The sequence below is a fragment of the Sphaerodactylus townsendi genome, linkage group LG17 (assembly GCF_021028975.2).
Source record: "Sphaerodactylus townsendi isolate TG3544 linkage group LG17, MPM_Stown_v2.3, whole genome shotgun sequence".
In the NCBI taxonomy this organism is placed as follows: domain Eukaryota; kingdom Metazoa; phylum Chordata; class Lepidosauria; order Squamata; family Sphaerodactylidae; genus Sphaerodactylus; species Sphaerodactylus townsendi.
The window spans coordinates 1,735,996-1,877,190 of NC_059441.1; the positions used below are offsets into that span (position 1 = coordinate 1,735,996).

The 141,195-nt window shown below is 47.6% G+C and overlaps 4 protein-coding genes across 7 annotated transcripts; 2 read left to right on the forward strand and 2 right to left on the reverse strand.

The window, feature by feature from the left end:
* Positions 1–7,866: 7,866 nt before the first annotated feature.
* Positions 7,867–27,345, reverse strand: HEXA (hexosaminidase subunit alpha). The gene is made up of 14 exons (XM_048482194.1): positions 27,058–27,345; positions 24,766–24,864; positions 21,925–21,990; positions 21,757–21,803; positions 21,569–21,679; positions 20,414–20,515; positions 19,250–19,382; positions 17,564–17,744; positions 16,494–16,580; positions 14,966–15,038; positions 13,366–13,546; positions 12,016–12,106; positions 10,089–10,193; positions 7,867–8,222 (listed from the first exon to the last, which is right to left on the reverse strand). Exons 1-14 carry the CDS (start codon positions 27,299–27,301, stop codon positions 8,159–8,161), a joined length of 1,584 nt encoding a protein of 527 aa, XP_048338151.1. The 5' UTR covers positions 27,302–27,345; the 3' UTR covers positions 7,867–8,158.
* Positions 27,346–31,512: 4,167 nt separating this feature from the next.
* Positions 31,513–66,355, forward strand: ARIH1 (ariadne RBR E3 ubiquitin protein ligase 1). 2 transcript variants are annotated; one of them, XM_048481677.1, is made up of 14 exons: positions 31,513–32,144; positions 43,881–43,948; positions 47,117–47,261; positions 47,762–47,854; positions 48,796–48,851; positions 50,511–50,577; positions 52,980–53,086; positions 54,485–54,527; positions 54,869–54,940; positions 56,339–56,469; positions 57,078–57,135; positions 59,998–60,270; positions 61,528–61,640; positions 63,060–66,355. In XM_048481677.1, the coding sequence occupies exons 1-14, from the start codon at positions 31,749–31,751 to the stop codon at positions 63,142–63,144; spliced, it is 1,707 nt and encodes a 568-aa protein (XP_048337634.1). In that variant the 5' UTR covers positions 31,513–31,748; the 3' UTR covers positions 63,145–66,355. The 2 variants fall into 2 exon arrangements, with proteins under 2 accessions (XP_048337634.1, XP_048337635.1); XM_048481678.1 differs by having other exon boundaries at positions 60,010–60,270.
* A 1,844-nt stretch (positions 66,356–68,199) lies between these two features.
* On the forward strand, positions 68,200–108,277 carry BBS4 (Bardet-Biedl syndrome 4). The gene is made up of 14 exons (XM_048482050.1): positions 68,200–68,426; positions 74,370–74,421; positions 81,822–81,901; positions 83,844–83,907; positions 84,927–85,038; positions 85,361–85,433; positions 86,641–86,694; positions 90,399–90,526; positions 91,896–91,950; positions 95,201–95,269; positions 96,987–97,171; positions 103,783–103,904; positions 106,053–106,280; positions 107,553–108,277. Exons 1-14 carry the CDS (start codon positions 68,403–68,405, stop codon positions 107,705–107,707), a joined length of 1,401 nt encoding a protein of 466 aa, XP_048338007.1. The 5' UTR covers positions 68,200–68,402; the 3' UTR covers positions 107,708–108,277.
* Positions 108,278–111,041: 2,764 nt separating this feature from the next.
* On the reverse strand, positions 111,042–123,178 carry ADPGK (ADP dependent glucokinase). 3 transcript variants are annotated; one of them, XM_048481739.1, is made up of 8 exons: positions 122,839–123,178; positions 121,054–121,389; positions 119,111–119,336; positions 118,770–118,832; positions 118,535–118,655; positions 115,731–115,927; positions 113,966–114,064; positions 111,042–112,952 (listed from the first exon to the last, which is right to left on the reverse strand). In XM_048481739.1, exons 2-8 carry the CDS (start codon positions 121,269–121,271, stop codon positions 112,401–112,403), a joined length of 1,476 nt encoding a protein of 491 aa, XP_048337696.1. In that variant the 5' UTR covers positions 121,272–121,389; positions 122,839–123,178; the 3' UTR covers positions 111,042–112,400. The 3 variants fall into 3 exon arrangements, with proteins under 3 accessions (XP_048337696.1, XP_048337697.1, XP_048337695.1); XM_048481740.1 differs by having other exon boundaries at positions 111,042–112,949; positions 121,054–121,580; XM_048481738.1 differs by having other exon boundaries at positions 121,054–121,580.
* Positions 123,179–141,195: the final 18,017 nt, after the last annotated feature.

Genomic DNA, 141,195 nt, shown 5'->3' on the forward strand with positions numbered 1-141,195 from the left:
CGGGATTATTAGCAGTAAACTTAAGACTCTGGTTTTGGAGAAGCAGGTATGTAGAGTAACATTGTTAAGCGCCAAGTTAAAACCCCACTGATTTTTTATGTGAAGAACTAAACCGGCGGATCCCTTTACCTGGGAAGTAAGCTGGGTTGCTGGCTTAATGGGGAGCTTGCTGAGTAAACCCTCCTAAATCGTAAGTGATTCACCCACGTTGGAAGAGTTGCATGGTTCGCTTCCAAAGCCAAGCTTCACCAACTACCACCTTCCTCAAGCTTGCTCCCCGCCAGTACGCAGCCTTGGAGCCAACCAACTGTTTTCTTAACTAAAACCTCAATATTCAGGTTAAGTCGGCGGTGTTGGCGCACTGCGATAAATAAGTGGGTTTGGGGTTGCAATGTGGGCACTCGGTCTCGAAAAGGTTCGCCATCGCTGGACTATAGAGTGGAGGCCCATTGGCAACGGGGGTAGTCATTAGCCAGGGAAACTGTACAGGGCCTCTTTACAGGCCTGCGAGTTGAACATCAGCCTGATTCTTGAGCCACTAATGTAGCAGTAAGAGGCAAGAGAGCTTCCTTTTGAAATAGTTCCCTCTGATTACTGACAATGGGTCTATCCATTATAGATTTGGACTGACGGGCTCAAAGTGAAAAGGATGGTAATGTCTCCTAATGGCCGTGGAGTATGGATAATTGTTGAGGATAATTGTTGAGGATAATTGTTAGAAGGACATTGGATAGCTCCGTCTTAAAGGGGACCCCCTTCTTCCCAGAGGGGGAAGGAGGAGGCAGGTATATTCAAGTGTGAACTTGGGCTGTGTTAGGTCCTGGTACAATGATCAATAAGCTCGACTCTGAATGTAAAATCAGAAGGCTTTATTGGGTTGTCAGCAGAGACTCAAAATGGCAGGAAGCCAGATCTGGGGCTCCTGGCTCCTGCAAGCTCATTTATTCCAGCTGCATATAAAGCCATGGAGGGCTGATGCACAGAAGGTGACGTAGTGGTTAAGAGCAGGTGCGCTCTAATCTGGAGAACCGGGTTTGATTCCCTGCTCTGCCGCTTGAGCTGTGGAGGCTTATCTGGTGAACTAGATTAGCTTGTGCACTCCAACACATGACAGTTGGGTGACTCTGGGCTAGTCACAGTTCTTTGGAGCTCTCTCAGCCCCACCCACCTCACAGGGTGTTTGTTGTGGTGAGAGGAAGGGAAAGGAGATGGTAAGCCCCTTTGAGTTTCCTTACAGGAGAGAAATACAGCAGAGGAGGGATATAAATCCAAACTCTCCTCCTTAGTTGACGGGAGTTGATTTGTAGTTCTGGGACTCCCCTGGAGGTTGGCAACAGGTGCTGTTAACTGAGCCAAGCCCTCTTTTAATTCTACGCATGGCTCCGGTCTAGTCCATAGCCGAATTCAAACACACTTTGGTATGTCGGGCTGCCATATGGGAAAAGGAGCTTGACTGCACCCAGGGTGCCCCTCAGACATTTCCTTACAGTTGCTTTGTCTAACCACCAGAAAGCGATCCTGCAGTGCGGTCATGGCAACCAGTTGCTGCCACAGGGAGGGCTGGCCACCTTCCCTCCCTCTCCTTCCGCGGCCACTCACCGGCCCGCACCTCAGCTCGGCAACAGCTGTATCTTAGCAACCAGGAGAGTCCCTGCTAATTTAACAAACCGATGGTTGCTAGGAAGCAAGCTTGACCTTTCATCGGCCAATGGCCAGCGTCGATGTTGGCTCAGCATAACCTGCAGCTATAAGAAAGTGGAATTTGGTCCTTTTGTGGCGAAGGTTGAACGGCTACTGCATTTGGTCTGTATTCGCTGAGCACATGATGCTGACGATTTTCCCAGCAGGCAGGCACCCTTTCCTCAAATCAATCAATCAATCAATCAATCAATCAATCAATCAATCAATCAATCAATCAATCAATCAATCAATCAATCAATCAATCAATCAATCAATCACCCTTTCCTCATATCTGCATGGATGTTGGCATCTCTAGGGATGCCAGTTTCCAGGTGTCTATGATACAGCCACCTTGCCCCACACGGCTAACAGTACACCGGTACTGTTTCCTGCTCAACGATGCACTTCGATCAGCCCTTTTGCAACAACAAACAAAGCTTTTCGCATAACATAAATTTTGGACGGATTCCAAATGCAATCTCTCTTGTTATAGCCACAATTATAAGCCTCTTTGTGTTGGTGCATTCGCTCTGTTTCTTTGAACCACCACAGGTAATTAGGTATAGACGCCCGGTCAGCCGGGCAGGTCCGTATTCGGCAACGCCCGATTTCATCGCTCCTTCGTACGGCCTGGGTTCTAACCCGAAAATCAAAAATGTACGCTGTTGGTGTTTTGCCCTCAATCGGCTCATTATCCTAACAAACATCTTTACAGCTCCATTAGCATCGCTTACATGTAAATTCACTAATCGACTTATTTCCCTCCAGCTCTTTGCTGTAAAACAGGACCGTGTACTATTATTATCTAGTTGTGTTCAAAAACCTGTAGCTGTATGGGACCATACTGAAGAGCCTGCTTGTATCAAAGAAATCCCTAATTACCTGTCAGGATAATGTAAATGCAACCTTCTCTCACTTAAGAAGAAGAAGAAGAAGAAGAAGAAGAAGAAGAAGAAGAAGAAGAAGAAGAAGAAGAAGAAGAAGAAGAAGAAGAAGAAGAAGAAGAAGAAGAAGAAGAAGAAGAAGGAGGAGGAGGAGGAGGAGGAGGAGGAGGAGGAGGAGGAGGAGGAGGAGAGCCTGCTTGTATCAAAGAAATCCCTAATTACCTGTCAAGATAATGTAAATGCAACCTCCTCTCACTTAAGAAGAAGAAGAAGAAGAAGAAGAGGAGGAGGAGGAGGAGGAGTTTGGATTTATATCCCCCCTCTCTCTCCTGTAGGAGACTCAAGGGGGCCTACAATCTCCTTGCCCTTCCCCCCTCACAACAAACACCCTGTGAGGTGGGTGGGGCTGAGAGAGCTCCGAGAAGCTGTGACTAGCCCAAGGTCACCCAGCTGGCGTATGTGGGAGTGCACAGGCTAATCTGAATTCCCCAGAAAAGCCTCCACAACTCAAATGGCAGAGCTGGGAATCAAACCCGGTTCCTCCAGATCAGAGTGCACCTGCTCTTAGCCACTACGCCACTATGCCACTAGACCACTGTTTGGATTTATATCCCCCCTTTCTCTCTGTAAGGAGACTCGAAGGGGTTTACAATCACCCCCCCCCCCCAACAAGCACCCTGTGAGGTGGGTGGGGCTGAGAAAGCTCCAAAGAACTTATTTATTTGTTCAATTTAATATACCACCCACCCCCGAAGGTGGTGTACAATGACATGCTAAAACTGTGACCAGCCCAAGGTCACCCAGCTGGCATGTGCTGGAGTGCACAAGCTAATCTGGTTCAACAGATAAGCCTCCACAGCTCAAGGAGAGGTTCTGAGGTGGGGAATTGGTGGAAATGAGTACAACCTTATGTACAAATACTAGCCGTTTTTGTTTTTCAAAATAAGGAGTGACAAAAGCTGTGGTTGTGTCCTGCTTCCCAGACAAATCTACTGAGTCTGATTGCAGTTACCCTGCAAACATCTTGTTGGATCCAGCTTTTGGTGGGAGCCCTCGAGCGAAAGGCTGACCAGTTTTGCTCTGCAAAAAGAGCTTAGCTAGGAGGCTGCAATTAACTCTGAGGAGCAAAGCACAACGTTTTGCCACTAAGCTTTAATGCATAGGTGTCAAACTCAGGCCCTCCAGGTGTTCATGGACTACGATTCCCATCAGCCCATGCCAACAGGGCCAATTGGCCATGCTAGCAGGGGCTGGTGGGAATGATAGCCCAGGAACATCTAGAGAACCCCTATGCTTTTCTTTCTGAGGGTCTTCAAACTATGGCCACTCAGATGTTCAAGGACTACAATTCCCATCAGCCCCTGCCAGCATGGCCAAGTGGCAGGGCTGATGGGAATTGTAGTCCATGAATTGTAGCCCACCCACCTGTTCCTCCCTTCCTTTCTCTTTCTTTTATTTTTTTCCTTGCTTTTGTATGGCTGAGCGCCTGTTTGAACTGTTTTAAGCTGTTAATTCACGCTTAGTTGTTCAAATTATATGTAATTTGCTGCCGGAGTTTTAATGTTTAATTATTATTATTATGTTATTATGTTATTGAGTTGCTGTTGATGACAGCCATGTTGTTGAGCCGCCTCGAGCCCTTCGGGGAAGAGGCGGCCTAGAAATCTAAAATATAAATAAAATATAAATAACATCTGGAGGGCCATAGTTTGAAGACCCCTGCTTTAATGGGTTATAAACATTGTCTTCTGCTCACACCTAGTCCTGGAAAGCGCCAAAGGGAAGAGGGCCATTCCCCAGAGCAGTACTGCCACCTGCTGGCGCTCTAGCCAAACTACTAGCCACCCTGTGCTAAACCAGAATTAAAAGAGAACTCACAAGAAGCATCACCTACCGCTCAATCAATCAATCAATCAATCAATCAATCAATCAATCAATCAATCAATCAATCAATCAATCAATCAATCAATCAATCAATCAATCAATCAATCAATCAATCAATCAATCTTTATTACGGTCACAGACCAGCACAAGGTAGATAAGAGACAACCAAGTCAAAGATATGTGAAAACAATAAATCTGTAGGACCAGGAGTCATGGGTTCAAGGTGAAGGAAGAGAGATTCCACCTAACCATCAGGGAAAACTTCCTGATGGGATGTATGAGATTGCCTGGTCTCACACCTTTATCATTATGAGGATAAAATGAAGCTCTGTGAGCTGTGAAGGACAGGGTTTTTTTTAGAAGTGAGAGGTGGGTGTGGTTTCAGCCGACTGCGTAGCGTTTTGATGGGAAAGGCACCCTTACAGTTTTGTTTGGGAATGAGAGGGTTGCCAGTCTCCAGGCGGTGGCTCGAACTCCCCCAAAACTACACTGACTGCAGAGATAGTTTCCCCAGAAGAACATGGCCACTTTGAAGGATGGACTCTATGCAGAGGCGGAGAGCTCAAGGGGCATGTGGGGTCACATGTCCCTGGGTGCACACCAACGGGTCGCGTGGAGAATCGCTTCCAATACCCCTCCCCTTGGCTCCGTCCCAACAGGCTGCCCCTTCAACAGGTGGAGCCTCTGCCAGCCGAAGGAGCAGCCTGGCGGGGCTAAAGGGTGCTCGGCGGCAGCCCAGCCAGGTAAATGGGGCGTGGGGGAACAGGGGCAGGGGGACTCCCAAAACAGGTGTTGCCCCGGGTGTCATTCCCGCCCCCCATCTCTGACTCTATGGCATTTGACTCTGCTGAAGTCTGCTCCCAGATCTCCAGGTATTTATCAACCCAGAACTGGCAACTCTAAACATTATGACGGCACAGGCTGAACAAAGCATCTTGGCAGACGTAAAACAGCTTTGTTGTGTATGAGATGTTGCAGCCGTAACCAGCAATGCGTGTGATTTATACCCTCGGGGAGTGGGGGGGAGGTCTGCGGAATAAGCAATACCCAGGTGAACCGACGGCATCATTAAAAAGAATACGGGCGCCCATACATAACCGAGCGAATAAGGAACCTGAAGGCACCAACTAATCAAACCGCGGACGGTGTTCCCACGCGGCAGAGGTCAATTTTTCCTGGGTTGTTGAGACGCCCGAGAGAAACGCTGACAGTTTTATTCCAGCTGCGGAGACTGCGGATCGGCAGCGCTAAAAAAGGTCGTGCGGAAAGGAAGATTTCTCTGAGCAAATGGAAGGCAGGTGGGCAGATTTCAGCGGATGGGGCAGTCCTAGACCTATATATAGGCCGACAGAAAGTGGCTTTCCCCATGAGGGAGAGGAATTTGTGAACAGAAAGATAGTTTGTGCCCCTCTGTGAAGGGGGATATTTTTATGTTCCAATAGTCAAGTGTAACCTGATCTGCGGATACAGAAATCCGCAGATTGGGGCCACGCCGACATAAAACCGATACTTCTGCAAAGTTGCAGAAAAACACACAAACCTGAAAATACTACATTGGGGAGGGTTTTTTGCCATCAAATTTATGGCCGTGCCCCACCCACCTTGAGGGAAGGGGAGGGGCCCATAATCTGTGGGGGAGAGGAGGGAGGGGGAGGGAGGGACGGTTGAAGTTTGCAATTAGATTTCAGAGATATTTTTTAAAAAAAATTAAGATTGGAAAAGGATAACTTCTAGAGCAACGAGAAAATAGGTTGTGATAAGCACAGCATACAGCAGGGGTGTCAAACTCGCAGCCCTTCAGGTGTTCATGAACTACAATTCCCATCAGCCCCTCCCAACATGAGCACTGGCTATACTGGCAAGGGCTGATGGGAATTGTAGTACATGAACATCTGGAGGGCCACGAGTTTGACACCTGTGGCATACAGGAAGGACTGAGGATCCAGGCATTCCTGGTTTAAATCACAGCACAGCCAAGTAAGCGCACTGGGTGAGCTTGTACTAGTGACACACCTAGCCTACCTCACAGGGTGGTTGTGAGGACAAATAGGTGGGCACCATGTACGTTGCACTGAATTCTTTTGAAGAAGAGACTGGAATATAGGTAGATTTTCTGCCTCAGAATTCCCTGACAGGTGAAACCTGGGACATAGAGGTTACGGTGTCAGATTAAGACCCTTGAGATTCGGGTTGATGTGAATACACAGGAAGGTGCCTAATACTGATTGAAACCCTCAGTCCAGCAAGGTGAGAATTATCCCCTCGGACTGTGGCTTTTCAGGGTGGGGGTCTTCAATGGGTGACCTTGGGCTAGTCCCAGTTCTTCGGAGCTCTCTCAGCCCCACCTACCTCACAGGGTGTCTGTTGTGAGGGGGGAAGGGGAAGGAGTTTGTAAGCCCCTTTGAGTCTCCTTGCAGGAGAGAAAGGGGGGGATATGAATCCAACTCTTCATCGTCTTCCTTCACATCATCTACAGACTGGTCCTTTTAATTAGGAGAGGCTGAAATTTGAACCTGGGACTTCCTGCTGGCCAATCACATCCCCTATCACCGAGCTGCAGCTCCCCCTCCCCCTACTCAGGCAGGAAGCTTGCCGGGTGACCTTTGGCCAGTCACATTCATTCTAACCTACCTTACCGGATTGTTGTGAGGACAAAATGGGAAAAGGGGGTCAGGTATGCCACTTGAGATCCTTGGTGGAAGTATGGGGTGGGGGAATGATATAAATCCTAGAATGGTATCAGACAGCTAATCAGGGGCGTAGCTAGGGAAAATGGAGCCCGGTGCGTCTCCCTTACATGTTCATTTTTGGGGTATTTTTAGGGTTTTTTTCAGTTTTTGGCCTGCAGGGGGCGCAGGTTTTAGGCTAGCAGCACCAAAATTTCAGGATATCTTTAGGATACTCTCCTGATGGTACCACCCAGGTTTGGTAATGCTTGGTTCAAGAGGTCCAAAGTTATGGACGCTCAAAGCTGTAGCCCCCATCGCCTATTAGCTCCCATTGGAAACAATGGGGGATGGGGGCACCCCCTTTGGGAGTCCATAACTTTGGACCCCCTGAACCAAGCCTCACCAAACCTTGGTGGCATCATCAGGGGAGTCTCCTAATTTTTGGTGCTGCTAGCCTAAAAACTGCGCCCCCTGCAATCCAAAAACTGGAAAAAACACTAAAAATAGAAAAAACACAAAGCTGAATTTTTGCACGCCCCCTAGGCGCGCCTGGTGCAACGCACACCCCTGGCCCCCTTGTAGCTTCGCCTCTGCGGCTAATTCTCCCCCACTGCCCTTTTAACTGATTCTCAGTAACATCCTTGTCCAGTCCAAGTCAACAAGCAAGCCATCTCTACAAAGAAGGTGCTGGCAGATTGTGGGAGGACAGTTGGGGTGGTGTTAGAAAACCAGCAGCCTTTCGCCAAAGGTGTTTTCAGAGTTCTGTCTTTATCTCGATCTCTTCATCCAAGTTCTCTACACAGCTCCAAGAAACGTAAACATGGCAAACAGGAAGGCACTATCTCCATCTGGGTCTTTTGGGGCAAATCATTTGAAAAGGGGGGGATGGGGGAAGGTAGCGATTGCTGCGGGGGGGGGGGAATCAATGAACTGCAACCGATAATGGATTGATTTTCCTTGGAGGCATCGCACCAATTGAAAAGAAAGTCACTCCTGCTCTCCGAGAGACACCGTCAGTGCATGGCTGCCTGCGAGCTTCCATCAAACACCATCAAATTCATGGTCACAATAGCCTGTGAAGAGGGGCTCGGCCCGGATCCCTCGCCTGTGAGAAAGAACACAGATTTGGCATCAGCGGAAGATCACACTTACAAAGGACACAGTTTCCTGAAGAAGATGGGCCTCCTGAAAGGGGGAAAGTAGGGACTAGAATTCCCGTTGCAGCAAAGTCAGATCCAATATGGACTCCAAAGGCAGAGGTGGGATCCAGCAGGTTCTCACAGGTTCCCGAGAGTCAGTTACTAATTATTTGTGTGTGCCGAGAGGGGGTTACTAATTGGTGATTTTGCCACGTGATTTTTGCCTTAGTTACGCCCCTCCTCTCAGCAGTAGCGCACAGAACTTGAAGCAGTCTAGCAGGAGGTGCACCGGCGTGCATGGCAGCCTGCGCCTGCGTGCATTCGTTTCCCACCCAAGGACTGGCGCAGCAGCTGCGTCCTTGCCACAGCCCCACCCAGGAATGCCCCACCCCTGGAATACCTGGCCACGCCCCCATCGTGCTCCACCCAGCCCCATTGGCGCTACGCCACAGTTTGAATCCCACCACCATGGGAACCTGTTACTAAAATTTTTGGATCCCACCACTGTCTAAAGGGTTTACCTACAGTTCTCGTCGTGATCCTGTATGCGCACGGGAGATGTGAGAAATTTTGGAAAATGGACAGCAACAGAGATTGGTCTTATCAGCAGAGTTTAAAGTGGAGTCACTCTGGTAAGATGAGAAGTCTTCAGTCTTCTTGCACTCACTGCAACCTTCTATCACCCTTGGAAAAGAATACTCTCCACTCAAGATGTTCTTTCCACAGGAAGGCTTTTACTTTAGCAGTTGCAAGGTTACACAAGTCTACTCATACAAGACTATTGTACTGTAAAGAACTCTTCAGCTATAACAAAGTTCAACACATATAGAACTCCTCAGACTATATCTCAGTCTCAACTCTATCTCAACTCAGCATATACAAATGCATACATCAGGGATACTTTTCCCCACCCACGTAACAGCCTCTCATTGGTCTAGAACAGGGGTAGGGAACCTGCGGCTCTCCAGATGTTCAGGAACTACAATTCCCATCAGTCCCTACCAGCATGGCCAATTGGCCATGCTGACAGAGGCTGATGGGAATTGTAGTTCCTGAACATCTGGAAAAGCAATTCTGATCTAAATCAGCATGAACTAGCCAATCATGTTAAAGGTTAATCTTTGCTACTTTTGCCCCTAGACCAGTGGTGGCGAACCTTTGGCACTCCAGATGTTATGGGCTACAATTCCCATCAGTCCCTGCCAGCATGGCCAATTGGTCATGCTGGCAGGGGCTGATGGGAATTGTAGTCCATAACATTTGGTCATGCTGGCAGGGGCTGATGGGAATTGTAGTCCATAACATCTGGAGTGCCAAAGGTTCGCCACCACGGCCCTAGACTGACTGTCTCCGTTCTCTGGGTTGGCAAACCTTCTGCTAACTTGAAACGACCCTTTAATGAACTGTTCACTCTTTTTTTACATCATGACACGTCTGTGATTCAGTAGAAAAGCATCCACTTGGGATGCAGAAGAAGAAGAATTGGATTTATACCCGGCCTTTCTCTCCTGTAAGGAGACTCAAGGTGGCTTACAAGCTCCTTTCCCTTCCTCTCCCCACAACAGACACCTTGTGAGGCAGGTGGGGCTGAGAGGATTGTGCCGAGTCTCTGCTTCACTCACTCCACGGCACTGTCAGTTTAGACATCAGAGCTGAAGTGTCTTTAACCATTGATTGGTTAAGGAATTCGCACAAGCGATGTTTCGCAGCCAACAGCTCACGTTCTGTGCTTGTCACTCACTCTCCCACTAAATGGAACTGTCGCATGCACCTGAGGCAGAAGCCCTGAGTGAAAACAGTCACCAAGAGGGGGTCGCCAGAAGGGGTGTTACCTTAGCAGTGTACATCGGAAGTCCGCCAGCCGCGCATAAGCATCTAGCCTGTTTCGGACAGTCTTGTTGCTCCATAACCGCTCCGCTACAGCGCTGGCTCTGGGCCTTGAGGAAATAAAGGTATAGCTGAGTAAGAGGTGCTGAACATGGGACAAGACACATGCAGAATAATGCACTTTCAATCCACTTTCACAATTGTTTGCAAGTAGATTTTGCTCTTCCGCACAGTCAAATCCAGCTGCAGTGCATTGAAAGTGGATTGAAAACCGTCTGTCTTCAATCCACTTTCACAACTGTTTGCAAGTGGATTTTGCTCTTCCGCACAGTCAAATCCAGCTGCAGTGCATTGAAAGTGGATTGAAAGTGCATTATTCTGAATAATGCACTTTCAATCCACTTTCACAACTGTTTGCAAGTGGATTCTGCTTTTCCGCACAGTCAAATCCAGCTGCAGTGCATTGAAAGTGGATTGAAAGTGCATTATTCTGAATAATGCACTTTCAATCCACTTTCACAACTGTTTGCAAGTGGATTCTGCTTTTCCGCACAGTCAAATCCAGCTGCAGTGCATTGAAAGTGGATTGAAAGTGCATTATTCTGAATAATGCACTTTCAATCCACTTTCACAACTGTTTGCAAGTGGATTCTGCTTTTCCGCACAGTCAAATCCAGCTGCAGTGCATTGAAAGTGGATTGAAAGTGCATTATTCTGAATAATGCACTTTCAATCCCTTTCCTAACGACTACAGAGATGGATTTTGCTCTTCTGCACAGTCAAACCCAGCTGCAGTGCATTGAAAGTGGATTGAAAGTGCATTATTCTGAATAATGCACTTTCAATCACTTCTAACTGACTGCAAGTGGATTCTGCTTTCGCACAGTCAAAATCAGCTGCGAGATGCGTGAAAGTGGATTGAAAGTGCATTATTCTGAATAATGCACTTTCAATCCACTTTCACAACTGTTTGCAAGTGGATTTTGTTCTTCCGCACGGTAAAATCCAGCTACAGTGCATTGAAAGTGGACTGAAAGTGCATTATTCTGCATGTGCGGAAGGGGCCTCAGAGATGTAAAGGAGTGAGAGCAGATGGATATAAAGCGAAAGTCACCTCAGCAGAAACTGTGGCCTCAGTTTGTTTCATTGGTTGTAAGTTATTTCTCGAAACATTTAAAGCTGAAGAACATGTATAAATACAATTTTAATTTGTTAAATATTTGATTTGTTAAATATATCACTTGGAACCCCATCCTAGTAATTTCCTCAGGCCTGCGTAGCCCTTCGAAACTGTTTTAAAGCTCGGGTATGTTGCTCCCAGAGACATTAAAAGGGGTTTGGAATTAAATTCCTGATGGCAGCTCAAAATCGATAGACAAAGAAAGGAATAAATAAACAAACATTGTATTGTCGAAGGCTTTCACGGCCGGAATCACTTGGGTGCTGTGTGACGTTTCGCCTGCATCTGTGGCTGGCATCTTCAGGAGAGAATGCTGCTAGAACACGGCCATACAGCCCGGAAACCACACAGCACCCAAACAAACACTGTATTGTATTGTCGAAGGCTTTCACGGCCGGATTCAACTGGTTCTGGTGGGTTTTCTGGGCTGTGTGGCCGTGGTCTGGTGGACCTTGTTCCTAACGTTTCGCCTGCATCTGTGGCTGGCATCTTCAGAGGTCTATCACAGAGGGAAGTCTGTTACCCACGGTGTCCAGAGAGAAGGAAATGTTTGGGGTATATATTGTCCATGTCCCAGGGTGGGGAACCAAGTTCCACCCAAACACTTACTGATTGGTTCCCCACCCTGGGACATGGACAATATATACCCCAAACATTTCCTCCTCTCTGGACACAGTGTGCAACAGGCATTGCAGGCACCCTAACTAAGCTGTCTCGTTTGGCGCCCGTGGTGGTTCCCCCTGGTTACTTACCAGAGTCTTGGGCTCAGGTTCGTGGCGTCCACATATTCGCCCCACATACAAGCCTCACCACCAATCACGAGGGCTTTCTGCTCTGCACTGCCTGTTGGGGAAGAAAGAAGCCATTCAGATTGCCAGCTGGAGGATGGGGGTGGGGAATGGAAACGGCTCAGTGGAAAGAGTTCACACTGAGGATGGAGTGATGATGAAGAAGAAGATGAATGTGGATTTATATCTTCCTGTAAGGAGACTCACGATGGCCAACAAGCTCCTTTCCCTTCCTCTCCCCACAACAGACACCTGGTGAGGCAGGTGGGGCTGAGAGAGTTCCCAAGAACTGTGACTAGCCCAAGGTCACCGAGCAGAAATGTAGGAGTGCGGAAACACATCCGGTTCACCAGATAAGCCTCTGCCACTCGGGTGAAGGAGTGGGGAATCAAACCCAGTTCTCCAGATTAGAATTCACCTGCTCTTAACTACTACACCATGCTGGAGCTAGTAATGTCTGGCATAAATGTTTCCTTCCAGCTTTCAAGACCGACTTGGGCCCCTTCCACACATGCCGAATAATGCACCTTCAATCCACTTTCAGTGCACTTGGAAGCTGGATATTACTGTGTGGAAGAGCAAAATCCACTCGCAAACAATTGTGAAAGTGGATTGAACGTGCATTATTCTGCCTGTGCGGAAGGGGCCTCACAGTGGACTGCTTCTATGACTTTATAGTGAGTTTCCTGTTCTCCCACCTTTCCACACACAACAATCCAGAGGTGGGATCCAGCAGGTTCTCACCAGTTCCCGAGAGGGGGTTACTAATTGGGTCTGCTTTTCCATTAGAAATTCCATTCGGTCCAAAAATCATAAAGTCCTGTTGTTTCCTATGTGGCTGGTTAGCGAAGGTAGAAAACGGGATCATTCTCCCTGTTGGGCTGTTTTAAAAACATGTTTTAGAAATATGGTAGAGTTTAAGGAAAGTATCCTTCTTTTGATTTCTAGAAATAAAATTAAGTATTTGAAAGTATTAAGTATTTGACAGGCAGTCAATGAGAGGAGAAGTAGTTGTTTCTGTTGGCACTAGACGATAGGACTTGCTATAATGAGTTTAAATTATGGACAGAAAGATTCCAGCTGGAAATTAGGAACTTTTTTTTTACAGTAAGAGTTTTTTACAGTAACAGAGAAATTATTAATGCCCCGCCCCCGGAATGCCTGGCCACGCCCCCGTCATGCCCCGCCCAGCCCCATTGGCGCTACACCACTGTTTGAATCCCACCACCATGGGAACCTGTTACTAAAATTTTTGGATCCCACCACTGAAACAATCTATGCGGGGCAGGGCGAGCAGCCACAGTAAGAACTCACCTTTGAATGCCAGCGGTTCCACCTCGTAAATTTCTAGCCAGTCCTGTCCGTAGGAGATCCAGTTAAGGTACCAAGGGGCAGACAGCACGGCTCGGTAGCCAGCTTTGGTGACCCACGCCGTCTCGTTCGGATACCGCCCGGAGTTCTGCTTCCACACGTGTATGATGGTGTCCGGCTTTACCTGGGCGGAAATAGGAGGAGGCGTTTTGAGACAGGAGTCAGCCGGCTCCGAACATAATGATGCAAGATTACAGAAGCCCACATTTGCTGTTTCTGGCAAATTCCTCCCTAGGGTGTGCTTAGGGGCACTCAGTTGCAGCTGCATAGAAAGGCTGGAAACACACACACACACACACACATTCAGGGAGGACTGGTTGTAAATGTATAAAGTTTTATGCTGCTCTCCAATAAAAGCGATGCCGATCCTTTTCAGAAGCCTTACAGTGAATCGGCAGGGAGGGGAGAGGGGAAGGGCACGGTGATTGGAGAAAGAAGGGAGCAGGTGGGTTCAAAGGTCAAGAGGAAGAGGCCACAGAAACTTCGGTTTCTTTGTAATTCACTTCGAAATGCGTTTGTCACCAGCATTTCCACGGTTCTCTGTCTAAGATAACATACTGTAAAACCAATTATAAGTGTTTGTGTGTGTTGTTAAGTCTCAGCTGACTTATGGTGCCCCCTGCAGAGTTTTCAAGGCAAGAGATGTTCAGAAGAAGGAGGAGGAGTTTGGATTTATACCACCCCCTCTTTCTCTCCTGTAAAATGACTCAAAGGGGCTTACAATCTCCTTTCCCTTCCCGCCCCCACAACAAATACCCTGTGAGGTGGGTGGGGCTGAGAGAGCTCCAAAGAACTGTGACTAGCCCAAGGTCACCCAGCTGGCGTGTGTTGGAGTGCACAAGCTAATCTGGTTCCTCAGATAAGTCTCTGCAGCTCAAGTGGCCGAGCGGGGAATCAAACCCGGTTCTCCAGATTAGAGTGCACCAGCTCTTAACCACTACACCACGCTGCTCAGAGTTGGTTTGCCATTGCCAGCCTCCACGTGGGCTGAGAGTTCTGAGAGAACTGTGACCAGCCCGAGGTCAATCAGTAGGCTTCACATGGAGGAGCTAGGAATCGAACTCGCCGCTCTCAATCGCTACACCATGCCGACTCTTTACTTTGGATATACGACCAGATTATTTTTTTTCCAAAAACAAAGCCTTAGTAAACAGAACGATTATGAATATAGTAGCGCGGGAGAATAAAGATTGCATTTTACAACCCGAAAGGAAAGAATTGCGATTAAACAGCAGCCAAGATTCTCATGATGCCGATTCAGCCTCAAGAGAGTGGAAGTGACAAGAGAAGTTAGCAAATTTGGGGATGTGGGATAAACAGACCACCCCGTTTACGTGAATAGGGTCCCAGCTCAGCCTGGCTGCCCTCACACTCAGAAAGGAGTAGAAAAGAACAGAAAGAATTTACACCTCAGCATGCAAGAATCAAGATCTCCCTCGGGGACAGGGCGGTATAAAAGCTGAAAGTATAAATAAATAAAATAAATAAAGATCACGTTTCGAAACAGCGGAAGGGAGAGTGCAGCTCCTAGAGTGGTCCTCACCTTCACTGCATTATCAAACACTTCCTGCCACACCACGTAGCCTTTCCCGTATGCCGAGACTATATCCAACAGCCTGAAGTAAAGAGAAGAGCTACTGAAAAAAAAAAGACATTTCCCGCACCGCCCCTTCGTCCTGTCTGGGCACGTCTCGGCGGTATCCACACACAATGCTTTTAAGCTAGCAAGGAGCGTTTTCGGGTGCGGTGCTCCAAATAGAAAGCATACAGAGCTCCAGACCCAGTGGTGGGCTTCAAATAATTTAACAACTGGTTGTTTACAAGCACCATTTTAACAACCGGTTCTGCCGAAGCGGTGCAAACCGGCTGAATCCCACCACTGTCCAGACTCATTACGGTTGCAAGGTTCGCAATCATAAGAACATAAGAACTAGCCTGCTGGATCAGACCAGAGTCCATCTAGTCCAGCACTCTGCTACTCGCAGTGGCCCACCAGGTGCCTTTGGGAGCTCACATGCAGGATGTGAAAGCAATGGCCTGCTGCTGCTGCTGCTCCTGAGCACCTGGTCTGCTAAGGCATTTGCAATCTGAGATCAAGGAGGATCAAGATTGGTAGCCATACTTCGACTTCTCCTCCATCAATCTGTCCAAGCCCTTTTTTAAAGCTATCCAGGTGAGTGGCCATCACCACCTCCTGTGGCAGCATATTCCAAACCCCAATCACACGTTGCGTGAAGAAGTGTTTCCTTTTATTAGTCCTAATTCTTCCCCCCAGCATTTTCAATGAATGCCCCCTGGTTCTAGTATTGTGAGAAAGAGAGAGAAATTTCTCTCTGTCAACATTTTCTACCCCATGCATCATTTTATAGACTTCAATCATATCCCCCCTCAGACCTCTCCAAACTAAAGAGTCCCAAACGCTGCAGCCTCTCCTCATAAGGAAGGTGCTCCAATCCTTCAATCATCCTCGCTAAGGTTCTCTTCTCTGCACTTTTTTTCTATCTCTTCGATATCCTTTTTGGAGATGTGGCGCTTAATTCAGAACTCTAACAACAGTTGCACTCCAAGATGCGGATTCACAGCATCTCACGGCTCTTCTTTATATATAAGGGCATGACAATCCTTGCAGTTTTATTATCAACTCCTTTCCTAATTATCCCCAGCATAGAGTTTGCCTTTTTCACAGCTGCCATGCATTGAGTTGACATTCCCATGGAACTATTAACTAAGACGCCCAAATCCCTTTCCTGGTCTGTGACTGATAGCACTGACCCCTGTAGCGTGTATGTGAAGTTTGGATTTTTTGCCGAGTCTCCCTCGGATCTGTTTTCCAAACAGCCCAGTTAAGAGACAGGAAAAGAGAACTCCCCCTCGGATAAATATTGTCCTGCTAATGCAAGAGCACGTTTCTTTCGGGAAGCCGAAAAAGGCAAAAACCGCATGATTGTGTGTCTCTGCAGGTCTAGTAAAAGAAATGTGGTCTTGAGGAATGGGATTATTTTTTTTCCCCATGTTTGAAGGCAACCCCTGCTCTGTCCAAGTCCGCAGTATTAGGGAGCAAGATCCCTTACCTCTGGATATAAAAGGATTCCAGCTTAGTGTAGTCCTGGCCAAATCCCATCTGGTGCATGAACGTCTGGATGTCTGGATTGGACTTCCTACGTGGGAAGGACAGGTTAGAATTTCAGACAACCTGGCTTCCAAAGGTGGCCAGAAACATTGGCAACTGAGCCGTAAACACGCACCTTGGCATATACTCAAGCTGCTGATTATGGAAACTACCTCACATACAGCTGCTTTCTATTAACCCAGATAAAGAAGGGCCATATTGTTTACTCTGACTGGCAGCCAGCGTGGTGTAGTGGTTAAGAACAGGTAGATTCTAATCTGGAGAACTGGGTTTGATTCCCCACTCCTCCACCTGAGTGGCAGAGGCTTGTCTGGTGAACCAGATGTGTTTCCGCACTCCTACATTTCTGCTCGGTGACCTTGGGCTAGTCACAGTTCTCTCTGAACTCTCTCAGCCCCGCCTGCCTCACAAGGTGTCTGTTGTGGGGAGAGGAAGGGAAAGGAGCTTGTTGGCCACCTTGAGTCTCCTTATAGGAAAGAAAGGTGGGGTATAAATCCAGACTCTTCTTCTTCTCCAGGGTCTCAACCTGAGGTCTTTACCAACCTGCTATGTGAGCCTTCCAATAGAACCTGGGATTTTCTGATTGCAAAGAAGGTTCTACCACTCAGCCACGGCCCCTCAACTTATTGAGCACATATGAAGCTGCTGTATATGAAATCTATAAGGTCAGTATTGTCTACTTCAGGGGTCTGCAACCCTGCGGCTCTCCAGATGTTCATGGACTACAGTTCCCATCAGCCCCTACCACCATGGCCAATTGGCTGATGGGAATTGTAGTCCATGAACAGCAGCTCTCCAGGGTCTCAGGCAAAGATTTTTCACCTCGCCTCTCAACCTGGTTTTTAAAAACTGGAACTGCCAGGGATCGAACCCGGGGCCTTCTGTATGCTGAGCGAACACTTTACAGTTGTGCCACGGCCGCATTTCCCTTCTGTATCTCCACACACAGCCATCTATCTTCCACCTCCCCATTCCCCTCCTCCCGACCAGTCCGAAGGGATCAAAACCAACCAGCAACTGAAGTCAACCTCGTCTCCGCCCAGGTGAATGTAGAAGTCCGGGAACACGGCGCTAATTTCCGCGAAGAGCGCCGACATGAACGTGTAAGTGGTGTTTAGGATGGGATTGACGGGTCCATATGATCCAGAGGGCTTTGAGCCCGCGTAGCAGGGAGTCAACAACCCTGGGACGCCTGAAGGAAGCATAAAGGTAGCATGGAGATTAGAGGTCCAAATCCCACTCACGGAGTAGTGACAGCCGGCGTGGTGAAGTGGTTAAGAGCGATGGGGGGTCTAATCTGGAGAACCGGGTTTGATTCCCCACTACTTCACTTTTTCATTCATAACCTGTATTAGGCATAGGATGAAACAACAATTAGACTATCAGACTAACAATAACAACCCCACTACTTCACATGAACAGCGGACTCTTATCTGGGGGACCAGATTTGCATCCGCGCTCCTACATTTCGGCAGCGTGACCTTGGGCTAGTCACTTCTCTCCGAACTCTCTCAGCCTCACCTACCTTGCAAGGGGAGAGGAAGGGAAAGGAGTCTGCAAACAAAGATTGGGGAATTGGGCTATGATAGTGACTCTCTGAACACGCTAACCCTTACTGAGACATTTGCCCTCATCAAAGAGCGGCTACTAGCAATGGATTATCAACAACTGCAGAGCGTGGCCAACAAATCCTGCTTGCCAATGAACGTGGCAATTCCATTTGTGCAGGGAAACCCAGCCTACTATATTGCAGCGCTTTCCAACCCTATATATAGGAGAGCCTACATGCTGGCTAGATTTAACATTATGCCATCCCCGCTCCATAGAGGAAGACTCAAGGGTCTACCAAACGATAAGAGAAGAAGAAGAGTTTGGATTTATATCCCCCCTTTCTCTCCTGCAGGAGACTCAAAGGGGCTTACAATCTCCTTTCCCTTCCCCCCTCACAACAAACACCCTGTGAGGTAGGTGGGGCTGAGAGAGCTCCCAGAAGCTGTGACTAGCCCAAGGTCACCCAGCTGGCGTGTGTGGGAGTGCACAGGCTAATCTGAATTCCCCAGATAAGCCTCCACAGCTCAGGCGGCAGAGCTGGGAATCAAACCCGGTTCCTCCAGATTAGATACACGAGCTCTTAACCTCCTACGCCACTGCTGCTCCACAGATCTTCTGAACTGTCCTTCTGAACTTAACCTCCTACGCCACTGCTGCTCCTACGCCGGCTTTGCCCCTGCAGTCCAGGGCAGTTGGATTCCATTGCGCACATTCTCCTCCACTGCCCACTTTACCAGAATCCAAGATCCAGCTTATTATTACAAATCACTGACTCTATGAAAACCCTGACAGAGCTTGATAAAGTAAATACGCTCTTAAACTGTAATGACCTTGACTGTTGTCTCGCAGTGGCAAAGTTTCCGGCTGAGGTTTGCGAACTGAACTTATGATCCAGTGTGAAGTTTTATCTAGTAATTTTAACTGTATTTATATTGTATGCTCTGTATGCCAATAAAGGCTAATTGAAATTGAGTCTGCAAACCACCATGAGCCTCCTTACAGGAGAGAAAGGCGGAGTATAATTTCAAATTCTTCTTATTCAGCCAAGTACTGGGTTTTCAGAGCCCAGTGTGTGAACACAGGACTGCGTTTGGCTCAAGCGACAGCGGAGAACATATTCCTCTGATCTTCAGAGTCAAGCCTTACCTGGCCCCCAGGACTGGGTGTGGCCGGGAGTGTCAAACTCTGGAATAACCCTGATTCCACGCAGCCGGGCATGATCAAGCACTCTCTTGACATCCATCGGGGTGTACACGTGGGTGAAAGGGTTATAGGCCCCCTAGGAAGGAAAGAAGGTTCCTATTATGTACACAGTATAGCAATACCGTATATACTCGAATATAAGTCGAGTTTTTCAGCACATTTTTTGTGTTGAAAAAAGCCCCCCTCAACTTATACTCGAGTATATAATCTCTCAAACTACCGGTATGTTTTTCTGAGTTCCCCTAACAGTTCTGGCTCCACTTACAGAGCTAGTTTGCTGTTTTTCTTTGAAATAAATATTCAAAAACATTTAACCTACTGATGCCTCAATTAATGTAATTTTATTGGTATCTATTTTTATTTTTCAAATTTACCATTAGCTGCTGCATTTCCCACCCTAGACTTATACTCAGTAAGTTTTCCCAGTTTTTTGTGGTAAAATTAGGTGCCTCGACTTATATTCGGGTCGACTTATACTGGTGTATATTCTTGGGAAAAGTAGCAAAATTTCTTTTACAAGTGACAGAACTTTCTAAAGTAACGTATACTGCTATATACAGTCGTTGTCTGCGTTTTGAATGTACTCTTGATTTGTACTTCATAAATGTCTAGCGACGCTCTAGAGCCTATTTTAAATGCCTAATAAAGGTGGTGGTTGTTACTCAAGTATATACGGTACTGCCAAGTTAATACACTCGGATTGGAGCCCTTCAGGGAAGCTTCACAGAACACAATGTAGAGAACACAGAACACCCTTAGAAGTTTAGAAGAATGCATTGCCAGGGGTGTCGCTTTATGAAACGGTCCCTGGAGCTAACCCTGAGAGCTGCGTCTCCACTGCCCCCCACTGAACCCTGCTCCTAAACTCCACATGGAGGTCAGGGTGGGGTGAGCCAGGCTGGCCCTGCTCCCGATCCCCATGCGAAGTTCAAATGCAGGCCGAGCCCTGCTTGCCAGCGTTCCACTGTGCCCCTGCTCTGAACTCCACAGGGAATTTGGGGATGGGGCGCAGTTGCAAGGGGGGCCCCTGGAATGCACCCCCAAGGAAGTGGCACCCGGGCTCCAGCCCTCCCGCCCCCCCTCGCTACGCCACTGCGCGTGGCTTACCTTCTGGCTGAGTTCTGGGAACACAGTGCTTTCGAATGGGAAGGACTGATCGTCCACAATGTGCCAGTGAAACACGTTGAATTTGTTGTAGGCCATGGCATCCTAGGGAACCGGAGAACAGGTGAAAAAAGGTCACTCATAATCCCCCCCCCACACACACACACACCTCTGACGTTTTTAAAAAAAAGAACGCCTTAGCAGTGATCACAACACCGTTGTGGCGTAGTGGTTAAGAGCAGGTGCATTCTGATCTGGAGGAACTGGGTTTGATTCCCCGCTCTGAGCTGTGGAGGCTTATTCTGGGGAATTCAGGTAAGCCTGTGCACTCCCACACACGCCAGCTGGGTGACCTTGGGCTAGTCACAGCTTTCCGGAGCTCTCTCAGCCCCACCTACCTCACAGGGTATTTGTTGTGAGGGGGGAAGGGCAAGGAGATTGTAAGCCCCTTTGAATCTCCTACAGGAGAGAAAGGGGGGATATAAATCCAAACTCTTCTTCTTCTTCTCCACATTTTATTATAAATCTAGATTATGAACGTTATAATATTATAAATCTAAATTGAAAATCCAGATCAACATTCACTTGAGCATTCCTTCAAAAGGCGCTCCCTAACTCCTTCTTCTGAGTCAGAGTGCAATCTCAAGGGACAATCTAGCAGATAATGATCATAACAGGATCTCACAAGATGATCAACAAGAGAAGAAGAAGAGTTTGGATTTATATCCCCTCTTTCTCTCCTGTAAAGAGACTCAAAGGGGCTTACAATCTCCCTTCCCTTCCCCCTTCACAACAAACACTCTGTGAGGTGGGTGAGGCTGAGAGAGCTCCGGAGAACTGTGACTAGCCCAAGGTCACCCAGCTGGCCTGTGTTGGAGTGCACGAGCTAATCTGGTTCACCGGATAAGCCTCCGCAGCTCAAGTGGCAGAGCGGGGAATCAAACCCGGTTCTCCAGATTAGAGTGCGCCTGCTCTTAACCACTACACCACGCTGGAGCGAGTCAGACTCCAAGACGGCATGCTAGCTTAATGCATATAAGCCAGCGAGGCACAGTGTTGCAGAGGCCAAGATGCTGGCAACACAGCCCCTGTTTCGGGGAGGTGCCCAGAGACCCGAGATATCAAGGCAAGGTGCCTTCTCGAGAGAGGTTTGCCTACCAGCATCTTCACAATGGCTTTCAAAGGCAGGTAGTGACGAGACGTGTCAAGCAGCAGGCCGCGGTGCGGAAAGCGGGGGAAGTCGACCACGTCGGTTTTGTTCACGTAGTGCTGCAAAGAAGAGGAGGAGAAACTCCATCAGGACGCGGCATCCCCCGCTACAATTCACGCTTTGCGTATGAACTTACCGTCCCGACATCGTCTTCCCAGGCAAGCTGGCTGAAGGTCTCCAACCCTGTCGAAAAAGGCCGAATGCAATTTATGTAGCGCACGATGCACACCCCTCCGCACTTGCTTGAACATGCCCAAGAGCAGGGAAAGGGAGAAAGAACACTGGTGACTGGGAAAATTTTTACCTCGGAGAGCTCCCCAGACAGTGTCCGCTGTTAGAAGCATCTCTTTCTCCGACAGGGTCAGCTGGTCTGAAACAGCATCATGTAAAAGAGTTACTGACTGCAGAATTTACTTAGCATCTCTTAGGCCCCTTCCACACATGCAGAATAAAGCACTTTCAATCCACTTTCAATGCACTTTGCAGCTGGAGTTTACTGTGAGGAATACCGTGTTTCCCCGAATATAAGACAGTGTCTTATATTAATTTTTGCTCCCAAAGATGCACTATGTCTTATTTTTAGGGGATGTCTTATTTTTCTGTGTTCTGTTCGTTGGGCATGCTTCCAAACAAAAACTTTGCTATGTCTTACTTTCGGGGGATGCCTTATATTTCGCACTTCAGCAAAACCTCTACTATGTCTTATTTTTAGGGGATGTCTTATATTCGGGGAAACAGGGTAGCAAGTGGATCGAAAGTGCATTATTCTGCGTGTATGGAAGGGGTTGAGATTAAAAACAAAATTGTTTTGAGATTAAGATTGAGATTAAAAACAATTGCCCTTTGTCCTATTCAGAAGCTTACAGAAAATTAAAAGGTCAACTACTGGATAGAGAGTTCTCTACCCTAATCACCGAGCATAAGAAAACGCGTGCATCCCCACCTGTATTCTCTCCCATTTGAACGGTGCCACTTGGCACACTACCTGTATTGCTTAATAAACCCTGCTCAAAGGAGAGCCACAATGCTCACCAGGTTTAATGTTATGCCTTCTGCCTTGTTACATGGCAGATTTAATAAGCAAGAAAAGGCTAAAAGATTGTGCCCATGTAACAATGGCTCAGTTGAATCTCTGGCCCACCAATTACTACACTGTTTCAGATTCAAGGAAATCAGCTCCAAGTATGTGAATCTTACTCCTTTACATTTACCCCATCTCCCCGATTTAATTAGATTACACTACTTGTTGGACAATCCTGATCCTTCTCTCTGTATGATAGTGGCAGACTTTCTCCTGGAAATTACTAAACGCCAGTAGATTTCCTTCGACCTAACATTTATTTCCTGTATTGTATATGCTTTTAATCCGTTTTTAATTATTGTTGTACTGTTGTCTATGCCAATAAAGGCTTGCTAAAAAAGATTAAAAACAAGAAATCCGCCCCAGCCCCAAGATGCATTTTTAACTTGCAAAGACAGCGAGCGTCTCTCTTGTGCGCCGCTTCGAAGGCCTGATCTTGAGCATGCAAGAGACGGAGATGAGAATCAGATGTGGTATACTGGGTAAAGAGGCAGACGAGCCAGATACAAATCCTCACTTCCACCATGGAGGCTTGCTGGGTGACCTTGAATTTGCCACAAACTTTCAGCCTGGCCCTACCTCGCAAGGTGGTTGTGAGAAAATGGAGGAAGGAACAGCAGTGTTCCAAGCTGCTTCGAGTCCCGATTGTGGAGAACGGCAGGATATAAATTAATAAAATGAGGTACTGAAATGAAATATACCTTGCAGCTCTGAATGCCCCTTTGCATTAAAAAAACTCCCCGCAAGCAGAAAGCTCGCAGAGCAGAGAGTGAGTATCTCCCCCTTTTGCAGAGCAGCAGGGGCGTAGTGGTTAAGAGCTTCGATTTCAAATACCTTTAATGGCATATAAATAGTTTAAGATTAACTTTGCAAGATAATAACAGCCTTTACAACTTCTGACGAGTTAAAATAACACCATTAAAAAATTTAGCCACCGCTTCCAACAGCTCGTAGTCGTGGCTGTTTAAAAGATATATGACCTTCTGTTTATCTGTAATGCCTTCACTTCCATGCAGGAAGGGGATTATGTGCTTCTTCCTACCTATCTCATAAAAAGGACAATTCAACAGCATATGAGATACTGTTTCCACAGAACCCATGCCACCACGGGCATTTCCTTTCTTTATGTCTTGGGATTCCAAGGTAGGCGTCCACCCAGGCTAGAAGGGAAGAAGGCAGGGCATTACACACTCTAGCTATAGGTGATTGCTCCCTACGCCAACCGGCCTCAAATCCAGAGAGATAAAGGTACTGGGCTGCAATTAATCTATTCACTGGGCTATTCCCAGAGAGATCCCGAGGGGGGGAACCAGGGGTTTTTTATTAGCTTCCCTCTAGCATCTGTTGAAATCCTCTCTATCAAACATCATCTCTTCTGTGATAGCTTCCCCCCATAGGATCTCCTCTGCTCTGTTAACATTAGCAGGTCCTCCGAGGAAATGCCCAACTCATTAAGTTTGGCTTCGATTTTAACCCACCACTGGGTTGTGTGGAGGATGGAGCGTCCCTGGGATGTATAGTCCAGTTCATCTCGATTAAAACAAATCCTGGCCCAAAACTTGAATGTACGGCACCAGGCCAGAGTTTCCAGCCGATGCTGGCCTGTTTCTAAGCACAGGGCTGCATAGGGAATAGAATGGGGCAAGCCAAGGATTTTATACAGAAAGTACGACTGGACCCTTTCAACCTCTCTGCTCCATGCCCCTATCCAGATGGGTTAAGAGCTTGTGAGCCCCAAGGTCTCCTGGGAACTATAATTCCTCAGGCCGTTTTTACTGCAAACAGTTTACTGCAAAAAACTGTTTGCAGCCTGAAAAAGTTCTGAAAAACGAAAGGAACTAAGGTAAGTGTGGGAAGGGGAGTGGGGGGGCGCCGCGGGGGGCGGGGAAAGGGGGAGGGGCATGGGGCGATTTTCCGCGCGCCCCCCAAACATGCACCCTGTGCACGGCGCACCCCCCTGTCCCCTTGTAGCTCCGCAACTGCCACTCGTAAGCATTCACAATTGCTCCAGAAATATCTGTCGCTATACAGCACCAATACGGGACACAAATGGCCTTTTCTTACAGATCTCAGAAGAGTCCAGTGAAGGGAAGCCGCTGCACCCAGGCTTGGTGACCTTGACGTTCAGCACGTCGCATGGCGAATCCTCAGAGCGGTCGTTCCCTGCAAGACACAACTGGAAGTGAGGAAGAGACGAGAGTGCGGGGAACAGATGGCCTCTCAGCAAGCACATCAGCGAAGGGGAAGCAGCTTGGCCGTGCCGGGACATTCCTGCACTGCTAAATGTTTCTTAGGCCAGCAGATCCCAACCTTTCCTATATGGTAACCCACAAGTCCAAATTTCCTTGGTACGGCGACCCATCCAGGCTGGCCTATGGGAGCCTTTGGGAAACTACGCTCTTGGCAACCATTTAGATCAGGATTCCGTTTTCTACAGGAGAAGCGAAGGTTAAGGGGGGACACGATAGCTGTGTTTAAATATTTGAAGGGATGACATGTCGAAGAGGGAGCGAGCTTGTTTTCTGCTGCCTCAGAGATTAGGGCCCCTTCCGCCCACGCAAAATAATGCGTTTTCAAACCACTTTCACAACTGTTTGCAAGTGGATTTTGCTATTCCGCACAGCTTCAATGAGAACCGAAAGCAGTTTGAAAGTGCATTATTCTGCATGTGCGGAATGAGCCCTGGACACGGAGTAATGGATTCAAGGAACAGGAAAAGAGATTCCACCTAAACATTAGGAAGAACTTCCTGACTGTCAGGGCTGTTTGACAGCGGAATATGCTGCCTCGGAGAGTGGTGGAGTCTCCTTCTTTGGAGGTTTTTAAAGAGAGGCTGGGTGGCCATCTGTCAGGAGTGCTTTGATTGTGTGTTCCTGCATGGCAGGGGGTTGGACTTAATGGCCCTTGGGGTCTCTTCCAACTCTATGATTCTACCGTGGTTCACCAGATGTTTTTAAGAAACCAACAAACATTGCACAAAGGGCTTAGCCTCCTCCAACATGAACCCCAATAAATTTCAACACACACACACATTTCAACACACAACACACACATATGGAGGTTTCATGACTTTGACTACCCTCTCTTTCTCCAATATCCCTTTTAAGCTCACACCAGTGACACGTTTCAGTTGATAGACATGTACATGCGGTGTAGAAAATACCAAATAATGTATGGCGTGACTGAGAGCAGCTTAGGACTTTGTACAAAGTTCTCTCCTCCCTGTTTTATTCCCGTGACAATATTGTGAAGCAGGTTAGGTCGAAAGATTAACTGCCCCAAGGTCACTCAGTGAGTTTCTTGGCTGTGTAGGAATTTGAACCCAAATCTCCCAGCTCCAACCATTTATCCCATGACGACACCCCAGAGCATATATCAGCTGCTGCCGTTAACAGCTTCCTGTTAGTTGCAAAACTTTCCAGTTGCAAAACTGTTAGCTGCAAGTTTCCAAGGAAACTCTTCTGAATTCTAGCACGCCTGGAAAACTGGATTTCTGAAACAAAGTCCAGAAAAGCAGTCAATAAGTCAGGCCCGACACATAGCATAAATGTTCGTATACTGGAAGCCGATCTAGAAAGCAAGCAGCCTTTAATTTCCCCAAATAACCAAAAGGGCAGGTCGAAATAGGGGCATGGTGTAATATATCTACGTTTACATTCTTTGCATGACATATTGCAAGGGACGTCCTAAAGCACAATTTATGCTTACTTCAAAAAGTTACGCTGGGTGTGTGTTGAGTCTCAGCTATTAACACCGACCGCTAATAAGATTAAGTTTTCAAATGGGGTGAACTGTTTTCCGCAGGGCAGCAATAAATCACTCTGTTATTAATATAGACCCGGAGAAAGAAGGTTCACGTTCGGTTTCCCATTAGCCTGTGAACCTCGCCGGGAGACTTTCGGCCTGTCGTTCTCTCTCCGACTAGCCTACCTCATGGGGTTGTTGTGAAGACAAATGGGGAAGCACACGGCCCTGAGGCTGGGGTACAGAATGAGGAAGCCCTACAGAGCAAACCAGGAAGCTGAAAGGGCTGGTGGTTTTTGCGGCTGTTTTTGCAAACTAATGGAGCCCCCATGATTTGTGCAGGCCGATTTTTTTTTTTTTTTTTTTAGGAATCAGCCCCTCTGAAAGGGAAGGTTTGGTAGCTGACTTCTAAGAAGAGTCTGGATTGACACCCTGCTTTTCTCCGCCGCAAGGAGTCTCAAAGCAGCTGAGCCAGGTGGAGGAGTGGGGAACCAAACCCGGTTCTCCAGATCAGAACCCACCCGCTCTGAACCACTGCACCACGCCGGCGCTCTGGGCATGCACAGAGTGCATCCCCACCCTGCAGCGCCGCCCTCCTCCCAAGCCGCTGACCTCGATCCCTGCGACCGGCGGCGGGGAAAAGCAACTCCCAGTAGCGGCGGAAAGCCTCGTCCAGTACGTCGCAGCCGGGGGCCACCGCCGAGCCTTCTGCATAGGCGAAGCGGAACCGGGAGGCGCTTAAGCAGCAGCCGCCGCTTGCAGAGCCCTGGCTGAGGTGCTGGGGCTGCGGCCAGACCGCGGCTGCGGAGCCGAGGCAGAGCAGGAGGGCGGCGGAGGCGGCGAGCGGCGGGGCCATGCTCGTGCATCTGACCCTGCCCTTCCTTGCAGGCGCAGCAGCCAGCCCGGGATCATGTGACGGGAGGCGTGATAATGCAGCCAAACGCGTCACCGGGGGGAGTCCCCAAGGCGCGGAAGGGTAGCAGTCATGCGGGGATCCCCCCCCCCCCCCCGTGCATCTCCTAGTTGGGCAGAAAAATACTATAGATCAGTGACGGCGAACCTTTTCGAGACCGAGTGCCCAAATTGCACCCCAAAACCCACTTATTTATCTCAAAGTGCCAACACAGCAATTTAACCTGCATGCTGAGGTTTTAGTTTAGGAAAAAACGGTCGGCTCTGAGGCGCGCGTTACTCGGGAGTAAGCTTGGTGGTAGTCTATGGCTTTGCTTTGAAGAACCCATGCAACTCTTCCAATGTGTGAATCACGACCCTAGGACAGTTTACTCAGAAGCAAGCCCCATTGCCAGCAACCGAGCTTACTCCCAGGCTGCCCCAAGGTCACTCAGTGAGTTTAGTTCTTCCCATGCGCTTTAGTTCTTCCCATGAAAATCAGTGGGGTTTAACAGCACTTAACAGGGTTACCTACACTGCTTCCCCAAAACTAGATCTTCGGTTTAATGCTAATAATTGAGCCCAGAGGCCCAGGCCAGCCTAGTTGTGTGTGTGTGTGTGTGGGGGGGCACTCTGTTTACGCGTGCCCACAGAGAGGGCTCTGAGTGCCACCTCTGGCACCCGTGCCACAGGTTCGCCACCACTGCTATAGATTATATTTCTTTCAACCACCCCAAGGTGTGTAAGAATAGCTGTCAAGCGGGGACCCCCCCCCCCTCCAGTGCATCTCCTAGATGTGCAGAAAAATATTATAGATTATATTTTTTAAAAACCACTCCAAGGTGCGTAAGAGTAGCTGTCAAGCGGGGACCCCCCCCCCTCTCCAGTGCATCTCCTAAGTGTGCAGGAAAATACTATAGATATATTTTTAAAACCTCTCCAAGGTGCGTAAGAGTAGCTGTCAAGTGGGACCCCCCCCACTGCATCTCCTAGGTGTGCAGAACAATACCATAGATTATATATATATATATTTTAAACCACCCCAAGGTGCGTAAGAGTAGCTGTCAACTGGGGACCCCACCCCCCCAGTGCATCTCCTAGGTGTGCAGAAAAATACTATACATTATATTTTTTAAACCACCCCAAGGTGCGTAACTGTCAATTAGGGACCCCCCCCCAGTGCATCTCCTAGATGTGCATAAAAACATTATAGATTATATTTTTTAAAAACCATCCCAAAGCACGTAAGAGCAGCTGTCAAACTGCCCCCCCTCCCCAGTGCATCTGCTAGGTGTGCAGGGAAATATTATCGATTATATTTTTTTTAAACCACCCCAAGGTGCGTAAGAGTAGCTGTCAATTAAGGACCCCCCCCCCCAGTGCATCTCCTAGATGTGCATAAAAATATTATAGATTATATTTTTTAAAAACCCAGCCTGCCATTTAATGCCCAAGTACTGTGAATTCTCACTGCCACCAGAACATTAAAAAAAACCCCAGTCAGTCAGATATGGGGGTGGTTGTGACGCTGGAGTCAAGGGAATATTGTCAGGTGCATGAGCTCCCAACTTCTAAGCAATCATTTAGGATTAACGTTTGTTTACTAACTCTGTAATTTATAATGCCAATAAAGGCTTTGGAATTGGGTTTTTTTAAAAAATTTTGTTGTATGAAGCCGCAGTGAACACACATTATTTTATGTGGAGTTGCCTGGAGAAAGAACAGGGAGTTATTTAATATAGTTAATTAACAGTACATAAGAATTTAAGCTGAACCTTCTAGATCAGTCTGTTTCACAGAGCAGCCAACATGTTGCTCAGGAGGACCAAACAGGGCACAATTCCGTACAGAGTTAGGAACATGGAATGGGCATTGCTGAGCTGACAATCCAAACCAGGGAGCTAAATTTGAGTCTGAGGCACCTCCAACACGGAATCTTATCTGAATAGTACCAAGGATAACTCCTAGATTTTGTGAACAGAATACTTTGGTCAGTAACTACCGCTGGCACACAGACAGTAGTTACAGATCAGAGATTTCTAGGTCTCTGAGGGCTTCTTAACAGTTTCCAACCTTAACTATTCTATTTTTAGAAGTTAATCACCGCCCCGGCTTGTGGTGCCTTCCTTCACATGTCACAAAAACAAACACTGGTTTTCCCTTCCGCTATTTATTTCATCTGTCTTTCCTGCTCTGCATTTCTACAGCAGATGGTTTGTCTCCCGATTCAAAAGCAGCCGCCATTTTGCAGCGTTGAATTTAGCGGCTGTGGACGCAGTCGGAACATTGAACGAGCGATTGTGAGAATTATGCTCTGAGCAGTATCACAAATTGTTTTCAAATAGTGAGCTTAACAGTGTTTGGATCTGTAGCTCTTTCAGAGTTCAAACTGCTCCAAATAAATGCTTTAATCCTAACAACAGTCCTATAAGGTTGGCCAGCATTATCTACACGTTGCAGTGGGGAGGTTGAGGAAGAATGTTTGCTTAAGGAGTATCCTAAGAACAAAGTCCCAGTAAATAGGTTTGAGTAGGATTACAGGAGTTCCCAACGTCCAGGTGGGCTATGAAGATATTTTGGTATTACAACTGATCTGCAGACCACAGAAATCAACTCCTATGGAGAAAATGGCTGCCGTGTGCTCTGTAGCAGAACTGAACCTCATGTTATCACTGAGAATTAATTGCATTTATTAATTACTTATATCAAATTGCATTTACTAATATTTCCATTTTATATTACTTGCTTACTTTTACTAGTCTTGTAGCTACTCTTAGAAATAAGAATTTCTGATTCTCAATTTGAGCTGAATAAGGAGTCAAGCAGCATGGATATCTAAGCTTAATGTTGATTAGGCAAACCCTTAAGGGCATAGGAGAAAAATAGTTTAGAGGCATTTAGGAGAAGATGAAGGTTGCATTTTGTTTTAAGCTTATCGATATTTCTTCTTTGTTCTGTCATTATATGCAAGCTTTGCAAAGACCAGAACCCTAATGAAATGGAAAAGTACAAGTGCTTATGAACAAAGAATCGTTAGCCTGTCAAAAATTCCACAACGTGATATGCTTCTGTCTGTCTGGCGACTTTGTATGCTATCCCAAGGTGTCTGTGATGTATAGGAATTTAATGACTTAGAATGTGATGCTTTTCTATAAAAGTTGACTCTTTCCTTCCAGGGTGCTATTGCAACCTGTTTCTCTCTAATAAACTGACTTAACGTCTTAAGATCCTTTGTCCTTGTCAGTTTCTTTGATTCTCTAAACAAGAATTGGGTCACTTATCCTGTTCCCTCTAATTGGGGTAACACTCACAGATCCAGAGCATTGTGGGAAAATCTTTCCATCATGGCCTAAAGCATCTTTTTTCTTTTTCTCCCACAATCTTTTTTTTAATCATTTTGTATTGAAGTCCCTCCCTAGGGTCTACAGTTGCCAACTCCTGCTTGGGAAGTACCTGGAGATTGTGGGGGAGGAGAGACCTCAGCGGAGTATAATACCATAGTGTCCACCCTTCAAAGTAGCTATTTCCTTTAGTGGAACTAATTTATGTAGATGGAAGAACAGCTGTAATTTGGAAAGGTCTCCATGCCCCACTTGGGAGTTGGCTGGGAATTCCAGCCTAACTAAGACTTCCACAGAACCCTAAAACTTTATTAGCAACGTGAGCATGCTTGTGTTTTAAACCAAAACACACGAAGAAGAAAAAAAGAGGGAGTTGAACAATATTCAAGACAGGCAGGGAATTTTTCCCCACTGAGATTGGAATAAAAACAGGCCTTGGGCACTCTTATGGCAATTTTGAAGGACGCGCAGGCGCACTGGGGACACCGCTCAGAGGACAGCCGCAGCGGGCTTATTTCTTATTCGGTCTGTGCGCATGCGCTCAAGATGGCCACCGCTCCTGGTTCCTTCCAGGGAAGCAGAACGGAGGGCGGCTGTTTGTCGCCGCACTCAAGATGTCCACCTGTTAGAAACAGAAGGCGTGGCTTAGGGGGGGAAGGGGTCGGCTCGGAGAACGCGCCGCACTCAAGATGAGCGCCCCGCCGCTCAAAGAAAGGGAGTGGGCGTGGCTCCCCGAGGCCACGCTCAAGATGCCCGCCGCGCGCCCCTTCGCAGGTTCCGAACTGGGCCGGCGCGGGGCGCGCGGTGACGTCACGCGACGCCGAGGGTTGCGCCCGCCCGCGCGTGCGCGGAGGTGACGGAGCGGGCCGGACGCGTCCCTTTGTTGGCTCAGCGGCGCCTGTGAGGAGAAGCGGGCGGGCGGGCGAGCGCGCGGCGGTGGTCGGCGCCCTGAGGGGAGGCAGGAGGCAGGCGGCCGGAGGAGCCTTCGAGTCCCGGCCCGCTGGGGGGGGCCGCCCGCCCCGGGTCCCCGCTGCTGCTGCCGCCGCCTCCGTCGCCTCGGCTGCCGCCGCCATGGACTCGGACGAGGGCTACAACTACGAGTTCGACGAGGACGAGGAGTGCAGCGAGGACAGCGGCGCTGAGGACGACGACGACGAGCCCGACGACGACGACGAGCCCGACCTCGACCTGGGCGAGGTGGAGCTGGTCGAGCCCGGCCTGGGCCTGGGAGGCGAGCGGGACGGCCTGCTGGGCGGCGAGACCGGCGGCGGCGGCGGAGGAGGAGGCCTGGGGCCCGGCGGCGGCGGAGGCCTGGGCGGCAGCGGCCTAGGCGGGCCCGGCCCGGGCGGAGGGGGCGGCGGCCTGGGCCACGACCAGGAGGAGGACTACCGCTACGAGGTCCTCACCGCCGAGCAGATCCTGCAGCACATGGTGGAGTGCATCCGGGAGGTCAACGAGGTCATCCAGGTGGGGCACCTGGCGGGGAAGCGGAGCTGGGGGGGGGGGTCGGAGGAATGCGGACCGGGCCCGGCCACGCCTCCCCGGGCGCTCCCTTGGCCTCCCCCCACCGGCAGCACGAGGAGGAGGCTCTGCTTATCTCGCTTCCCGTTCTCCCCATCCGCTCTCTTCCCTTTGCACACATTTTTATTTATATTTTATTTCTATTTTGCATTGATGTACGTTTTGCATTTATTTATATTTATTTATGTTTTTGCAATTATATATCTTGCATTTCTTCCCATTGCATTTCTATGTATATAAGCCACCACCCTCCCAAGGGACTCGAGGCGGCTTACATATATAAACGTAATAAAAAAAGACGATAGCATCAAAACAAGACAAAAATATTAACTTTTCCCCCTTAGTTTTGTTTCCTACTGATAAGTTTCCTTTTCCATTTATGTTTTCTTTCTCTCTTTGCATCTTTGTCCTTATGATTTGCATATGCGTTCTCCCTCATTTTCCTGTTTGTTTTTCTTGCCTGGCATTCCTGTCTTTATTTTTTTTCTGTTATTAATCTCTACCATTCCTTCTTTATTTTTAGGAGGGTTTTTTTGCTTTTGTATATATCTTTCACTTCTTCCTGTGAATCTTTCTCATGTTTTGTCTATTTGTTCTCCCCCAGTTTGTTTTTGTACATTTTCTTCCCTCACTCTTCTTTATTTCTCTGTTTATCTTTGTATTCCCTTCTTTATTTTTTGTTTGGCTTCTGTATGCTTTTGTTTTTTGCTTCTTCCTCTGTCGTTATGTGTTGTATATGTGTTGTCCCTCAGTTTCCTGTTTGTTTTGGTATGCTTTCTCACCTTGTGCTTCTTTGTTTATTTTTCTGTTAATCTTTACCATTTCTTCTGTATTTTTAGTTTCCTGGCTTCTGTATGTTTTAGTCTTTCACTTTTTTCTCTGTGCATCTTTCTCATTTTGTTTTGTTTATGTTTTTCCCTAGTTTCCTGTTTGTTTTTGTATGTTTTCTCGCCTTGCTCTTCCTTATTTCTCTATTAATCTTCAGCATTCCTTTATTTTTAGTTATCTGGCGAACTAATTTTTCTTTTTCCATTTATGTGATTTTCACTCTCACTCTTCTTTATTTTTCTATTAATCTTTTTCTTTCCCTCTTTATTTTTCTTTTTCTGTTCTACATGGTTTTGTTTCTCTCCTTTGATCCTGTAATCTTCCTTTTGTCCTCTATTTTTCCCCCTATTCTCTTTATCAATTATTCTATTTCCCTCTAGCTTTGTCACAAAAATTGCAACAAAAAGGCACACCGCTAGAAGATCCCAGATCGAGAGGTTTAAAAAGAGAACCTTCTGCCACTTGCATCCAATTTGAGATTTTTTTAAACAGTTTCTGACTGCAAACGTCCTTTCCAGCATTTAACCAAAGGAATCCATTGCCAAGTAAATAGGTGTTGCACTTGTGTCATCTTTGAAAAAGCTTGTTTGATTACAGAAATATTATCCATTGGCATCCCTTGTCACAGCTTGAGACCAAATGTCTTGCGAAGTGTCTGCCATTTCCAGTATTGTAGCAATACAATTCTGGCTATAACTATTAAAAGTGATACCGTGTATCACTGACTTTTAGGTAATTGGTCAGTATTACATTCCAACAGTTATGCTATTAAAAAGTGTATTTTTATATCTCATGATGTGTATTCCAATTTGGATTTCCCCCCCAGTTTTTTTAACAACTTTGCATTGTCCACCCCATATAAAAGGTGTCTATTATTATGCATTCTTTCTCTCTCCCCCCCCCCACTTTTTCCTCCCATTCCTTTTGTTTCAGTTATTTTCTATATTTGTGTCTCTCCCTTTTTGCTCTTTCTGTGACCCTTTTTTCTATGGCAGGGGAAGGAGAGCAGGAAAACTAGGCTAGGGCCAAAAAACGAAAACTCATGCTAAGAAGAGGTGGTAGTGGTGGAAGAGCACGTACATCCAATGGTCTTTGCAAGTGCTTATTCTGTCCACTGAAGACAACCCCAAGCTTCCTTTTTGGGACTCTGCCACACCAGTTTTCGATAGTACTGATCAGGGCTGACCCGAGCCCTTGCAGCAAAGAATGCTGGCTGTGAATGCGTGAGTCTAGCATGGAGGTGTGGGGTGGCCCATCGCTGTGTGGAGCACAAGATTTGGACCTCTACCATGACAGGGGTACCCTTTTCTGGATTGTGTTGTGTGGCTGCTAGAAGTGTTTCCAGACTCATGAAGGGTGGCACTTCATTGTCTGAATATTTGGACAACTTCTGGTTTGTATGTTTGGTTTAGGGCAAAGTTCATTTGCGTTTCCAACTGCTTGGGTGTGGTGAAAGGGATCGAGCTGTGTGTGTTTGGTTCTGGAGTACTCTGAGGCTTAGCTCCATGGTTGCCTTGGCATCTTCAAGAGCCTTCCAGTTTCAGCAGACTTCCAGTTTATTTTGGGGGGGTGGGGGAAGGGAGGCTGATTCATATTGTTCTTGGGAGGGGGGAGGTACAGGCACAAACTGTTGATTTTAAAAAATATTAGTATCTCAATGTTTCCCAAATCTGCCAACGGGGAATTGGCAGCATAAAATAAAACACACAAACAGTTTAAAGTTGAAATAATACAAGCAACATGACTAAAACTGGCACGTTCTGAGGGGTCTGTTCTTTTGGCTGTGTTCTAATATTCTATGAGGGTTTTTCTCTATTGGACTTTGTGCTCGGGATGGAGTTTGGTTGGTTGTAAGTGAACAGGACGAGAAAGAAGTAGTTTCAGGCTGCTTTAAGCATTGATTTTGCCACAAAAACCAAAGTGCATTATTTTGGAGTTTGTGAAAAAGCCGCCTTGTTCCTGATGTTACTCAAGGTACAAGTGGGTGGTGACCTTCTGAACATTCATTGCTGTATTTATGTCCATACTTGTTGGATTATCTTCTATTCTCCAGGGCTTCCTGTTTAGGACATCTAGGAATGCCCCAAGTGCCTAAACATTGAAAATCCTTTTTTTTGCCCTGCCAGTATAAATAAACATTATTAAGGCAGATAACTTTGTAGCACTCTGTGTTGTTAGAATCTTTACCATTTGGTTTTTATGGCAATGTTTGCTATATGGTTTATTCGTGTTGCAGAGAAATGGAAAAAGTAAAAGTTCCAGAAAGCTTCATGAAGGCCTTGTTTCAATATCTGCTCCTTACTGGATGTTTCTAAGGTTGACCTAATTTGGACAATACTAAACAGTCTCCAGCATTGAGCAAAAATATAGCAGTCCTTTTCCCCACCAAGTCAGATCTGACTCATGACTGCCCCTGGTGGGGTTTTCAAGACGAGAGACCTTTGGGGGGTGGTTTGTCATAGCTGGCCTCCACATCACACCTTAACCAGTGCTAGTCTAATAGTGGCATCTTAGAGATTAACAGCGTTTTGTTCTAGTCCAGGGGTCTGCAACCTGCGGCTCTCCAGATGTTCAGGGACTACAATTCCCATCAGCCCCTGCCAGCACGGCCAATTGGCCATACTGGCAGGGGAGCTGTCAGTGGTAGTCCCTGAACATCTGAAGACTTCCTGCCAGGTGAATTCCTCAACCCTTTGTAGACAAAATGGGTTCTAGTCCATGAAAAGTTGAAATAAAATCTTGTTGCTGTTAAAGCCCGGCACGTCTCCAGGTTTATTTTTGCTGCCCCACGCTAACTAAGTTTGATGATTGAACGTCCAGGAGAATGTAATATTGAATGATCAGAAGAATATAGCCTAGCAGCAGGTTTTATTTCTTCTCATTACTTCAGGAAGGTCACAACTATGCCCGAGTTTTGCGTTTTCATTAATCCCGCTTGAGGTGATGCGCAGTTGGTTAGCGCTAATGGACAGGTAGGCTAAAGGGATTTTTTGTTTGTTTCAAGCTGCATTTCTTTTGGCTTTTGGAATAGATGTCCTGCTGCCATTCACTGGGGGGTTTCCACAGCTGGGCCAGGCAACTAGTGGCTCGTGGCAAAACAGTTCGCTCTTTCCTCATGTGGGAAAACCTTGAATTGGAACTAATTGGAAAGGATGCTGCTAAGTGCAGGTGTTGGTGTGTTGGCTGTGGTTGGGTGGGCACCAGGGAAGAGATTCTCTGTGCTCTGTTCCAGTGCTGCTGTTTGTTTAGGAAACAGTAGGCCCTGCTATAAACACACGAGGTGGATAACAGAATTAAATATATTTATGTTTACAGTTGTATCAACTACAGAGAATTAATTCAGTCGTCGAGCAGCTAAAAGATTCACTCTCCCCATTTTTTTGCTTTGGCTCATAAGGCTTCCTGGAACAATAAGAAAAGCTTTTAAGTACTCTCTGGTTGTTGTTGATCCGTTAGGAGAGAGGCTGGGAGAAATTGGGTTGATCTCTTTCCTTCTGCTGAGCAGGCATCGTGCTGATTTTATATGGCTTCTTGCCGTTTATTCTTTTCAGTATAGATGGCAATTTGTTTTCAGAACTGTGTACAAAGGGACAGGCAGGCCTGTTGTGAAGAAGAAGAATTTGGATTTATATCCCCCCCCTTCCTCTCCTGTAGGAGAGTCAAAGGGGCTGACAATCTCCTTGCCCTTCCCCCCTCACAACAAATACCCTGTGAGGTAGGTGGGGCTGAGAGAGCTCCGAGAAGCTGTGACTAGCCCAATGTCACCCAGCTGGTGTGTGTGGGAGTGTACAGGCTAATCTGAATTCCCCAGATAAACCTCCACAGCTCAGGCGACAGAGCAGGGAATCAAACCCGGTTCCTCCAGATTAGAATGCACCTGCTCTTAACCACTATGCCACTGCTGCTCCTAGATAGTGAGAGATCTAGAGCTTACTGAGGTGCTGTAGCTGTGCGCTTTACCCCGCAGTTCCTTCATAAAGCAGAGTCCCAGGTCTGAAGTGATCCACGTCCTCAGACATGGTCCAACGGAAGCCAAACAAAGCCCAAGTTTAAGGAGCCTTGGGTAGAGCTGAAATCAGCAAGGGAGAGGTGAATAACTTTGCCACGTATTCCCGAACGTCTGTGGCATTCCGCCTCTTTCTCCCTTCCCACATTTTATAGTATTTGCCGAGTTGTGCTCGTAAGGAAGGCGACCAGAGAGCCCAGTTTTAGAAAAACAGGGAAGGGACTCGTGGAGTCACTCACAGCCTGGTGTGCTGCTTGCCAATTGAAGTCATGCGGGACGCTTAACAGCATAAGCATGTTCTGCTTTTTGTGTGCCTACAAGGCCTGTTAATCTCCTGTGAGATTCTGCTAGGGGTGAGAGTGAACAGCTGAAGTTTATTGATTCAGAATAATGAGGGCTGTGTTAGTAAGGAGTTTAGAGTGAGCAATTACGGCCAGTATGGCAGGCAGGTTCTCTCTCCTCCCCAGTCAAGCAGACCCTCCTGACGGTGAGCTTGTTTCCCCCCTGATCTCTACCATGGAGGCATTTTAGGAGTCCTCTCCCAAGCCCAGACATAAGATTGGATTATTATTCAGACAGCAAATGGGCTTCATCAACTGGGTCTCGGGCCCTTGGCTCTTCTTCCATTACCTGATCCGGTTCTCAGCCTCTCAGCTAGACTGGGTCCCTCCCGTCCTCCTCCTTTGCTGTTCAGTCTCTTCTATTGCTGAAGCTGAACTTACGGCCTTTGTTGCTTTCTAAGCCAGGGATTTATCCTGGAAGATTTGTGTAGGAAGAGCAGAGAACGAAATTCTTCTCTGAGCATCTGTCGCCACTAGTGCAATCGGAGGAAGAAGGGAAGAACGTTGGTTGTTGGGCCCTCAAGAATTGAGATGGGAGCATGTCACGAGTAGAATAGGTATCGAGAGATGATTGCAAACAAATGTCAGGCTTTTAACAGGAGATGCCAGCGATTGAACCCTGGGGCCTTCTGCATTCAAGGCGTTTGCTCCATCATTAAGCCAATTGGCCATGCTGGCAGGGGCTGATGGGATTTGTAGTCCATGAACCTCTGGAGACCTGTAGGTTGCAGACCCCTGAACCAGGGCCTCCCTCTTATCAAACTGATGTTTCTTGAGAATAAGTTCAGATGCAACTTACCTTTTGACAAGCTGACGGATAACCTCTTCATCCCCATAGAATTCCTTGCCGCTGATCAGCCCCAGCAATTTGTGAAAATTGTGAAGTTTGATTTTGTTTTTTAACCAAACCATTGATGGGTTCATATGAGGCAGATCGGCTTGTGAGTTACAGGCTTCCTTGTAAGACAAGTAAGGTTTTCTCTTCCTTCTGCCACAGCCTTTCAGTATTTCAGAAATCTTGCCTGGAGGGTTCCGCCCTCAGGTGGTTGTTTCACCTTCTTGTGAGAATATTTCGTGTCAGTGGCTACCATGTTTTTCTGTCTGTGCCCAGTTCCTTTTTAAAGAACTCCCTTTTTATGATCGCACAGGCAGTTCCAAAGTACAGTCCCTTGGAATGATTTCGGCATATTTGCCATCTGACGCAGTGTCAAAACAGAAGCCAAGTACTTATCAATAAAGTTACTGAGTGTAAAATTGAAGTTATTTTTGCAAGGCCCTAGCCGAGTGCTCGAAGGAGATGGATTGTACAAACCTGGATTGCACCAGGAAGAAGTCTGCATGAAGGAGATTTTTCTACACCTCAAGCCATTTCTATACTGTTGCCTTCAGGTAGGAACTTCCATCAGACCAGAAAACCCAGCTAGAATCCTACTTCTGACACCAAGCAGGGATTTTTCTTTTGTTATGGATGAGTTATGGATCCCTCAGTCCCGTCCTACACTCTGGTATCTGGTGTGTTCCTGATTTCAGATTCACAGTCTTTTCCACCCTTTGAATGAGACCTAATGAGGACTGAGCCAAGAAAATTGCAGTGATTGAAAAGGAGCGTTTTGGGGCACCAAGCATGCAAGGACAGGAGTTTGCAACACAACTAAACAAACCCTTTTCTGTTTTCTCTGCTTTCTGTGTTGAAGACACAAGTTGGGTAAGGACGTACTTCATCTATAGCAAGAAAAGTGAAGGAGACTAACCTCCGTAGCATCAAAAAATCAGTTACTTGCGTTCTGGAAGTGTAATGCAAAGCAAATCAAAAGAGATGAGGTCAAAATTAATAAATAAAAGTTCACATCGGAGAAGCAAACCTGTGCTATTTAACTGAAGAATGCAACAGTGACACATACTTAACTGAAATCTGTCTTGAAAGTGATCTTCGCAAAACTGTTGAGGTTTTGCATCGTTTGACTGGACACGTTAGATCATCAGGGGCACTTTTTATGGCTCCGTTATTGCAAGCCAGTGTTCCCTTGCTTGACAAAAAACTTTAATTTGTCTTCTGAGTTGAGATATATTTTAAAATGTTTCCAGAGCTGTTTACAGTTTAGTGCAGTGGTTAACCTTCCTAATGACGCAACCCTTTAATACAGTTCCTCATGTTGTGGTGACCCCCAACCCTAACATTTATCCATTTTACAGATGGAGAACACTGATGCAGAGAGTCTTAGGCGACCCCTGTGAAAGGGTCGTTCGACCCCAAAGGGGTCGCGACCCACAGGTTGAGAACCGCTGGTTTAATGGCTAACGTCATGAAGTTGGGACCCATTTGAACCCTGTCGGAGCAAACTGAGCAGCCACAGAATAAAAACAAAGCCTCCGTCTTAAGTTAAAAAACTTGGGAGTAATGCAGATCTTTCGTACTGTTTCTCAAAGAAGAACGTGGTGGAATCTCATTGCAGTTTGCTTGGACTGAGCTGTCCTTTTTAAGGAGGGCTTTCTGCGGAGTCTGCTTCTGCTGGCTGGGCAGCTCTTACGGTTGCAAATGATGGTACCCTTGGTTGGCAGACCTTTCTGAGTTTTCTAACTTTTTTTGGGGAAAGCAGGCAAGTGCCTTCTTCTTGTACTGTCCAAAATGACTGCTTTGCAGTGCATGGGAAGAGAGGCCTTCAAGACAGGCCTTGGAGCAGGCTTGGCATATTTGCTAAACGGTCGGATATTGCCTGACTGTGGTTGAACGTTATCAGATATTCAGTAGAGATAAAGAGAATCACTTAAACAAGCGGCAGCATTACTTTTAGAAAATTCTTTGCGGAGACGCTGGTTGGCGAGGGGAGGCGGAAGAGTGTTCTCCCCTTCATCATAGCTTAAATAACCTGGACAGCAAAGCAAAACTCCTGTTGACCTCTTGCTTCAGATACTCTCCACAGACCCAAGTTTGAATGGTTGCTGTTGCGTCTCTTTATTTCTACATTTCACTTTAATGTCACTAAAAATATATATATTATGGAAGCTGTAACTTTGCCGGGTTTTAAGCAGCCTGCAGGCCCTTGATAATATTTTTAACCTGGAGCGCTGGCCGAGAAGAACAGAACAGCTGTCTTTAGCTGAAACCGGGTTGCACCCTTCTAAGTCAGTTTAAGTTGGCACTGTTTGTCCTTGAGGCTCCAGAGCACGCATGTTATCACCCTAGCACAGGCCTAAGACAGCGTTACGTAACCTGTTTGCTCTCCGAAGCTTTAGAGTAAGCTGGTTTGTAGACGGCAAATACTTTCAAGATGTGAACAGAATTAGTTCATATCTTGGGAAACTGCTCGGTCAGCAGAAAACCACTTCTCTGTGTGTTTTGAGAATACCTAGAATACTTATTCCGATTTTCTTCAAGGCTGTAGCAGAATTAACCTGGCGGAATGACGTAAATGAACGCTCCGCAGCAGAGACCTGTTTGAGATGGGCCTTTTCTGATGCGATTCGCTTTGTTTTAAAAAAAGAAGCAGCAAATTCTTGCTGTTAATATTGACTATCGAATCTTGATGAAAATGTATTTTATTTGTTTCTGCAATTTATATCCCGCTCTATATCAAAGTCTCAGGGGCGGTTAACAAATGAGGATGAACCCTGTTAAAACATACAAAGTTAAAATCAGAGGAAAAACATAGTTAAAGCTGCATAAAAGTCCATTTAAACCACATTAAAAATCCTCACCCCACCCCGTTGGCTGGCATCAGTGAGAGGGTCCCAGGGGGTCTTTGTGATTCACTGTGGGCCAGTGGGCAAATCTGCAACAAGGTTTTGTTTGAATTGTAATTTTTCATTATTTTATTTATTTATTTATTTATTCGATTTGGTAAACCGCCCTACCCCCAAAGGGCTCATTGTAAAGCAGCATTTATATACTGATATCAAGCATCACCCTTTGTGCACACTTCAATGCTATACAGAGTTACTCGAGGCTGAGCTCATAGATTTCAGTGGGTTTAGCTCTGTGGAGTCATTTAACAAGCTTGAACACTTAAGTTCCGAGTTTGCAAACTTGTTTTCCAAACAGAACACAACCCTTAGGTTTGTTGGCTTGGTATGATGACTTTTGGGGTGGGCTGTAACTCCGCTGTAAAATAAAAACCTTGTGGCAGAAAGAAACAGTATTTCTTTACACTTAAGCTTTTGTGGGTCACAGTCCAGTGAGTTGCGACTCATGAAAGCTAAAGGAAATAAGTGCTGCTAGTTTTTAAGGTCCGGTTAGACTGTTATTTTGCTACAACCAAAGCTGCCTCTTGTCAACCAGGTTGTAAATCTGCAGAAAACGGTTGAAGTTAAAAGAAAGAAGTTTTCCTGCTTAGGGGACAACATTAGTTCCAGGGAGTTTAAAGGTGTTAGACCCTCCTGTTCTCACCAAGACATTTCAAACAGTTGCTGATTAGTTGAGATTTAGTTGCTTAGTCGAATTATAATCTGTTACATAACAGACTCAACTCAGGGTTGAACCTAAAGCTGACCGATGTTTACATCATGTAGTTTGTGTACAGATGTTACGGACAGCCCCATCCGAGGGGTGGGTTGTGGGCCTGCCCGCACTGGGTTACCGCCCCCCCGAAGAGACTTCCTAGAGGCGCAAGGTGTCTGGAAAGTCAAAAGGGCTTTTTGTCACTGAGGCCCCTTCCGCACATGCAGAATAACGCACTTTCAATCCACTTTCACAATGGCTTGAAAGTGGATTGTTCTTTTCCGCACAGTGAAATCCAGCTGCAAAGTGGATTGAAAGTGCATTATTCTTTATGTGCGGAAGGGGCCTGAGAAGCCCCCATTGGCTGTAATAAACTTAACACCGCCCTTTTGGGTGCTGTGAGTCTGAGGCTCCATCCACCAACATAATCCCACGAATCAAGGAGAAGCCAACTAACATTGACCCCCCAGTCCACCCCCACTACTGTGGTGACGACAGGGATGCCAGGACACTGGTGCTAGTGTCCCGTGCTGCATCCCAGTGCCGGGGTGGGGTATGTGCAGTGGCTGCCTACTGGCAAAATCACCCTTCCGCCAGGGTAAGGGCCCTAGGGATGACAAATATGCCATCGCGACCACGCTCTGCTCCCACTGGTGGATCCCCCCCCCCTTTTGGATGGGGCTCTTGGTAACCTAGTTTAGGCCTTATGGTTTGTTGGAAACCACTTAGAAATATCAAAGATTAGATTTGAGGATTATGCTCCTAGGAAGCATAAAGAGTCTTTCCCCCGCTTCACCCCTTTGGCATATAGCTTAGTGACTTCCCAGTTTGTACATTTTGATTTTTTTCTTGGTTTATGGAAAATGCAAGTTTCCCTGAACTGCAACCAGTGTTGTTTTGGAGAGTTCCCAGGGTGTTGTACCTACAAACTGAACCGAAAAGAATTCTTGGGTTGTCTCTCAAAAGTGGTGAAATCGTTCTTAAAACTCAGCCGGTTAGTGGGCTAGCTGTTGGCTGGAGCGAGATCTCGCCTGATGCACAGCCAGGACTTCAGTTCAGAGTTCAGCAATATAGAATTCCAATACCATATCAACTGTTGAGTGACTGGTGTGGAAATTACACTGAGCAGGAGTCTAGCCCTTGCAGAAATAAATTGTACTTCTCTTTGGGTTATGGCTCTTAAGAGTGCAGTCTTTTGCTGCATCACCTCCAGTCTACCGCACTTGCTTTCAGTGGGCCTTCAACTGGATCAACTTCACACAGTAGTCTGAATCGGTTAATGGTGTTCACGTACCTTGGCATCATGTTGAAAAATGAAAACGCTTCCCTCCTCCCCCATTGTTCTTAAATGTTTTATGGGTTTTTTTTTTGCCTTATTTGGTTATATATCAGTGGCAGATGTGTTTAGCTTAGTTTTAATGCTTTATATATCAGTGGCTAATATGTTTAGCTTAGTATTGATATTTCATACTGGGAGCTGAGTGTATATAGTAGCAATCACCTTGAACTGATAGTTTGGTATGGAAATATTATCAGAACAGAACAAATGATGGCCAGAGATTTTTGGATCACTCTCTTAGCAAATATAAAGCCTCTTCAAACCAATTTTTCGTCAGTCAGAAGAACATGGAAAAATTGGTTTTTAGATTGGTTATCTCTCTTCTGCACTTCTTGGAGATTTAGATTCTGGGTAGATATTGTGTTTATTCAATCTTTTCAGCCTTAGGTTTAGTGGAATGTAAATAAAACGAAAACAAAGAACTGCCATAAACTTAAATGCTAAAAATCATTTAAAAACATAGGCAAGAACTCTGATTCTACCAGCCAGGGTTGAAATTAGCCTTGATGGATGCATTGTAAACTCACCTTGATCATAAATCAATGTGTGAAGCACATATTCTAATGTTAGTCATACTTTTATGTTAGATGCATCACCTACACAGTGCAGAGGGAGCTCAATGGTTCTTTAGTCTGTCCCTAAAATACTAGTGATGGCTAACTGTATTAAAGTCATTTTTTATGTGACTGCTCAGGCCTCTTCTGCAATGACTTTCCCCCCTTTTTTCCCCTAGAATCCAGCAACTATCACCAGGATACTCCTTAGTCATTTCAACTGGGATAAAGAAAAGCTGATGGAGAGGTAAGCAGGAGCTTTCTTTTTGTCATTGGCTGTCACACAGGTTCCTGTAAACCCCCCTTGGTTTAGCACTCCCGTTCTCAGTGTCTAGCTGCAAAGAAGATGGCTGTTTCCAAGAAGTTATATTTACATGGCTTATAAAGATCTGCCCTTAAAAACAAGCCTCTCTCTTATGAAGCGTGAATGTGCTTGCATCAGCATGCAAACAACTAGAATACCTCCAAGATGCTGCTGTCATTTCCGAAGCAGCCAGTCATGTCAGGATGGCCGGTGGATGTGATAACTTTGGCAGGGTATAGCAGTAATATACTATCTGACAAGAATACTGCAGTTACAAGCAGGGTTTTGCGGCATGTGTTGGCTATGGCTGAGCTACCCTCCAAAATCCTTTGAACATGGAGAGTGCCAGATGTACATAATGTTTGCAAAACAGCTTCAAATCCAGATAAAAGTAAAAAATTATCTTTGCACAAGCTCCTAATCCTTTCCATTATCCAGTGTGCTGGAAATCGCAACCCCAAGCGAGAGCTGATATGGGGAAGTAAAAAAATGGAATTGGGAAAGAATTGCTTGCAAAAGTGAAGAGTCCGCATTGCGTTTATTTTAATCTGCAAGATTTACGTTAGCCTGAGAGTTCGTGTGCCTAACGGTATCCCTAGTTCTCCCTGAGAGTAAAGCAGCAGCGTAGGTCTCTTGGTAGGGGAGAAAAATCTAAGGTGGCATTACAGAGTACTGACTGTGAGAACAAACATCCACAAGCTGTGTGTTTCCTTCTGGGGCTCCTGGAAGCACAATTGGGATACATTTGCTGCTTAAAATTCTAGTTTGATTCATATAACTCTTCTTCCTCATGCCTGTGAAGGAGGATTTGTGCAACTTCTGGATTGGTTTGTGTTGAAGTCCTGTTGGAACAGTTTGGAAAATCTCCTGGCTTTCAGTAAGAAGCAACACCAACTTCCAGAATTGTTATCTGAGCCCAAGACTGTGTTTCCCCCCTACCTCTGCACACGTTCCTTAATTGCCATTGACTCATTTCCAATACCTCTCAGTCAGCTTTTGTTCCAGTCATACTTTCTAGGAAGTGGTTTGCTTTATTCTGTGTGTAGGTTTCCTGATTAGGAATTGCTGGGAAATGCTTGCAAACTTGAACTGTGCAAAGTTAACACTGGGAGATTCTTGCCTTTTCATGTTTTAAAACCTTTGCTGCAGGTTTACGATAAATCAAGGCGATGATGGTACCTAGGCCAAGTCGCGTTTTTCTTTTAATGCCAAGACTTTCTTTCTACACTTATGCACCCCTCCAGATGTTGTGGACTACAGTTCCCACTATCCCCTGCCAGCATCATGCTGGCAGGGGATGATGGGAACTGTAGTCCATAACATCTGGAGGGCTGCGAGTTTGATACCTGTTAGAGGATAGGGGGAAGGTACATCAAAACAAAGAGGAACTGGGCGCCTGTTTTTCACACAGTTCTATTTTTTCCTCTAACCGCCAACTCCTGGCGCCTTTTGAGATAGCACGGATCAGGACAGAGCGCTGGCTGGAATTACTGCCAAGCCATTTTGTCAGAGGAGAAGGCTTGCCTAGGATAAGTTGCTAATAAAGATGTATTGATCTCCCTTCCTCCTCATTGCCAATAGATGAAAACACACACACACACACACACACACACACACCCACCCACACCCATTTTCAGGCTGATTTTAGAATGGGCCACATCTGGCATTGCTCCAGCAACCATGTTTCCATAGAATGGTTTTCAGACAGCAAATATGAATGAGGAAGGCCCTGGGTGTAGTCAGCTTGCTGGGTAAAGAATTGAGTTTGTTTTTTTACAGACCCTCGTTTTTAATGAGTGACCTTCCATACCTTTTCTTTCTGTTTTTCTGTTTTGTCCAGTGGCTTTAGAATCCCTCATGCTCTCTGCCAGCTGGTGTCGTAGTCAGGTGCATCCATCAGAGCTTTCTGTTTCCTCTGTGTATCTGTGTATTGGCTGGGCTGTATCAATAGGAGTATAGTGTCTAGATCGAAGGATGTAATCTCTATTCTGCATTGGTTAGACCCCGCCTGGAATATTGTGTACAGTTCTGGGCACCGCAATTCAGGAAGGATATTGACCAGCTGGAACGGGTCCAGAGGAGGGCAACCAAAATCCGCTTGCAAACAAGCACGTCTGGTTCACCAGATAAGCCTCTGCCACTCAGGTGGAAGAGTGGGAAATCAAACCTGGTTCTTCAGATTACAATCCACCTGCTCTTAACCACTACACCACACTGACACTACACCACAATGGTGTGGCTTTGTAGACCAGGGAAGGGGCTAGTCATCTTTGAATGCTCTGAGGCTCTTTGGGTGACTTGGGGGCAGTCACTCTCCTAACCTAACCTACCTCACAGGGTGGTTGTTAGAGGGATAGAATGGGGACAGGAGTATAGTGTTCAGCTATCCTCAACAATTTCGATGGTGATCAAATAAGCGATGGGTTTTCCCTTTGGTTCATCTTCTGAATAGCTTCTGTCTACTGCTATATGAGCCTGGTAAGAAAGTTGTGAGATAGAAAACAAAGTTGTGAGATAGAAAACAAAAAGGAAGTATGAGTGCCCTGCATGCGAGCGAAGATGAAAGCATTCCCGTGTGTCTGAAGATTTACTGTCTCTAATTTTTTTACCCTTCAAGCTGCCAAACTAGTGCATTACAGCTTTTTAAAATATCAGCTTGGTCAACCAGCCAATCTGCTATTGTGTACTTGATTATGGCTTTTGTCGAACGTTGGCTAATTTTGAAGTTGTAATATGGGGGAAGAAGAATTTCCCTTGCAGCAGGATATTCTCTGAACTGACCATTTAAAGCACAATCTTGAAAGTGGGGTAGCGTGGAAATGGGTGCTTTGATTCTCATCTTTCAGGAAGGATGCTGGTCTACTGGCTGCAGACATCTTTGGGAGCTGTGTGAGTTTCCTCAGTCTGACAACTTTGCAGGGCCAGGCCAGACAGCCAACTCACTGTGTGATGACAGAGGATTGAGGCCATTCCTATTTATAGGGCTCCAGAGCTCTAACTTGCCAATTCTTCTGACGGCCCCAATCTAATTATTTTGCAGTGAAGATCAGGTGAACTTTCTTTGTCCAGCCTTTTGACTTGGCTTTGCTTTCTTCCCGTGTTCATAAACAGGTACTTTGACGGCAACCTGGAGAAGCTGTTCGCAGAATGTCATGTAATTAACCCTAGCAAAAAGTCTCGAACACGTCAGATGAACACAAGATCATCTGCACAGGACATGCCTTGCCAGATATGCTATTTGAATTATCCCAACTCGGTGAGTATTGTGAAATTGAGAACTGGCAACTGATAATAAATAGCATTTTGTGCTCATCTGAGACATATGAAAGAGCTTTTCTCTAAGTTAGCAGCCCACGATATGCGTCCAGGGGTGTGTTTTCTGACTTACTAGTAAGGGGTCACAGCAGTGCTCCAAAATCCTTCCCCGATATGAAGATTCAGGGGTGTGCTCACTCTTGCAGAATTGTATATCACATCCACTCTTATGTAATGTTAGTTTAGCTTTATGATTTTAATGATGATTTAAACCTGGCTGTCTACATAGCTGTATGTGCATATTGACAGCTACCCTGAGCCTGCCTTGCTGTGCAGGAGGCAGGGTATAAATTAAGTTAAATAAACATAAAATAATATTTGCAAATGGGCAATGTGTGGATATATATATGCGTTGCAGGGGGTGGGACTTGATGGCCCTTGGGGTCTCTTCCAACTCCATTGTTCTATTATTGACGTCACCTTTGCCTTTTCTCTCTTCAGTATTTCACTGGCTTAGAGTGTGGACACAAGTTTTGTATGCAGTGCTGGAGTGAGTATTTAACTACCAAAATAATGGAGGAAGGCATGGGACAGGTAAAGTTCTGTTTCCGTTATTACTTTTGTGGAGGGGAGGAACGAGCAATGGGTTTTGGTTTGAGGGTTGGGGTGGCTGGCTCATGATCTGGGCAAATGGGTTTGGTGCCAACTGACGTTAAGTTAATAAGTCTGACCGAGATCTGAGCTGAAAATGTAATCTAGCAGAGATTTAACTGCTAGGTGTGCACTGTTTAGGTCACAGTGTCAAACTCGCGGCCCTCCAGATGTTATGGACTACAGTTCCCATCATCCCCTGCCAGCATGATGCTGGTAGGGGATGATGGGAACTGTAGTCCATAACATCTGGAGGGCCACGAGTTTGACATCTATGGTTTAGGTTATATGAGAGCCAGCGTGGTGTAGCGATTAAGAGCAGGTGGATTCTAATCTGGAGAACAGGGTTTGATTCCCCGCTCCTCCACCCGAGCAGTAGAGGCTTATCTGGTGAGCCAGATGTGTTTCCGCACTCCTACATTCCTGCTGGATGACCTCAGGCTATTCACAGTTCTCTCTGAACTCTCTCAGCCCCACCCACCTCGCAGGGTGTCTGTGGTGGGGAGAGGAAGGGAAAGGAGCTTATAAGCTGCCTTGAGTCTCCTTACAGGAGAGAAAGGTGAGGTATAAATGCAAACTCTTCTACCAACACCAAACTGGAAAATTCCTGGAGATTTGTGGGTGGAGCCTAGAGAGGTCAGGGTGTGGGGAAGGGAGAGACCTCAGCGGGGTATAATGCCATAGAGCCTGCCCTCCAAAGAAGCCATTCCTCCCCCCCCCCACCACTGTGTGATTTATTTCTGTATTCAGGTGAGCAGTGGTAATTCTAGGAAACCTCCAGGACCCACCTGGGAATTGGCAACCCTGTACGCAGGTTTTAAAGGTTATTCACTGCCACCAGAACAGAGAGGGCTCTGACCACTTTTCCCCTCTTTCTTCTTCAGACAATTTCATGCCCTGCTCATGGCTGTGATATCTTGGTGGATGACAACACAGTTATGTGAGTATCGTAGCTTGATGGCCGATTAAACGATAACCCTTTATTAAGCCACAGAACAAACCTGTGGGAGCTAATTGGCTCCAACCTGTCTGAAGACGATGCCGTAGATGGAAGGACGTGGGCCCTTTAAGAACTCTGCGTGCCCTTCATTGCCTTTATAAACACTAGAAACACTTCGGGTTCATCATCTCCTTCGGCTTTTGATGCCCTGTCTACCATCCATGGAGCAGCAGTGGCGTAGTGGTTAAGAGCATGTGCATTCTAATCTGGAGGAACCGGGTTTGATTCCCCGCTCTGCCACCTGAGCTGCGGAGGCTTATCTGGGGAATTCAGATTAGCCTGTGCACTCCCACACACGCCAGCTGGGTGACCTTGGGCTAGTCACAGCTTTTTGGAGCTCTCTCAGCTTCACCCACCTCACAGGGTGTTTGTTGTGAGGGGGGAAGGGCAAGGAGATTGTAAGTCCCTTTGAGTCTCCTGCAGGAGAGAAAGGGGGGATATAAATCCAAACTCTTCTTCTATGTTACCATCTTCAGCAAATGGCCGGTCCCCTCCTGCCAAGAGTAGGCGAGTTGGGGTCCGGGCGCCTCCCGAAAATAATGGGTTTTATGTGGGTTATAACGTTGTTGCTGTTTTAATAGGATTGTAAGCTGTTAGTTATTGTAGTGTTGGATTTGTTGCTTATTACTCTGTTGCTGTTTTATTGTTCACCGCCCAGAGCCCTTCGGGGATTGGGCGGTATACCAAATCCAAGAAATAAATAAAGATAAATAAACGTTGCCGCTTATGCTTTTCATGCAAAATGTGTTGTGCCTGGGAACAAAACCTGCTCTTTCAGAATTGTCTCCTGTCGCAAGGAGCAGTAATTCTTTCTCATGAGCCGTATCAACATGTGTTACTGAGGCATATCTGCTTCAATCCTCCCCCCCCTTTTGTGTGCTGACCAACCTCTCATTTTGCCTTCCATTTGGAATCCCCTTGTTCTATTAAATTACTGGCTCAGTGGCTTCAAAATCAAGATTACCCGCAACCGGTATTACTTTAAACCGTTCTGGACTCAGAACAAAATCAGGGCAAGCAGCGGCGAGTGATAATGAGTAAAACAGAGTGTATATTTTGGATGCTTTCTAGTGAAGAGGGGGGGCGGGATTTAATCTGCTGTTCAGCCCGGCTTGGTTTTTAAAAGTGCCTCATTTACTTCCATTTCCAGACAAAGAATTCAAGGAGAAAGGTTTTGTGTGTGGCTGTTGTTTAGGGTGTGCAGTCATGTAGGAATCTGCAAGATGGGTGGGTGTTCTGGCTACTGAGAAACAATATAGTGTTTGTGCCTGGCAGAGAGAACCTTTTGGCGATCTGTCTACCAGGTCCCTAACCACTGCCAAACCAAGTGTTTTCAGTATTTTTTTTAATTGTGAAACTGGCACTCTGCCCTGATGTTGTGCGGGATTTGGGATGCCTCTTTCAAGGAGGCCTTCAAAACCACTTGGCTTTCTGTTTCCAGTGTGTTCTTTTTGTTACTGTTTTTATTGTGTTTTTGCTTAAAGCGAGGCCCTTTGATCCGATAATTGTTGACTTGCAGCTCAAAATAAAGTAGCCGCTGAAATCTTGACTGCAAAGGAACACCTTTTCTAAATAAACTTTCCCCTCTTCTCTTCCTAGGCGCCTGATCACAGATTCAAAAGTTAAATTAAAGTACCAGCATTTAATAACTAATAGCTTTGTAGAGGTGAGTGTTCAGTCTTAAAATAAATATTGAAAAGCCTGGATGTGATTCTGTGTGAAGCTTCTTTGCAGGCCTTTTGTGGGTACTGTTTTTGCTTTTGTTTTTTTTTCAAAGGGGGAGATCAGATTTTGCTACAAATTCACAGCCCTTAACTCTGTGAAACTCTACTTGAACTAAGCTTTTCATGCTAAAATGGTGGTACTGATGCCACTTAAAGTATACCAGTTCCTGAAATCAGAAGATTCTGGAATGTTGCTGTTGTGGCAGTATGCTGAATCCTAGAGTTGGAAGAGACCACCCAGGGCCATCAAGTCCAACCCCCTGCCATGCAGGAAGGCACAATCAAAGCGCTCCTGACAGATGGCCATCCAGCTTCTGTTTATAAACCTCCAAAAAAGGAGACTCAACTACCCTCCAGGACAGTGCATTCCACTGTCAAACAGCCTTTACCATCAGGAATTTCTTCCTAATGCAGCAGTGGCGTAGGAGGTTAAGAGCAGGTGCATTCTAATCTGGAGGAACCGGGTTTGATTCCCAGCTCTGCCGCCTGAGTTGTGGAGGCTTATCTGGGGAATTCAGATTAGCCTGCGCACTCCCACACACGCCAGCTGGGTGACCTTGGGCTAGTCACAGCTTCTCGGAGCTCTCTCAGCCCCACCTACCTCACAGGGTGTTTGTTGTGAGGCGGGAAGGGCAAGGAGATTGTAAGCCCCTTTGAGTCTCCTGCAGGAGAGAAAGGGGGGATATAAATCTAAACTCCTCCTCCTCCTCCTCTTCTTCTTCTTCTTCTTCTTCTTCTTCTTCTTCTTCTTCTTCTTCTTCTTCTTCAATGCGTAGGATCTTTTTTTCCTGCACTTTGAATCCATAACTCCTTGTCCTAGTCTTTGGAGCGGCAGAAAACAAGCTCCCTCCCTCTTCAACATGACATCCCTTCAGATATTTAAACACGGCTATCCTGTCACACCTTAACCTTTTCTTCTTCAGACTAAACATACCTAGCTCCCTAAGCCAGTCCTCATAGGAATCCAGGCCTTTAATCATTTTGGTTGCCCTTCTCTGGACCCATTCCAGTTTGTCAGTATCCTTCTTGAATTGCGGTGCCCAGAACTGGACCCCAGGTGAGGTCTGACCAATGCTGAATAGAGTGGTACTTCCACGTCCCTCGGTCTACCCACTGTGCTCCTGTTGGCGCAGCCCAGCATTGCAGAAGCTTAGGCCTGAAGTCCCAAGGCTTGGCATAAAGGCGTTAGACAGCTGTGGCAGAGATTGCCGTCTAATAGTTTCTGAATGCCAATTACCCCTCTTGCCCTGGACAATTCGAACGTTGGGTTCACGACCAGTCCTCGGAGAATAAGCGGGCATTTGTTCTCATTGCCTTTGCAGGATCTTGGCTGCTCATGAACCAAATCCAGTGTTAACAATGGGGTGACAACCAAGTAGATCACAGATGTCAAACTCACGGCCCTCCAGATGTTGTGGACTACAACTCCCAGCATCCCCTGCCAGCATGATGCTGGCAGGGGATGATGGGAGCTGTAGTCCACAACATCTGGAGGACCGCAAGTTTGACACCTATGAAGTAGATGTATCAGGGTATCTCTGACTTTAAAACTTCAGGGGATGCTCAGCACAACCTGGCTGGCCGCTCCTTTGCCTAACAAAAAGCACATGGGTTCCATTTGCAAAACGCCAGTGGTGCTTAATGCAGACAGGGCTGCAAAAGTATAGCATATGTGGACTTCAGCGCAGCCTTTATGAATGAGGCTTGGCTCGCGGCCAGGGGTTAATGATTGCAATGCTGGGCCATGCAAAAATTTGCCAGGAGGCCCGTTGGCGGAGCGCTTGCATAACCTCCGCAGCTGGTCGCATGTGGATATCACAGTTCTGGGGCCTCCCCAGGTAACCGTTGGCTGCAGTCATCGTGCCGAGCAGTTTTTAAAAGCTGCTTGCCGTTGAGCCGCCTGTTTTGCTTCGTTTTGAGCCGAAGGCGTTGAAAGCCTCTCAAACCAAATAGCGCCTTTCCCCGTGCATGCACCGGTGTCTTTCCAAGTCAAGCTGGGACAGGTCCAGAGGAGGGCAACCAAAATATAGCTTTCAAAGGGGCTTGGACAGATTGATGGAGGAGAAGTCGATCTCTGGCTACCCATCTTGATCCTCCTTGATCTGAGATGGCAAATGCCTGAGCAGACCAGGTGCTCGGGAGCAGCAGCAACAGCAGAAGGCCCTTGCTTTCACCTCCTGCAGGTGAGCTCCCAAAGGCACCTGGTGGGCCACTGCGAGTGGCAGAGAGCTGGACTAGATGGACTCTGGTCTGATCCAGCTGGCTTGTTTTTATGTTCTTATGGTTTCTCTGTGGGCAGTGAAGTTTAGTGAAGCTTTTTTGTTTTTGTTTTTTTCCCTTTCAGTGCAATCGACTGTTAAAATGGTGTCCCGCCCCAGATTGCCACCATGTCGTAAAAGTGCAGTATCCTGACGCTAAGCCCGTTCGCTGTAAATGCGGCCGTCAGTTTTGGTAAGCGCGGCTCCCGCTATGCGTTGGGATACAACCGTTGTGGACAGAGCTCAGGCTGAGAAGCCTCACGTCCCGCTGGCCCTCTTGAAACCACAAGTTGCTTCTGATAAAAAAAACCTGGTAGCTATCCCCAGGTCACAGAGAGCCGTGTGGGACCACTGGCCCCTTTGAGGTCTGGTACGCTCCGCAGAGGCCTGGCTGAGATCACAGGAATGGGTTTGTGGAGTGCTTGAGAGGACCCAGATGTTGCTTCAGTCTGTCGAAGGGCAGGTTTGTGGGCGGGGCATGCTGTTTCCATAGGCTCCCTCTCTGCCTACCAACAGACCTCTGCCCTCCTGAGAATCCCTCCTCTGCTTGCACGCCTTCCCAACACCTTCACTCACACCTGCCCTTTGCCTGATGGTACTAGGCCCGTGGTGGCGAACCTTTGGCACTCCAGATGTTATGGACTACAATTCCCATCAGCCCCTGCCAGTATGGCCAATTGGCTATGCTGGCAGGGGCTGATGGGAACTGATCCCGCAGCATCCTGGAGATATAGGTCCGCCACCACTAAACTAGGCTGTGATGCATAGTTGGGAGAGTCGTCCGCCATAGCTGTCAGGAGCATCCCATGCATGCTGTTCCTCAACAGAGCCCGCCGAGGGGATGGGGGGCGGTTATATAAGTCCAAGCAAGAATAATAATAATAATAATAACAAGAGCCCTTGAGGATGAGGTAGTATATAAGTCCAATAAAATAATAATAATAATAATAACAATGCTGGCAGCTTGGGTAGTGGAGCACTTGTGAGCAGGATAGACAGTAGCCAAGGTGTGCAGATGGGGATTTAGTGGCAGTGGGCTCCACCAAAAGCCCTGAGCACCGGTAGATGCCTCATCTTGGAGTAGGTGGATGCTGGCCCTAAAAATGAACATCTCCTGGAATGTTCCTGCCTTGTTTAAACTGGAGGCGGTCGTTTCCAAGATCCCTGACAAACCATGTTCAAGACACAAAGTTATGCTGCCACAGGAGTGCTGCCACAGGAGGTGGTGATGGCCACTAACCTGGATAGCTTTAAAAGGGACTTGGACAGATTTATGGAGGAGAAGTCGATCTTTGGCTACCAATCGTGATCCTCCTTGATCTGAGATGTCAAAGGCCTGAGCAGACCAGGTGCTCGGAAGCAGCAGCAGCAGAAGGCCATTGCTTTCACATCCTGCATGTGAGCTCCCAAAGGCACCTGGTGGGCCACTGCGAGTAGCAGAGTGCTGGACTAGATGGACTCTGGTCTGATCCAGCAGGCTCTTTCTTATCTTATGTAGGCTTCGTCATTGTTCTGTCCTGCATTTGAGTAACCTGCCTAGTTCTACTGTTGCTTGACTGCATAGGTAAACTTTTTTTTTTCATTTTGACAGCTTTAACTGTGGTGAAAACTGGCACGATCCCGTTAAGTGTAAGGTGAGCATTTGAACCTTTTCCCCCCTCCCTTAGTTCAGAACAGAGGGGAAGTAACCATAATTCTCAAATATCCCGGAAGTAGCATGCTGGTTCCAGAAATGCCAGTGTGTGGGATTACCATCCAGGAAGTTCCATAAATCAGCTTGTGCCAATGGCATCTTTACGAGATGTTTCCTAGTTCCTTGTCACCCGGTGGGGGTAGAAGTCCTAATTAATAATTAAAACGATGGCCAGGAAGCACAAAACAAGTCATTGGAAACAACCGAGGGAGATTTGTAGGCAGCCTTTAAAATCTGGGGTTAACGGTGACTGAAAGGCCTCTCTTTCCTGTTTCCAAACAGTGGTTAAAGAAGTGGATTAAGAAGTGTGATGACGACAGCGAAACTTCTAACTGGATTGCAGCAAACACAAAGGTTTGTCTTCGCTTCCTTTACAGTCTCTTGTCAGGTGCTTCATTGTATCCCAGGAGTGCTGCTTTTCTCACGCAAGGACCCTGACAAATTTTGAAAGCAACTGTTCTGACTAGCGGGAGGGCCGTGTCTTGCATGTGATAACCTTTGACCTGCTGAGCACTGAATGTGCAACTTAAACTGAAAGAAGCTACTGGAATCCTCACCATCAGTGCGGTACAATATACTGCCCTGTTTTCGGAGCAGGTTCGGTTGGTGCTGGTGGAAGTGAAATGTTTCTGCCTCTGTGCAGCCTGGGTTTCATGGTTTCAGAATATAAGAATGACCGCATGCACTTAAATTTGCCAGTGTATGAATCCCACTTAAATACTAGTAAACTTGGGGTCTAGTAAGCTAGAGACTTGGGGTCTCTTCCAACTCTATGATTCCGTGATTCTAAAAAGGGATTGTGGCTCAGTGATGGAGGTATCAGCTTGTTGTTCAGGTGTTCCCAGGTTCAGTCCTCAGCATCTCCTGTTAAGGATATCAGAAAATAGGCACCGTGAAAGACCTCCCCTTGAGACCCTGCGGCCAGACTGAATAGACCAGGGGTCTGCAACCTGTGGCTCTCCAGATGTTCATGGACTACAATTCCCATCAGCCCTCAATTGGCCATGCTGGCAGGGGCTGATGGGAATTGTAGTCCATGAACATCTGGAGAACCACAGGTTGCAGACCCCTGGAATAGACAGTATTGATCTCAATGGCTCAAAAGTCTGACTCCATGTAAAGCAGCTTCCTGTATGCAAATGCTTTCCCCGCCAAATCCATCCCATGAGTGAAAAAACTAAGGGTGTGGATGGGTTCTGTTGCTGAATAGCTGTATTTTTGCGGTAGGCCACTAAGTTTATCAACAGAAAGTCAGATAATGGATGGATGACTTCTGTCAGGTAGCGCGTCTGACCTCAGACGGGGCTATGGTTTCTGCAGTGATAATGTGCTTCCCTGACTTGCGGCTTCCTGTTGCCTTTGAACTTTGTAACCTGTACTGTGTATATTGCTCCCAGGCGCTAGTGGGGCTGAGATGAATGATTGTCATCTTCTTGCTTTGTAATGTTTTGCTTTGATGTTCCTGGGGACGGAAGGAAAGGGGGTACCTTTGGGACATTAAAAGGCGGCCGGGAGAGCCAGTGTTCAGAACTGGCTTCTTCTAGGGCTATTCTGCTGTCTGCAAATAAAGATTTCTGATCACAATCACCGAGTCCGATATTGGTCCAGGGCTTGACAGACTGAACTGAGGAATTGTTTCTCTTGCCATGATGTCACTTTTGTCTACCCTTTATATGGAAATAAACACATTGGCAAAAAAATAAGGGGAATAGCGTCCCTAACTTGCCCCCTCACTGCTTTTTTTTCTTGCAGGAATGCCCCAAATGCCATGTGACCATAGAGAAGGACGGAGGCTGTAATCACATGGTCTGTCGGAACCAGAATTGTAAAGCAGAGTTTTGCTGGGTGTGTCTTGGGCCTTGGGAGCCGCATGGATCTGCCTGGTAAGTTCAAGAAATGCTGCCCAGCTCTCGTATGGGTCTACTCCAGGGGTCATGCTGGCAGGGGCTGATGGGAATTGTAGTCCATGAACATCTGGAGAGCAGCAGGTTGCAGACCCCTGGTCTACTCGTACTGTCCTGTTTTGTCTTTACACACAGCACAGAGGCTCAAAATGATAGTCTGTATGTCTGGACTACAGAGCTCTCCTTTTCGCTCGCTCGCTCGCTCGCTCGCTCGCTCGCTCACTCACACACACACACACACTCACATGCAAACACACAGACACACAAAAATGAGCTCCCCTTTAGTGAGCTGCTGCTCCTGTGTAGGCCCTGAAGCCTGGGGAACCTATTGGAAGCATTCATTCTCTGTTTAAAATAAAAAAGGCAGTTTCAGAGAAATTTCAGTTGTAACAGTTTTATTATTATTGTAGGTTACTGCTGCTATAGTTTTAATAGTTTTAAGGTTTTGTATTGTTTTAATTGGAGCTATTCGATTTGTTTTATTGTCTTGTTATTTGTTGTTGTACACTGCCCTGAGCCCTTCGGGGGTAGGGCGGTTTATCAAATTGAATGAATAAATAAATACATATAAACATCTTCTCTTCCAGGTACAACTGTAATCGCTACAACGAAGACGACGCAAAAGCAGCCAGAGATGCGCAAGAGGTGAGTCCATAACTCTTGGCGAAGACCAAGACGAAGCTGCTCGGGTATAGGACGCTTTGGTCAAGCTAGAACTCCTTCATAATTTCTTCCATCGTTTCTGTGAGGTCTTCCCTTCCAGCCACAGAACTCGACGGGTCAGGCCAAGTCTGCGAAAGGGCCAGGTCAGCCTCTCGTGTCACAGCCAGCAATACAAATCCTTCTGAGCATGATCATGCGAGTCATTTTTCTGAATCCTCTTCTCCTACTTCTGGCCAACTTGTAAACCAGAAAACTTGGGCTGGAGTCTCTGAAGAGGGTGCGTTTCCTGGCAGATCTAGGAAGCGGTTTTTACGAGGCTGTCTTCTGCTCAGGTTTTTATTTTCCTAGGGATCCCCCCCCCCCCCCCGCACTTCTTCTCTAATAGCCTCATATCCTGACATTCTTCCTAGCCCATGTTCTGTTTTTAGGACAGAAGAAAATGTGCAGATATGCCTGATTTGTGCGAGGCAAGAAGAATCTTGGGATACTCTTCTCTGTTCTGTATTAATAATGTGTGAAGCGGCCTCAACATATGTCGTGTTGTGCCCTGAGCTAATTTCACTGAAGCTTATTGTAATGGCAAATTCCTTGTAGCAATTCATCCAGAACTTTGCAAGCATCTTCTGATGCAAGGAGGATTTATGGAGGAGAAGTCGATCTGTGGCTCCCAATCTTGATCCTCCTTGATCTGAGACTGCAAATGCCGTAGCAGACCAGGTGCTCAGGAGCAGCAGCAGCAGAAGGCCATTGCTCACAGAAGGCCTGTGAACTCCCAAAGGCACCTGGTGGGCCCCTGCGAGTAGCAGAGTGCTGGACGAGATGGACTCTGGTCTGATCCAGCAGGCTCTTTCTTATGTTCTCATGATATTCTTGAGTTAGCAGTATCTGCTGATATGCTGGGCAAGCATGGTAGAACGGCTAGTATGTTCCCCACTCCCCACTCCCTGCCAGAGCTTACTGGTGAAAGGTCAGTCCTTCTCTTGATCAAACCTACGTCACACAAGGATGTTGTGAGGATTAAACGGAGGAAGGGCAGAGACCACGGGCGCCACCCCGAGCACCTGGGAGAAAGGCAATAGGATTAAACATTTGGTGTTTGTTGAGCCACCTCCCCTTTAGGTAGGTGTGCATTGTTACTCGTTTGCTTAAACTGCGGGGCAAGGGAATCTGGTGCAAGTTGAGGGAACGTTTTGCTTTTGCGAGTTGTGGAGTGAAGCAGAGAACTCGAGTGCTTGAAACCATATGACCTCTCTTGGCCTCTGCTTCCTTAATGGATTAAATTGAAGGTTCTGGTTCTTGTCTTTGAGTGTCCCCATTTTCCCCGTGTTGCCTGTCTTCGTTTGGCCCGCCCCGCAGCACCCTGGGTGTAATACTTTCTCTTCTTTCATGCCTCGGCCCTCCCGTGTTCTCCCTCCCTTTGCTGGGCCCATCGTGTGCAAAAATGTGCCTTTTCCCTTTAGGCTTTCACCTCTAATCTCTGCTTTTCCTTCGTCTTTTCCTTCCTCACGTTGTGGTTTCTGTGAGGTGTTCCATTTAATATATCGTTGGCTGGTGCCAAGTTGTGAGGTGCTTTCTGACCATGAGTATCAGCGTTAGTACCGTTGAAATCAACTGTGCCGCTTTGTGACTTCCAAGACCAAAGCACGTTGCGGCACTTTCGAACTGGTCACCTCACAGCGTGGTGGGATGGGACGTTTCTGAGTGGGTTTTTTAAAAGCAAAGTGTTGATGTTCGTGGAGTTGAATCCGCATGTCTGTTTGGCTAGGCTTTTCAGCCTCGTCCTGCCATTGCAGCGGAGCTAACTTTTAAGCTGCATCTGGAAATCTGGATCATTTCCCCCCACCCCCACCCCAGGCTAAACATTAAAGCAAAACCCAAACCCTTTAGTCTTTCCTCCTGGAGAATCAGCAGGGTTCAGTGGTTAAGAGCAGGTGGATTCTACTCTGGAGAACGGGTTTGATTCCCCACTCCTCCACCTGAGTGGCAGAGGCTAATCTCCTACATTTCTGCTGGGAGACCTTGGGCTAGTCACAGTTCTTCGGAACTCTCTCACCCCCACCTACCTCATAAGGCAGTGGTGGAGAACCTTTGGCACTCCAGATGTTATGCATAAGCATAAGCATAAGCATAAGCATTTTATTGTCATTGTGCACGCACAACGAAATTTACAGCAGCATTCCTCGATGCACACAATTTCAGACTCATACAATTTCAGACTCAGAACGGACTCGCGCCCACATCATCGTATCCTCCACCCATCCCTACATGGCTAAATACATCAATGAAGCGGGTTTAGCATAGCCACAGCTCTAGAGTAGAAGCTGTCTCGCCTCTTTGTCCTAGTTCTGAGATCCTGTATAGATCTCTGCCAGATGGTAGCAGTTTAAAGAGAGTGTGCTGGATGAGGCCGGGTCCTTAAGAATATTTTGGTACTGTTGGAGCTTCGGGCATTATAGATTTCTTCCAAGGAGGGGAGAGGGCAGCCGATAATCCTTTGTGCAGTATTGATCAGTATTGAACTACAATTCCCATCAACCCCTGCCAGCGTGGCCAATTAGCCAGGCTGGCAGGGGCTGATGGGAATTGTAGTCCATAACATCTGGAGTGCCAAAGGTTTGCCACCACGGTCATAAGGTGTCTGTGTGAAGAAGGGAAAAGAACTTGTAAGCTGCCTTGAGTCTCCTTCAGGAGAGAAAGATGGGGTATAAATCCAAACTCCTCCTCTCCTCCTCCTCCTCTTTCTTCGTCTCCTTCTTCTAGCAGCTGTGCTCTAAAGTGTCGCCCTGTTCTGGCTTCTGTTACTTTGTTGTAATGCTTGATTTCCCCCCCTTTTCCCCCTAATGGGAATTAACACAGAGATCCAGAGCGGCCCTGCAGAGGTACCTCTTCTACTGCAACCGTTACATGAACCACATGCAGAGCCTGCGCTTCGAGCACAAGCTCTATGCCCAAGTGAAGCAGAAGATGGAGGAGATGCAGCAGCACAACATGTCGTGGATCGAGGTGCAGTTCCTGAAGAAAGCGGTCGACGTCCTCTGCCAGTGCCGTGCCACGCTCATGTACACATATGTCTTTGCCTTCTACCTCAAAAAGAATAATCAGTCCATTATCTTCGAGGTAAGGGAAGGTTGCTATAAGTGGGCTTCCAGGAGCCCTGTTTTGCAAGAACGAGAATTAGTAGCCCCCTGCACGTAATCTGTCATTGTGTAGGTGCACTCTAATCTGGAGAACCAGGTTTGATTCCTCGCTCTGCCACTTGTTCTGTAGAGGCTTATCTGGGGAACTGGATTAGCTTGTGCGCTCCAACACATGCCAGCTGGGTGACCTTGGGCTAGTCACAGCTCTTGGAACTCTCTCAGCCCCACCCACCTCACAGGGTGTTTGTTGGGGGGGAAGGAGATTGTAAGCTGCTTTGAGTCTCCTTACGGGAGAGAAAAGGGGGATATAAATCCAAACTCTTCTTCTACTTGGTTATGAAATTATTTGGATAGTTAACTGATTGAAGAATTTCTGGTTGCCTTCAACCAGAAAATCAGTTTCAGTTTTCACTTGCACATTACTTAAACCTTAACATACATGCTATTTATTTTGAAAGACTGAGAACTTCCAGTTTAATTGCTGTTTACATCCTCTCATTCTTGTACATTTTTAATATTTTCTTTTACAATAGCAGAGCAGAATAGAATCTTCAACCAATATGTCTGTAACTTCCTTATTTCTTGGTAGTCTGCCTTTCTCCCAGAGACTCCAGGCAGAGTACAAAGTATTTAAAATGTTGCCATCAAAACAATAAGACTGGATCACAAAGTTAGGGCAAACAAAAAACTTTAAGCATGACGCGTTTTGAACAATGCAAAAAGTTGTTTCCTTGCCAATTCAGCAAAGTTGTAGGTTAGTAAACTTAAGTTTTTTAGTCTTAAACTAAAGTACAGAGTGAATATTTAATCCTGGGACCCAAGTTTGGTTATAATATTGTTGCATAGCTTCAGGACAGAAGGGATAAGGAGCTTTTGCTGGATGTAAAAGTCTTGAACGAACGGTGGTTCCTGATGGAAAGGAATGTTGGCAACATCTGCCATTATTCATTTGTTCATGATGATCCAGAGTGACTCCTCAAGAAAAGAGAGGGCATCTGTAGTGTTGCCAGAGGCTATGTTAATATTCATTTGAATTCAGCGTTTCTGAAGGAAGAGACCTCTTCTCATTCATTCATAATATCTTGGTATTAATATTATACTTGGAAGTTGAATGAGTATCCAGTAACAGATGGTGCCAAATTCCTACAAATAAATTATTTGGCAACGTACATTTGAGCACTATTCCTCTCTCCTGCCTGAATTCTTTAAAAAGTGGTGCTTTTGTTTGCTTTTCTAGAATAATCAAGCAGATTTGGAAAATGCGACCGAGGTCCTTTCTGGGTATCTGGAACGAGATATATCCCAAGATTCGCTCCAAGACATAAAGCAGAAAGTACAAGATAAGTACAGGTATACGTCCTTTGAAATGGCGTGGTTCGCCGGTGGCCACAACTTGGAAGTTCAAAATGAACTCACAGCCTGGAAACTGCTTCTTGCTGCCGCGATAGTTTGTGGGAGAGGAGAGGCTGGCGGGGCAAATTGCCCTTGGCCTTCGGCCACCTTCCCTGATCGGCTGGTACAGGAGGATCAAACAGCTGCGCTCAGCAGGAAGTCGCAAGCACGTGGGGGAAATCAAGCTAATGCTGGCACAGCTGAGAGCTCTAATCTGAGGCTTCTAGGCTCTTAACAATTTTATTCGACTTTTTAAAAAACTTGAGAGGTGAACCTGAGGCTGACCGTAGGTCACTTGCAAAAGGCTTGTTTTCCTTCAAAGGTTTCAAAGGGCAGAGATGGACGGCAGAGGAACTGTCAGGCCCGAAGTGACGTGTGTGCGTCCAGTTGCAAGGCGTGATTTTCTTGAGTGGCTTTCCTTAGTGTTTGAAGGGTGTGCAAGATGAGGTGTGGGAGAGGCATCATTCCCAGGTGGCGATTAATTTGCATGCTGGGCTGTGTTCTCCCCGGAACCAAAGGACATCTTGTGGGTGTTTCCCACACTGCGCTCAGGGGAGACAGGAAATGACATCAGGATTCCTCTTCCTGCCACATGGAAACGCCTCTTCTGGTCAGTCCTTTCCTGCCTCCAAGGGGAGAAGCAGCTAGTCAGGGTGCCTGCGAGCTGCCTTGATTCTTCCAGCTGCTCTCAATTGGCATGCCCGCCTCTTCTCATGGAGAAGGACGTGGCTGCAGCCACGGAAATTACAAGTTGGTCAAGATCATAAGTTTTGGTAACGGGAGTTAAGCCAGGGCACACGCAAAAGGTGATTGTCCAGCCAAGCACTGCCTGCTTAGAATGAATAGTCGTAGCTGGTGTGTGGAAGAAAACCTCGCCTGCTCTCCGGCAACACTCGCAATCGTTAATGGATCCTTTTTTGTGGCTGTAGCTGAGTAATCCACCAAGCGGCTTGCCTCCGTCCAAGAGGCATCCTTGCAGAACCGTTGTTGACTTTCTGCATAAAGCCCCGTGAAATAACCAGCCATGTGAAAACCTAAGCCAGGGTGGTGTAGTGGTTGTGAGCAGGTGGATTCTAATCTGGAGAACCGGGTTTGATTCCCCGCTTTGCCGCCTGAGCGGCAGAGGCTTATCTGGTGAACCGGATGTGTTTCCGCACTCCTGCGTTCCTGCTGGGTGACCTTGGACTAGTAACAGTTCTCTCAGAACGCTCTTAACCCCACCTGCCTCACAAGGTGTCTGTTGTGGGGAGAGGAAGGGAAAGGAGCTTGTCAGCCACTTTGAGTCTCCTTACAGGAGAGAAAGGTGGGGTATAAATCCAAGATCCCCCCCCCCCCACCCAGTGACTGACTGTCGTAACATCCTCCTTCCTTTTGCAGATACTGCGAGAGCCGACGAAGGGTTTTGCTGCAGCACGTGCATGAAGGCTACGAGAAGGACCTGTGGGAGTATATTGAGGACTGAGGCCGGCCTGCATAAAACAAAACAAAAAAACAACCAACGAAACCCCCCTCCCTGAACTCTGAAAACCTTTGACCACCTAGAGTGCTCATGCCATTAAAAAAAAAGCAAAAACACACACAAAAAAAAGGGGGCACGTACGCCTATTACACCCGCTGGTCTGTAGTACCGGAATTCTGTTTTTGTTCATGGAGAAAAAAAAATTAAGTAAATTATATTGTAATAAAAAAGGTAGATAAACCAATGTACAACAGTATTCTAGGTGGCCAGTTAAGTGTGACAGACGCACTAAAAAAACAAAACCCTCCAACTTTAACTTGTAACGTAGCTTTGTTCTCCGAGCTGACTTCTTTCGCTCTCTCTCTCTCTCTCTCTCTCCCCCCCCCACCACCTTTCTCCTACACGTATTACAGATGAAATTGAAAACCATTTCTTGACACTGCTTTTCATGTCCGACCAGCCATTTTGATGTATTTTGGTATAGGATTTCCGCCACCCCTCCCCTCTCGCCCTGCCCTGCCTCCCCCGCCCCCCAGCTCCCCCTCACACACATACCAGTTCATGGGTGAATGTCGTTCGGCTTATTGTAAAGAGGATGGGGCGGGGGGGCGGGGAGGGGTCGAGGGGCACAAAAGCAAAAGGGCGGGGGACTTTGTATATGACTTTTAAAAAAAACAAAGAGGACAACACAGTATTTTTCAAAAATTGTAAATAGCGCATATGCATGGGCAAAGAGCAGGCGTGGCACGTGTTTGCATAATGTTTAATTACAAAAAAAATATTTATTCTTTAAAAATCTTCAAGATTATGTCTATTTGCTGTGCATTTTCTTTCAGTTTGCTTTTTACCTGGGATGGGGATTTGGGGTGGGGGTGGGGCAGGGTGTGCTGCTACGACGACTCTTCCTTTCTATTTCTCAAAAACGTTTTCGAGAGACTCTTGGTTTCTCCTCTTCCCCCCCTCCCCCTTTCTGCAGCTCCTTTGCGACTGTTCCATGGTTTGGGTGTGTTCCTTTGCTGGCAACGGACACTGTCCCACTCACCCTACCAGCTTCTCACCCAAACTGATCCCCCTCCCCCCCACTTCCACCCGGTGTGTGTTTCTGTTTGGAAATGAAAGTGTTGTGATTCTGGCTGCTTTTGTCTCTTTCCTCGGAGTACCACCCCCTGGATCATCCCAGCTCTTTCCTTGCACGCGAGGCGCCCTCCCCGCCACCCGGCTGCCATTCATAGGACAAGTTAGGAATCTTCTCTGCGGTCTCGAGCGTCGAATGGAACATACCTCATTGCTCGTTTCTTTGGCAGTCGCACAACACCGGGAACAAAGATGGAGTTGCCGTGGGTAATATTTTTGGGGCTTGGATGTTGGGGGGCGGGGGGGATGTCTGCTAGCAGCCATCCAGTTGTGAAGGGCCTGCAGTCTCCGAAGTTTGCTGGGGGATTTATTCCCGTTAGAGAGATGCGTGCGTTTCAGCTTCCCCAGAGTGATTTAGAGTCTATTTTTGGAACTCAACGCCACGCTAAAGCAACCAGTAGAGGCAGGTAATTAAATCAGGTTCATCATAGGACCTTCCTCCCTGTGGTCTTTTCCACCACGGCAGTGTTAACTAGGAAACAGCAAAGAGAGAGAGTCAATCTACAGAAGCGGTTGGTCTCAAAAAAAGAGATCTGTTGCCCGTTTCCCAAAGGGCTACTTCAGCTTTTATTGCTACTAGAGACTGTGGCCAAGGATCCAAAGATCTGCTTGGAGGAATTTCATGCACCCATGGGTAGGGAGTGCACTGGACTTAGGTTTCTTGAGTAGCATTCCCCTTCTCTCTACCCCACTCCTTTCCCAACTGAGAGGAGGCTTGAGACTTCTAGTGAATTGAAAAAAAGTTTGTGGTATGTCGAGAGTGCTGTTAGAAAGTGACGAATTTCACTGATCTGTGACAGGCCAGTGTCACAAAGAGAAGCTGAGGTTTGCATTGGCTCAGCCTCCTTTGCTCGCGACGGGGCTTGTTGGCTTTTGGCTGGTTTCTGGGATGCCGGATGAGCCCATATCCCGTTGTGCGGTGAGCGTTCAGTGCCCCCTTAGCCTGTGCCGGAAGAAATCGTGGCAGCCTTTGTAGAGAGCGGTGGATACTCGAAGGATTCTGTTCCACTGAGCGTGGGGCAACCGCCACTTGGACAGTTCTCCGACTCTGCCACGTGCTTCACGGGGTCTTTTGCGTGCTGCCTCCCAAGATTGAAAGCTTCCGGTCTGATTTTTCCAGCGTACAACTTGTAAGATTCTTCTCGGACTGGTTTGATGGAACAGGTGGCCATGCTGTGTGGGTGCGTGATTCGGATGAATGTTTCCATGCTTTCAGCATTTCTTCCCCCTCCCCGGATGTTTTTTTTTCTTGTTTCAAAACACCTTGCTCTTGCCATTCTCCCCCAGCCCCTTCCCTGACTAAAATACAGATGCCCCAAACTGTATTATCAACATGCTGTTTTCCTGCTCCTGAGGATCATGCCATCTAAATTTTTAGAAAGCTTTTTCTAAAACACTGGGCTTTGGAGTGAGTGGACTTAAATCGGCAGCTCTTCTGACAGCTTGCTTGCCGGTCTCTTCCCAGCCCTTTCGAGGCGATCCCCCCCTTCTCGAAAGCGAAATGGCTTGCCAACGAAGATGCTATCCGAGCTTTTTGGTTGACGCGGTAAACGACAGGAGAGTTTGTGTTGGACTTGATCATGGGCTGATTGGGAAAGAAATACTCTCTGGCCACGCAACAGGAGAGCAGAGCTTGACCACCGGTCTGTTTTAGCACCCTGCTTTCCCCTCCCACTTAATTCACTCACAGCTGTGTTTTGGTTTTCTGTAGCGTATGTATAAGACGGTCTTAATTTTTTTCCCCCCCAGAACCATTTAACCCTGAAATGTTTTAGTGCAACTGCTGTATTAGGAAACCAGTTATTGCGTGAGATGAGAGCCGTGTTCTTCGGAAAACCTTTCCGTGTACAGGATCCTATCATCCGGCACTTGGGGGTGGTAAGACAATCGAGGCTGGGCGGACGGACTGGAGGATTCATGATCATCTTATTTTTTTTTTCCCACCTAGAGAGCACCTTGTGCTATGGAAATAACTGTTCTTAGACTTCATTGTAACTGCTGGACTGTTCCGTGTTAAGGCTAAACAGAGGGAGAGAAAGCGTTCCTAATTCTAATAAACTTTTATTTTGTTATTTCATTAGTTACTTGTGTTTGCTTGCAGTAATTTCCGGCTCCGGAGCGGGGCACTCCTGTCTCGCCCGGCTTTCTGCTTCGGGTGACTCTCAGAAGTCAGTATGCGCCAACGGCATCCTTGTATATCGTACGGTATAGTTAATTTACATACCGCCCTCCCCCAAAAGGCACAACAATATAATAACAATCATCATAACATCATACAACAAACATCAAGAAACATAATATCAATAAACATCATAGATATAACATTATAAACAAGCATAGCATTATAAAACATAACCTTATGAGCAACAATATTAAAAAGTGCTCAACTGGTGTTCTGTCTCCATCTGGTCAGATGACCTGGGGATCCATAGTTGCACTTACAGCAGGGGGTGGGTTTTCCTCCCTTAGGACCCTTTGCATGGCAGTCTTGGTGTACAGCAGGCAGAATGGGCCAGGTTGCAGCTGGCCTTTACAACAAGACTTTGTAATAACAACAACAACAACTAGACTTTGTGACTCCTCAGACCGGGGCTGAGAAAGCTACATGTGAACTCCAGCTTTCAGTCTCTCCTGTCTTTCTCGTGGGATATATTACTGCAGCATCTTGGTCCAGCCCCCATCAGCCCTGTCTCCCTTGCCACAGACATCCAGAATTGGCTTCCAAGTACCCTACGGAGAAGACCCAATATTCAGAAAAAACAGAGTTTGGATTGATGTCCCACCTTTCTCTCCTGTAAGGAGACTCAAGGTGGCTTGCAAGTTCCTCTCCCAACAGACACCTTGTGAGGTAGGTGGGGGCTGAGAGTTCTGAGAGAACTGACTGGCCTAGCAGGCTTCATGTGTAGGAGCAGGGAAACAAATCCAGTTCCTCAGATAAGAGTCCGCCATTCTTAACCACTACACAATGCTGGCTTTTGAATCTATCTCAAATCTAATTTTGGCTGAATGTTCATCAATTGTATATGGTACCTAAATATCTGCTTTTAGCAATTAGCCCCAAAAAGGCTTTCAACACAGTTGGGGATGGTTTCCATAGAAACCATGCCTTTTCCCTCTGCTATCTGTCTTGATCGCAAAGGCAGCTTAGCTGAAAATTGCTTCCATCTGTTCTTATCAAGATCACATATTGCCACTCTTGAGATCTAAGTGCGTTCCTGTTGTGTTGCCGCTGTCCAGGATTGGTGGTTTGGGAAAATCCTCCAGCCTTGTGGGTGCAGCCAGACTCCACCGTCCAAAGCTAACATTTCCCTCCCAAGGAAAACTGATAGCTGGAGCTGTAGGATAATTCCTGCACGTGGGAATGGCCATTCTGTGGGTCTGGCTGGGTTTATCCTGCACCACGTAAAATGAGATGAAGCCTCAGCCAGGGGTCTTTAAACTATGCCCCCCCCCCCAGATGTTCATGAACTACAATTCCCATCAGCCCTGCCACTTGGCCATGCTGACAGGGGCTGATGGGAATTGTAGTCCATGAACATCTGGGAGGCATACTTTGAAGGCCCCTGCGCGGCCAAGTCGCATCAACACGTTTAATGACGCTGCCGACAACGACAATTGATTCTCATTCGGAATTATGAAGCGCAGCGAGGGCGGGGAGCAGTTTAGTTCAGTCTCCTTTTATGATCCTCCTCCCCTTAAGAATGGTACAGTCCGTGGTCTCCCCCCATCACTCTTGCGGCTCTCTGGACAAGACCAATGTCCGAAGTGGGGGGGGGGGGAAATGGAGACTATCAGGCTCGGAATAGCGGGCCAAGAGGGCGGAGCCACACCCTCCTCAGTTACATCACCTCTTCTCAATCCCGACAAGCCTTGCGGCGGCCGCGGCTTCCCTTCGCTTGCCTTCTCATCGCGCGGGCTGGGGGAGGAGCTACGTGAGGGTGCGCGGGAGCCTTGGCAACGGGACATCCGGGTACCCCGCGCGGCTCGCGATAGCTTCCGAGTCGCCTGGTAACCTTGACAACGGGGCCTGCGGATAATAACTCAAGTTGCGACCGGTCGCTTCCGTGTCGTCCGGTCGCCTTGGCAACCAGACAACTCGCGGAGGCCGTCTTGGTAGCTCCAATAGGATGGCGGAGGTGAAGGCCCGACCGGTAAGGGGGGGGGGGTGTCCGCTTTCCCCTCTTGCTCCCCCATGTGGTCCCCGGAAATAATAATAATGATGATGATGATGACTTTATTATTATTAAATTCTAATAGTTATATCCTTATTATAATCAAATTACACTGTTATGCTCTTATCAAAACCTTTTATTCTTATTTATATTAATAATAATACTTTAAAAATAATGTTTATCCAATATTTATGAATTTACGTGAATACTTCGTTGGGAGTGACAGCGAAGATCATTTTCTCCGCCCTCCCCATTCCTGACCAATGGGCAATCGGCCTGTGGAACTCACCGCCACAGGATGTGGCGAAAAGTGACAGGCTGAGATGTCTTGAAAAGAGGATGGAGGCAAACGCCTGGAACCCAGGAAGGGGTAGGGTTGCCAAACCAACAGGTGGGGTCTGGGGGATTTCTTGGCAGCTCTAGTGTTGGAGACTGAAACTAGGACCTGCCACGTGTGAAGCAGATGTGCTGCTACCAAACTGTGCCGCCTTCCTGAGGGGCTGTGGTTGTTGTGCATGGTGATTTGTAGGATGATAGGAAGTGTTCCTGAGAGCTTCCAGTCTGAGAAATTCACTGCAGGTAGAAACAGCTGGAGGAGTGGAAGATGGAAGCAAACAATTGAAGGAAAGGAAATCCACTGGTTAGGTGAGGGCGGGTTGGAGCTGAAATGCTTATACAGTGGAACCTCGGTTTTCATTGCCTCCGGTTTTCATCGGTTTCGGTTTTCATCGATTTTTTCAGTGAAAAATTTGTCTCGGTTTTCATCGATTTGCAGTAAGGTGCAGGGGTTTGCGGAGCCCTTCAGGGATTGGGCGGTCTACAAATCCAAATAATAAATAAATTTTAAAAATCACCCAGACAAAGCAGTTGCAGGCCGTGTCTGCAACTTGTTTAATGACAACGTCTTGCCCCATTTCAGACAAATCTTAAAGAGGCGTCAGAAACACACCTCTTTGGACAGCTTTCTGGTGCCACATTGGTCCACTGGCTCTGAAGCTGGTCCTAGTGTTATTGTTTGTTCCTGTTTTCAGCATTAAACACTATGTTTATTCACCAAAAAAATGTGTTTTTGGTATGTTTTTTGGAGTGCCTAGAGCGGATTAATTGGATTGACATTGATTCCTATGGAAAAGTTTGCCTCAGTTTTCATCAGTTTCGGTTTTCATCGATTCTTTTCGGACGGATTACCAACGAAAGCCGAGGTTCCACTGTATAGTCTTGTTGGTCTCATAGGCGCTACTGGGTTCAAATCTACTGCAGACCAATGCAGTAATCTGGAACAGCCTTATAAAGTGAGTTCTCCGGGTTTAAGATCAGTCCACATGACCATTTTAGATGGATCTTAGCTGAGTATTTATTGTATTTATTGTTAGATTTAACATGCTGCTCTCCCTAGCCAACAGCCAGGCTCGGAACGGTTAAAAATAAAACATCCTCTCTAGAACAATTCGGCTATTAAAATGAATATAGCAATAAGATGTTAAATTATGGGCTCTCGATGGCATCGTGACAATTCCTAAAAACAATTTACCAATAGAGAAGACGCCTGTCTCTGTCTGGTTTAGTTCACCAAAATGCTCTGCTTTTTAAAACTTCACTTTCAACCACTTTTTCATGTTTTTTAGTTGCTGCTAGCATAGTAAGAGTTGTTCAGTGGTGGAATTGGCTGCCTGGGGGGTGGGGTGAGGTCCCCCTCACTGGCCACCTTCAATCAGCAGCTGGACGAAGACTTATCGGGGATGCTTTAGGCCAGGGGTCTGCAACCTGCGGCTCTCCAGATGTTCATGGACTACAAATCCCATCAGGCCATGCTGGCAGGGGCTTATGGGAATTGCAGTCCATGAGCATCTGGAGTGCCATAGGTTGGCCACCCCTGCTTTAGGCTGATGATCCTGCATGGAGCAGGCAGTTGGACTAGGTGGCCCCTTCTATCCTCCTGTGGTTCTGCTCTATGATTCTAACCACCAGTTCTGGAGCGAGAGAACGGAACTGAAAGGCTGTGAGGGCAAAGAAGTTGTGATATGTGTTCAGTTTTCTCCTTAACTTGAATGCTAGGAACTTGTGCTGCTGCTCAAGGAAAGCGGTCGCCTGCCTAGATTCCTTGAAATGTCTTCCAGTAATGTCTAGAAAGGGCATGACTCACGGCCGTTAAACATCTTTGGTGACCACAACTGAAGGATTTAAGATCTTTAATAGCCATTTTAACAGGGACGTTTCGGCTCAGTGTGACCCATCCAGTGATTCGTAAGCCGATCCATTTGACTATATTTGGTATTGCAAGGCACATTTTGTTGGCGGGGTGGGGCTACGCTGGATTTTTTTTCCACTGGTGCCTCCTGCTGACTCAGCACAGCCAAGTCTCTGGGCGCAGGGCAGGGTTGATTTAAATTTGTGGCAGGCAACTTTTCAAAATGAAGTGTTCTTGGGTCGTCTGGCCAGTTTTAAAAATTACCATCCACTACTCCAGGGGTGGGCAATTATTTTTTTCCATGGGGCCGCATAAGAAACAGAAAATATTGTCGAGAGCCGGGCCAAAAGGCAGGGGGGCCAGTCAGGGTCATCCGGTGGGCCGGATGTGGCCCGCGGGCCGTATAATGCCCAGGTCTGCACTACTCTGTTGCAGGCGGTAGGGTTTGGAAGTCTTTTGGAACTCCTCCATGTTCAAATTACATGGATCAGTTCCAAAAGACTTCCAAACCCTTCCGCCTGCAACGAAATTCTATTTGTGGCTTGTTTGTTTAGAGCTGCAACGAAGTTCTGTTTGTGGCTTCTTCGTTTAGAGCTGCCCTTTTTCAGAACTCTATTCTAACTGTGCCCATCTTTGCCGGGAATTTTCAGGTGGGGCAGCTGGTCCGTCAACATACCCTGCAAAAAAAAAAAATTAGGCTCCTGCTTCGATGCAGAAAAAAAGGACATCCTTGCCTTTTCTAATGCAACATCTGACTGTACTAGCCCAGCTTCGTTGCCCTTAGATTAATCAGATTATGTTTTGGTCCTCAAGGTCTTTACTCTAAAACTATGAGTGTGTTTGTGTGTGTGTGTGTGTGTGAGAGAGAGAGAGACAGTCTTTATCCGATTACAACAAAAATAGAATTCCTGCTGTTACTGACCCTGTCGCTGAACCCAAGATCTCTATCGGTCTTGCAAGCAGTTCCTCAGATACTTTGATAAAGCTTGCTATCGTGTTTCCCCGAAAATCAGACAGTGTCTTATATTAATTTTTGCTCCCAAAGATGTGCTGTGTCTTATTTTCAGGGGAGGTCTTATTTTTCCGCTCCACAGCTGCATGCCCTGGTGTTCGACGGGCATGCTTCCAAACAAAAACTTTGCTACGTCTTACTTTCGGGGGATGCTTTATACTTAGCATTTCAGCAAAACCTCTACTACGTCTTATTTTCAGGGGATGTCTTATTTTCGGGGAAACAGGGTAAAACCACCAGTTAATGGACTCCTGTCGGAAAGTATGGTACATTTGTTGCTTAGGAAGAGGGAGTTTGTTGCTTTAAAAAAGGGAGCCAGCGTTGTGTAGTGGTTAAGAGCAGGTGGATTCTAATCTGGAGAACAACTTCTTCTTCTTCTTCTTCTTCTTCTTCTTCTTCTTCTTCTTCTTCTTCTTCTTCTTCTTCTTCTTCTTCTTCTTCTTCTTCTTCTTCTTCTTCTTCTTCTTCTTCTTCTTCTTCTCCTTCTCCTTCTCCTTCTCCTTCTCCTTCTCCTTCTCCTTCTCCTTCTCCTTCTCCTTCTCCTTCTCCTCCTCCTCCTTCATTTTTTCTTCTTCATTTTTTCTTTTTCTTTTTCTTTTTCTTCTTCTTTTTCTTCTTCTTCTTCTTCTTCTTTTTTCTTTTTCTTTTTTTTCTTCTTCTTTTCCTTCTTCTTTCCCTTCTTCTTCTTCTTTTCCTTCTTCTTTCCCTTCTTCTTCTTCTTCTTCTTCTTCTTCTTCTTCTTCTTCTTCTTCTTCTTCTTCTTCTTCTTCTTCTTCTTCTTCTTCTTCTTCTTCTTCTTCTTCTTCTTCTTCTTCTTCGTGTATACTGCTGGCCTAGGCTGATGTCAGTTTTCTGCTATGGTTTTGTTCATGAGCTAAGGTGACTCACACTCAGATTTGAAGGGAAGGAATTCTGAGGAGCCCCCAAAACTGGTGTGAGCAGGGGAGAGACTTTTGCCTTTATTAGCAATGTGGAGGGAACTTGCTGAAACCTGACCACGTCCCTATGATTTTCCCCCTAATGAACTGTCTCGCCGGGCGTTTTTACAAATGAGATTTCCCATCTGGAAGTGGGGGCGGCATCAACGTAAGCGAGAATGGGGGTGGGTGGGTAGCAATGCCAAAGGCTCTCAACATGCAGGTTTCATTTCCCATGACAAACAGAAGGCTTTCCAGGCCTTCCCCGTGGCCAGAATGATTGCCATCGCTTTCATTACACATGCATAGAAAAAAGCAGAACCATGAAAAACAGGCTCTCGGTGCGGGCACAGATCTCTTCCAAGCGTGAGTTCGTTAAAAAGCGGCACAGATCAAAATTCCCTTTCTGCCTTCGAAAACCTGCTTTTAAACTGTGGAAGCATCTAGGGAAAGGGGAGCCCCCCTGCCCGTTTCTGCAGATCCTCCTATTGCTTGAGTTACCTTTTCACTCTCAAACAGTTGGGGACCGGCCATTGTGGGCTTAATGGGCTGTTTCGTGGATGGTTTTATTGGTCACGTCATCCGTTAGTCATGTCCACTACCTAGACCTTTTCCAAGGATTGTTCTCTATTTCCTGTATGTGACAAAGATTAAATTAAACAATAAAGCCCATAAACATAAGCCCAGTTCGTTCGTTCGTTCGTTCGTTCGTTCGTTCGTTCGTTCGTTCGTTCGTTCGTTCGTTCGTTCTTTCTTTCTTTCTTTCTTTCTTTCTTTCTTTCTTTCTTTCTTTCTTTCTTTCTTTCTTTCTTTCTTTCTTTCTTTCTTTCTTTCTTTCTTTCTTTCTTTCTTTCTTTCTTTCTTTCTTTCTCTCTCTCTCTCTCTCTCTCTCTTTCTCTTTCTCTTTCTCTCTTTCTCTCTTTCTCTCTCTCTTTCTCTCTTTCTTTCGGCTTTTATACCGCCCCTCCCCCAAAGGGCTCTCACTGAAGGAGTAAAGCTTTGATTGGATCAAACCATTTTACACTGTAAATAGGGGCATCATGTAGATCAGGGGTCCCACGGGCACCTTGGCGCCCACCAAGCGTTTCAGAAAGTGGCCATGCCAGTTGTTAGGGAGAGTTGGTTACTAGTTGACATCAAGAAAGGGCTTTTCAGTGGAGGATCAGGAAGGCCGCCAAACACGTGGACCTTCCTTAGTGAAGATGTGGCTCCATTTGCCCTTCAGGTTTTTCTTTTCCCCAGGAAGTGTGTGAGGAGAGGCTGGCTTTGCCTCCTGCAAAAGCCAGTTTGGGTTTGCCTCTGCTTCCTGTGGAAGCTGTTTTTGGGGTGGCATTCATCACCTCTCTCAAAATTCCAGATGTGCCTCACGAGGTCAAAAAAGACTGGGCGCCCCTGGTGTAGATGAATGTCTCCTCCACCTAAAAGACTAGATAGCAGGCAGAAAGATTTCAGTTTAGCATTTTCCCGACTTGTTAGATTTCTGAATGAAGGGATGGGTGTGTGTGTGTGTGTGTGTTGCAGAACATTCCAGTCATGTGACCTGCACCCGCATTCTAGTTAGTTTTTCTGTCCTGTGTTCTAGTGTGAGCACATGGGCTTACTGTCTCATTGAGGACTGCTCAAAGTTATCAGAGTTATGCCTCTGTCTGAAATGATTTGTGCTTCGTAAGTCCAGCATCTTTTTGTGGTTCTTCCCCAAATGCCGTCGTAACCCTCCCTGAGACTGTGGCAAAGGGCAGGTAATAAATGTGAATGTGAATAGAATAACGGGTGGACTTTTATTTATTATTTATTTTGCATTACAGATTGCACCCTTCCCAGCGACCTCAGACCTTCCAAAACCTCGCTCAGGAAAAGGTTTGTTCCCGTTTATACGTACAGTTATTTAATGTGGAAAGCCATTTATAAGGTGGGAAAAGATGGAGATCTTCCTGAATGCAGTTGCTGAGTTGCTTTTAAAGTTGTCTAACTGATGTGTCCCTTTCCTGCACCACCTTTCATGGGGTGAGGGATTTCTTTATACAAATCAGGATGATCCCAGACATCGCTATATGTAAGGTTATTTGCTAGCAGCGACAAATTGTTTGCACCCAGCGGATAATTTTGAACTATGTCATATGTGACTGCAACAGATCCATACATTTGCTTATAAATAGTTCCCACTAAGACAGGGTTTGTTGTAGCCTTTTAATTGTAGAGGAGCGCTGAAGTCGTTACGGGCGATGCATGGAACAGGCGAGACGCAGCGATATCATCCGGTGGAGAGAACCCAGCAGCAGGCTAATCTGCCGAACTGGGGTCCCTGGCACCTTTTATTAAGGGTTTCGGGAAGGCGGGAGAGCAGGAGAATGTTGCACAATACATGACTCATGGGGGCTGCGTACGTGTGGGAGGAAACGTTCCTGTATGGGCCGAATCCATACCTGGGGGTATGTACCTTTTGTCCCTTTGTCCAGGACCTCTTGTGACCCGTGAGTCACGGGGGTCTTGTGACCGCTGAGTCTGCTTGCCCAGAGGGCAACAGATGGTGCAGGCATTCCTGTGCACTGTCTGAGACTCTGCTGGGCTCGCTGGCTCACCTCAACATCGCGCAGCGCCGAACCCTAACCCTAACCCTAGCCTTAACCCTGGAAGCCGGAATGACCAAATTGAGGCTCTTTTACTTTGGCCACCTTATAACAGGAAAAGACAGCAATTGTCAGTCAAAGTTGAGCAGCAGGAAAAGAGGAGAACCTGTCATGAGATGCATTGACTCGGTAGAGGAAGCCACGACCCCCTGTTTGCAAGACCCGAGCCAGGCTGTCAACAATAGCATGTTCGGGAGGATGTTAATTCATAGGAAGCGACTCCACGCCACTTAACACACACACAGCTCAGCAGTCCGCGGAATTAATGGTTTGGATTCTCTCACTGGAATAAAGGGGAACTTCCACTCTTGCGCCAGCATTGCAGATTGACCGAACGTCTTGCTGGGTGAACACAAAAAGGGGCGAATGTTATTCACGCGGAGCTCTTCTGTTGTCTTCTGCGCAGAGACATTTCTCACGGCGCGCTTACCAGCGCCCCCCACAGCCTGCTCTGCACCAGTTCACGCGCCAGCGAAAGCGGCAGATGTCTCCAGCAGCGAACAGTTAATTAAAATATATATGTTTGAACGCCGGTTGAACTCCTGCAATCTGTCAGGCAGTCTAGATCTCCAAAGCGCAGGCCACAATGCACGGCTCTAGCAGACGGCACAGAGGCCGTGCTGCGCAGTGCCGGCATTATATCATTTGCAAAACGCTTTTCCACCACGTGAATGTTACCATTCCCCTTAGGAGTTCAGGGCAGTGGATAGAAGGATGAACTGGTTTCACTATCACAGTGATGGCGAACCTATTGCACAGGTGCCAGAGGTGGCACTCAGAGCTCTCTCTGTGGGCACACGCAAACAGAGTCGCCCCCCCCTCCCCCACACATCTAGGCTGGTCTGGGCCTCTGGGATCGATTATTAGCATTAAACCTAAGATCTAGTTTTGGGGAAGCAGTGTAGTTAACCCTGTTAAGCACTGTTAAACCCCACTGATTTTCATGCGAAAAACTAAAGCACTATCCTTTACCTGGGAGTAAGCTCGGTTGCTGTCAATGGGGCTTGCTTCTGAGTAAACTCTCCTAGGGTCGTGATTCACCCATTGGAAGAGTTGCACGGTTGCTTCAAAGCAAAGCCACTGACTATCACCAAGCTTACTCCCGAGTAACGCACGCCTTGGAGCCAACCGTTTTTTCTAAACTAAAACCTCAGTATTCAGGTTAAATTGCCGTGTTGGCACTTTGCGATAAATAAGTGGGTTTTGGGTTGCAATTTGGGCACTCGGTCTCGAAAAGGTTCGCCATCACTGCATTATTACAACAACTGGTTTGCATCCAGATCCCTCACCTGGGTACTTTTCTCTTCCAAGATGTTCGAGACATCATCAAACTAATGCCGCTGGTAACAGTTTGTGTGAGCTGTGCTTACAATTCAGTCTAGTCCCTTTGAATGGCCTAGCCTTCGTTGATAACAAAGGGGAATTTACTTATGCCTTTACTCTGGGTAACAGTGTCATTGATTATGTATTAATTCCATATTCCGACCTTGGGGATGTAAAGTCCTTTACAGTCGATTATCCACCCTGAAGTGACCATATGGCCCTAGTGCTCCTTTTTGAACTAGGATTAGTAACATTTCCCCTTCAGTCGTGTTCGACCCTGGGGTACCACTGCAAGCAGTGATTTCATAGGCAAGCCGTTTTTGCGGGGTAGTTTGCCATTGCTTTCTCCAGCTATTCTTTACCCTCTAGCTATGTGCTAGGTACTCATTTACCGACCAAGGAATGGATGGATGGATGAGTTGATCATGAGCCAGCTGCCAGGGTATCTGACCCACAGGGGACTCGAACTCCTGACTGTGTGAGTGGCAGTGCAAGCACTTAACCACCACGCCACGCGGCTCTTACCTGGATTAACTAGGATTAAATGGCCCTAAACCTGACAACCAGTTTCTTGTCTCTATTCCAAAAATAGTATGGAACAACGATCCTTGTTTAGCACTGTTGGGTTTCTGGGCTGTCTGACCATGTTCAGGTAGCATTTTCTCCTGATGTTTGGCTGGCATCTTCAGAGGATCTGATGGTAGTAAAGCAAGTGTATATATATACCTGTGGAATGTTCAGGGTGGGGGAAAGAACCATTTGCATTGGTTAAAAGTGTGAACTGTTCAATTTGCATTCCTGTTTATTTATGTATTGTATTGCATTCATATCCCTGATTTATTTATTGACCTTTAAGGCCCTTCGTGGCTTGGGGCCCTCATACCTTCAGGACCGTATCACCCCATATGTCCCGAATAGGCCGTTGCATTCTGCGACGGCGGAGCTACTGGAGGTCCCCGGCCCTTCCATGGTGCGGCTGGCCTCTACCCGGGCCAGGGCCTTTGCAGCCCGGGCCCCTGCCTGGTGGAACACTCTTCCTTCAGCTGTCTGGGCCCTGTGGGACCTTGGCAAGTTCTGCAGGGCTGTAAGGCTGAGCTGTTCCACCGGGCCTTGGATGAGGCTGGCCGCGGATTGGCTGTTCCCTCATAACGCCCGCCACATTTACCATCTTTGGCCTTCCCCTCCCTTCCCTGTCTTGTTAAAAGGGGCCTTCCCCTCCCCTCCCTTGCATGCCACCCCTCCATCCCCTCCTCCTCCCTCTGCTAGGGTGGGTGGGCAGGCCAGGTCCAGATGCGGGGGTGGGGGGGTGGGCTCCCCTCCCCTTTTCTTCCCTCCCTTGCATGCCATCTTTCCCTCCCCTCCCCCTCCCTCCTGCGGGATCGAATGTTCTGTATTGCCCAAGAATATTCAGGCGGAAGAGTCCTGAGCGGGAGATTTCTCAGCCACAAGAAAACTTGTAAACCGCAGCATGCTGTGAGTTTCCACAGTGTGTAGTTAGACAGAGCCTGGTGCTGTTGGCAGAACTCCCAATACATAGATATCCTTTGAGAAATTTGTGGGGGAAATGCAAATCTTGACATGAAGCCTATTCTCCACTAGGGGGGGCAGTAGAGTCAGGAATGAGCAGATTTGTTGAAATATCCCCCCCCACACACACACACATTCATTTCCCCCTCCTTGTGTATCGGGAGGGACTGTTAATACAGGTCTAGTGAGATGAATTATAGCCCTGCTGCTAGCATTGGAATTGTATATGATAGGTTTTATTAAACCCAGCTGACTGTAAATAACTGCGAGCCATACAGGTTTATCGTTTGATTTAAGGCTGGTTCCAGTGGCTGTTTGCAAAATCGAGCAGAAGGAGAGAGGAGCCGCTCAGCAACGGAGCGAAAAAGGCCTCTGGCAGGAGGGGGAGTGGCGCTTCAGAGCATTTCTGCAGGACGGGCATGCAGGGCGGTGCGGACGTCAACCGCATGCATTTGCACCGGGTTTGCGTGCGGTGCAGCCAAAAATGTTCGGCGGTGTAATTTATTGTTGCCGTGATCGAAGAAGAAGAGTTTGGATTTATACCCTACCTTTCTCTCCTGTAAGGAGGCTCAAGGTGGCTTGCAAGCTCCTTTCCCTTCCTCTCCCTACAACAGACACTTTATGAGGTAGGTGGAGCTTACAGAGTTCTGAAGAACTGTGTCCGGCCCAAGGTCACCCAGCAGGAGTGTAGGAGTGCGGAAACGCATCTGGTTCACCGGTTAAGCCTCCGCCACTCAGATGGAGGAGTGGGGAATCAAACCCGGTTCTCCAGATTAGAATCCACCTGCTCTGAACCACTACACCACGCTGACTCTCAGTGGTTGTGGTGCAGTTTGTGGGTGGCGCGTTTGTCAATCTGGAGCATCGCGTCTTGAAAAGAACTTGTTATCCCAATGCAACTGGGACCTGCTCCCCAGTGAAAAGCTGAATCCCCCATAAAAGCTATTTTATTCATTTATTTATAATTTTATTTTTATCATAAGAACATAAGAACAAGCCAGCTGGATCAGACCAGAGTCCATCTAGTCCAGCTTTCTGCTACTCGCAGTGGCCCACCAGGTGCCTTTGGGAGCTGACATGCAGGATGTGAAAGCAATGGCCTTCTGCGGCTGTTGCTCCTGAGCACCTGGTCTGCTAAGGCATTTGCAACCTCAGATCAAGGAGGATCAAGATTGGTAGCCATAGATCGACTTCTCCTCCATAAATCTGTCCAAGCCCCTTTTAAAGCTATCCAGGTTAGTGGCCATCACCACCTCCTGTGGCAGCATATTCCAAACACCAATCACACGTTGCATGAAGAAGTGTTTCCTCTTATTAGTCCTAATTCTTCCCCCCAGCATTTTCAATGTATTATCATATTTATATCCCGTCCTATCCCCGAAGGATTCAGGGTGGGTTACACGAATCCACATTGAATTCTCCAGCCTGTTGGGGGGCGGACCTCTGGAGATTCCTTATAATCCTGAACAAAATGCTGCCCTTTGTAAACAGGGACCGCTGGAGCTTATGCCTTCGCCTGCAGATATAACGTTTTTCAAACACTGGCCCTGAAAAGGCCGCCGGGAAACTCTCCTGAGGGTCACACACATAGCTTTACTTTCCCCTACACTCTGTGCTGAGAGGAAACGGCTCAGTGCAGAGGCTTAGCTAGGCCAAACTGCGCCTGGAGCGTAGTCTATATTTTCCGCACCCCCATGGCCCCCCCGCGGCGCCCCCCCTTCTCCCCTTCCCACACTTACCTTAGTTCCTTTCCTTTTAAAAAGGACTTGGACAGATTTATGCCTTAGCAGACCAGGTGCTCAGGAGCAACAGCAGCAGAAGGCCATTGCTTTCACATCCTGCATGTGAGCTCCCAAAGGCACCTGGTGGGCCACTGCGAGTAGCAGAGAGCTGGACTAGATGGACTCTGGTCTGATCCAGCAGGCTCGTTCTTATGTTTTTATGTTCTTTTCCTATAACTTTTTCAGGCTGAAAAAAAGGCCTATTCACAGTTCAGGCTTAAAAACGGCCTGAGGGGAACTATACTTCCCAGGAGACCCTGTGAGCCCCAAGGTCTCCTGGGAACTGTAGTTCCTCAGGCCGTTTTTAGCCTGCACTGTGAACAGGCCTTTTTTCAGCCTGAAAAAGTTCTAGGAAAAGGAAAGAAACCTAGGTGTGAGAAAGGGGATGGGGGGGCGCCGCGGGGGGGGGGGCGCTGCGGGGAAAGGGGGAGGGGCCTGTGGGCAATTTTCCGCCCCACAGGCATGCGCCTGGTGCACGGTGCACCCCCGGTCCCCTTGTAGCTCCACCAATGGCTCAGTGTGAGACAGGCATCTTTGATTTTTGCGCCCAAATCCTTTCCCTCTGCTCTTCAGCCACGCTGCTGTCTCCAGGCCCCGGCGACCATGTTTTCCCTAGCTGCTTTTAAAGACAGTCCCCGCTGGCCTGTGCAAGTCTAAAGCCGGCAAAAAAACAAAACCGTTCAAGAACGGATTCCCCCGCAGTGGCAGAAACGGGGAAAGCAAACACTCAGACGCTGTTCCCGGACCTGCCGTTGTTAGAGGCAGGTATTTTTCAGCTGTTGGTTCAAGCTCAGGACATCCTCTGATGTGAGCCTTCTTTTCCACCCGCTGGGTTTCCCCGTTTAGGCCCTGCCCAAACTCACTTATCTATGTCCTTTTGACATCTGGAGTGCCCCAGATGCGCGCTTGTCATTTAGTGCACGTGTTGCTCCGGCAGGCCTCTGCCTTTGTTTCCCACCGCGCGTCTCTGTCGTAACATTGGCTCACAGACATTGGATTTCCTGATTGGTTGCTATGGTTACCCTCTAGGTTCCCTTCCGTGGCGGCATAATGGGATCCGTTGCAGTGCGGTTTGTATCCTTATAGTACTGAAAGCAGCACCGCAGTTTGAAAGCTTAAATCCAACAGATTGCCGAGAAAAGAGACCCGTTCCAGTATATACTTCTGGGGGCTTCTTGTGGTTGATGGCGTTGCCGCCCAGTATTTCTGTAAAGCCAGCATGGCGTAGTGGTTAAGAGCAGGTGGATTCTAATCTGGAGAGCTGGGTTTGATTCCCCCACTCCTCCACCTGAGTGGCGGAGGCTTATCTGGTGAACCAGATGTGTTTCCACATTCCTACATTCCTGCTGGGTGATCTTGGGTTAGTCACAGTTCTCCTGGAGGCAATTTCGGGCATCTTGGATGTGGGTGATTTCCAACCTATACTCAGGGAGGCAGGGCTAAACGATGTCACTTCCTGTGGATTGGTTGGACTCCATCTTAGATTCCCAGTATTGTTCCTGCCTAGCAGGGAGTGCAGTGCTTGTACCTAGGGCTCCAAGCTATTTCCTTGATTCTCGACTAAATTGGTACTATTTTTCCATATTTCTTCTCTAATTTTCCTTAATGTGTCTCTTTATCTGTCTCCTGCTCTCCCATCTTGTCTGTGGCGCTACAAGCCTTGGGCTAGTCACAGCTCTCAGAAGTCTCTCAGCCCCACCTGCCTCACAAGGAGTCCGTTGTGGGGAGAGGAAGGGAAAGGAGTTTGTCAGCCACCTTGAGTCTCCTTATGGGAGAGAAAGGTGGGGTAGAAATCCAAACGCTTCTTATTTTTCCTCTTCATGCAGCTTTCTGTTGCTGGGAACCTAAAATAGCCGATCTTTCCTAAGGCAGAACAGTTGGGTCCAAATGCAATCTTCTGTATTGGTTTTTACTTTCTGGGTGAAGTCTGGCATGGAGGCCTAAATAAGAATTAATCTGCTCCACGTCTGAATGCTTGTCCTGCCCATCTTTTGCACAGGGCCCGAACTGCCCATTCTGGAGAAGAGGAACTGGCTGATACACCTGCACTACATCCGCAAAGACTATGATGCATGTAAGGTAAGAACGTGGCACCTTTGGGAATGTCCCCTTGGAGGAGAAGGTGGAATCTGGATCCTTGCATTGGAGATGGGAACTCGTTTCCAGGGGCGTACCACCCAGCGGGACATATGAGGTCAAATGTCCCTGGGCTGTGGGCTTTTAGTCATGTGGGGGCAGGAAATCAGCCCCCCATGCCCCTCCTCCTTCCCCCTGGTCCCCCCAATTTTGAGAAGACCTGGTGCAAAAAAAGTTGTTTAATCGTGGCGGGATATGGGCAGTGGTGGGATCCAAAAATTTTAGCAACAGGTTCCCATGGTGGTGGGATTCAAACAGTGGTGTAGCGCCAATGGGGCTGGGCAGGGCACGACGGGGGCGTGGCCAGGCATTCCGGGGGCGGGGCATTAATAATTTCTCTGTTACTGTAAAAAACTCTTACTGTAAAAAAAAGTTCCTAATTTCCAGCTGGTATCTTTCTGTCCATAAGTTAAACTCATCATAGCAAGTCCTATCGTCTACTGCCAACAGAAACAACGACTTCTCCTCTAACTGACTGCCTGTCAAATACTTCATACTTTCAAATACTTAATTTTGTTTCTAGAAATCAAAAGAAGGAGACTTTCCTCAAACAAGGAACTTGACCCTATTTCTAAAGCATGTTTTTAAAACAGCCCCACAGGGAGAATGATCCCGTTTTCTACCTTCGCTAACCAGCCACATAGGAAACAACGGGACTTTGTGATTTTTTTTTTTTTGGACCCTAATATGGAGATTTCCTAGCGAGCGGACCCAATTAGTAACCCCCTCTCGGCACACACAAATAATTAGTCACCCACTCTCGGGAACCGGCGAGAACCGGCTGGATCCCACCTCTGGATATGGGGCAGGGGTGGGGACACTCAGATTTTGCACTGGGCTACATTTTTCCTGGATACGCCTCTGCTTCGTTCCGCTTAGAATCCAGTCCAGAAGTCTGGCTTCCTGCTCCCCAAATCATCCTTTCAGTGCCTTCACTCCACTTTCTCACAAAGCGATCCCAAAGCTGCTTACTGTAGGAAAACCCCTGCAAAACACAGCAAGCAAACAACTCATGATTCGGAGACTGGGAATATGCTGTTGGTTCCCCCTTGCCCCCTTCCCCTAATCCACAGGTGTCAAACTCGCGGCCCTCCAGATGTTATGGACTACAGTTCCCATCATACCCTGCCAGCATGATGCTGGCAAGGGATGATGGGAACTGTAGTCCATAACATTTGGAGGGCCGCGAGTTTGACCCCTAATCCTAACCCTGTGTCCAATAGAAGCAGCCCCCCGTAGCAATGACTTTCTTTACCCTACTTTTGTCTCAAATGTGTGTACGTTGTCCTTGCTTCCTGATTTTACAAAACAGTGTGTGTCATTAAATCCCCCTTATTACGGATGGGAGTATTAAGAGCCTTCCATTTGGAAGCGAACCGAGATATTTAAATATACACTGAAGACTTTTGTAATACGCTGAAGATAATTTATGGTCGGGGTCGTGAAAAGACTTCCAGGACCATTCAGCCAGTGGGACCATTCAGCTGGGCTCTTAATTTTACATTCAGTGAATAGCTGTTGCAGTTGAGTGACAGGTATCCCATTTTCTATTGTGTTACCTGTTCAGAAGCTATTGCTTTAATGGTACAAATGATGAGATGAAAGGACAGTGGAAGGCAATTAAGCAAAAGGGAGAACCTCACACAATAGAGGGGCCCCCATTTCTTGGATAATGTAGCTTTAAGAACTGCTTTGTCCTCCGAATGGGGGATGGATGGATTGGAGGCTTTTGGTCTGTTCCCTTAATGAGCGCTGGATTCATCTCAAGGCGAGGTTGTCTTATCACAGGACCCAAATGTTGTATTATTAGCCGCATTTGTCATCTAGTCTGAAACTTTTAAAAATCCTGTTGCTGAAATGTTGCTTCTTTATTTTCGCGGTTCAGATTGCTATAAAAGAGCAACTTCAGGAGAGCCATGGGATGTGTGAATATGCGGTTTACGTTCAGGGTAAGCATTTTGTCCTACTGGTGTACTTCAAGCTTGGGAGCAGCAGTGGCGTAGTGGTTAAGAGCAGGTGCCCTCTAACCCGGAGAACCGGGTTTGATTCCCTCGCTCTGCCACCTGAGCTGTGGAGGCTTATCTGGGGAACCAGATTAGCTTGTGCACTCCAACACACGCCAGCTGGGTGACCTTGGGCTAGTCACGGTTCTTCGGAGCTCTCTCAGCCCCACCCACCCCACTGGGGGGGGGGAGGGGAAGGAGATTGTAAGCCGCTTTGAGTCTCCTTACAGGAGAGAAAGGGGGGATATAAATCCAAACTCTTCTTCTTGAAATGCACTGGCTGCTTTTAAAGTGAGGCTAAATATGGCGGGTTGAATCCGGACAAAATATTCTGGTAACCGAAGGAGAGGTGTAATTTCTGCCGATTCCTGCTGAAGACCCTTGTCTGGCTCATCGTGATATTTCTGAGGATCCTCTTGGGAGAGGTTGTGACGTCGCTTCTGGGTGACAGTCTAAAAATTTCCCCTAATCTCTGTGGTAAAGACCATAGAGAGAGACAGGGACGTTCCTGAATTGTCTCTTGGGAACAGCACTTCAGGGAGATTTTGGGTAGAAGGGTTAGGAAAGCTGTCTGGTCGAGACCTTGGAGAGCCACTGCCAGTTAGAGAAGGCCAGTGGTGACGAACCTTTGGCACTCCAGATGTTATGGACTACAATTTCCATCAGCCCCTGCCAGCATGGTCAATTGGCCATGCTGGAAGGGGCTGATGGGAATTGTAGTCCATAACATCTGGAGTGCCAAAGGTTCGCCACCACGGGAGAAGGCAGTCTTAGGCTGCACTTGGTGAAAACCAGTTTGGTCTAACTGTCCGGCCTGTACCCCCAAACCCTTCATGTGGTTCAACTGGAGAGTTAACTATAGGACTGCCGTTCTCCTGCCTTCTGTACAGTCCAGCCTTGCCAGCTGGGTTCCTCGCGGGGGGTTGGTGGGGATCCCCAGATTAATGGGCATCATTGCATTTCAGCTTTGATATTTCGCTTGGAAGGGAAGATCCAAGAGTCTCTTGAGCTGTTCCAAACTTGTGCTATCCTCAGTCCTCAGAGCACAGACAACCTCAAGCAGGTGGCTCGGTCATTGTAAGTGCCCCCTTTCTCCTTTAGACTGGAGGGGTCGCCGTTGTTGCGGGCGGTGGGGGAGGGAGGTTGAAGCCTCCTTTGGCTCGATCAGCTGCCCCCATTTGCATGCTGGGAAACTCCTGAATCAGGTCTCTGTCCTTGTCATTGAAAGGGCCTTTGACTTGTTTAAACTTCTCTGCTCCTTCAGAGGCTCAGACGTTTTGCATTTTAAAACGTTTTCTTTAAATGCTCTATATCGGCTGGTCAACGGCCCCATCGGCCAGCCAATGAAAACCGGCGGTGAAAAGGCCGAGGGAAAGTCAGTGCTGCAATTTTGTTGCAGGTTTCTCCTGGGGAAGCACAAAGCGGCCATCGAAGTATACAGCGACGCAGCCGAACTCAACAAAAAGGACTGGGTACGCGTGAGACTTTCCTTGCTGTTACATAAATGCAGTGGCCTAGAGCAGTGATGGCGAACCTTTTTGAGACCGAGTGCCCAAACTGTAATCCAAAACCCACTTATTTATCTCAAAGTGCCAACACGGCAATTTAACCTGAATACTGAGGTTTTTGTTTAAAAAAAATGGTTGGCTCAGAGACGTGTGTTACTCAGGAGTAAGCTTGGTGGTAGTCGGTGGCTTTGCTTTGAAGCAACCGTGCATCTCTAGGGTGAATCATGACCCTAGGAGGATTTACTCAGAAGCAAGCCCCATTGCCAGCAACCGAGCTTACTCCCAGGTAAAGGATTGCGCTTTTTTTCTTTGCATGAAAATCAGTGGGGTTTAACAGCGCTTAACAGGATTACCTACACTGCTTCCCCAAAACTAGGTCTTAGGTTTAATGCTAATAATCGATCCCAGCGGCCCAGGCCAGCCTAGATGTGGAGGGGCTGATAGGAATTGTAGTCCATAACATCTGGAGTGCCAAAGGTTCGCAACCACTGTATTATAGTATTAAAATAGTGTATGCATTTACTTGTGCATAATTGTGATGAACCATTTCCTATATATATATATACATGTACTATCTAACTGAAGCTGCAAACAGAGTCATGAATAAAGTTATCTTGAAATCAACTCTGCAAGATCATTGTATCTTATTTGATCCAAACAAGACTCACAGTCCTCGTCCCACTCAAACAGTTCAGGTATAGGGAGATCAGGTATAGGAGTATAGTGGGACTGGGACTGTGAGTCTTGTTTGGATAAAATAAGATACGACGACCTTGCAGAGTTGATTTCAAGATAACTTTATTCATAACTCTGTTTACAGCGTCAGCTAGATATTTGAATTGTGTGTGTGTGTGTGTGTGTGTGTGTGTGTAGGAAATGGTTCATCACAATTATGCACAAGTAAATGCATGCACTATTTTAATACTATAATAGATGCTATTATACATATATATATATATATATATATATACACATACATACATACATACATACATACATACATACATACATACATACATACACACAGCTCTATTGTATTGTTTGGGGTAGATTGGCTGCCTGTTGCTCCTAGCTGCTTTTCTGCTGTATATCTTTGCTTTTTCCACATGCACACAGAGCAACCAGAGTGCTGTGGGCGATTTTACCCATGTCCCCTTTCTCTCCTGCTTAGGAGATCTTCCACAACTTGGGCGTCTGCTACATGTATCTGAGGCATTTCAACAAGGTAATGTGTGCTATGATGTCACCGGCCCGGTGCAGTGGTTAGAGCACTGGACTAAGATCTGGGAGCCCGGCGTTGAGATCTGCTCCTTACTGTGGAAGCCCGCTGGGTGATCTTGGACCAGTCGCAGCCTCTCAGCCTAGGACTGGAAGGCCTGCTTCTGCATTTCGTAGCCATGTGAATTTAAGCCCCCTCGGGTGGGGGGAGAGTGTGCCTCAAAGTCACAAAACGGTGCCATCTTTCTGCTTGAACTCTGACCTGCAGACTCTCTGGCGGTCCCGAGGAAGCTGTTTCACCTCATGCCTTGGCTCCCCTATCTCTGGCGCTCTCCTGTGAGCGAGGAAACCAGAGGTTGAGTCACCGGCCGGGCTTCTGCAGCCCGCCCGCGGGAGCTTGTTAGCCGTTCTCGCACCGGGCACTATATTGGGAAGGCAACTTCCATTCAATTCTTGATCGCCCCTGGAAATTGCTCCTGTCCTGTCTGACGTGGGGAGCCGCTTCGTTTTCACAAGCTGTTGACTTTGCATTTTATACGGCGATCTGTGCCGATGTCTTAATGTGCCGTTAATGTCTTTGGAACGTCCTCCCCTGCCACCACTCGCCGTGCGCGTCCCTCGCTGTAAGTCACACGGACCTATAAAATATAATGAAGCCTGTAGTGTGTGCTGGCGTTTTTTTGCTCTTTCGTAATGAATATCCAAGCGCCACATAATTCCTTTTCCTTCGTCAGCTTTCCTCTCGCTTTTTAATATGCCTAAAAAAAAGTGCAACCTTTCGTTCCTGGCTCACCGGCTGGGCCCTGGGGAGGGGGAGAGAGGCCGTGGCAATCGATTTCCCTCGTTGGAGGGGATTAGCTATGTGCCCAGGAGGAGTTCTCTTCCTTTGTGCTGATCAGCAGACCGCCTGGCTCAGTGCTGGGATCAGCGTTTTGCAGAGAGAAAGAGAGGAGCTGTAAAACGTTTGGCTGCTTTTGGTCCCCTCAAAATGGCCCAAGTCAAGAATTCTGGAATGGAAGAAGAGGAAGAAGAGACAGAAGGAAGAAGAGACAGAAGGGTCAAGGAAGTAGGGTCAAGGAAGAAGAGACCGAAGGGTCAAGTGAAGGCCATTCTGACTCCACGGTAGAGCCCACCACCTTGAATCGTACAGTCATAGAGTTGGAAACTGCCTTAGAATCATAGAGTTGGAAGAGACCCCAAGGGCCATCCAGTCCAACCCCCCTGTAATGCAGGCACACACAATCAAAGCACTTCTGACAGATGGCCATCCAGCCTCTCTTTAAAAACCTCCAAAGGAGACTCCACCACCCTTCGAGGCAGTGCGTTCCACTGTCGAACAGCCTTTACCATTAGGAAATGTATTTTTCTCTCCCATTTGAACGGGGCCATTTGGCAAACTACCTGAATTGCTTAATAAACCCTGTTCAAAGGAGAGCCATAATGCTCGCCAGGTTTAATGTTATGCCTTCTGCCTTGTTACATGGCAGATTTAATAAGCAAGAAAAGGCTAAAAGATTGTGCCCATGTAACGATGGCTCAGTTGAATCTCTGGCCCACCAAGTACTACACTGTCTCAGATTCAAGGAAATCATATCCAAGTATGTGAATCTTACTCCTTTACATTTACCCCATCTCCCCGATTTAATTAGATTACACTACTTGTTGGACAACCCTGATCCTTCTCTGTAGGATAGTGGCAGACTTTCTCCTGGAAATTACTAAACGCCAGTAGATTTCCTTCGACCTGTATTGTATATGCTTTTTAATCCGTTTTTATTATTGTTGTACTGTTGTCTATGCCAATAAAGGCTTGCTTCTTCTTCTTCTTTACCATTAGGAAGTTCTTCCTAACTGATAGCTGGTTGGCCAGTGGTCAGGCGTGCTTTGATGATGTGTGCCTGCATTGCACGGGGTTGGACTGGATGGCCCTTGGGGTCTCTTCCAACTCTATGATTCTAAGGCAGTTTCATGCGTGGTCATGTGACTTGGTGAACATGGGGCCCATCCCACAAGTAGGATGCAAGTAGGAACACTTGGAATGTTGGGAAGTTGAGTCAGGTCATTGGTCCATCTCGCTCAGTACTCGCTCAGAATGGTAGCAGCTTTCCAAGGTCTGAGACAAAGGAAAGCTGTGTATCTGGAACTGAGCATAAAACCTGTGTGCAGTATAGCTAGAAGAGTTGAGATTTATACTCCACTTTCCTCAGCCATAGGGAGTCTCCAAATGCCTTTTAGCAAAGACCTTCCCTTCCTTTCCCCCCCAACAGACACCTTGTGAGGTAGGTGGGGCTGAGAGAGTTCTGAGAGAACTGAGACTGGCCCAAGGTAGCCCCCGCAGGCTTCGTATGAAGGAGTGGAGAAACAACCCTGGTTCTCCAGATTAGATTTTAAAAGGGGCTTGGACAGATTTATGGAGGAGAAGTCGATCTATGGCTCCCAATCTTGATCCTCCTTGATCTGAGATTGCAAAGGCCTTAACAGACCAGGTGCTCAGGAGCAGCAGCAGCAGCAGCAGCAGCAGCAGAAGGTGAGCTCCCAAAGGCACCTGGTGGGCCATTGAGAGTAGCAGAGTGCTGGACTAGATGGACTCTGGTCTAATCCAGCAGGCTCTTTCTGATGTTCTTATGTTCTAGATTCTGCCGCTCGTGTGGAGGAATGGGGAGCTCACTCATGCAGGTCATAGAAAAGGAGTTCCTTTTGCTCCCATGATGCAAAAAAAAATTGTCCAAAGGATGGTTGGGGTTATTATTGGCGCAGCTGTTCCCTTCTCCTCCTCCTCCTCAGAGGGCAAAGGTGCTTGGGTGCCGACAAGAAAAGGAAGATCAAGTCCAGGGAAGACGAATTCGATGCTTATTTTTCTAGCCGTTATTGAGCGTCCCTTTTAAGCTGGTCTGTGCCACTGAGAAAGCTAGAAATGCCCAATCCAGCGATTCCCAACCAGGGTTCTGTGGTACCCTGGGGTGCCGTGAGCATGTCCCAGGGATACTGCGGCAATGCTACCAGCCCCCCTCACTTTTGTGGTGTCTCGCACCGGCACCAGCAAGGACATGGAGCTGGCCCAGGGGGCAGGGCCTGCCGCAAAGTCAGCAGCCAATTCCCGCACCCTCCAGTGCTTCCCCTCACATTGGGAGGGGAAGGTGGGGGGGGGGGTGGCAAGCAGGGGCACTGGGAGGGGAAGGTGGGGGGATGGCAGGGGTACCGTGAGATATGAAGAGTGAGGTCAAGGGTACCGTGATGTCGAAAAGGTTCGGAAACAGTGGCGTAGGAGGCTAAGAGCTCATGTATCTGGAGGAACCGGGTTTGATTCCCAGCTCTGCCCCCTGAGCTGTGGAGGCTTATCTGGGGAATTCAGATTAGCCTGTACACTCCCACACATGCCAGCTGGGTGACCTTGGGCTAGTCACAGCTTCTCGGAGATCTCTCAGCCCCACCCACCTCACAGGGTGTTTGTTGTGAGGGGGGAAGGGCAAGGAGATTGTAAGCCCCTTTGAGTCTCCTGCAGGAGAGAAAGGGGGGATATAAATCCAAACTCTTCTTCTTCATCTTTAAAGGACGGAAATGGGTTTGTGGGCCACAGAAATGGGCCTGCAGATACTGGGGTCCCTTTACGCTCTTCCCATGAAGCACGCAAGGTTCAGAGTGTGGCCTGAAGCTCCATCCTGAGGCCCGCTTGCCCGTTTTCAAGGCGTGTGTCGTCCTTGCTTCATCCAGGCGAAAGATCAGCTGAATGCCGCCCTGGAGTTGAGCCGGCACGACCTGACGTACGTGACCCTGGGGAAAATCCACCTGCTGGAGGGAAACACGGAGAAGGCCGTTGAAGTCTATAAGAAGGCAGTGGAGTAAGACATTTTCTGGCTTGTTCTTTTTTGATGCGGGGGTGGCGGGGTGTGTGTGTGTGCTAATGCCCAGTAGTTGAACTCTTGAGGGCATAATTGGGACAATATCAAGAGAGCAGTTCCTCTCCGGCCCTAGCCAGTCACCCAGGGGTGTACTGCCCAGAGGGTCATATGAGGTCAAATGTCCCCAGGCTGCGGCCAATTAGTCCCGTGGGGGGTTGGAAAATCACCCCCTCCACATACCACATACTTTTCCATTGGCCATTACAAAGGGTCGCTACCAATCTATCCCTCTCCAGGATCGGGTCTGTCCACACTGTGAAAACCAAGTGGAGACTCTTGCTCACATTGTACTTGACTGTCCGAGATATGTGGGTATTAGGAATTTCTCTCCTGGGCGGGTCTTAGACAAATCTGAAAGAGACTCTGACAACTCTGTTGTGGAGCTTTTGTTAAATAACACAGAGGCCTTGCTCTTGGAAAAAGTAGCAAAATTTCTTTTACAAGTGACAGAATTTTCTAAGTAACGTCCAATGCTAGATACAGTTTATCTGTCTGTGTTTTGAATGTACTTTCGATTTGTACTTCAGAAATATCTGTAATGCTCTGGAGCCTATTTTAATATGCCTAATAAAGGTTGTTGTATTGTATTTCCCTCCCCCCCCCCCCCATGACCTGGTGCAAAAAAAGTTGTTTGGTCATGGCGGGGGAGGGCGGCCGCCCATTTGGGGTGGGAAAATGGGCTACATTTTCCCTAGATACACTTCTGGGTGAGCCAGACTATTTCCAGTGCCATGTTTCAGGGCATCATAAAAACAGCAGCAAATCGTCTCTTGATATATATTTTAAGTGTTGTAATGGGGGCCATTTGCAGAGGTGGGATCCAGCAGGTTCTCTCAGGTTCCCGAGAGTAGGTTACTAATTATTTGTGTGTGCCGAGAGGGGGTTACTAATTGGTGATTTTGCCACGTGATTTTTGCCTTAGTTACGCCCCTCCTCTCAGCAGTAGCGCGCAGAACTTGAAGCAGTCTAGCAGGAGGTGCATCGGCGTGCGTGGCAGCCTGCGCCTGCGTGCATTCGTTTCCCGCCCAAGGACCGGCGCAGCAGCTGCATCCTTGCCACAGCCCCGCCCAGGAATGCCCCGCCCCCGGAATGCCTGGCCACGCCCCATTGGCACTACGCCACAGTTTGAATGCCACCACCATGGGAACCAGTTACTAAAAATTTTGGATCCCACCACTGGCCATTTGAGGCACTCGAAATATCTCTGTCCAGGGCTGGTTTGTTTCTCTGCATAACTGTTTGACATTGCTTTGTGGCGATGACGGTTCCAGGCTGTTTAAAAACACCGAGGGTGTCTCTTGTGTTCCAGATTCTCTCCCGAAAACACAGAACTCCTGACGACCCTGGGCTTGCTTTACCTGCAGGTACAGGAGGCGTGAATTGGCTGATATTCAGTGGAATGTGGCGCAGAAGTGGTGTGTGGCGTCCACTTCTGGGTAGCCCTGTGTTAAGGTTTTCTTTCCATCTGCTTTGGCTCTGGGGAAAACGGACAGGGATTCTGTAGGGCAGGCAGGATACACGTGGTACCCTGGGGTGCCGTGAGCTCTGGGAAAAGGTTTGAAAAACAGGCTTTTGAAACACTTAGCATTTAGTCTGCTGTCCGTGGGCCAAAAAACCCACCAGATCTCATGCTTCCTGGAGATAAACAGATGGCACCGTTGCCATCCGTATCTTTCTTTCTGAACAGTCATTGCACATATCCCAAAAGCCTGTCTCTCTTCTGCTGCGGCACTGGGGTTGGTAGACCTTGGCTAGTTCTGCAGTGGCGGTACGTCACCTTTAACAGCATGATAAATCACCGGGGAAGTCACAAATTAAGAAGGAAACAATACGCTTATAAATAAGAACACGGGTAAAATGGCAATTACAAACATTTGGAGCGAATTGAAACAACATAGCAAAGAAACTCAGCCATTGCCTCCAGGATATGCCAATCTTTTGCTGTTCAGTTAGACAATCAGTGCCCACAGGTAGAGAAGCAATATCTTTGCCCTATCATAGGTGTCAAACTCGCGACCCTCCTATGGACTACAGTTCCCATCATCCCCTGCCAGCATCATGCTGGCAGGGAATGATGGGAACTGTAGTCCATAACATCTGGAGGGCCGCGAGTTTGACACCTGTGCGGGGCCTAACTCAACTATACAGCAGGCAACGGTACAAGACGTGCATTACGGATTCCTCGCAGTTCATAGCACAGATGCAATATCCTTCACGATGTGGAAGTTTTAAGGCCCTCCCCTGCTGTAAAGCAGAAGGTCAGACGTTGCCTCTTGCCAGAGGTAACGCATGGCGAAATTTGGGCTCAGCTAACAAGGGCAGATCTTTAGCTGTGGCACAGGGACTCGGGGGAGTCCCAAGAAATAGAAGGGAGCAAAATTTCTCTGCTTTGATGACTAGGGGCTGGTGCTCCAAATCAAATAGTCTTTTCTTGGTTCTACAGAATATTTCACTGGAAGGCAGCATAGCTAGCGCCTCAAGGGATAAACCCAGGTCCCCAGTTTTGGTTTCGATACAGGCCCACCAATCGGTAGAATGCACAACCGATTGTACCTGGGATATATTATTATATTTTTATTATTTATTGGGTTTATAGACCGCCCTCCCCCGAAGGGCTCAGGGCGGTGTACAGTATATAGATAGAACACAATCAAATTAAAATACAATAAATATGAATTAAGATGGCTCTAATAAAAATAAACCCTATCCATTAAAATGCAGCTTATAAAATTAATATTAATGTTAACTTAAGATGGCGCCTGCTGTCAATTCCCTCTAAAAACATACATCAGAAGAGAAGGGCGGTAGGGGCCACATGATGTTATAACAGCAAGAAAAGGGAGGGAGGGAGGGGCCCCTATCAACGGCTGGTCTCCCCAAAGGCCCGGTGGAACAATTCGGTCTTGCAGGCCCTGCGGAATTCAACAAGGTCCCGCAGGGCCCGGACAGTTGGTGGAAGAGCGTTCCACCAGGCAGGGGCCAGAGCTGTAAAGGCTCTGGCCCGGGTGGAGGCCAACCGTATTATGGAGGGGCCAGGGATCACCAGTAAATTGGCCTCTGCCGAGCGCAGAGACCGATTCGGGACATATGGGGTAAGACGGTCCCGCAGGTACGGAGGTCCCAGGCCGCGCAAGGCCTTAAAGGTTAACACCAACACCTTGAAAATGATTCGGTATTCAATGGGTAGCCAGTGAGACTCATATGCTCCTGATGGAAACAGACGAATCCAGTATCTGTAATCGTTGCATCCTCTAGAGACGATTCGTCCCTGCTAAGCGTCCCCTTCATTTTCCAGCAGCTTCAACCGTGGCCCCAGACTGTTAGAATAAGTAACATTCATTCATGCAGAGTAGCCAGGGTTAGGTCTTGCTGGTCTAGAGCGTGGGAGTTACCGTATATACTCGCGTATAAGTCGACCCGCATATAAGTCGAGGCACCTAATTTTACCACAAAAAACTGGGAAAACTTATTGACTCGCGTATAAGTCGAGGGTGGGAAATGCAGCAGCTGCTGGTAAATTTCAAAAATAAAAATAGATACCAATAAAATTACATCAATTGAGGCATCAGTAGATTAAATGTTTTTGAACATTTATTTCAAAGAAAAACAGTAAACTAGCTCTGTAAGTGGAAAAGAGGGGCAACAAGAACAATATGGTATCAACAATAACTTCAAAAGTACAAAAACCTTAGCTCAATCAGCAACCAAGCTAAAACACAAGAGTTAAAATCCTTCAAAACTGGATTCCTCATCATCATCTGTATGTCCAAATGTAACCCAACTTAGATTTTAAGAGGGATATTATCAGAAATGGAAAATCTACTATTAGCTTCCATTGTAAACAACGGGGGATGGGGCATCCCCTTTGGGGGTCAATAACTTTGGATCCCCTGACCCAAACGTCACCAAACCTGGCTGGTATCATAAAGAGACTCTCCTGATGAGACCAGCCAGGTTTGGTGAAGTTTGGTTCAGAGGGTCCAAAGTTATGGACCCTCAAAAGGGTAGCCCCAGCTACTAATAGCTCCCATTGAAAACAATGGGTAATGGAAGCACCTCCTTTGGGGGTCCATAACTTTGGACCCCCTGAACCAAACTTTACCAAACTTGGCTGGTATCATCAGGAGTGTCTTCTGAGGGTAGCCTGAAATTTTGGTGCCGCTAGCATAACAAACTGCGCCCCCTGCTGGCCGGCAAAGTAAAAGCACACAGAAATTTTTAATGACCCGCATATAAGTCGAGGGGAGCTTTTTCAGCATTAAAAATGTGCTGAAAAATTCGACTTATACATGAGTATATACGGTATGTGGGGTGAACTGGCATTCCTCCTGCTCGAGAAGAATTCTCCAGTTTGTGCGGCATGTCAGCCAGACAGATGAAGCTCAGTCCTTTATGGCTCTGCTTTTAAGGGGGGAAAAAAATCACAAGAATGGAAATGCAGCATTCTGCTAGCCTGTTTACGAGTCCAGGAGGAATTGCGCTGTCTGGAGGCCTAAAAGAAATTACCCTCTCAGGATGCGCAGAGAACGGGACAAAAAGGTAGCCCTTCCCGCTCCGTGATTTAACCTTGAGTGCCACTTCTCCTGATGGGTTTATCCTCCTTCCGTTTTGCAGCTTGGCATTTTTCAGAAGGCCTTTGAGCACCTCGGGAATGCGCTCATGTACGATCCGAGCAACTATAAGGTACCTTTGGGAACGCAAATATATTGCTTTGCCGTTGAAAGACGGGGGAAAAATGCTGGTAACTTGAGACGTCGAAAAATCGATAAATAAACTGGCAAAAGGACAGCGCAAGGAATTGATGACATGAGATAGGGAATAATGGAACGTGTGCTACCGGTATGGTCCTGTGCTGTTCTTCCCTCTCGGATATTTTGTTTATTTTGTTTTATCATACCTCTATCCCACCCTATCCTAAAGGGATCGGGGCAGGCTACAGCAATTAAAACACAATAAACATCCATCTATCCATCTATCCATCCATCCATCCATCTATCATCCATCCATCCATCCATCCATCTATCATCCATCCATCCATCCATCCATCCATCCATCCATCCATCCATCCATCATCCATCATCCATCCATCATCCATCCATCATCCATCCATCCATCCATCCATCCATCCATCCATCCTTCCATCCATCTTCCATCCATCTTCCATCCATCCATCCATCCATCCATCCATCCATCCATCCATCCATCCATCCATCCATCCATCCATCCATCCATCCATCCATCCATCCATCCATCTTTCTTCCATCTATCTTCCATCTATCTATCTATCATCTATCTATCATCTATCAATCTATCTATCATTCAGATTTTTATACCGCCCTATCCCCGAGGGGCTCCGGGCGATGTACAACAAAACTAATACAACACAAGTTCGGGAGCAAACTATACAATTAAAACAACAGCAACCCATAGAAGCTCCATCGTTAAAATATACTAAATTTCATTAAAAACAGCGGTAATACCATAGTAGAAGGCGCCCGGTAAACCCTTTTCCTTAAAACCCTCCCCGAGGGAGCAGCCGGACTCCTCCATAGGAGGATAATCTAGATGTAATCGAGCAGGGGCTATATTGAGGGGGCATACGATTTTCTTGACCGCCCTGATCTGATAGGTGATAGCCATCTGATAGCCGATTTTAGGTTTATATGGTCTGTTTTATGGTTTTAAGATTTTTATGATGTGTTTTAATTGACGTATTGGGTCATGCACCACCCAGAGCCCTTCAGGGGGCGGGCGGTATGGTCAATTTGATAGATAGATAGATAGATAGATAGATAGATAGATAGATAGATAGATAGAGAGAGAGAGAGAGAGAGAGAGAGAGAGAGAGAGGCATTAAACATGAAAACTGTAAAATGCCTACAGTATTCTCAAGCAGTACATTAATAAATAATTTAAAATTAGTTTAAAAATAGATGGCGACTTACAACATCCAACCGTCCTGCCCCCATTCCTGCCCTCTCTCCCCCCACGTTTCGGGGGCCGAGAGAAGCTGTTGGTGTCGGCTGGTTACCTGGAAAAGGCCTGGTGGAACGACCAGGTTTTATAAGCCCCGAAGAACGAAGGTAGATCCCTCAGGGCTCTAAACTCAGCTGGTAGTTTGTTCCACTGAAAAAGCTGGTAGTTTGTTCCACCGAAAAAGCTGGTAGTTTGTTCCACCGAAAAAGCCCTGGCTCCTGTCGAAGTCTGTCGGATGTCTCCCGGTCTGAGGACCGACAAAAAGGTTCCCCTCCGAAGAACGGAAGGGGCCTTGTAGGGCAATATGGGGAGATGGTCACGAAGATTCGGCTCTAGATGCCTGCCTGGCCTCTGCCGTTTTCACCATCCGGTATTGCTGGGGAAAGTCCAGCTCCTCAGCCAGTTACCATTGTTTGTTTTCAAGGCAATTTTGGCAGCCGGCAGCATGATGCAGATGCACGGAGACTTTGACGTGGCCCTCACCAAGTACCGCGTGGTCGCGTGTGCCGCTCCTGAAAGCCCCCCGCTCTGGAACAACATTGGAATGTGCTTCTTTGGCAAGAAGAAATATGTAGCGGTGGGTATCAGTTGCACGCTTCCTTCCCCCCTGTGAAGAGTTCAGGAACATTCTGAAAGTGTCAGTTGGAGGATGTGGCTCAGAACACAGGAAGGGCAGTTAGTGAGTGAGGGTTTAACTGAAGCTGAAGCCCAGTTCGTTTTTTCCTGAAGTTTTCTTTTGTTAATTCGTTAGAGCAACTTGTAAGCTTGCCTGTTATATGTAATAAACTACAAAAAAGAAGTTTCTATGAGTGTATTGAATCAATAAGCAATTCAAGTAGAAGGGGACTGTGGAGTCTTCCTTGACATGGTGGCAGCGGTGGGATTTTGAAATACACTCAGTGAGCATTTTGTTGGCAAGCAAAGAGTGTAAATTTGCTCTAGTACAAACCACAGATTTCAGTTGAATGTGCAGATGGACGAACCAGTAGTGAAACCTCGATCTAAAAAGGTGAATGAAGTGCAGGTCACACTGGAAGAGCCCAGAATATGCACACCATTTTTCTCAGCTGAGCCAGAATCAAGCAGCAGAGTGGTAGCTCAAGAGTTGGGAGCCACGGGACAGCTGTTGAATGGCAAGGAGTTGAGAGACATGGATGAGAATGACCAAGAAAGGTCTGTAGTACACCCCAGAGGACTACCCAGAGTTAATGCAACCAGACGGGATAGTATAGATACAGACGATTCCTCAGTACCAACCAGCACTGAGGGATGGATGAGGATGCTGCAAACGTTTATGCACGCACAAGAAACCACCATGAACTTGCTGATGCAGGATAGACAGAGGGAGTCGACTACAGCTTGGCAGAAGAGACAGTTCCCCAGGTATCAGCAGGGTGAGTCAGTGGAAAGTTTTTTAGCTTTGTTTGAAGCTGCCTTGAGAGAAAATGAAGTTCCCAGAAGAGAGCAAGTGAGGGCGTTATGGCCTTGCGTTGCTGGAGATTTAGCTCAGTTATTAGGTGAACTTACACTTGGGGAAGAAGCCACCTATGAGAATTTTAAAAGGCAGGCCTTAGCCAGATTTGGAAAATCCGAGATCCAGTTGAGAGAAGAACTGAGGGGAGCTTTCCCTAAGAGGAAGGAGAGCTATGTTGCTTTTATGGCTCGATTGAAACTTATAGTTCAGCAATGGTATAGAGCTGCAAAGGTTCAGTCCATAGAAGACTTTTGCAACTTGATAGCAAGAGAGCAATTTTTTCACACACTCCCCGAAGAAATCTCAGCTCTTGTTCAAGCTAAAGAGAACTTAGATTTATCTAACTTGGCTGCTTTCGCAGACCAGATGGCCGCCATAAAAAGCAAGGAAAGAAAACCAGCACGTTTTGTATCAGAGAAGAGAGAATTGTTTAAAACCAACCCGAGAAATATTGAGTTTACGGGTAAAGATGGAGAAAAAAGTTTGCTTCAGAGAAAGGACTTCTTTCCAAGGCCCAGTAAACCGGCTGAGATCTATACACCAAGGAATATAATCTGCTTTTTGTGTGGAGAAAGGGGTCACTTCAAATCACAATGTGCAAGAAATAAGAGAGAAACAAGAGTGCAACATGTTGGAAATAATCGGGTTTTGGTGCAAAATGAAGATTGGGAGGAGATTAATGATTCACCAGGTAGTTCTGCTTGTTCCAGTGAAGGAGAAGAGCCGGTCACCGTGGTGATGAAGAACTCTGCTAAGTCCTGGAGAAACTCTGCGCTGACAACTAAGAGATATGCTGGTGATGAAGAACTTGTTAAATCCACTGAACAAGAACCAAGAGTGAGAATGGGAGAGTTACAGCTGGTTGATGTAAATAGTGTGATATCTGAGGAACAGAGACAGTGGGTTGGAGATCTCAGGGCTATGAAAGTGTTACTTGGGGGGAAGTTGTGGGTGGAAGGTTCTGTTGACACAGGGGCAGATATAAGTTCTATCAACAGAAAGTTGTTAAAGCAAATAAGTCATCAGTTGGTGGGAAGGATGCAGGTTACCCCATATGAAGGACCCCCTATGTACTTAGATTTAGTACTGATTCATATCCAGACTCCCAGAATTGAAAAGGACATATATGCCATTGTACATGATGTTTCTGATATGCCTTTTATAATTGGAGCAGATGTGTTGTACCAATCTAGACAAATGAACGCAGTAGTTACTAGGTCAAAGGCTAAAACAAGCACTGAGAAAAGAGAGAAACAGAAGGCTCAAAGGGGGGAATTAGAAGATGTACATGAAAAGTTTCCAACTAGGATTCCTAAAGCTGGAAAAAAACTTAAGTCAAATATAGGTGAGCAAAAAAGAAAAAGTGGGGTGGAAGTGGAGTTGACAGCAAAAGCTGAGTTAACTAAGTCACAATTGGAGGGAAAGAAAGATGAGTCATTAAGCACTCCTAGTCCAGCTATGGAAGTTGAAACTTTCCATTTTGAGGATAAAGAAAATGTATGTCATGAAAGGTCTGAGCAGTTTAAAACTGAACAAAGATCATGTACTACTTTAAAAGAGTTATGTGAAAAGGCAGAGGTTGCTTCTGGAGAAGTATCTAAAGAAAATCCTGAGAGATTTATATGGCAATCTGGCTTATTGTATCGCCAAAAATGGAGGCAGGGCTTTTCTGAGAAGGGAAAAGTAACCTTACAGTTAGTAATTCCAAGAAAGTACAGGGAAGAAATTTTAGAACTGGCTCATAGTGTCCCATTGGCTGGACACCTAGGAATAAGAAGGACTATGGAAAGAATTCAAAGGCAGTTTTTTTGGCCAGGGTTGACTAAAGCAGTTAAGGATTTTTGCAAGACATGTGATGTATGTCAACGGGTTGGGCACGCTACTGATAGAACTAGGTGTGAGCTACGACCCTACCCAGTAATTGATGAACCCTTTGCAAGGGTCAGTTTGGACATTTTAGGTCCTTTACCTAAAAGTAGTTCGGGAAAACAGTATATTGTAGTTATAGTTGACCATGCAACCAGATTTCCTTGTGCCTTTTGTGTGAGAAACATTACATCTGTGTCAGTAGCTAAGGCCTTAATGGAATTTGTGTCCACATATGGTGTGATGAAAGTACTAATGACTGATCAAGCCCCTAATTTGATGTCACAGGTGATGAAAATTTTCTGTGAGTTGGCTGAGGTTCAGCATGCCCCTGTAGTGGCGTATAACCCTCAGTCAAATGGTTTAGTGGAGAGGGCCATTCAGAACTACGGACAATTGTTGAAGTCTTATGTACTAAAGCATTCAAATTCATGGGATCAAGCGGTACCATATTTGACGTTTGCTCTCCGTGATTCAGTCCAAGAAAGCCTAGGATTTAGTCCAAATCAGTTATTGTTTGGTAGAGATATCAGAGGTCCTTTGGGCTTAGCTAGAGCAAATTGGGAAGGCTTTACTGACAACTCTTGTCCCAAGGATGTAAATGCATATTTCTGTGAGCTGCAAAGAACTCTGCAGGAAGTAAGGACAGCTGCAGCAGAGAATTTGAAGCAGGCTCAGCAAAAGCAAAAGACCTACTTTGATGTTAAGGCTAGACCACGCAGCTTTGCAGTGGGTAATAAAGTTTTATTACTGTCAGTGGATAAGCCTGTTAAGTTGGATGTGGCTTGGAAGGGACCTTATGTGATAATACAGGTTTTACCCAATGACAATTATGTAATTCAAGAAGATGATGGGCAGAGAACTGTGCATGCGAATAGGTTGAAACCGTATTGTGAGAGATCTGTAATGACTTTTCCAGTACAAGTTGACACTAACGCAGATGAGTTTGTGGAATGGAATTTTGAGGAGTGTTCTGATGTGAGTAAAGTTCGAATTTCAGATGGTTTATCAGAAGGGCAATGTAAGCAAGTTAGACATTTGTTAAAGGACTTTGAATTGTTGTTTACTGAACAGCCCGGTTTGACTCACCTGATTTCCCACCACATTGACACTGGAAGTGTCGCACCTATTAAAACCACACCATACCCTATTAACAATCGTATGAAAGAAGTTGTGGAGAAGGAGGTTAAACAAATGTTGAAGTGGGATATTATTGAGCCTAGTAACAGTGCATGGGGAGCACCCATAGTACTAGTGAAGAAAAAGCAAGTGTCTGAGGGTGACCCTCCTGAATTCAGACTGTGTGTAGACTTTAGAAAGGTTAATCTAATGACAACTCTTGATCCTTATCCCACACCCCGTTTGGAGGAACTGGTGGAAAGATTAGCTAGTGCTAAGTTTATAAGCACCTTGGACTGTTCAAAGGGGTATTGGCAAATTCCCCTAACTAAAGAAGCCTCTGAGAAAACAGCCTTTGTATGCGGGCTTGGGCATTTTCAATTTAAGAGAATGCCTTTTGGGTTAAACGGAGCGTCCAAAACCTTCCAGAGGTTGATTGATAAGGTTCTTACTGGGTTAGATTATGCCTTTGGTTATCAGGATGATATAGCCATCATGTCTGATTCCTGGGAGACCCATTTGAAACATATACGAATGGTTTTGCAGAAGGTTCAGGAAGCTGGGTTAACTTTGAGACCTGATAAGTGTCAATTTGGATGGAAGGAGGTGATATACCTTGGTCACTGTGTCGGCAACGGTCAAATTAAGCCTCTTGAAGCTAAGGTTGCCAGTATTAAGAATTGGCCTATTCCAACCACAAAAAAGGATATTCAGTCCTTTTTAGGATTAGTTGGGTTTTATAGAAAGTTCATACCTCAACTAAGTGAACTAGCTACACCATTATCAGACTTATGTAAAAAGCGAGCTCCATTTAAAGTTGTTTGGAGCGATAGATGTCAAACTGCTTTTGACGGGGTAAAAAGGGCTGTTGTAAATGCTCCAGTATTAGTTGCTCCTGATTTTAACAAACCATTTGAAGTGTATACTGATGCTTCGGAACGAGGTTTAGGTGCTACATTAGTTCAGAAAGGCGAAGACCAATTGATGCATCCAATAGTTTTCCTTAGTAGAAAGCTGTTACCTAGAGAATGTGCATACTCAACGATCGAGAAGGAATGCCTCGCCATTTTGTGGGCAATCAAAAAATTACATCCTTACCTAATAGGGTCTAAGTTTATTGTAAGATCTGACCATAATCCTTTGGCCTTTTTGAGCAAGATGAAAAACAGCAATGCTCGTATTTTGAGATGGTCCTTAGCCCTACAAGATTATGAATTTGAGATTCGACATGTAAAGGGTAAGGACAATATTATTGCTGATGCACTAAGTCGTCAGGGTAATGGTTAATTATATATAATTGCCTGTATGATATGATTGGATCTAACTGAAATTTTGAGACATTTAGCCCCTAAATTTCAGCTGAAAAGGGGCATGTGAAGAGTTCAGGAACATTCTGAAAGTGTCAGTTGGAGGATGTGGTGGGCCAAGGGCACCCAGGAAGCGTCTGTGGCAGATTTGAACCTGCTTCTCCCAGAACTGACACTTAGTGAAATCCTAAAGATAGTTACTCCAGTGTAGGCCAATTGATTTCACTACTGTGGACTGTGATGTTTGCTTACCTCTTTCCCACCAGCTGTGTTTTTCTCGTTCTCACTGGGGGTGGAGGCGGTAGATAATCCTGCTGTTTCCCTAGATCCTTTGAGATTAGTTTCTTCAGTGCCTTTCATGGTGCTGGTAGACCAGGGGTCCCCAAACTACGGCCCGGGGGCCAAATGTGGCCCTGAAGGCGCTGTTTATCCGACCCATCCAGGCATGGCAGATAGCTCCATTCATGTGCAGTGGGGGGCTCGGTGACTAGCGGCTGTTGATTGCAATTACATGATGGCACCCCAAATCTCCATGAATTTTCTGACCCAGAGTTGGAAACTTTGCATGTAGTAGCGCCTGCTCGCCCCCTTTCCTCTCCAGCTACTCCATGTGTTGCTCTCAGGCTTTCTGTTCCGCCTCACACCCATTGTAGCATCAGCCAGGCTGGCCAGATAAACAAGCTGTCTGCTAGGGAGGAAGAACCCAGGAAGATACCTGATCCTGGAGTTAGATGGAATGCTTCATTAGGAAAATTCTGTGCTGCAGGGGAAGGTATTCCACAGCCTCCCCAACAATATTTAGACCCACCCTGTACTTGACATACTTTGGTCACTGTTCTAAAAATAGACCATGACAGAAAGGCTGAAAGGTGAAATCAAACATTTTACAATCATTTGTGCATAGGAATTGGTTCATAGTTTTTTTTAGTCTGGCCCTCCAACAGTCTGAGGGACAGTGAACTGGCCCCCTGTTTAAAAAGTTTGGGGACCCCTGTGGTAGACTAATCCACCCTGGGCTGAAATGCTCTCAGAACCACAAGGCACTCGTTCAGACCCGACTTGGGGGGGGTTGCTAAAAGTCTGACGCAAGAGCACGGTCCACAAATACAAGCGTCCATTGCCCGTGTTCCTTGCTGCAAACAATACTCTCTATTCTCTTCCCCCTGGGTATTTTTCCTGTTTGTCTAAGGAACCGGATCTGACTTCTTCAAAATCCAGTAATCATTTCCTTTTGCCACTTGCTTAATTTCTTTTTGCCTCTGGTTGAGCATCCAAAATTTGGTCCTTGTTTTTGCACAATGTTGAAGGGAGAACTGAGACGCCTTCCCACCAGTGTTCATTATAGGGTTCTGTAGCGGAATGAGCGATCCAATTCACCTGACTTGGCCCCCAGCGCCAGTTCTCGTTTAACCCTGTCCTTCCCATGTGCATTTCCTGTCTTTACTGGGACGCAGGCACAGCCCCCTGGTCAACCTGAATTACGCCATCCTGCTGTACAACCAGGGAGAGAAGAAACAGGCTGCCCTCCAGTACCAGGAGCTGGAAGGCAAAGTCACCATGTTAAAGAGGCAGCCTTGATGGAGCACAGACCGGAGGGGTACCATGGATTTACAGGGCGTGTGCAGGGGGACATATGTGGTCAAATGTTCCCAGGCTGCGGCCATTTAGTCACGTGGGGGGTGGACAACCGTTGGTGACTTTGAGATGACCTGTGCAAAAAAACTTTGTTTGGTCATGGTGGGGGAGGGTGGCCGCCCATATGGTGGGATCCAAAAATTTTAGTAATAGGTTCCCATGGTGGTGGGATTCAAACTGTGGCGTAGCGCCAGTGGGGTGGGGGCGGGGGGCACGATGGGAAGGCGTGGCCAGGCATTCCAGAGGCGGGAGCATTCCTGGGGCGGGGAGCTGTGGCAAGGGCCTTGCATGTGATCCTTAGGCTGAGGAAAGCGAATGCCCACTTGGCTGAGCTGCCATAGCAGTGCACCCCTGCTAGACAGTTCTCACTTTTCTGCTGAGGCAGGGGGGGGGTAACTAAGGCAAAAATCCGTGGCAAAATCACCCATTAACCCCTCTCAGCACACACAAACCATTGTGCTCTCTAGGGGAACCTGTGAGAACCTGCTGGATCACACGCTTGGGGGGCTCAAGATCTTGCGGGCTACATTCCCCTAGATGTCTGCTTGATTTAGACTATCTAATGAAGAGTGTGAGATCAACTCCGGAAGTACAGTTGGAGCCATTGAAGAGCCCCAGTGAAGACCCTGCAGTGCCGCATTTGCCTCTCCTGCTGGAGTTTCATGCTTGAAAGCAGCGTGGGGGAACTTTCCTTAAAACCAGTCTGTATTTCATTTCCCTAAACCTTGTAGGCATCGATGAAATACAGTATATGGAGAATCTAAAGAAGCAGTATAAAAAAAAAAAATCTGAAATGCGAAAAAGGATAGAGCAGTCCCAAACCCTTCCCAGAATTACAACTGCAACCAAAGCTCCAAGGTCTCAGTTGTGAGACAACTGTTATTTAGCGAACAAGAAACAGGCCCACATGTTAGTAGGAATTCCTTCCCGGCACGAGAGGAACGATACTATAGTAATTGTCCCAAAGAAGAAGGTCTCAAGACCATGATTCTCCTGAATACTGAGTCATATAGCAGACTTTGAGGAGACTCAATAAAATCCTGCAATGCCGATCCTTATCCAATCCCAGAATAGATCCATAGCGGTCATTTCCGAGATTTGACAAACTATGCAGAAGGTGCTAGGATGAAACTTCAAAGGTTTGGAAACCTCATGGCCGGGAAAAGTTTTCTTGGAGAATAGAAGGGAGACAAAGCCTGGGTGACTCTATCGTGGGCTAAGCTAAGAGAAGCACCTCTTGACTGGAGGTCCCCAAGAGATCCTACAAGAAGCATTCAAAGCTGGTCAATGGGACCCTTCTCTAAATGCATTTTATGTTTTATTTACCTAACTGTCTTGAACTTTAGTAAATCTTTGAGAAATCAGCTGGTCTGGAGTTTAATAGGAGAGGAAAAGGATCCGAAGGCGGAGGTGGGATAAAGAGTGGCTCTCCCAAAATACTGCAATCTCAGCCTCGGAGATGGAGTCATAGATACAGTTGGAAATCAGGTCACTGGGAAATCAAAGATATTTTAGGACAATCGATAAAATATGCAACTAATCGTCTGCCGGGGATTTACTGATGCAACAAGAGGCACCCTGTCTTTGTAATGGAATCCTCGAGAAAAGCGCCGCGCTTGAAGAAGGGCTGATGGGAAGGAATTGCACCTGGCCTGACAGTAAAGTTTTGGAGTGAATAAGGACCTTTAGGTAACAGGAATCATGTACCAGATACCTGTATATGGAAGGTGACCCTGGAATGCTGAGCTAGAGCTACCCACTCCTTTGAGACCCTCATTTCCCAGAACGTGAGAAGTTCCCTGGGCTGACATAAGAAGAACATAAGAACATAAGAACTAGCCTGCTGGATCAGACCAGAGTCCATCTAGTCCAGCACTCTGCTACTCCCAGTGGCCCACCAGGTGCCTTTGAGAGCTCACGTGCAGGATGTGAAAGCAATGGCCTTCTGCTGCTGCTGACGACTAGCGGCATCTCTCGAGGAATCTTGCCACCACCGATAGATGCGGAAGCTTGGCTTTAGAAAGGCGGTTTTATGTCCAAGTAGGCCCCTTACGGTGCTCGACCTGACGTTCTGGCCTCTCCCTCCCCCCCCTTATTTTGCACAACCAGATGGTGGACGTAGCCCAGAAGCTGGGCACCGCGTTACAGCTGGGAGAGAGCTCGGTTTGGGCCAAGCCTGCCAAAGACTCCAAGTCAAAGCAGCGAGGGGCTTCGGCCAGCAAGCCTCCCGGGACGCAGCCCTTGGGCTCCAACCAAACCCTTGGAAAAGCCATGTCTTCGGCTGCTGGGTATGGGAAGACGATTCAGTTTCTACCAGGTAGGCAGAACCCTGTGTTTTATTTTAGTAGTGCACGCACACCCTATCCCTTGTCCAAGTGTAACCTCTAACTGTGGGTTCTGTGGGGCAGAACTTGGAATGAGTTTGCAACCACAATTTTTAAAAACAAAATGGTTTACTTTCTTAACATATAACATCAAACATCAACATTTAACGTCACACTTCAAGGTCCTGCTCAGGTTTCATTTCAAGTCCTTCTAGTTACGGCCTTCTGATATTGCCAAGTCCAATTCTTTCTGCAAGTGGGTTGGCTCCTGAAGACTCCAAGGGCTTGGTGAACAGGATTCAACAGGATGAAGGTTTCCAGGAGAACTCTCACCCATTACAAACACAAAAAACCCTTAGCAAGGTGTTAAGGGCGTACCAGTGGTGGCGAACCTTTGGCACTCCAGATGTTATGGACTACAATTCCCATCAACCCCTGCCAGAATGGCCAATTGGCCATGCTGGCAGGGGCTGATGAGAGTATGATCCTGCTATCTGAAGTGCCAAAATTACACTCCTGGCTTTCCTCTAAATCAAAGGTCCAAGTCTGGTAGCCTCATCTCCTCCAAACTACATGAGCTCTGTAGCCTCTTGCTGCTTTTAGTCTCCACCCCTTTCTGGGCATGGGGGTTACACAAACACTCAGTCTTCTGCTGGCTGTCACCTTTCCTGGCGCCAACTATCTTAAGAAAGTGGGGGGGGATTTTGAGGGGCCTTTGGAGATTTGACTGGCAGGGTTCTTCATTGTGTGACTGAATGTAGGTTCGAGCAGCCCTTTCGTGGCAGCTGTTTTGCGACTCCACCCCGCCATGCTGTGTCAACGTGGCGTCGTGGTTCAGAGCAGGTGCAGTCTAATCTGGAGAACAAGGGTTGATTCCCCCGCTCTGCTCCTTGAGCTGTGGAGGCTTAACTGGGGAACCGGGTTAGCTTGTGCGCTCCCACACGTGCCAGCTGGGTGACCTTGGGCTAGTCACAGTTCTTCGGAGCTCTCTCCGCCCCACCCACCTCACAGGGTGTTTGTTGTGGGTGGGGGGAGGGAAAGGAGATTGTAAGCCCCTTTGAGTCTCTTTACAGGAGAGAAAAGGGGGGGGGGAGAGAATATAAATCCAAACTCCTCCTCCTTCAAAATCCCAAAAGTACCCACAAGCCCGAAAAGCTTGGGGTCTCCTGGGGCCCTGACAGCCTCTTGCTTCAGAGTAGCAATTCAGGGTCTTCTGTGGGGAGCACCTGCATTTCACTGCCTCTGGTGTTGGTTACCTTCTTCAGGTGCTGGGATTTCGGCTCAGCAGGCAAAGCCCCCCTCCCTCCCGCTGGAGCCTGATCTCGACTCGGAGCCTGGTCCAGAGGAGGCAGAGATGCCGGAGCGGAGGCTCAAAAGCCAGCCGGCCGGACAAGAAGAGGGATCCGGAGGGGACGCCTGACCAAGGGAGCTTGTGAGCTCTGAAACCCACCCACCCCCCGCTAGCAGCAAAGGAGGCCGAGGTGCGTCGTGTTGCCTGACAGCCAGTTCTCCCTTGAGCCAACACGGTATTTGGGAGCTGTGACTATAATCTCTTTCCTTCCGCATTCCAGAGCAGGCTTTCTTGGAGGTAGCCAGCCGATCCCATCGCATGTGAACAACCGACAACAACACTGCCTTTCCCGTGACATGTCCGGCAAATTGAGGGCCCGGCCTTCCTCTCAGGTTTCTGTTTGGTTGGACTTGCCTTCTGGAAACAGATCTCCCAGGCTCTGCCAGAAGACAGCCAGCCCCTCATGCCCCTTTGCTGGAGCCCCTAAATCAGTCATTTCTCAAATTTGGGTTGGAGGTTCTCCTTCCGTAGAGAAAAACTGCAACAGAGAAGCAGGGACAGCTCTTCCTTTCGATTGCTAGCTGATAGAAGCTGTCCCTATCAAAGCCAGCGCGAGAAACTAATTCTGTTTGCAGGAACTGTAAGATATGTATAGGATTTGTAACTTATAGTAAAGGAATAAATTGTATTGGAACTTCACCCAAAGCTTCCCTCTCAAAACCCCCACCCCCACCCCCCCTCGGCCAGGTCTGCTACTGGAATTTGTTGGGATTATTACGAGAGGGTTTGTGCCAACGCAATACCGGCTCAGTGATTTCCAAGCTTGACTATTTATCACTTTCAGAGCAATACTCACAGTCATGTACGAGAGGGTATGAAAACAAATCTCGAAAGACAACAAATCTTCTCGGGAAACAAAGTAATAGAATGACACTATCTCTGGGTGTGTGTGGGTGTGTGTGTGTGTGTGTGAGAGAGAGAGAGAGAGAGAGAGAGAGATGTCAGGGGGATGTCAGAAGTTTATTAAAAGTCGTCATGAAAATAAAGACTGACAAAGCCCACTTAAAACTAAGCAGTGTGAAAAAGCCCAAAATATTCTGAGACACCCGTCTCATCCAGCACTCTCTCTTTTTGAACTGTTACCATCCGGCAGACGATACAGGTCTATCAAAACTAGGACAAAGAGGCTTAGAGGCAGCTTCTACTCTAGAGCTGTGGCTATGCTAAACTCCGCGGCTTCGTGTTGATGTGTTTGGGGCTGTGTAGGGATGGGTGGAGGAAGGGGAAAGTGAGGATGGGGTATGAGTCTGAAATTGTGTGCATTGAGGAATGCTGCTGTAAATTTCATTGTGCGTGCACAATGACAATAAAATGCTTATGAACAAAACCCTGCCATCCCCAGATCTTACGAGTCAAGTCTAAGACACCTGCCCCACCAGCTGCCAGAAGTCAAGGAGCTTTTTGTGCTGAAGTTCTTCCCAAACCCTCTGTAAAACGGAGATGGGGGCGTGAATTACAGGCAGAGACGCTTGTGGTGTTGGACATGATCCAATGGTTTGCCTTCTGACCTAGCCAGAGACTGAAGAGAAAACCAGCTGCAAGGAGGAATGAGAGGCATGTCAGCATCCATTGGCTTCCTTTCCCCTACGCAGCAGTGGCGTAGGAGGTTAAGAGCTCGTGTATCTAATCTGGAGGAACCGGGTTTGATTCCCCGCTCTGCCGCCTGAGCTGTGGAGGCTTATCTGGGGAATTCAGATTAGCCTGTACACTCCCACACACGCCAGCTGGGTGACCTTGGGCTAGTCACAGTTCTTCGGAGCTCTCTCAGCCCCACCTACCCTCACAGGGGGGAAGGGCAAGGAGATTGTAAGCCCCTTTGAGTCTCCTGCAGGAGAGAAAGGGGGGATATAAATCCAAACTCTTCTTCTTCTACTGCCTTGATGTATGTTCAGTGGTATATAGAGAAACCGTTTTACCACGATAACTAGTTTGGCCCTTAGCCTGGGCCCTAACAAAACAAACAAAAAAAGTTCTTCAGCTCAGGCAAGATAGACCCTTGTGCTGAGTAGCAGAACTACCAGGGAGTTGCGAACTATATCCAGCTGAAATAAACATCCTCCTGGTGTAGTGGTTAAGAGCAGGCGCACTTTAATCTGGAGAACCGGGTTTGATTCCCTGCTCTGCCACATGAGCTGTGGTGAACCAGATTAGCCTGTGCGCTCCAACATGTACCAGCTGGGTGACCTTGGGCTAGCCACAGTTCTTCGGAGCTCTCTCAGCCCCACCCACCTCACAGGGTGTTTGTTGTGGGGGGGGGGGGAGGAAGGGAAAGGAGATTGTAAGCCCCTTTGAGTCTCCTTACAGGAGAGAAAGGGGGGAAGGTATAAATCCAAACTCTTCTTATGTTTGTAATCAGGGCCGTTTGGAAGAACCCTAGGGGTAATTGGTGATGGAAATCAGTACTTGGGATGTTGTCGTCTTGCACACCTGAGTCACCACAAGGTTCCTGCCAGTCCAACCATGAGCTTTCGGGAATTCGTGACTGGTGCCTGGTGATTCATTGGAGCAGAATGACCAATGGGAAGCAAACAGAAGAGCTATCTGAGTGCCAAATAGAGCATGTTTGGACTCAATAAAACCTGCTCTGCCTTTGATCCTACATAGAAGAAGAATAAGAGGAAGAGGAGTTGTTGTTTGGATTTATAACCCCCCTTTCTCTCCTGCAGGAGACTCAAAGGGGCTTACAATCTTCTTGCCCTTCCCCCCCTCACAACAAACACTCTGTGAAGTGGGCGGGGCTGAGAGAGCTCCGAGAAGCTGTGACTAGCTCAAGGGCACCCAGCTGGCATGTGTGGGAGTGTACAGGCTAATCTGAATTCCCCAGATAAGCCTCCACAGCTCAGGCGGCAGAGCGGGGAATCAAACCCGGTTCCTCCAGATTAGATACACGAGCTCTTAACCTCCTACGCCACTGCTGCTCACATAATCCTGAATGGCCACAGTTGTCTACATCAGGTTCCTTCGAATACTCTTCCCCAAGGAACTTGGCCTCAGACACAAGAGAGGGAAACAGCTGATTTATTTATTAGGCTCTCAGTGCAAAACATTTGGTTCTTCCAGCTCACGAGAGAGAACGTCCCACACATTTTGAAAAACAGGAGTCCACAATAAGTTTCTGCCATTCCTTGATTCTGAAGGAGTTTGAGGTAAGGAAGGAGCTAAATATTTCAGCCGTTCTAGCTGAAGGGACTGTCTTCAAACCCAAGAACGTTAATCTCCTCCTGATCTCTTCCCGCCGCGATCGCTTAGCGCTCTGTCTCACTGTTCGCATAGGTGTCAAACTCGCGGCCCTCCAGATGTTATGGACTACAGTTCCCATCATCCCCTGGCAGCATGATGTTGGCAGGGGATTGTAAAGGCTGTATGATCCACCTAACGAGCAAATAGTTGACTACAATACACTGTTGGGTTTCATTTATGCCATTAAAGGTTTTTTGAAGCTGAATGATTGAGTTTAAATTTCACCCTCCCTTTCTAGGACTCAGGGCAGAGCTTAGAAAGCTAAGCGCATGAGGTAGGACGGGGTTGAGCGAAAGACAACTTCCCTGCGAGGCCCAACAGCGAGCATCTTGACTGAATGGGGATCTGTCGCTGGGAACCCATTGCTCAAGCTATCGGGGGGCACATCTCAGGCCCTGCAGAGTTCTGTGTACATCTGCACCTTTGCAACAAGAAAGAAAGAGGAGTGGAATGGAAGAGACAGAATACACACACACAAGTACACAACGATCTGTACACAACGGCCAGAGGCAATTTCCTGAGCTCTGGAGAAATGCTTGCCTGCAGGCCATGTGATCCCTGTAATCGAATGCCAGGAGAGGAAAGTCCGGAATGGAAGCGCACGTCTTTTATCTCATTTTCCCCTTGGCCGGAAAAGCTGACATTCATCGGGAACAAACGAGGAGTCCTGGCCGTGTTTTTGGAGTGCGTTGAGGTTCTTTGGCACTTGCCCCAGGTTAGGTGCCCCTGCCGTTAGCCCCACCTTCTACAAGCTGCTGAGTAAAAGGATCAGATAGCTCTGCCTTCGTTCGTGTCGGTCTTGACAGCCTCCAGTTACTGCCTTGCAGCAATGCAGCAGCTTCCCAGCAAACAGGTATGTCCGCCAGTAGTGATGAAACAAAGCAACAGCAGAATACCGCCAGCCGGGGTAGTACAGTCAATCAAGTCACTCAGTCAAAGCTTAATTTTCTTAGCTTGCTTTGTGGGTGTCACCACTGACCTTCCTTGCAGGGAATGGCACTTCCTGTCTCCCTGAAACTTTCAAAGTGCCTTCCCTCTTGTCCACGGCTGACAGGATGTATCCGAGGACCGTCCGTGTGGTGGAATGCTGGCCAAAAGGGTGCAGGGGACGAAGTGATTGTACCGCCACAGGAACGAGGAGGCCGGCGCTGGCCATTTTAGGAACGTCGCAACACAAAGCAGGAACGCAACCGCCTTCTGCCTTCCCTGAAACAAGACAGCTGTGACGTGCTGACGCGTTGACAGACTCCCTGGGATAACTAGGCGTCACACACGCACGTCGTCTCAGTGTGGTGCGCAGCTCTTAAGCGAACGACTGGCTTAAAGCAGTAGCTGCTTTGGTTTTAAGTGGCCATTCTGGGGTGAGGGTGGGGGGGAGGTGGTCCTGTGACATGAGCGCCTTCCTGTTAAGCACCCCCGTGATCCCACCGGGCCACTAGGCTGGGCCCGACTTAATCTTTGGTTCTTCCACAGAGCGCCCGAACGGCGCCGTTCAAGACTGTCACAGGGAGATCCGTGCAGGCTACTGAGAAGGGAGTTCCGAATAAAGGAGGCCTTCGGCAGAAATGGCATCACCGAGGCCAACAGTCCGCAGGGGGTCTTTGCACACCAGCACCGGAGTGTAGTGGAACGAGATGCCGTCTTTGTGCCACTCTGACACCGGTTCGCTAGGATTGAAGGAGACGGTGAAAGACTCCCCCGTTTGGGAAGTGGCAAACTCCCGGGGGGCTTTCAGGAAGACCCTGCTCGCGTCAATCGTTTCCGTGCCACAAGCTTGCGTGCTGGCCGCCCGGGCCCCCGCGGCGACAGCCGCAACCTGGTTGGCCCAGTAGCCGTCCACGGTAGCCAGGATGTGGTAGGCCAACGTGTGGAAGTGGATCCGAGTGAGATCGGATGCTCTCTTCGGAGTCCTCCCGTGCTCCTTCAGGATCCAGAAGAGGATGTCGCCGACGGCTCCCACGTCCGGGGTTCCGTTCCAGGATGCCAGCGAGGCGTGAGGTCCAGCGGCGGCCTGCGAGAGGAAGAGCAGCTCCTGCTCGTTCAAGCCGATGGAGTCCACAAGAGGGAAGACCTGCTAACAGACGGAGAGAGTGATAGGTTGGCTCTCTGAGGAAGGCCTCCTTTCAGAAGGTCAAGATATGGACTGCAGTCATGGGAGAAGATTTTGGATTTATATCTCCCCCTTTCTCTCCTGTAAGGAGACTCAAGGTGGCTTACGAGCTCCTTTCCTTTCCCCCCCCCCCCAACAGACACCCTGTGAGGTGGGTGGGGCTGAGAGAGCTCCGAAGAACCATGACTAGCCCAAGGTCACCCAGCTGGCGTGTGTTGGAGTGCACAAGCTAATCTGGTTCACCAGATAAGCCTCCACAGCTCAAGTGGCAGAGCGGGGAATCAGCCCCAGTTCTCCAGATTAAAGTGCACTTGCTCTTAACCACGCTGGCTCCTTGAACATAATCTGATGAATACCGAAGCTAACAGTAGATTCCCTGTAAATTCCTAATCATTGTGCCTCAGCAGGACAGATGTGTATCTAAAGTCTCCAGGGGTAGAACTCCAATCGCATCATTAAGAGAATCTAAGCATTCTGCTCCCCCAACTGGGAACCTCAAAGATATAATACCAGATACTGGCTTCAGTATTACTGGATCCCTCAAATGTATATAGAAGAATAAGAGTTTGGATTTATATCCCCCTCCTCTTTCTCTCCTGTAAGGAGATTCAAGGTGGCTGACAAGCTCCTTTCCCTTCCTCTCCCCACAACAGGCACCTTGTGAGGCAGGTGGGGCTGAGAGAGGTCTGAGAGAACTGCGACTAGCCCAAGGTCACCCAGCAGGAATGTAGGAGTGCGGAAACACATCTGGTTCACCGGATAAGCCTCTGCCGCTGAGGTGGAGGAGTGGGGAATCAAACCCGGTTCTCCAGCTTAGAATCCACCTGCTCTTAACCCTGTGTCTCCCTACCCTTGTGCTGTTCAGCGCAGCCAGGAAGAAAAAGGGCAAGTCAGCTCTCCCTTGGGGGAGCATGCAAGGAAGAGGTTCCATTCCCGGGAAGTCCGGGCCATGGAGCACACTTTGCCGTTTTGATTACCTGATGGATTATCTCGCTCATAAGGTCCGGGTCTGTCATGCTGGCCAGCTCCAAGTGCACGGGGACGTCTGTCGGAATGTCAGAGATGGCGGCCGCCACCTGCGGAAAGCGCAAGAAGACCTTAACGGGAGCGGCGCAGGTAAAGAACGTACCACCGCATTCTCTGCTGCATCGGAGACGGGGTTGGAAGTATTCCGCATGCCCTGGCTAGCAAGCACAACCTACTAGAATAGTGATGGCTGACCTTTTTGGGACCGAGTGCCCAAATTGCAACCCAAACCCCACTTATTTATCGCAAAGTGCCAACCCGGCAATTTAACCTGAATGCTGAGGTTTAAGTTTAGAAAAAAACCGGTTGGCTCCCTCTTCCTCTGCCACACCCGCTCGAGCAGGGGCCAGCCTGCTCTAGCCTCCAGCAAGTCCTGTGCGCACCGCTCTGTGCCTCTCTAGCATCTCTGCCTGCTCTGCGCCCCCCCCCCCCCCGGCAGCAGCCACCCGGAGCACAGGCACCAAGCCCGCCAGCCGAGTCCTTCCTCACCGCAATGCACGCATGTCGTGATCAGTAGCCCAGGCCGGCCTAGATGTGTGTGTGGGTGTGTGTGATTTTCCACATGACGAACTCTGTGTGTGCATGCCCACAGAGAGGGCTCCAAGTGCCACCTCTGGCACCCGTGCCATAGGTTCGCCATCACTGTACTAGAACAGCAGTCCCAACATGGTGCCATCAGCATTTTTCCTGGTGCCCATGCAGGTAGGTGGGACTTTTTCCTACCCTGTCATGCCCAGTAAAAAACTCTTCCTTATTTATCCATCTGCCAATCACTGGGCAGCGGAGGCAGCCTGCTGCCGCCCAGCTGATGGCAGCACCCACCACGCTCTCTCACCATCCCCAAAGTGCTCTGAGGATCGACGGGGTTAAGAACATAAGAACTAGCCTGCTGGATCAGACCAGAGTCCATCTAGTCCAGCATTCTGCTACTCGCAGTGGCCCACCAGGTGCCTTTGGGAGCTCACCTGCAGGATGTGAAAGCAATGGCCTTCTGCTGCTGCTGCTCCTGAGCACCTGGTCTGCTAAGGCATTTGCAATCTCAGATCAAGGAGGATCAAGATTGGTAGCCATAGATCGACTTCTCCTCCCCAAATCTGTCCAAGCCCCTTTTAAAGCTATCCAGGTTAGTGGCCATCACCACCTCCTGTGGCAGCATCTTTCAAACACCAATCACACGTCGCGTGAAGAAGTGTTTCCTTTTATTAGTCCTAATTCTTCCCCCCAGCATTTTCAATGGATGCCCCCTGGTTCTAGTATTGTGAGAAAGAGAGAAAAATTTCTCTCTGTCGACATTTTCTACCCCATGCACAATTTTATAGACTTCAATCATATCCCCCCTCAGCCGTCTCCTCTCCAAACTAAAGAGTCCCAAACGCTGCAGCTTCTCCTCATAGGGAAGGTGCTCCAGTCCCTCAATCATCCTCGTTGCCCTTCTCTGCACTTTTTCTATCTCTTCGATATCCTTTTGGAGATGTGGCGACCAGAACCGAACACAGTGCTCCAAGTGCGGTCGCACCACGGCTTTATATAAGGGGACCCCTCAGCCAAAGAGCAATTGTCGAGGAACCCTGGTGGAAAGGCATACTTTTGGATCGGGGAAAAAGCCCACTTGCAATGTATAGGCGGAGTTGCTGACTCCCCCTTCCAGCTCCCCAAAATATATCCCTCCCCCCCCAACCGAGCTACTGTTCAGAAAAAAAAAGTTCCGGCTCTTACCTCCAGGAGCCTTTTCTCGCGTTCTTCCTTGCTCTGGCCCTCCATCATGTGAAGGCCAGAAAGCACCACCAGGTCTGGCCGAAACTCCTCCAGGCTGGACACAAAGATCTCCAGCATGTTCATGGCCCCATTCGACAAGTCGTGGGAGAAGATGAAGCGGTTGGCGTTCGGGGCTCTCAGCTGCCCCCACTCTTCACCTGAGGAGACGCCCCACGGGCCATTAAAACAGAACGGCCTGGACTCAAACAGGATCGTTACAAAGAGGCTTCGCTGTCAACGTGCAGCCTTTTGACCGTCTTGTGGTCTTAAGAGCAACAAGAGTAGGCCCGGGCGCTCTTCCGGGCTCCGTTTTTCTTTCAACGCCAGCTGAAAGCGCTTCGCTTTTGTTTGCCGAAAGGAAAAACACAGCTGGCCGCAGCTGGCGTCTCAAATAAAATCTAGCAGCCTGTCTTCTAAAGGAGAAGCGATGGGACAGCGAGTTTCCCTGAGTTCCAGTGGGGTAGATGGGCTAGTCCAAGGGTCAGCAACCTTTAACACCCAAAGAGCCAATTGGACCCATCAAAAAGTATTTGCGGCTCCAAGTGTTTTCTTTTCCGTGGAAAACACTTGGAGCCGCAAATACTTTTTGACATTTAAAATGAGCCTTGAGGCTCCATCCTCCCCCCCCCCCCTGCAGTTAGGGGGGACCCGCGGCTCTCCAGAGGGAGAGGAGGAGGAGGAAAGGCGAGGATGAGTCCCGGAGCCGCCTGCGAGGGCAGAAGGGAAGGAAGGAAGGCTCCCCTCGTCGTCCCCCGATCCCTCACCTTTTCGGCCGCTAACCAGCCACGCGGAGCCACAGTACAAGGACGAAAGAGCCGCATGCGGCTCTGGAGCCACGGGTTGCAGACCGTCGCTGCAAACACACAAAGAGCCTTGCTGCGCTTAAAAAGACTAGTAGATTTATCGTGGCGTCAGCTTTCACGGGCTAGAGGCCGCCATCAGCAACATGCCGCGAAACTGATGAAGTGGACTCCGGCTCACAAAAGTTTCCGCCGCCATAAATCTGTTGGTCTTTAAGCTGCCGCAAGGCTCCTTTGAGTTGTTCCAACAAAGGCCGGTTTCACAGCGCGTTTCAGTAGGGCCTTTCGAGCAACGTAAATGTTCCAAAGCCTCTCTCAGGAGGGCGTGGGTTCGCTGCCAGAAGTCGTTGCGACGGCGGCTCCGGGCTTTGGCCTCGAACAGCCGCAGCTAAACAACTCGGCTAAACAGTCTCCAAGATCAGCTCCCCAATTGATAAACATTACAGACGTCAACAATAACAGAAAAAGGAATGTCACTGACCCTTCAGTTTTGTGCAAGTTCTCACTGCTGAATGCTTAATAATGCCAGAGATGCCTTTCTGTTTGGTCAGCGTGGCGTAGCGGTTAAGAGCAGGGGGGATTCTAAGCTGGAGAACCGGGTTTGATTCCCCACTCCTCCACCCAAGCAGCAGAGGCATGATGCTGGCAGGGGATTATGGGAACTGTAGTCCATAACATCTGGAGGGCCGTGAGTTTGACACCTATGGTTTAGATTATATGAGAGCCAGCGTGGTGTACTGATTAAGAGCAGGTGGATTCTAATCAGGAGAACCGGGTTTGATTCCCCGCTCCCCCACCCAAGCGGCAGAGGCTTATCTGGTGAACCAGATGTGTTTCCGCACTCCTACATTCGTGCTGGGTGCCCTTGAGCTGGTCACAGTTCTCTAAGAACTCTCTCAGCCCCACCTCCCTCACAAGGTGTCTGTTGTGGGGAGAGGAAGGGAAAGGAGCTTGTCGGCCACCTTGGGTCTCCTTACGGGAGAGAAAGGTGGGGTATAAATCCAAACTCTTCTAAACAGACAAGCAACACATAATCTTAAACAGAGGTACACCTTTCTACGTCCATTGAATTTAAGTATGCTTAGAAGGGTGTGACTCTGTTTTGGATTGCACTGGAAATGAACTGTGTTCACATACAGTGGTGTTCTCAACTGACAGCATACGTACAGTTCCCCGAGTCTTCTTCCGAAAAAAAGGGGAGCAGAACCCTCATCTTTTCCCCATTGCTGCTTCCACTCACAACAAAAAGAATCTCAATCGCTTAAAAGGTTAAAAGGACCAGCAGTGGCGTAGGAGGTTAAGAGCTCGTGTATCTAATCTGGAGGAACCGGGTTTGATTCCCCGCTCTGCCACCTGAGCTGTGGAGGCTTATCTGGGGAATTCAGATTAGCCTGTACACTCCCGCACACGCCAGCTGGGTGACCTTGGGCTAGTCACAGCTTCTCGGAGCTCTCTCAGCCCCACCTACCTCACAGGGTGTTTGTTGTGAGGGGGGAAGGGCAAGGAGATTGTAAGCCCCTTTGAGTCTCCTGCAGGAGAGAAAGGGGGGATATAAATCCAAATTCTTCTTCTTCTTCTTCTAAAAGCACGCTTGCTGTTCCCGCTTATCCTATTCTGCACATATTGTCTGCTTCAAGGCCTCAAACGCTTCTTATTATGATGATCATATTACAGAAACTGAGCTGGGAATTAAACGATATATTCACACGGTCCTGTTTACGAACTGGTTGAAAACTGTACACTCCACAGAATACATCACCTTTAGGACCATGATGTAAAAGAGGCCAGGATTCTTCTTTCTGTATTACAAATAGGGAGCTGCTGCCAAGTGCTACCGGACACCCAGACTTCCCATAACGGGGCTCTCAAGTCTGTTCTTGCAATAACTGATCGCTGACATGCCACCAAAGAAATGCTGGAACAAACACAGAAACAGGTCCTTTGTGCCTTCCAACAAAAGCGTACCTGCTCGATACTCCAGAATAAGATGAAATTCATCCAACTCTTGCATGGATTCCGGAGGGACAACGATGTTTTCATCCAGCAGCTCGTGAAGTTTAGGTCCAATCGGGCCACACAACAGAACCTACAGAACCCACAAGGGAGGCAAATTAGTTTTCCTCTTTAAAGCCCTTATAATGCGCCGATAAAAGGATGAATCACAGGGGCCAGTACTTGGCAAACCAGTGAAGATTCTTACCTTCAGGTCTGGATTCATTGCAATTTTCTGACCAATCAGAGCAGCGTTTCCTCCCATGTACAGCTGTAAAACAGTTCAAGCACATTTTTAGGGTGGTGTACCGCTTTGAATGCCAGACTAGAGCAGGGGGTAGCCTTTTTCGAATCCTCACTCAGCCACAATCACTGAATGGCTTTCGGCCAGTCCCTGCCTCTCTCAAAACATACTTCGCGAGGTTGTTGCACGGATAAAACGGCAGCGAACCGCAAAGACAACCCTGTCAAAAAGTTGTTTCGGGGCCGCCGACGCAGTCAGATTACTCGTTACAGAAACATGAACGTGTCTTGAACCGGATAACATACCTGTGCTTCAGGATACTCTAAAGCAGTCCGTGCGACGTGGTGGAAAGACTGCGCATCGCTGAAAAACCGCTCCGCGGCAGCGCCCTTCCCCATGAAGTGGGCAAAGGCTTCTTTCAAATCTGTCGTGGAATGTAAGACCGAGTGGTCTCGTCCCTCTCCGGAATCGAGACCGAGGGCTTGCAACAACCTCACACCCGAAAGGACAACATCGACGCAGGCGTTAACCCTGGGAAGGGAGAACGGAAGCGAGGAAAAATTGACCAAACTGTGAGGTATGCTTCCGCGAGGCAAGAATTCAGTACATCTTTTATGATCACTGGCATGGAAAATGGCAAGGGACTGAGTTGTGACTACATACTGCGCTGATCTATCAGAGGTTGAATGTTGCATGCTGTATGTATTTTGAAGACTTATAGAGCTTTTCCACACCTGTATACGTTCAGGGCATTCAAATGGTAGAGCTAACCCTCTTGACTCCACCCAATTCATTATCCTCCTCTGCCATGATTGTATCAGCTCCAGCAGAAGAAAGGCAAGTTGGAGCAAGTGAAAGCTGCCCAACTCTTGAGCATCATGAAATACAAGAAAGACTGGGCCATCCTAGTTACGTGAACAACACACACCTTCTGACCTAGAATCATCTCCCCCCAAGCAATTCTGGGAACAGTTCTCTTCACCCTACTATTTTTATTTATTTTATTAATAATGGTGTTTGGAATATGTTGCCACAGGAGGTAGTGATGGCCACTCACCAGGATAGCTTTAAAAAGGGCTTGGACAGATTTATGGAGGAGAAGTCGATCTATGGCTACCAATCTTGATCCTCCTTGATCTGAGATTGCAAATGCCTTAGCAGACCAGGTGCTCGGGAGCAGCAGCAGCAGCAGCAGAAGGCTACTGCTTTCACCTCCTGCATGTGAGCTCCCAAAGGTACCTGGTGGGCCACTGCGAGAAACAGAGTGCTGGACTAGATGGACTCTGGTCTGATCCAGCAGGCTCTTTCTTATGTTCTTATAAGGGGCTTGGACAGATTCATGGAGGAGAAGTCGATCTATGGCTACCAATCTTGATCCTCCTTGATCTGAGATGGCAAATGCCTGAGCAGACTAGGTGCTCAGGAGCAGCAGCAGCAGAAGGCCATTGCTTTTACATCCTGCATGTGAGCTCCCAAAGGCATCTGGTGGGCAACTTTGAGTAGCAGAGTGCTGGACTAGATGGACTCTGGTCTGATCCAGCAGGCTCTTTCTTATGTTCTTATAAGGGGCTTGGACAGATGTATGGAGAAGTCGATCTATGGCTCCCAATCTTGATCCTCCTTGATCTGAGATTGCAAATGCCTTAGCAGACCAGGTGCTCAGGAGCAGCAGCAGCAGAAGGCCATTGCTTTCACATCCTGCATGTGAGCTCCCAAAGGCTACTGGTGGACCACTGTGAGTAGCAGACTGCTGGACTAGATGGACTCTGGTCTGATCCAGCAGGCTAGTTCTTTTGTTCTTATTTTTGTTTTGCATCTTTAAATGGAATTTAAAATTTGTTCAGAATACACATTTTGTCATCGTTTTGTCAAAGAACCTGGGCCCCACGATAGAAACAGAAAAGCCCTCGGTTTCCAAGAAGACATGTCTTATCTACCTTCACAGGCTTTCTGATATGACTACCAGCACACCAAGAAGTCGCAGATAGGTAATTTGGGGTAGGCAGTGATGGCATGTCCCACTTAACAGGTGCCTGTGGACTGAGCGAGTGTGAATTCCTAGCAACTATTATGAAAACCCTGAGTCCCAATAAGAATACTTCTGTGTCCCACCAAAGGTAGGCCGGTCGAGAACCACTGTTCTAGAGCACAGTGTTGGTTGACAAGCCACCAGTCCGCAGCAAGTCCATATTAGCCAACAGCCCATCTCCACTGCAATTGCAAAATTCAAGTCCCCACGTTCACTCACCCAACAGCAACTTTGCTCCATTGCTTAGTCGGCTGAACGATAAGCGAGTCCCAGGCAGTGGCGATGCTGCTCTCGGGGGATGTGAGATCCCCCCGCAGTTGGTACATGAAGGAGGCTGAGAAGTACTCCACCACCGAGTCCGGCAGATCGGGATCCAGCAGGAAGACGTAGCCCGTTGCCAGGGCCACCAAAGCCACGCACACGGACTTGTGCCACATGGCTGCTGCTCTGAAGCCAAAGCAAAGGCTGCAAGATGTGTGTTATCTGTATGGTCCAAAGGGTCTCTTCTCATTGGTGAAAGGTGGGGATTGAGGAAGAAGTAGATCCAGACAGATTCTGTGTAAGGAAAGAAGGGAGGCCCTAGTCTTTCAGACTGGGTTTTAGAGTCCAAAGATAATCAGGGACCCTCCAAAGCTATTTTTCACACAATCTCCATGGGGGACCCCATAAGAGGATCTTCTAAACATCACTGTGAAACTGTAAATTATCTCCCTACTTCCACCGGCGCCAAAAATCTCCAGAGATCGCTGGAAGCAAAGGGAAAAGAAATTAAATTGAGAATCAAGGTAAATTCTAAATCGAGAATCAAGGTAAAAAGAAATCTAATCAAGGTAAAAGAAATCTAAATAAAGAATCAAGGTGAATTCTAAATCGAGAATCAAGGTAAAAGACATCTAATCCAGGTAAAAGGTAAAAAGAAATCTAATCAAGGTAAAAAATCAAATCCAGAATCAAGGTGAATTCTAAATCGAGAATCAAGGTAAAAGAAATCTAATCAAGGTAAAAGGTAAAAAGAAATCTAATCAAGGTAAAAGAAATCAAATCCAGAATCAAGGTGAATTCTAAATCGAGAATCAAGGTACAAGAAATCTAATCCAGGTAAAGGGTAAAAAGATATCTAATCAAGGTAAAAGAAATCTAAATGAAGAATCAAGGTAAAAAAAAAATCTAAATCAAGAATCCTGGTAAAAGAAATTTCAATTCTTTCCAAGCAGAATGTGGTCAATTTCCTGGGTCAATTTCTTCCTCTTTGCAAGGGCGTGTTTTAATCCTTTATTATTATTATTGTAGATTTCACAGCTGCCCGATCTTTAGCTGGCTGTTGGCCTTCATTACAATTCGAGCCTCACCCAGAGGCCTAGGAAGTTTTATTATTATTATTATTATTATTATTATTATTATTATTATTATTATTATTATTATTATTATTATTATTTCACAGGCTTTCTGATATGACTACCAGCCCACCAAGAAGTCGCAGATAGGTAAAACAGTGATTAAAAGGGGATTATTATTATTAAACACTTATTAAAAAGGGGATTAAAGCAAAAGGTCACTGAAGACCCCCTCCCCAAATTATTTTCCTGGGACCCTCCAAAGATGACTAAGGAGCCCCCCACAATTGTCAATCTAGGGATTTTCAGGAATTCCCAGACCCCCTTTACTTTAATTTAACCCCCCCCCCCCCCAATTCTTGGTGGGAAGTTCAAAGACCACCCGGAAGGTTCCAAGGAGCTTCTCGGGGGGGGGGTCGCAGCGCCCCCTCCCCAGGAGTGAGTCCGTCCAGCCCCGCCCCCCGAGGAGGAGGAAAGGTCCGCCTGTCCGTAGGGAGGCTTGTTGAGGGGATGGAGGATTTGAGGAGGGGGGGGGGGGGCAGAGGAAATTTGACGCGCCTTTACTTGAGAGTAAGCGCCATTGGCCGCAGCGAGGCTTGATTCCGAGTAGGGAGAGGGGAGGGAGCCGAGAGAGAGAGGGGGAAAGGACCCCTTCCCCCTTGAAATTTACCTCAGCCGCCGGAAAGGCCCGGACGGCAGTTTCGTCCTCTCCCGCCCTCTCCGTGGAGGCTCAAGGCGGGCGCGGATCCCTCCCTCCGAGCCCAGGCGGAGCGCCTCTCCTCCCGCCACCGTCCCGACTCAATCCCGGCTAACGTGGGACAAAAAGGCCGTCCCTGAGAGAACAGGGAAAGAGGCCACCCCTTTGCGCTGTTTCCGTAACGCAGGCTGCATGGCCGAGCGTTTCGCTTCACGGTAGCGTATGCGCGTTGCGGAATAGCGCCGGCATCTACGGAAACGGCGTAGCCTACGTTAGCGTAGCTGGCGGCTGCCTACGGCGGCGGCCGCATGACCCGGCGCGCGGCGGCCTTTCCAGAATCAGGATGTGCGCAGAGAGGGAAGCCGCCAACTCGACGGGAATGTACCAAGTGCGAGGGAGGGGCGGCGGGGAGGGAGACGGGGAAAGAAAGGGACCCCCCTGAAAAGGATGTGCCATTAGAATGTGCCGGGGAATAAAGCAGGGAAGGGGCTTGGAATAAACCATATGAAGGGGGAAAGGAGGGGAGGAATGTCCCAACGAAGAAACGCAGTCCAGGGCGACGGACTGCAGCCTACCTCAATCTGATATTATTGCATTGCGAAAGATGGAGGGGGATCTGCCCTCCCCAAACCTTTGCCCTCCCCAACCTCCACATCTCCAGGAATTTCCTAACTCTAAACTGGTAGCAATTCTTGCATACTTTCTTGGGAATAACACCCCCCCCCTCCAGCATTTGCCCCTACATTTTTGCCTTTCCCCCCCTAGCTATTTGACCCTCTGCTTGCACCACCTGCACAAGGCAGTGCACAAAGATTGATTCCTAGGGTCACCATGTATATCGAGAGACTTGGCGGCTATTAAACCACACAGAGGCCTGTTACGTGCATGGTCTCCTCCACTTTGAGCATACATTTCCTTCAAGCTTGATTTTTGGTTACAAGGATTTCCCTTGTTGGCAGTCACTCTTCCCACAGATCAGAGAATCCCGGTGGTTTTGGAACCCCTTGAAGTGCAACTTTTTTTCTCTCCCTTTGCAGGGAAAGCAAAGGAAATCACTATGCATTAAGATTTCTTCAGGTTTTCTCACTCTTCCCTGCCTTTCCCCAACTCCACCGCCCACCTCCCCGCCCCCCCCCCCCGCCTCCTCCATGAATGGCAGGATTGTAGCTTTGTAAAGGTTTCCTATTAGACTTCTTTTTTTTAAAAAAAAAAATCAGTGCTGTCTTGCAAGAGTGTGGTGAATCCAGTGAAACTGACAAAGCTTGAGGGAAACATTTTAAACCAGATGGGCCCGGAGGGTGTGGGAACACTTTATGCAGAAAACAAGGGAGAGCCCTGCTAGCCACTCCACCTCCACCTCCACCCCTGCCATCAGAAGACTTCAGAGGGTACCTGCAGGGGAATCTGAAATCAGGAAGATGTAATAAGTGAACTATCAATAAATCAGATGCCAAAAAGTCGGGCAGCCATTGGACACACATGGTGGCGAAAAGGCGGGCCAAATGGCAGAATGGGATGATGAGCACCCTAAACCCCCACGTCGAAGCAAAGATAGCAAAACAATTGCTTCTCAGCCACACAGTAAATGTTATGTCTGCTAATGCACACACGCGCACACACACAGCGCCAGTTGACCACCCAACTTCTAAAAACTTATAGCCATTTTAAAAGGCTCCGGGCCCAGGTTTTAATCCTACTCGTCGCAATGGGAGAGCAGTGCGCTGTCAACCAACCATATCACCTTCCCGCTAAAATCAACAGCGCAATCCTCACGCATTATGACTCAGAAGTCCCCCCAAAATCAATGGTTTTCAGTTTGCAGAAAGCTTGCTCAGGATGGCACTCCATTGAATTCAATGAGTCTGAAAGCTTGTCTGCTCTGTCCGATGGGCATTGACTTGCCAGGTTATCCAGAAGAGAAACTCTAGTACTATTCCTATGTGCTGTTTGTTGGCCACTGTGTGAAATAGGAAGGCGACTTGGATTTTGGCTCTTTTGCTTGCAAAATGTGTGCTTTACCACTGGGCACAAGCCTCCATTATGGTTTTAGAGCTACATTCGAGTCCAGTAGCACCCAAGAGACCAATAAGATGGGGGGAGGGGGAAGTATAAAATTGGGGGGTATAAAATAAGATTGGGGTGTATAAAATTTCAAGTGTCAGAGCTCCCTTAAAGAGAAATGGGAGTTGTACCTTAAGTATTATATGAGAGACTTATTTAGCCAAATACAGGATTATTTACAATGTCACTGCTTATGTACTTAAGAATATTCTTTCATCAATAGATAGATAAGATCAACATACATAATAACCTGACTACAGTAAGAACATCTTGAGTTATCGTAATATCTTTTTTCTTATGAACACACAGTTATGTGTATTTGTTTATTAATTCCTTTTACAAATATAAATAGCGAGAATGCAGCAAAAATAATTAGATTGTTTAAATGATTAATGATTAAGATTGGTTCTGTTCGGTGTGCTATACTCTTTCTCACTGGAAGATGGCAGGAGATTTGTGAATGAAGCTGCCATTTCCTGGCGCTTCTTTGTTCTAGAATGCTCCAATTGGGTCCTAGTGCTTACCTAGTTCTGTCCCCAAGGTTCTAGGACCCAAGCGGAGCATTCTAGAACAAAGAAGGGCCAGGAAACGGCAGCTTCATTCACAAATCTCCTGTCACCTTCCAGTGAGAAAAAGTATAGTCAGAGTAAGCTTATCTTTATTAATAAGATTATGAAGTTTACAAGATTTTAAATGCAGATCCACTTTTATTTGTTTGTTTGTTTGATTGATTTTATAGGCCGCCTCATCCCCGAAGGGCTCTAGGCGGTTCACAATACAATACTTAATATTTAATATTGATATAGATTATATTTGATTATGAATATATAGGTCAATATATACGTTTATTAAAATTAGTTTTTTACAATGGTGAGAACCGCTCTTGTTACATTTGCTTATGTTTACTTCTTTTTTTTCTTAAATTTTGGCTGTTCGTTTTCTGTATTTCTCTGTTGATAAAATTTTAAAAATCTGCATGAAAAAAAGAGTCAAATCTCCCTTGACTCTCAGAAGCTTATAGCCCAGGGGCTACTGGCCTCGAATCTAGCTCTTCTACCACTGAGCAACATGGCTCCCCTTCTAAAGCCATCCTTATACTACTAGATTTGTTGAGGAGGGTTCTCCGGTGCCTAAAACTACAGTCAAAACCATCTTTTAAAAAGCCAGCTTCTGCCCCTTCTGCGTGGAGGAAAACGCTCAAAAACACCCCAAAAAGTTTAATTCAAACAGCCGGGCTGCCATTTTGTTCAAAGATCTGTCTTTTTGAGGGCAGCTTTGTGCTTTCTTCTCCACTCTTGAATTCATGTATTTGTCCTTCGGTAGGCTATAAAGAAAAAGCATTCTTTAAAAAAAAATCCCTTGTATTTTTATTGGCTTTCCCTCTTACTATCTTCTCCCTTTGCAGCTTCTGAAATCAACAAGATATAACTCCGGGGAAGAAAAACCGCCTCAGAGAAGCTCTTAATAAAGCTCGCCAGCATCTTTAGTATCATCCACAGTAAATCTCACTGAAGTGCCCGCTGAGCCGAAAAGCAGAGCGCGGCTGCTAAAGAAGAAATTGACACACAGTCTACCTGGTTAGTGCAGAATGCAAACATCTTCTGATTACTGCTTCAACTTCACACCGATGATTGGGACTTCCTACCTCTCTGCTCCCTCCCCGCCACCCCATTTGTTTCCAGCTTGTTACATATAGTCAAATACCCTCCTCTGAGGCTGTGCTTCAGCTGGGGACGTTCAGCCGTCTAATTCTGAATCAGTCAATTCACAGGTGTTTTTTTAAAAAAGCCTTTCCCAGCAAGGATTAGTTGAGGTTCTTTAAAGGCAGATGTTAGGGACTGAACCCGGTGCCTTTGGTGCGCTGAACACGTGTTCTACCACTGAGCCAAAGCGGTTTTTTATGCCCTGTCGGACCTCCAGAGGAACTGATTGGCCACTTGTGAGGCAGGATGCTGGACTCGATGGACCACTGATCTGATCCAGTAGGGCTCTGCTTATCACAGGAAAGGCCTTGGCCTCAGTGCCCTGCTGTTGGACCTCTAGAGCAGCGGTTCTCAACCTGTGGGTCGGGACCCCTTTGGGGGTCGAACGACCCTTTCACAGGGGTCGCCTAAGACTCTCTGCATCAGTGTTCTCCATCTGTAAAATGGATAAATGTTAGGGTTGGGGGTCACCACAACATGAGGAACTGTATTAAAGGGTCGCAGCCAGTGGTGGGATCCAAAAATTTTAGTAACAGGTTCCCATGGTGGTGGGATTCAAACAGTGGCGTAGCACCAATGGGGATGGGCGGGGCATTCCGGGGGCGGGGGCGGGCATTCCGGGGGCGGGGCATTAACAATTTCTCTGTTACTGTAAAAACTCTTACTGTAAAAAAAGTTCTTAATTTCCAGCTGGTATCTTTCTGTCCATAATTTAAACTCATTATAGCAAGTCCTATCGTCTACTGCCAACAGAAACAACTACTTCTCCTCCAATTGACTGCCTGTCAAATACTTAATACTTTCAAATACATAATTTTGTTTCTAGAAAACAAAAGAAGGATAATTTCCTTAAACAAGGAACTTTACCATATTTCTAAAGCATGTTTTAAAAACAGCCCAACAGGGAGAATTATCCCGTTTTCTATCTTTGCTAACCAGCCACACAGGAAACAACAGGACTTTATTATTTTTGAACCTAATGGAATTTCTAACGGAAAAGCAGATTAGTTACCCCCTCTCGGCAGACACAAATAATTAGTAACCCACTCTCGGGAACTGGTGAGAACCTGCTGGATCCCACCTCTGGTTGGGACCCCTTTGGGGGTCAAACGACCCTTTCACAGGGGTCTCCTAAGACTCTCTGTATCAGTGTTCTCCATCTGTAAAATGGATAAATGTTAGGGTTGGGGGTCACCACAACATGAGGAACTGTATTAAAGGGTCGCAGCATTAGGAAGGTTGAGAACCACTGCTCTAGAGGAACCGATTGGCCACTTGTGAGGCAGGAAGCTGGACTCGATGGACCACTGGTTCGTTCCAGCAGGGCTCTTTGGACGTTCTGTTGAAGGAGAACTGTTGGGTCCAAGTCTTGTAATACCTTAGAGGGCGGCGAGAATGTCAAGAGATAATCTTTTGAGAATCAAAGCTCCCTCCATCCAGCACAAGTAAGAGTGGGGATCTCTGAGTCTTTTTATCACAAGCAGAAGGCGTGGAGGGTGTTGCAAAGAATGCTTAGAAAGGATGCCGAGGTACAGCACATGCTGTAATTAACGTGCTTAACGTGTGCGCGTTAAGTGCTGTCAAGTGGCTTCTGACCTATGACTTGATTAGAACAGAGCAGATATGCCTGGGGGCGTCGAAGGAGAGCGTGTGTTCTTGCATCTCTGACACCTTCCAAAGCAGGGGGCAGAAAACAGGGAAATTTTCTGGTGAGCCACTGGTGGCCAGGAGCAACCACAGCCAAGCCTCAAGGGCTTCTTGGCCCAGTCTCTGTCTGCATTGTTAGCTGTATTGTTGTATGTGCAATGGAAGCAAACTGCCAAAACTCAGCAACACTTAAGAAGATCTCAGCCCCAGGGAAAGCCCATTTCCTTGACACTCCATGTCATAATTCCAGATGCCTCTTAAGACAGTCACGAGCAATACCATTGTCACAGTTCAAGGACTCCTTTATTGGCGGGGCTTTATCAGGAGGCGGAATTACAGGCAGATTCCTCACAAGCTCCGCACACAGGTTATTAGTCGAGATCCCAGTTTGGGGCATTTTTTAATTACCGTGTAATCTGTTGCTAATGAAGGCAGGATGTTCTGCAGAGCAGGCGCCACGAGCCGCCTCTGTGATTTTTCCGCAGCAAGCATAGCGGAAATAGACATAACCATCCAATGATCCTGAAGGGCCAGAGGGGCAGTCGCCCTTTTCAGATCCTGCCTTAGTTCCGCCATTCTTTTTTTTTTTCTGGAGAGCTTCCAAAGAATGCAAATTAATAGAGGAGGAGCAGGAGCAGGAGCAGGAGCAGGAGCAGGAGCAGGAGCAGGAGCAGGAGCAGGAGCAGGAGGAGATTGGATTTATATCCCCCTTTCTCTCTTGTAAGGGGACTCAAAGGGGCTTACAATCTCCTTGCCCTTCCCTCCTCACAACAAACACCCTGGTGTTTGTTTTGCCGGCATGGCTTCCTTCCTAGGACTAAGCGTTGCGTGGGGGGCAGAGCGATAAGGGAATCAGGGTTAGGAATAAGAAAATAGAAACGGCAAGTTCAGTTCAGAGTAAGCTCCGCTGTAAGCAGCTGGACCCTCCTCCTACTAAGGGGCACCACCACGAAGGCACATGATGGGAGCCAAGGACTGGAACGAGAACAGGATACTGCTCCCCACAAAACGGATGCCTCTCAGAGAGTTTTGGGATCCATCTTGAGTGTCAAGCCTGGCTAGGAAGGCATTTGACCACCAAACATTTCCCCTGGCCCAAATCCCAGTCCATGATTTTAACCACTGCACCTCACTGACCAAAGTGACTAAGTTCCCTTCAGCTGTGGCACCCTGAATCCTGTAGTCATGGTATGGGCTTAATAACAGTCATAGAATCATAGAGTTGGAAGAGACCACAAGGGCCAGCAAGGCCAACCCCCTGCAGTGCAGGAACACGTAATCAAAGCATAGATAGAGATAGCAATCTATCTTATAGGGCAGCAGTGGCGTAGTGGTTAACAGCAGGTGTACTTTAATCTGGAGGAACCGGGTTTGATTCCCTGCTCTGCCGCCTGAGCTGTGGAGGCTTATCTGAGGAATTCAGATTAGCTTGTGCACCCCAACATACGCCAGCTGGGTAACCTTGGGCTAGTCACAGTTCTTCTGAGCTCTCTCAGCCCCACCTACCTCACAGGGTGTTTGTTGTGAGGGGGGAAGGAGTTTTGAGTCTCCTTTCAGCTGAGAAAGGGGGGTATAAATCCAACTCTTCTTCTTCTTATAGGTTTATAACAAATTCCTGTAAGTGAAGAAGCATCTTGAACATTATTTTCTTTCAAATTTGTCCTGGGCTCTTTAAATCCCTCAGTACGTGAATTTCAGAGGGGGAGTCCAGATTACTAACGTGGCATATACAAATAAATCTGCTCTGCTCTGCAGGATACAAAGGTCTGCTGGTATATCCTGTACTGGATCTAGTCCCCCCCCCCCCCCCGGGTATTCTCTCCCTGGCCTTCTGCTGAGCCGATAATAGCAGCTACACGGAACTGTGCTAGTCGAAATGCAAAATTCATTTTCACTGGTGTCACCTGACAGGATATATAAGAGGGCTTTCTGCAAACAGATTGTCAGCAACAGAGGAAAAACCCCTTTCCTTCCCACTGAGCATCCTAATTATGCAGCTGCGTGTTAATGACAGAACCCTTTCAAGTTTTGACAGTTGCAAAATGCGTGTCAGCCCCGCAGTCGCTCAAATGGGGATCACACAGGACAAGGTGTGTGTCTTGTTTCAAATTAGTTTATTAAGTGACTTAACGCTCACGCCGTCAGGAGCCCGGACAGAAATTCGGGCGAGCCTCTCTCTTCTAAACTGCTACGGTGCTGGCTCCTGAAATGGGCTCCAGCCTCAGTTTGGGATGTCCCCCCAACTGAGCTGTAATTAGATCACCCCCCACTCTTCTATTCTCCACAGATGGAGATATAGGCTGTACTCAGATTATGCTTTTTTAAAAATCCAATTTGTTCATGACGCAGAGCCCAAGTTGAAGATCGCCCTATCCGAAAGAAACCGCCAACGTCTGAAATGTCTGAACTGGGGTGTACTGACAAATGCTGGTTCATTTCTTACCCACAAATCAGAATTCTAACCCAAGATGTAACATCTTGGTTTGTACTCCAGCTGTACCTTCTCCCAGTGTGATCCTAACCAGAGTTGACCCTTCTAAGTACACTGAGTTCCGTGGATTTCCAACCCTGCCAGCGTGGTGTAGTGGTTAAGAGCAGGCGCACTCTAATCTGGAGAATCGGGTTTGATTCCCCGCTCTGCCACTTGAGCTGTGGAGGCACCATAGTACTATGTTGGGGATCTCTGACCCTAGAACAGTGAAAGCAAACCTTTTCGAGACCCAGTGCCCAAACTGCAACCCAAAACCCACTTATTTATCGCAAAGTGCCAACACGGCAACTTAACCTGAATACTGAGGTTTTAGTTTAGAAAAAACGGTTGGCTCTGAGGCGCGCATTACTCGGGAGTAAGCTTGGTGGTAGTCGGTGGCTTTGCTTTGAAGCAACTGTGCAACTCTTCCAACGGGTGAATCACAACCCTAGGAGGGTTTACTCCAAAGCAAGCCCCGTTGCCAGCAACTGAGCTTACTCCCAGGTAAAGGATTGTGCTTTAGTTCGCATGAAAATCAGTAGGGTTTAACAGCGCTTAACAGGGCTATTTACACTGCTTCCCCAAAACTAGGTCTTAGGTTTAATGCTATTAATCGAGCCCAACGGCCCAGGCCAGCCTAGTTGTGTGGGGTGGGGGGTTGGGGACTCTGTTTGCGTGTACCCTCAGAGAGGGCTCTGAGTGCCACCTCTGGCACCCGTGCCATAGGTTCGCCACCACTGCCCTAGAATGTACCTACTGTTCTTCCAAATTATTCCAGGAAAGAATGAGTAATGGCATACAAAACTACTGGATAGCTTGCAAAGCATTCCTTGAAACCCAAAACCGCCCAGGGATATCATTGCGTATCACTGCCCTACGCATGTATGTGCAGAGAAGGGAGAAAGGGATGGAGAGAAAGTGTTTCACAGATACTGACTTGTAAGATCCTGGACCACATGGGGGGTCCTATTCCAGCAGAGTTCAGGGCTTCCACTAGAGGGCGCTCTGCCCTTTCGGATTTTTATTTTTTATTTTTTTTATTTTTTGCTCCTGCCTCTCTTTTCACAACAGGGCGAGCCTTTCCGTTTTCCGACCAGATTTATTGCCACTGCACATATTTTATGGATTAGGGACAACATGCAGTATAAACCAGGCAGTAATAGGCAGAAAATAGGAGTGAAAGATTTGCCGTGAAGTTCAGTGATTCCGGAGCTTGGGGTGGAGGGGATGATAATAGGGTTAGGGGAGAAAAAAGGTCCCCTCCAGGCTACAGAGGGTGGCAGGGAATGCTTGTAGAAATAAATGGAGTCTCTGTTCATCAGAGGACTACACCTGGTGAATGCAGTGGAGTGTTACATTGGCGAAAGGAAAAGGTCATTATAACCCTGTATAAATAAGGAACCTGTTAATTTGCTTCTCATAACTGAAGAATAGGATGTTTATTCTCTGTCTGTCTAGCCTATTTTTTTTCATCCTTCCTCATCCTCCCGTGTGCTCAAAGCAGCATACGCGGCTCTTCATGGTTAAATGGTTAAGAACAACGTGGATTCTAATCTGGAGAACCGGGTTTGATTCCCCACTCCTCCACCCGAGTGGCAGAGGCTTATCTGGTGAACCAGGTTTGATTCCCCACTTGTCCATCTAGTCACAGTTCTCTCAGAACGCTCTCAATCCGTCCTATCTAACAAGGTTTCTGTATTGGGGAGAGGAAGGGAAAGGAGTTTGTAAGCCTTGAGGATCTCCCGTATGGAAAGGTGGGATATAAATCCAAACTCCTCCTCCTCCTCCTCCCCCTTCGTTGCCGCTGCTGCCGCTGCTGCTGCTGGCCGCTGCTGCCGCTGCCTTCTTCTTCTTCTCTTCTTCTTCTTCTTCTTCTTCTTCTTCTTCTTCTTCTTCTTCTTCTTCTTCGTCTTCTTTCTTCTTCTTCTTTCTTCTTTCTTTTCTTCCTCTTTCCTCTTTCCTCTCTTCCTCTGCACGCTCTTCCTCTTTCCTCTCTTCCTCTGCACGCTCTTCCTCTTTCCTCTCTTCCTCTGCACGCTCTTCCTCTTTCCTCTCTTCCTCTGCACGCTCTTCCTCTTTCCTCTTCCTCTTCCTCCTCCTCCTCCTCCTCCTCCTCCTCCTCCTCTTCCTCCTCCTCCTCCTCCTCCTCCTCCTCCTCCTCCTGGTACTCTGCCATCGTGGCCTTCTGCAATGTGGGATGGGTACCACTAGCCTATGTTATCTGCCTGTTGTAGAAATTGCTGTGATCATGTGTGCTGTGAACACTTAAACTGCCGTTCCAACATGAAGCATTGTACAGGAAGCCAATTGCATCTCTGAAAATGCCCAAACGACGTGTCATTATTTGGGTTGCCAACTTGCAAGCAGGGCCTGGGGATCTCCTGGAATTACCGTGTTTCCTTGAAAATAAGGCAGGGTCTTATATTAATTTTTGCACCAAAAGATGCATTAGGGCTTATTTTCGGGGTAGGTCTTATTTTAGGGGAAATATGGTACCTTCACATTTCATTAAGGCGGGCTCTCTGTCACGTGTGACACAAGCTGCATCCTCATCGGCAGGGAACACAGGGCATTGTCCGCAATTCGTGATCTGTAACTACCGGTGGAGGAGGGCTAATATTTTAAGCCTCCTCCAAAAATCATGAAAAATCTTGATAGGGCTTATTTTCGGGGTAGGGCTTATTTTAGGGGAAACACGGTACAACGGATCTCCAGATGACAGAGATATGTTCCCCTAAGGAAAAAGGGCCGCTGTGACAGGTGGACTCTAAGGCCTGATACCATCCTGAGCTCCCTCCCCTCCCCAAACGCCACCATCCCTGGGTCTGCCTGCAAATTTCTTACCTTGGAGCTGGAACCCTATACAAACAAAAGAACATTTCATTGCCAATAGGACCACCAAGTGCAGTATTAGAAATCATTGATGTCTAGCAGAGTCCTGGGACGGGAAGGAGTTTGGGGGGGGCACTAACTGGGGTCTCAGTGAGGCACAATACCATAGAGCCCACCCTTCAGAGCAGCCATTTCCTTTAGGGCACAGGTGTCAAATTCACGGCCCTCCAGATGTTATGGATGACAGTTCCCATCATCCCCTTTCAACATCATGCATCATGCTGGCAGGGGATGATGGGAACTGTAGTCCATAACATCTGGAGGGCCGCAAGTTTGACACTCCATGTTTTTTAATAGAAAATAACTCAGGGTTCTCCAGAAGCAGGGACTACAATTCCCATCATCCCCTGCCAGCATGATACTGGCAGGGGATGATGGGAATTGTAGTCCATAACATCTGGAGGGCCGCGAGTTTGACACCTATGCATTAGGGGAACGGATATCTGTAGTCTGGAGGGTGGTCATAATTCTGGGTCATCGCCAGGCTGGCCTTGCCTGGAGTTGGCAACCCGAAATGCAACAGTGAGACCGCTTTTTCCGGGAGGAAGCCCCACCTGGTAGACTTCAGTAGGATCTTGAGCAGAACCGCTTCGAGGGAAGCATTCTGCTTGCGATTGCTTTTCCGCCAGCCCCTCCGTCCCCCCCTTTTCTTTCCTCTGCCTTATCCGGAACCGGCATAAGCCATACGGTGCGGCGTTTCATTTCTCTGGGCTGGGGTAGACACGGCTTATGGCAACTTCTTTTTTTTTTAAATTGGCACCGGGCCTTCTATTAGCCCCCTGCTAGATCGCTCCCACCGCCTCCGACGCCCATCTCCTTGTGCCCGCTGTGCCAGTGATGAGTATCTGTCCAACGGCGGGTCTGCCTCCAGAGATTAGGGGGAATCCCCGTGGGCAGGAAGCGGTGGGCCGGCTGCCTTGCGCAGGGAGAATTGCGAGCGAAAGGCCTGCCTTTACAGTGCCCTTGCCTCTGGGGTGGGCATTTCCTCTTCCCCCTGCAGCGAGGATGGGGGATACGGCTGCTATCTCCAAACGAGACTGCTAAGTCCCTCTCAACCCCCCCCCCATTTCAAATGACAGATTTCTTCTCTCTTTCTTTCCACCCTATTGGATTCCTTCCAGGCTATACTTACAGGGGAGGGGCACGGAAAGGGGGCTGATGATGAGATGCAGCCAGCCGCCGGGTTTAATGCAAAGGCCGCTCCCCACCCTCCTGAATGCTCCAGTGTTTCGTGGTTTTCTTTTGGCACATATTTATCGAACAGCAAAAGACAGCAAAACAAAGCCAAAAATCAAGGCAGGCGCGGTGTTTGTTTCAGCCTGACCCTGTCGGCCAGATTCTCCTCTTAAACGAAGGGCTGTGGTTCTGAAACCTATTCATGCTCAAAGCTTGGCCATCTCATCCGCTGGAAATCCCAGGATTATGGTCAGTCCATTTCCTTTGCCGCTCAGTTGCTTGGCAATTGCGAGTCACACACACAAAACAAATCGCATCCCCGCGTACAGCGTCCAGCGAGCTCCCAGGCTTCCTCTCTGCCCTTCCACGTTCCCAGCATCAACTATAATTTCACCACATCGCTCCAGCACACAGTTGAACAACCTGTCCCCCCCCCACACCCCCGCCCCCTTGCCTCCACCCACCCACTGGATCAATGCACTGGTTTGACAGCCGTGATTAATTAAACCTGATCCTGCTCTGGGGAAATTGATTCATATCACCCTCGGAACAGCCTACTATGTATTATAATCCAATAATGCCCTCGAGTGAGGAGAGGGAAAGATGACTGACACATCAAAAACAAATTAATTAAGAATCTAACGGATAGGACAAGTTGCCTCTCAAGGAAAGCGGAAAAGTGCACAGAGAGGCGCCGGATTTGGCTGTCTGGGGCTTGCGCGTCTTGCTCCGTAAGTAGCCTTTCAAAAGCCGAAAGGAACACGCAGGGATGCGCCCTAAGCAAAGAGATAGCACTGCAAATCACTCCAAAAATAGTTTCTCCAGGTCTGCTGGAGCTCTACTGTAACATTTCTTGTTTCTGTCAAGTTCGTTGAAAGTGGAAGGCTTAAGGTTTTGCTTCGTGTGGCACGATTGACAGAGAAAGGCTAAGCTAACTTCCTAGCTCTTCAGTTTCTAGATCATAGAATCATAGAGTTGGAAGATACCCCCAAGGGCCATCCAGTCCAACCCCCTGCCATGCAGGAACACACAATCAAAGCACTCCTGACAGATGGCCATCCAGCCTCTCTTAAAAAACCTCCAAAGAAGGAGACTCCACCACACTCCGAGGTCGTGAATTCCACTGTTGAACAGCTCCTACTGTCAGGAAGTTTTTCCTGATGTTTAGGTGGAATCTCTTTTCCTTCACCTTGAACCCATGACTCCTGGTCCTAGCCTCTGGAGCAGCAGGAAACAAGCTTGCTCCCTCCCCAACATGACATCCCTTCAAATCTCTAAACGTGGCTATCCTGTCACCTCTTAACCTTCTCTTCACCAGACTAAACATCCCCAGCTCCCTAAGTCTCTCCTCATAGGGCATGGATTCCAGACCTTTTACTATTTTGGTTGCCCTCCTCTGGACCCCTTCCAGATGTCTGTGTAGGGATTTTTTTTTTAAATGGGGGACCCTCATGTATTCTGCTGTGGTATAGACCTGATGTGCTTTCTAATATTATTATTTTATTTATTTACAACGGGAAATCTTACTGTGATCAGATTTTTCTGGGATGGGAGTTTTAAATGGAAATAGCACCCACACCGAGCTTCAGATTTTGGATGAGACCATAAGAACATAAGAAAGAGCCTTGCTGGATCAGACCAGAGTCCATCTAGTCCAGCACTCTGCTTCTCGCAGTGGCCCACCAGGTGCCTTTGGGAGTTCACATGCAGGATGTGAAAGCAATGGCCTTCTGCTGCTGCTGCTGTTCCTGAGCACCTGGTCTGCTAAGGCATTTGCAATCTCAGATCAAGGAGGATTGAGATTGGTAGCCATACATCGACTTCTCCTCCATAAATCTGTCCAAGCCCCTTTGAAGCTATCCAGGGAGCAGCAGTGGAGGAACCGGGTTTGATTCCCCGCTCTGCTGCCTGAGCTGTGGAGGCTGATCTGGGGAATTCAGATTAGCCTGTACACTCCCACACATGCCAGCTGGGTGACCTTGGGCTAGTCACAGCTTCTCGGAGCTCTCTCAGCCCCACCTACCTCACAGGGTGTTTGTTGTGAGGGGGGAAGGGCAAGGAGATTGTAAGCCCCTTTGAGTCTCCTGCAGGAGAGAAAGGGGGGATATAAATCCAAACTCTTCTTCTTCTTAGTGGCCATCACCACCTCCTGTGGCAGCATATTCCAAACACCAATCACAAGCTGCGTGAAGAAACGTTTCCTTTTATTAGTCCTAATTTAATCCTATTTATTAGTCCTAATTCTTCCCCCCAGCATCAAAGCACTCCTGTCAGACGGCCATCCAGCCTCTGTTTAAAAACCTCCAAAGAAGGAGACTCCGCCACACTCCAAGGTAGTGCATTCCACTGTTGAACAGCCCCTACTGTCAGGAAGACTGGGGCTCTTACTACTTACACCGTCGGCTTGAGTTCCAGTGTCCACGCAGAGGATCAGAGAAAGCAAATTTGACATGCTGAAACACCCACAACTCGACGCTGGGCAACTGCTGTGAAACAGACTTGTGTGCAGCCGTGTCAGAATTTACAAGTGGCAGCCCGGGAACGGCAGATCCGGGCAACCTTTAGCTTTTCTAATGGGGCCGATGCCTGAATTCTCCAGCGTAGTCAGCAGGGAGAGTCGGCGAGGCCCGCTCCGTCTTCCTAACGATCTTGGAGAGCATTTCATGCCCTGGTAGAACAAATGAGTCTGTCATCTCATTGACAAGAGACACTCCGGCTGTCTGGGTTCACTCAAGGCTGAGATTCTCTGGTTGCAGAAACAAGTGTGGGGGTTGTTGTTGTTTTTTTTGCATCTAAAGGAAAGCTGGTCTGAGCTAAGGGGCAAAGGGGAGGGGTAGAGTTGACCAGGATGAAAGTTTGGAAGTCAAGCGACACTGGCCATGTGAGGATCCTGGCCTGTTTTACATGGCAGTGGCCTGGCTCTCTAGCTCATATTTTTGCTTTGTGGGCACCTTGGCACCATGGCACCTTCTGGCATCTTTTCTGGAATGCACCAAGTGTTTTTAGAAAATGGGTGGGGCAGAGGCCAGGGGGATATATGGGGTCAAATGTCCCCGTGCTTTGGCCATTTAGTCACATGGGGTGTGGAAAATCGCCCCCACCCCCCTCCTCCTCCCCCCTGGGACCATATACCAGTGATGGCGAACCTTTTCGAGACCGAGTGCCCAAATTGCAACCCAAACCCCACTTATTTATTGCAAAGTGCCAACATGGCAATTTAACCTGAATGCTGAGGTTTTGAAAAAAACGGTTGGTTCCCTGTTCCCCTCTTCCACCATTTCGAGCAGTAGGCCAGCCTCCGTTTAGCCTCCAATGTAAAGTCTCCTTAGCATCAGCTTCATCAATGTGCTCCTCTTTCTAGCATCTCTGCACTCCTTTGCACTCTGCCCCGCTCAGGCAGCAGCCACCCGGAGCACAGGCATCAGGCCCGCCAGCCGAGTCCTCCCTGCTCACTGCAGTGCACGCATGTTGTGCTCAGTGGCCCAGGCCAGCCTAGATGTGTGTGTGTGTGGGGGGGTGTGTGTGATTTTCCACCCCCACATGACAAACTCTGTGTGCACGTGCCTACAGAGAGAGCTCCGAGTGCCACCTCTGGCACCCGTGCCATAGGTTCACCATCACTGCCATATACGGACTTCAAGACCTGGTGAAAAAAAAAGTTGTTTGGTCATGGTAGGGGAAGGCGGCAGGGGAAGGTGCCCCCGGAAAGCTCAGATTTTGCACTGGGCTACATTTGCCCTAGATACACCTGTGGGGTGGGGCCAGGTGGGACTTTTGAAGCAAAAAAAAAAGGCTGTCAAAAGACCCTGATAGAAGGAGGCAGACAAATCTCCCTAGGGAGGGAATTCCAAAGGTTTGCGACTCAGTGATACAAGACACCTGTTACGTAGGTAGAAGATCCCAGTTTGCTCTCCAGTCAAAGAGTATCAGTTAGTCGATACTAGGAAAGGCCCCTCCGTAGTAACAGTCTAGGAATCACCCCATGTTTCCATGGTATTTACCACAGAGATTAGGAGAAATCCCTAACACATCACTCAGAAATGAAGTCGAATTGTCCCCAAATTCCACCCTCCCCACATACCTCCAGCAAAATCTCCTGTCGTGTGTCAAAACAGTACTGGCAACCCTAGTGTGGCTAGTGTGCAGCCAGGCTCTGGGGGACCTTGGTTCGAATTCCCACACTCGCTGGGTGACTTTGGTCTGCTGCGAGGTTAAAATAACCAAGGAAAATCAATGCGCGCCACTCCAAAGTTACCTACAGGAGGGGTGGGATAAAAATGTACTTTGCTTGTATGTGGGAGGTATAAATATATCACTGCTCCCCGCACGCATATATGCAAGTTAAGCGTTTAATTGAAAAGCTCGCCGCAAGATGTCTGGGAAAATGAGAACACTTAAACTCATCAAGGGAATTCTGAGCTGGATTCTTTTTCCGACTTCTCTTCTCGTCTGCCCAGGAGCCTTCGGGTCACCAAGATCAAAAATAGATCTCCTTCCTTGTGGTAAATTACATTCCTGGGCGGCTGTAGCTTCCACAATTTCACGAAGCTTTTTTTTTTTTAAATAGCCCCACAACCATTCCTATCAGTGGCTGCTAGTGGTTTATTCTAGGTTGTAAATGACCCCCCAAATTGACCCCCTAAATTATAGGTCTCTTTCTCATTTGCCTGATGAGAGAGAGCGGCAGGGCGAAGGCGAAGATGGTGCTCTCTAAAATGAACATTTCTCGTCTCGCAGTCTCTCCAAACACAGGAACAAAAGCCGCCACTGGGAGGCAAATCCTTCCCTATAGGTGAGCTCTGCTGATGAAGATGTCTATCTACCATCAGATAATAATATAAAATTACATATATACACACAAAAGAAAGGGAGGGAACGGGGAATTTGGATCTTTGCCTCTCTCTGTTGTTCCAGGTATGACATCACTGGCAGCCAATCAGCAAATTCCCTTTGTGTCGACATTCTAATGAACGTGGATCAGAATAATATAGTAATAAGTCTATGAAGAGGGTTGGACTTCAGAGAGATATAATTGCCTTAGAGTCCATCTTCCAAAGTGGCCGTTTTCTCCAGGGGAGCAGACCTCTGTTGCCTGGGAATCAGTTGCAATCCCAGGAGATCTCCAGATACCCCCTGGAGGTTGGCATTCCTAATTGCTCCAGAGGGGGCAAAAGAGTACATCTGAACTTCTGTCCATCAGTCCTGATTTCTCCAGTTTTTGTGAACAACAACAAGAAGAAGAGTTTGGATTTATATCCCCCCTTTCTCTCCTGTTAGGGGACTCAAAGCGGGCTTAAAATCTCCTTTCCCTCCCCCCCCCCCCACAACAAACACCCTGTGAGGTGGGTGGGACTAAGAAAACTCCGAAGAACTGTGACTAGCCCAAGGTCACCCAGCCGGTCTGTGTTGGAGTGCACAAGCTAATCCAGTTCACCAGATAAGCCTCCACAGCACAAGCGGCAGAGCGGGGAATCGAACCCGGTTCCTCCAGATTAGAGCGCACCTGCTCGTAACCACTACGCCAAAATTCCAAAGTGGGTCTCCCCAAAGATTTCAAAATATGAACGTGCAAATTAAAAAAATAAATCAAGAAAATTCATGCCACAGAAACATGAAAGAGAAAACAGCCCAAACACACAACACACCTAATGACATATGACAAACGTAACAAGATAACATTGGAGGGGGAGGAAACACAAGGCGCGAGTGTGTGTTTCCCCAGGTTGCCAGTAACTTGAAGGTCTCCTGTAATGATTTTTGTTTTCTCCCCAGGATGATTGCAGGATGATTGCAGTGCTCAGATTTCTTCAGCCGCATTCTTCCAGAATGCAGCCGAGGAGGAAGTTGGATTCCTTGAAGGTAACCAAATATTCTGTGAACTGTTTGTGACCTAACCCACGGTTCCCTCCGTTGTGCTGAGTCGGTTGTCAGCTGGTCGCAGTTCATCTTCTTTAGAAGGCTGGTACAAAATAGGCCTTGGGATCTCGAACCCCACCCTCCCGCCGCCAACAGTATCCCTGCCTTATTGGTCAGCGGGTCCAGTTTTATTTTGCCCTAATTAATCGTGCCTCTGATTCATAAATCTTTCCTGCTACATTCAAGGGGATTTTGTGTTCCCGGGTATTGTGTTTGGCCACCGTCCTAAACGAAAGTTCACCACAATTAAGCCTGACTGAGCTCAGCGGGCTCTTAGCTCTTGTGTTGACTTTGCGCGTGTGTGTTTCTCCCCTGGAAAAAAAGAGAAATCCCTTCCAGCTTGAACAGTTTGCCAGAAGAGTGAAAGAGACCGAAAAAGGGTTGTTGGAGCATGCGCCTACTGAACGATGACCTCAAAGTGAAGCGGGTAGAAAAGAACTGCAGTTCAACAAAGTAAATGTCTAT

Excerpts from the sequence above, each read along its gene's own strand:
- HEXA (XM_048482194.1), bottom strand. The coding sequence starts at position 27,301 with ATGGCCCCGCCGCTCGCCGCCTCCGCCGCCCTCCTGCTCTGCCTCGGC. Across the intron at positions 20,516-21,568 it reads AAGCCATTGTGAAGATGCTG|GATGCCATGGCCTACAACAA; the intron begins GTAGGCAAACCT and ends CCGGTTCCCTAG. Across the intron at positions 17,745-19,249 it reads CACCCAGTCCTGGGGGCCAG|GCGTCCCAGGGTTGTTGACT; the intron begins GTAAGGCTTGAC and ends TGCTTCCTTCAG.
- ADPGK (XM_048481739.1), bottom strand. The coding sequence starts at position 121,271 with ATGTGGCACAAGTCCGTGTGCGTGGCTTTGGTGGCCCTGGCAACGGGC. Across the intron at positions 119,337-121,053 it reads TGGAGCAAAGTTGCTGTTGG|GGTTAACGCCTGCGTCGATG; the intron begins GTGAGTGAACGT and ends CTCCCTTCCCAG. Across the intron at positions 115,928-118,534 it reads TATTCTGGAGTATCGAGCAG|GTGAAGAGTGGGGGCAGCTG; the intron begins GTACGCTTTTGT and ends GCGTCTCCTCAG.
- ARIH1 (XM_048481677.1), top strand. The coding sequence starts at position 31,749 with ATGGACTCGGACGAGGGCTACAACTACGAGTTCGACGAGGACGAGGAG. Across the intron at positions 43,949-47,116 it reads AAAGAAAAGCTGATGGAGAG|GTACTTTGACGGCAACCTGG; the intron begins GTAAGCAGGAGC and ends GTTCATAAACAG. Across the intron at positions 60,271-61,527 it reads ATCAGTCCATTATCTTCGAG|AATAATCAAGCAGATTTGGA; the intron begins GTAAGGGAAGGT and ends TTGCTTTTCTAG.
- BBS4 (XM_048482050.1), top strand. The coding sequence starts at position 68,403 with ATGGCGGAGGTGAAGGCCCGACCG. Across the intron at positions 68,427-74,369 it reads CGGAGGTGAAGGCCCGACCG|ATTGCACCCTTCCCAGCGAC; the intron begins GTAAGGGGGGGG and ends TTTGCATTACAG. Across the intron at positions 95,270-96,986 it reads ACGATCCGAGCAACTATAAG|GCAATTTTGGCAGCCGGCAG; the intron begins GTACCTTTGGGA and ends TTTGTTTTCAAG.